The sequence below is a fragment of the Pieris napi genome, chromosome 19, assembly GCF_905475465.1.
Source record: "Pieris napi chromosome 19, ilPieNapi1.2, whole genome shotgun sequence".
Classification (NCBI taxonomy): Eukaryota; Metazoa; Arthropoda; class Insecta; order Lepidoptera; family Pieridae; genus Pieris; species Pieris napi.
Window position 1 is genome coordinate 11,367,556 of NC_062252.1, and position 135,635 is coordinate 11,503,190.

At 33.8% G+C, this 135,635-nt stretch overlaps 9 protein-coding genes and 2 long non-coding RNA genes across 21 annotated transcripts; 5 read left to right on the forward strand and 6 right to left on the reverse strand.

The window, feature by feature from the left end:
• Positions 1-5,100: 5,100 nt before the first annotated feature.
• On the forward strand, positions 5,101-45,852 carry LOC125059193 (insulin gene enhancer protein ISL-1). 2 transcript variants are annotated; one of them, XM_047663494.1, is made up of 10 exons: positions 5,101-5,534; positions 31,145-31,334; positions 38,512-38,642; positions 38,995-39,062; positions 40,022-40,127; positions 42,526-42,643; positions 43,500-43,662; positions 44,079-44,186; positions 44,359-44,466; positions 44,609-45,852. In XM_047663494.1, the coding sequence occupies exons 1-10, from the start codon at positions 5,432-5,434 to the stop codon at positions 44,717-44,719; spliced, it is 1,206 nt and encodes a 401-aa protein (XP_047519450.1). In that variant the 5' UTR covers positions 5,101-5,431; the 3' UTR covers positions 44,720-45,852. The 2 variants fall into 2 exon arrangements, with proteins under 2 accessions (XP_047519450.1, XP_047519452.1); XM_047663496.1 differs by having other exon boundaries at positions 44,082-44,186.
• Positions 45,845-51,546, reverse strand: LOC125059195. The gene is made up of 2 exons (XR_007118613.1): positions 51,370-51,546; positions 45,845-47,152 (listed from the first exon to the last, which is right to left on the reverse strand). It is a non-coding gene; the product is annotated as an uncharacterized LOC125059195 (long non-coding RNA).
• LOC125059194 lies at positions 49,133-50,692 on the forward strand. The gene is made up of 2 exons (XR_007118612.1): positions 49,133-49,921; positions 50,014-50,692. It is a non-coding gene; the product is annotated as an uncharacterized LOC125059194 (long non-coding RNA).
• A 69-nt stretch (positions 51,547-51,615) lies between the features above and the next one.
• Positions 51,616-63,589, forward strand: LOC125059225 (endoplasmic reticulum metallopeptidase 1-like). 8 transcript variants are annotated; one of them, XM_047663538.1, is made up of 20 exons: positions 51,616-52,391; positions 53,473-53,547; positions 54,229-54,282; positions 54,751-54,867; positions 55,164-55,344; positions 55,418-55,579; positions 55,716-55,843; positions 56,766-56,864; positions 57,062-57,203; positions 57,294-57,445; positions 59,392-59,536; positions 60,116-60,236; positions 60,323-60,425; positions 60,498-60,690; positions 60,813-60,994; positions 61,645-61,785; positions 61,862-62,070; positions 62,191-62,303; positions 62,412-62,593; positions 62,869-63,589. In XM_047663538.1, the coding sequence occupies exons 1-20, from the start codon at positions 52,347-52,349 to the stop codon at positions 63,034-63,036; spliced, it is 2,712 nt and encodes a 903-aa protein (XP_047519494.1). In that variant the 5' UTR covers positions 51,616-52,346; the 3' UTR covers positions 63,037-63,589. The 8 variants fall into 8 exon arrangements, with proteins under 8 accessions (XP_047519494.1, XP_047519495.1, XP_047519498.1 ...); XM_047663539.1 differs by having other exon boundaries at positions 61,862-62,055; XM_047663542.1 differs by having other exon boundaries at positions 51,617-52,391; positions 53,473-53,572.
• An 808-nt stretch (positions 63,590-64,397) lies between these two features.
• On the reverse strand, positions 64,398-75,473 carry LOC125059174 (zinc finger CCCH domain-containing protein 13-like). 2 transcript variants are annotated; one of them, XM_047663463.1, is made up of 19 exons: positions 75,387-75,473; positions 75,006-75,195; positions 74,739-74,879; positions 73,939-73,996; positions 73,773-73,859; positions 73,525-73,619; positions 72,995-73,412; positions 72,669-72,743; positions 71,464-71,569; positions 71,263-71,385; positions 70,999-71,179; positions 70,701-70,819; positions 70,320-70,507; positions 70,078-70,240; positions 69,875-69,993; positions 69,671-69,747; positions 69,365-69,427; positions 68,876-69,253; positions 64,398-66,643 (listed from the first exon to the last, which is right to left on the reverse strand). In XM_047663463.1, exons 1-19 carry the CDS (start codon positions 75,395-75,397, stop codon positions 66,512-66,514), a joined length of 2,724 nt encoding a protein of 907 aa, XP_047519419.1. In that variant the 5' UTR covers positions 75,398-75,473; the 3' UTR covers positions 64,398-66,511. The 2 variants fall into 2 exon arrangements, with proteins under 2 accessions (XP_047519419.1, XP_047519420.1); XM_047663464.1 differs by lacking the exon at positions 72,669-72,743.
• Positions 75,474-75,953: 480 nt separating this feature from the next.
• Positions 75,954-78,706, forward strand: LOC125059341 (zinc finger protein 518A-like). The gene is made up of 6 exons (XM_047663719.1): positions 75,954-76,702; positions 76,832-77,099; positions 77,307-77,416; positions 77,763-77,890; positions 78,149-78,236; positions 78,579-78,706. The coding sequence occupies exons 1-6, from the start codon at positions 76,165-76,167 to the stop codon at positions 78,623-78,625; spliced, it is 1,179 nt and encodes a 392-aa protein (XP_047519675.1). The 5' UTR covers positions 75,954-76,164; the 3' UTR covers positions 78,626-78,706.
• Positions 78,707-82,363: 3,657 nt separating this feature from the next.
• LOC125059171 (ELAV-like protein 4) lies at positions 82,364-89,720 on the reverse strand. The gene has a single exon (XM_047663460.1). The coding sequence runs from the start codon at positions 89,607-89,609 to the stop codon at positions 88,548-88,550; it is 1,062 nt and encodes a 353-aa protein (XP_047519416.1). The 5' UTR covers positions 89,610-89,720; the 3' UTR covers positions 82,364-88,547.
• Positions 89,721-98,147: 8,427 nt separating this feature from the next.
• Positions 98,148-107,488, forward strand: LOC125059140. The gene is made up of 7 exons (XM_047663376.1): positions 98,148-100,954; positions 101,034-101,245; positions 102,034-102,241; positions 102,693-102,799; positions 103,439-103,617; positions 104,044-104,153; positions 106,547-107,488. Exons 1-7 carry the CDS (start codon positions 98,245-98,247, stop codon positions 106,837-106,839), a joined length of 3,819 nt encoding a protein of 1,272 aa, XP_047519332.1. The 5' UTR covers positions 98,148-98,244; the 3' UTR covers positions 106,840-107,488.
• Positions 107,489-107,554: 66 nt separating this feature from the next.
• LOC125059141 (hyaluronidase-like) lies at positions 107,555-117,551 on the reverse strand. Of its 2 annotated transcripts, XM_047663379.1 has the most exons (7): positions 117,236-117,551; positions 114,640-114,980; positions 111,330-111,469; positions 110,309-110,484; positions 109,796-109,985; positions 109,276-109,546; positions 109,054-109,195 (listed from the first exon to the last, which is right to left on the reverse strand). In XM_047663379.1, the coding sequence occupies exons 1-7, from the start codon at positions 117,292-117,294 to the stop codon at positions 109,185-109,187; spliced, it is 1,188 nt and encodes a 395-aa protein (XP_047519335.1). In that variant the 5' UTR covers positions 117,295-117,551; the 3' UTR covers positions 109,054-109,184. The 2 variants fall into 2 exon arrangements, with proteins under 2 accessions (XP_047519333.1, XP_047519335.1); XM_047663377.1 differs by having other exon boundaries at positions 107,555-109,546.
• A 3,812-nt stretch (positions 117,552-121,363) lies between these two features.
• Positions 121,364-127,425, reverse strand: LOC125059027 (G protein-activated inward rectifier potassium channel 3-like). The gene is made up of 10 exons (XM_047663180.1): positions 126,967-127,425; positions 126,155-126,500; positions 125,869-126,001; positions 124,317-124,505; positions 124,033-124,104; positions 123,796-123,903; positions 123,508-123,614; positions 122,886-123,038; positions 122,544-122,663; positions 121,364-121,703 (listed from the first exon to the last, which is right to left on the reverse strand). The coding sequence occupies exons 1-10, from the start codon at positions 127,157-127,159 to the stop codon at positions 121,433-121,435; spliced, it is 1,692 nt and encodes a 563-aa protein (XP_047519136.1). The 5' UTR covers positions 127,160-127,425; the 3' UTR covers positions 121,364-121,432.
• A 296-nt stretch (positions 127,426-127,721) lies between these two features.
• Positions 127,722-133,126, reverse strand: LOC125059028 (ATP-sensitive inward rectifier potassium channel 11-like). The gene is made up of 10 exons (XM_047663181.1): positions 132,402-133,126; positions 132,064-132,202; positions 131,405-131,596; positions 131,117-131,188; positions 130,775-130,885; positions 130,337-130,443; positions 130,002-130,151; positions 129,294-129,413; positions 128,170-128,268; positions 127,722-127,892 (listed from the first exon to the last, which is right to left on the reverse strand). The coding sequence occupies exons 1-10, from the start codon at positions 132,815-132,817 to the stop codon at positions 127,772-127,774; spliced, it is 1,527 nt and encodes a 508-aa protein (XP_047519137.1). The 5' UTR covers positions 132,818-133,126; the 3' UTR covers positions 127,722-127,771.
• Positions 133,127-135,635: the final 2,509 nt, after the last annotated feature.

Consider the following 135,635-nt stretch of genomic DNA (forward strand, 5'->3'; position numbering starts at 1 on the left):
ATAACTCTCTAGAGGAATTTGCAGGGAGAACATAATGAAATTCAGTACAGGTTCCGAACATCTTCTGTAAATACTGCCATTGTGTCTAGTGTCTTAAATACGCTGGACATCTGAAATCGATACAAGATCTCGATTACTTGAGACACAAAGGAATTAATTTTATTCACCCCGGACCGGAAGGAGGGCTCGGACCGGAAACATCCGGTCTGCCATTTTATTGATTGCGGCTAATCCATTTCGGGGCTCCATGGATTCAGTGACATGAAAACCGACCGATTGTTTAAGAAAAAGTTAAAGTGCGAATTCCGTCTTTGTAAACGTACCTATTCATTAACTTAGACTTAGAATTTGATTCGCGAAGATTGAGATTCACATATTACGAGGATTTCAAAATGAATTTCCTAAATTAAACTGAATAGAATAATGCCGTTTTTGGAAGATAAAAAGCAAGTTAGTCTGGATACCGTATTTAATAGAAATTTATTAATTTATAAGTAAACTAACAAATACATAGTAAAAAAGAAAACACTGAGACAATGTACAAATCCAATACAGATTATATTGTTACACAGAAAAACATACGAAACAGAAAACATAAGTCAATTAAGTGCGTACGTGAATAGATAAAAAGAAACAGTTAAACATTAAACAAACTACAAATTAAAAGTCAAAGTCTTCCCGTCGTCTTCCAAAAATATTTCTATTAATAATAAAATATTTAAGGAGAGAAAGTTTAATTTGTTTATAGTAATTTATCTAGAACTAGACCTAATTACTTGATTTAGATGCTACGGCGACGGCGCCCTATCATTGCTAGGTACTTGGTGGCATAATGCTGGTGGTATTTCGATACAGGTATCTAATTCTTATTTAAATATTGCCATTTCTTAAATAAAATACTTAAGTACTTTTTTATGTTAAATTTAATTTTATAAACTTTTTTTATTTCTTTATATACGGACTTGAACAATTTATACCTGCTATAGTAAATTGTTTGTTTATGTAAATTCAATTCAAAATCACCGGCTAAAAGAAAACTTTAAATACAAATATAGTTTTTGTTATAAAGTGGGATATTTAGCGTTAATCACATCATTGCGTCAAGCGTTAAAGCCCGTGTGAATAGGACAATGATTCGGCTGACGGTTCGGGGATTAGATGTGCTTTTAGCTTTAGAAGGTATCGCCTAACGTTCACAAAAAAAACTAAAATATCAGAATTAATGTGCGTTACGGTTTCAGTTGTGTTCGAATATGTATGAACTTCCCCACTGGGGCATAGACTTTTGCGTCGTTTTCAGCCTTCTTTGTCGCAATTTGCACAATATTTTTTTTACTATTGGTATGAGCAAATGTTGAGCATAATCAATTTCTGATCAGCCAGGGTTCAAACGTGAAATCGCGTTCTTAAGCACTAGGCTATTACTGTCATTATGTTTTCATATAAAATTAAACAAATATGTTGATAATAAAAAGAAGAGAAAATAATTAATACTACTCTTTTAATGATATAAAGTTCTTACTTCCTCTTGCATGCATCAACACATGTTAAGAACTAAAATGGCTTCCTGGAAAAAGTGAAAAAATACGACATAATATTAACAAAAGCCCACGTAGTCCAAGTGATAACAACTTTGCGAATTTAGCACATAAGCCTCCAAAATCCTATTAAACAACTACAAAAGTGATATTTCACGCAACAAAACACACAAAGTGGCAAAAGTCTGTCACTATACAACTCCAGGCGTATTCGCCGACAAAAGAGCAACCTTATTATTTGTTTCGCATTGTCCTTCAAAATGTAATGTCATTGTCAAGAGCGTTTAACACTCCGTTTGGCGCTAAAAGTGACATGTCAATTTTAAAAAAAGATTAAAAATCCATCGAGTATTGATAGTCTATCTATGAGCTTTGCTTCGATAGACTTGTATGCTCTATGGTTTAAACATAATAAGCCTCCTTTGTGTATGGCCTGTTTGTGAACTTTTGATTGTGTTTTCCTAAATAGCTCTAAGGTTTTTATTTGATTTATTGTTTGTGTAATAAAATGAACCTATCTGATTATCGATGCTGTCTGATAAAGAAGCAATGGCGTGGCCACATATGGATACATAAAACTAATTTCGACCCCAAGCAATAAGCTAATTGTGCACGCGATCGTCCGTCATACGTTACAATTAAATTGATGAGCCAATGCTTTTGTATGCAAATGTACCTATATCGATGTTGAAGTTTACATTTTCTGTATAACATATCTGATAGGAGGTTTGTCCTGTAAGTTGACTGCTAGCCATTATTATAGCTATATCGACGTAGGAAAGCATATTTGCTGTAAGTAGACAAAATACCTAAAGTGACTTTTTCCTGCCATTAGAATCAGAAAAAAAAGCCGCATCGAATGACCCGGGTCCTGTGTCTCTACGATGAAAAAAAAATTACATACGCCGTTGAAAACGCCCGTACTTATATTTTTTTTAGCAAGATTAAATGCTGTATGTAGACCAAAATCTAGTCATTTCAGACATTTTGTACTTACAGCAAAAGAAAAACTGCATTTTTTTCTTTACAAATACTTACTTCTTCCCATTTAAAAACTTAACGCTACTTACAGCATTTCAGCGGCGTGTGATTTTTACATTCGTTTACATACAGCAAGTTTAGGGAACCTACAGTTTTAGTTTTTTTTTACCATTTACGACATTTTATTTCAACCAAACATTACATTACCAAATGACCCACTGCATTTCTAAATCTAATCATAATTATAAACATTAAACAACTAATCTTACATCTTGAATTGCAATTGAAAGTACCCAAATACATAAATTTACTGCAAACAGCATATTTACCGCCTGTAAATTGATAATATTTCCGCGCGTACATTTTTCTTCCTTAGTTACAGCGTTTTAAAGGTTTGTGATTTAAAAAACTGTTTGCTGTAACTAGCCAAACACGTACTTATAGTAACTTTGGATAAAAAGTTTACATTGCAAATGGTGACTGGCAGTTAAATAAATATATGTTTCAAAAATGGTAGCAATATCATGGATAGGTCAGACACTATTAATTTTTTTCCGAAATTAATAAAGTTTTTTGGCTCTGGTGAACAATTGCAATATGTCTACTTACAGCAAATGTGCTTTCCTACGTCGATATGTCATTAGTATACTTTTATAAGCAATGTCAATCATTGATTGGCTCACAGGCTAAGGTTATAAAATGTGTTTTATACGCAGATCCTGGATTCGACTGCCAGCGGAAAAATAAATGTTTTGAAGGCACAGATTACCTACCTACTATACTTTCTTGTTAATTATTAAGTATTCAGGTAACCCCACTAACCCCACTTTAAACTTTATTTTGAAGATAACGAATTGTGAAATATCCCAAGTAGCTATATCTCTATTAGCCCTTAAATATCGATCGTTCTCTTAAAGAAGTATTTAATGACTTCGTCAACGTGTGAGGTTATAAAAAAATGGCGCCAAATGTTCGCGCCGAAATTCATTAGCCACAAAAAATTGTTCCATAGATAGAGTTATCTCACAGATGTTACGATTCCAGATTAAATCGTAAATGTTTAAAAACCCTAAGACAGTCTTCCTAAAATGTATTATAGATTATTCTTTCTCTCGCAAAGAATGTTTCATTATTCAAAGGATAGTCACCGTAGTGCTAAAGCGATAGAGTTTAAAATTAATTTGATTAAAATTTGCATGAAATGTGTAGGAAACGGAAATAGTTAAGGTGCAGATGTTCGTGATACCGCTTTTTGGAGATAAAAATGCAATGACGTAATAATGCAGTTACCTTATCGTCTTTTCAAAGGGTATCACTAGGGATGTCACATTTTTTATAAAGTTTTTCGATTGATTTATTACCTATGAGCAATATTTATTTATAGAGTTAAATATATAATATTTGAATTGATACGTTATATGATATAAAAAACCTAATAGGGTTTTAATTAGGATCATAGGTTTTCGAGAAACCATATACAGTTCAAAAATCTGACCCATACCTTCTTCTTCAGTCGCACTCTTCATTTCTGAAGGTGTTAGTGGCGCCGCACAACTTCCTCCACTCTCCCCTTTTCGGCGAGCCCCTGCTTGCTCTCTTTATCGGTCCAGCGAGTAGGGGATCGGTCTCGAGGTCTGGTGCCCTCAACTCAACAGTCATGATGAGTTTTTCTAGACTTTCTCGATCTTTGCGTGTTACATGTTACAAAAACTCAGGATGCGTTGGTAACAAAGTGTCGAAAGACGATTTTTAACCTGTAACCCATACCTAACTGTAGCTAATGAAAAAGCAAAAAATAGCTTTTGGTTTATTCTTATTACTCGTAATAAATAAGTTATATAATACCTACTTTTTTTTTTTAAAGACAATTCACACCAATTGACCTAGTCCCATGCTAAGCTGGTGAAGCTTGTGTTATGGGTACTAGGCAACGGATATACATACATATTATAGATAGATATACATATAAATACATATTTAAACACCCAAGACCTAAGAACAACACCAAATGCTCATCACATCGATGTTCGCCTCAGCCGGGGATCGAACCCGGGACCCATGGATTCGCAGTCAGGGATACTAACCACTAGACCAATGAGTCGTCTTAAATACCTATGACAAATTATAAATGCTTATAAATTTATCAAAGTTATTTTTATCTGTGAAGTGAATAACACAAATTAATCAGAACCATAGGATTGCTCACCGTTAAAACAAAAAAGTAAATTCGGAAATCCAATATTCGATATTCAAATCCGTATTAAAAACCTAAAACATTAAAGATCAACAAAACTAGATTGCCGACCACAAAAAGACCAAATCATAAATCATACTCATTATATCCGAACAGGATTATTTTTTATCCAAGAAAATGTTCAAAAAAGCATCAAAAGCCTGTAAAGGGGGTCGCCATTTTGTGAGGGTCTACAACTGCGGGGCGGGAAAATGAGAAGCTTTCGACCAACGGCTGACGAGCATTCAAAAAGGCGTCCTATTAACCGGCCAATCAGAGAGAAGGCCGATCTGTCATGCGCCTTGGCGTCGATCCATAGAATTATACATATAGTACGGCAGTGTGGGCTTGGCTCTTGCCGGGTGAGAGTGTGTAGCTCTTTCGTTTTTTATTAACAAAAAATGTCGAAGTGCCTCAAAACGGAATAGTGTTTAGTGATCTTGTGATAGTATTTATGTGCACTATACGTCTTTTAAGAATTTTAAAGTTTTCTAACTAAAAATAAGTTAAAACAAAAGATTGTGTTATTGAGTCTCGTATCGTTTTTAAAAATTGAACACACAGAGCTAAACGCGCAATTAAAAATTGTACCATAGACAGGTCTTTTCGTAAGTGTTATAAACTGGTCTTAAGTAGACCATCCGTGTTGTTTAGACCGGTGGTAGAACCTGATACAGTGATGGTGATGGCCAGTGGTGGTGGCGGGATGGTGCAATCCCCGCCAGACATGCTGCACCATCACAACATCATGGATACTTCTTCACACGTGGAGATGATGCCCAGTAAGTAATTTTACCATTATTATGATACAGATCAACAATGAATAAAAAATAATTTACATGTATGGGAAAATATGTTGTGGTATTCTTTTATGAAATTATTATACCTAAGTAACTGGTTGCACTGTTGTTGCATGCAGATGCAGGTTAATATTTCACCTTCCCATTAATTTTACTTCAGAAATAACGCATCGTGAAATTAAAAAAAATATGTCAAAGGCCCTCACTTGAAACATAGATAAGTGTTAATAATTTTATTATGTTGTTAAATAATAAGGCATGTCAAATGAAAAGTTAAAATTTAGTAATAATGCAGTAACATTCTGTTTAATTAATAATAATTTGATGTGACCAAAACGTTTTATTTTTTTATTTATATATTTATTTCCGTAGAATATTTAGTTTAGCAGTTTTATTTTCTTTACTAATGTGCAAAATAGTAAATAAAAGTACCTATGACATTTAAAATTTTAATTTTCATGCGTATCCTTTATATGCCTAAAGTGTATATATATAAGTACCTATAGTAAAACTATTTTATATTGTAACCGCAAATAACCCGCATAACACAGTTGTGTAAAATCAAATGCCAATTTATCAGAATGAGATCTGCTAATTTTGATTAAAATCTCGCAGCTGAGATATTTTATTGAGAAAATTTAGATTATTATCGGTGATTGGTGGGCCTGCGTTTACTACCTTGGCATTTAAGGGATTATTAGTAAAATACTATATATTTAATTAAAACACGTTTTAATAAGTAGGTAGGTACATATAAGAAATAGTCACCGGCCTTGATCTAAATATTCCTTTTTACATTTAAATACTTTTTAATTCAATTAAATATTAATGTACATACCTACTAATTATGTGGTACATTATTTATAGTTAAAATTTTATGTTTGAGATATAACATACATATTATAATAGTCTCATATGTGGCCTTCTTGCTTTAAATAGCATAAAAGTATTTGTTAAAAATAATGTATAGGAGCCAACACCTGCTTAATTAATAAATTGCTAGGCAAAAACCTGTTTTGAAACAAGGGAAAAGTACGGCGATTATAAAGGTACCTACTGTAACCTTTAAAGTATATATAGATACATATAATGTATATTTACAACACATTGAGAAATTCAATGGCGTTTTTTTGTGGAATACGAATTTAAAAAATTGCTCCTTGAAAGACAGCTCTCATACCTATTACGAAGGTATTTCTTATAATAAGTTAATTACACACATTCCCTTCATAAACACGAAATTGATCTTATTAAACTGTTTCTTTCTATCACAGCGTTAACACAGTGGTATAGAAAGAGATGAAAGAAAGCTTTTGTTAAAGGACTGATAATTTTAAGAATAAGGCTTTTAATTACTTATATATTTATGTACCTACTATTACGTTTATTGTGTATAGGTAAGAGAAATATTTTTAATTTCGTTTATATTATTTTAGATTTATCAATTTTTATATGGTATTGAAGTTACAAAAATTAAATGCAATACAATTTTGCTTATTATAAAATTTCTTAAGAAAATGATACTCCAATGAAAAATCCGAGAACCATTAAATCTTGCAAAGTTTAACCAATAAATGTAATGTGAGGGGGTTGATTGATTTATAAACGGGGGTCGTTTCGACCGAAACATTATTTCTGCTAATGCCACCCCGCATTTTGGGGTTACGAGATTTATTTGTCTATGACTTTTTGTAAGGAAAACTCATAAGAAGACATAGAATTTGACTGAACTGACTGAACTTAAGTGTTTCTCATAGACAAGCTTTGCTGCTTAACACGTTTTAAAGTTGCTATTAAGAATATTTTTTCAGATGCTGTCTATAAAATTTTCTTTATCTGCCTTGTTCTCTCTCTATTTCACTAAATATTATTACATTATTTACAAAACTCTGTCCTAAATCTTAATAAAACTGGCTGTTCTCTTTACTAGCCTCTTATAAGAAAATTAAGTGATATTCTTCTTTTTATTTTAATATGGATTATTTCCAACACACAAATATACAAAATTTCTAACCTACATAATAATAATAAAAATCGATAAATAGGAAATTAAAACAAATATAAAATAATTGTTTAGTGATATTCTTCGTTATTTACACTAAAGTACACACAAAAGCGTAATATAGAGACTAACAAAAACATTAAAGTGCAGTTGGGTTGAGTCTAGACACATTATAAATTAGCAACATTATACCTAAATTAAATGCAATTTTGTCCTTAGCAGCTGATAGATAATTATCAAAAGTATTATCGATCAAATATTAAATAAGATACGTTGTAATCTTTAACAAATATTTTACAAGCGTGTTCTTGTTATTGGCAGGTGCTTTTTATCTATTATTTGTTGAGTTTAATTATTACATAGGAATGCTGTAGTGTTTAGCATAAACGCAATGGGGGAAAGGGAGGGAAACATACGCTCATCCCTTACCTATATTTCTTTACAAAGTAGCCGTTAAACACTGAGATCCAGAAGTTATAACCTTTCAGGTTCCAAAATGCTATCCAATCCAAAATGTTGGATAATCTCGTTATAGACCACAAGCCCATGAACAAAAAATACCTGTGAAATGACCCAACCTGAATTACGCTTAGAAGGCTGTTACTATATCTGAAAATAGCTCTGAGCACTATGCCGTCATTTCTGAGCGGTACATGTGAGTACGTGAGTGAATGGACTTTCTCATGTACAATGGGGGAATTTCGACTAATTATTAATGTACGGCTTTGTTATAAGTGTATAGATGATTAAAAATAAATGTCGAAAAACCTAGTGCCGTACAAAAGTGATGGTGCCGGAAGTCGGTGCAAATTTTTAATTCGACGACAGTTGCAGAAGCAATATAGGTCATTTATTACTGTACGGCATTTGTGTGATTCCTTTTGGACACATATACAGATACTTTACCCGTAAACGCCGTACATATTCCCAGCGGAGCGGTTGAAAGCCAAGGGTCGCAACATATGTCTCATTAGCATATAGGTGATGATGATATGAAACAACATAAAATTAAATGATCTTGAGAGTACTTCACAAATAGATAACATTTTCCAGCATGCCGTACATTTTTTGTGGAACACATAGGTGTATGGGGTAAATTACTTTCCTCAGAAAAGAGTCATTTTCCGGTGACTTTAATCTGTACGGCAATAACACAGGTTATTAATACTTTAGACAATCTTCAATAAAAGATAAATGCCGTACACTTTCGATAGTCCGCTACCACCGCCTACCAATACAGGGCGTCCCAAAGTTATGGGAAATGAAGGGAAAGTACCTTAAAAATCGTAGATAGGGTATTTTACTAAAAGAAGACTTAATGTTATTTTTAAAAGTTGTTAATTCTGCATTCAAAGATTTTTTTAAAATTACTTGCCTCGTCTGGGAATCGAACGGACTTAAATGTAAAAAAAAACACCCCTACTTTTATGATGCCAATCGAAAGAATGGCCAAAAACTAATAACTCTTCTTAAGTAACATAGTATTTTAAAAGAAAGTAACAGCGTGAATATATCTTTTTAATCAAATTAAAAACATTATCTATCGTATTCAGCCTAAAAAAATCCCCTACGAGTCTGTTACTTTAGAAAAGTTATTAGGTTTTGGCCATTCTTTCGATTGGCATCATAAAAGTAGGGGTGTTTTTTTTTAATTTAAGCCGGTTCGATTTCCAGACGAGGTAAGTAGTTTTTAAAAAATCTTTGAATGCAGAATTACTAACTTTTAAAAATAACATAAAGTCTTCTTTTAGTAAAATACCCTATCTGCGATATTTAAGGTACTTTCCCTTCATGTCTCATAACTTTGGGTCGCCCTGTATTATATTTTTATTTTTGTTAAAAATATTTTTCCTTTACCTCTCTCTGCTGGTACGATAAGGCTGTAAATATACTTTACAGCCTTATGGTAGTATACTCAGATATGTCCAGTTATTTAATGACCTTAAGGGACACCTCAAACGTCGTCGAAGTTTTTATCAGCTGTAAAGAATAATCTGGAGTAAAATGTACGGCATCTGGTTTTTTTTGTTTATTTATATTTGTTACATATAAAATAACAATAATCTTTGAAAGTATTACTCCCCATATTACTCTAGGAGCATTTGAAAAGTCATCTAAATTTCGGAAATTTCATATATTTTTTATCATAATATTTTTATTTGTTACCATTTATAATGAACGGCTATAATGTACAACGGTAATATTTAGTAACATTATGTAAAAAAACAAGTTGCCGTACATTATTCTCTGATCTTACAGCAGTAAGAACTTGGTAAATCCTGAAATTTCGATAAATATTTAATTACACAAATATTAACTATAATATTTGGACGGCATAATTATAAAACATTATTGTCCGTGTTAAATAATATTTTGAACATGTTGCCGTACATTTTACAATGACCTTAGGGTATATGGGTGTAGGGGTAGGGTTCCGACCCTTGGCTTTCGACCGCTCCGCTGGGAATATGTACGGCGTTTACGGGTAAAGTATCTGTATATGTGTCCAAAAGGAATCACACAAATGCCGTACAGTAATAAATGACCTATATTGCTTCTGCAACTGTCGTCGAATTATAAATTTGCACCGACTTTCGGCACCATCACTTTTGTACGGCACTAGGTTTTTCGACATTTATTTTTAATCATCTATACACTTATAACAAAGCCGTACATTAATAATTAGTCGAAATTCCCCCATTGTACCTGAGAAAGTCCATTCACTCACGTACTCACATGTACCGCTCAGAAATGACGGCATAGTGCTCAGAGCTATTTTCAGATATAGTAACAGCCTTCTAAGCGTAATTCAGGTTGGGTCATTTCACAGGTATTTTTTGTTCATGGGCTTGTGGTCTATTAGTTTTAGTAAGTAGTGCGTCCCGGATATTATGGTCCTCGAGATTGAGCATAGGTTTCACATCGTATAAAAGGGATGATAAATAGATTTAAGCATAGTTTAGGCATTTAAGATCTTTATCTCTTTTCTTTCTTTCCAATACACTGTGTATTGGAAATGATTGAAAATAGTAATAATATCTATATGAAGCCGATTTTTAAATGACTAAAAAAATTAAAAAGCTATTCAAAATAATGTTATAGAAGATATTTCTTTGTTGCTTTCGGGTTTAAACCGCTGCAAGAAATATTATCAAAACAAGATACGGATAAGATGTTAAAACTGTTTCTACCTATACTTTTGAGTTTTCCTCGTTTGCTTGTGTTTAGGAACATTGCGTAAAGTTGCAAATTGCACAAAATGAATCGTAAATGCAGATCCTACAGTGCCATATTCAACAATAATATTGTTATTTACCAAGAAGTGTAGGGGTTCACTCAATGTCTTTTTATCATAGCTGTAACATTCTCTGTTCCTATATATTTTGACTCTGAAAAGTGCCAAGGGGAAAAAGGAGAAGAGGGCGCCCTAAAAAGGTGGATAGAATTTTTTTTAGCGTTAGCAGGAGGCGAATGGAGAAAGAAAGCTATGATAGAAGTTACGATAACAAGAAAAAAATGTATATTCTACATTTCTAGAGATTGGAAATAAACGGGCTTTATTATTATTATATATTTTAACTCTAGACGCAAGCTAAACATAAGATACATAACAGCTATTACAGCCACTTAATTTGTGATTTAAATAAGATAATGTTTTTGAATGAAATTTGTAAACAAAATCATGGCTTCGCAACGTAGAGAGTGGACGGATATTGCAACTGCGGAAGAGTTTCTGCATCTGGCACAGGACAAGACACGCTTTAAGAGACTGACGGTCATCCTTCAGTAATGGCCTCTCCAAAAGAAGAAGAAGAAACTAAACATTTTGTAGAATTAGGTTATAGTCCAGTTTAAAAAAAGTTATGTCAACTCAAGTCTGTCATCATTTAAACAAAACAAACTTTAAAAAAAACTAAATTATAAAAAATAGTTTGGTGCTTCTCAAATAACTCAGGATCTACAGCGTATTTTCGCATTCCGCTTGATATTTCAAAATGCGTAGACGCCTGCGCAGCCCTACGCTAACAAAACAATACAGGCAGAGTACTTTACGTTTTATTATTCACCGCTAAGTGACAGCGCAAACAGCGCCCGGTATTTTTAGATTTTACCTATTTCATTTGCAACTGGTTTTTGTGCATATTGGCATGCACTATGTGCGAAACTATCTAACTCTATTGTTTCTTGTCTATGGGTAACCTCTTAGATTTCCTTTATAATTCCCTGCCCCTAGTTGCCCCGAGAAGGAGCTCCAGGCACTCTACCCAAACAAGACAGCTTTTGTCAATGTATTTAGCTAAACCACTATATAAACTTTAGAATTCTCTTTACTTCTGAATTTGTACGTTTAATTATGGAGTTAGTAAAATGCGAATCCATATTAAATAAATAAACACAATAAATAATACATTTTTGAAGTTAAAAAGGGATTAAATAGACTTATAGTAGATATTATCAAAATACATATGTGTATTATTATAAATCTTGAATAGTTTTTATCATTTTATTTGAACAGCTACTAAGTACACTATTTAATACTTTAAACTGCTTAATTATCTATTTAAGTTTTACGTTGATGAATTTAATGTATCTAAATATGTGTTTTAATCAATACAAAAATACACAATGGGTATCTAATTCGAGTTTCGTTCCTTGTCCCAGATTTTATTAGAGGAAACACACAACATTATATTAAGAGGCATGAGTAGAGGTAGTAAGTTATAAAGGTGTAAATTAGAAGATCGATCATAGGCACCGCCGCCCCACTGTTCAGGCACGTACGGCTTTTTTCTGAGACGGTTTTTTTAATTGTTACATAAAATAATCTAATTCTAATTCCTTAATAAAACTACGACTGTTGGCCCAGTGGTTATACGTGTGACTTGGGCTCTGGACTATACAATACCTATAGATAAGAAAACATTAAGAGGAAACCGGCATGATCTAAAATCTATTTTTTTAAGGCAAAATGCTACCAGCTGCCTACTAAAGTATTTCCGTATCAATTGACTCAGGGTCCTTCAAGATAAGAGCGTTTCAATTCTCAAAATGCCGGCAATGTGCTTGCGAGCCTTCTAGCAGTGTTCATGGGCGGTATCACTTCACATCAGGTCCTCCAACATCCTGCTTTTTTGCCAATATTATATTATATTCCCTTGTATTAAAAAAACCGACGTGTAGGGCAGATCCTTTACTAACCTACCTCCTTATAATAGTTAACCTGTAGCAGAAGGATCATACAGTAGGTATACCTTAGAATAAAGGTTCTGCAGAACAGGAATCACGTAAAAAACCACCCTTGCCGCCTACATCTGTTAAAATTCTTTGGGACCACCTCACAGGTTTTATTGTGGTGCGAAGTCGGTAGCTCGCACCTACATACTAAACTATCCCAAAGCCGTTTCGAAATAACGTTAAAATGTCTAACAAAAACTGGCCTAGAATAAACTTTTGAAGAATACAACCTTATTTAGGCAACGCTGTCATTCATACACAAGTAGTCATAGATTTAAACTATAACTAGTCGCTCCGCATTGCAAAATTACATACCTATCCTTCCTGAATTCTTCTATCTATTGGTGAAAACCACATGAAAATGCGTGCAGTATTTTATAGCGAACTGACAGATGCGTCTTTGTTTCATAATAAGTAGTGATTATACATTTATTGTAATTAATAATTGTCTTTTATTGGGGGGTATTTTACAGTTATTAATTTAGAATTTGAAATTGTTGTTAAAGGGTTTATTAAATTAAATTCATAATATTGTTTTAAAATTGTAGTGTGATATTCGTAAACTAAAATGAATCCTCATAGTTTAAATCATTATAACTTAAGTTTTACAATATATGTAACTAAACAGATATAGGATTTTAGTGGGCTAACAAACCTTTCTCTAGAGTCTACTAATCCAAACATAATCGATTCGCCTAATAGATTCTAGCATCTCTGGGAGTGTACCACCAGTAAGCAACGGAGGCCGCGTTTAGTTGTTTCCAGCTATGTCTTTAAAAATCTGTATGTGTTACATACATAAATGTGTTTCCCATCACCTATCTAAGACAGGAAAGGGCCACCAGGGTAAGAGAGGTCGCCCTCTTGCACAGTGACGAGATTTGGAGAAAAATGATTGGAGAAAAGAGATACAGCCAGTTGTACGAAGCCTATAAGAGGTCCTTAGAAAAAAATATAATTATATCTGAATACAATTTCATGTGTGTATATATTGTAAATATGGATGAAATATGGAATAAATGAGGCCTAATTATTATTATTATCTAAGACCCACCCAACGGGGAGCGCGACTTGACTTTGGCAAGTGTCTGCAATACTTATTGCAGACACTTGAGAGAACAAATACTTATTTGTTCTTCATGAGTTGAAAATAAAAGTAACATATGGTACAAATGTTTGCGTTAACTACTGGTTATTTGTGTTAGATAAGGTATCTATGTACATATGTCTGCATTAGCAACCCCCAGTAATGGAGCGGCACTATCAATCAGGATGTGCGCACGCGTTGATATGCGTCAAACACTTAATTTATTATCCAAATAAATGCTAGCTTTGTGGTTAAGCATGCACCTCTAACCCTGATGTCTTGGGTTCAAATGCCGTCTTCCAATGTGTCTTGTCGTAAGGAAAACGGCCAATCTTTATTATTAATTTAATTTTTATTATAAATTAAAATTATCAAACTAACCCAATAAAATCACGCAAATAATCGCTAATGTCTTATAATTTTTAATTAAATATTTATAATAAATGAATGCCGTCAAAATTATTGTGTGTGGTACCTACTCGCGTTATATGACAATGATATATGTAATTGCTTTAATTATAGGCGATATTTCATCTCGGAAGAGCCGTGTTAGCCGAGTGGCTTCACCGTGCGATTCTCATCCCCGAGGTTGTATGTTCGATTTTCGACTTTCTGTCTATGTGCGCATTTAACTCGCTCGGACGGTGAAGGAATCGTTGGGAGGAAGGAAGAAGGAATGGTGCATCAGGCACAGGAGGCTGATCACCTACCTACTTGCCTATTAGATTGGCAAATGATCATGAAACAGATACAGAAATCTGAGACCCAGACCTAAAAAGCTTGTAGCGTGACTGAGAAATAAATTACTCAGTGATAAAGTTTTCGTTTCGGTTATAAAAACATATATTGTCTAAATAGATGATAAATTATTCATTTGCAAGGAATTTTATGTAATAAGACGTTTGTTTGCTACTCAGTTTTCGGTTTTATGATTCTCACCAACTGTGACGACGTCTTATCAAATAATATAAAATATTATATTTATAAAAAGTCTTGAGATAAATTATAGCCATTCATACAAATTGTACTTACTAAACTCGTACTAACATCGTTATTTTTAATTTGAAATACGACGTTAATAATTAATTTTTTTTGCATAGATACATATATGTAAATATACCATTATATACGGTTTTATTTATTCTTAAGTTTTAAAACATCCTTAAAAAATACCAGATAATATGACATAACAATCTTTTACACACAGACAAATCAATTCTATTACATATAAGCCAGAAAAAAAAAACACATTTTAACCCGCTAACCTATTTAAAATCGTATGTACGAAGTACATTGTATGAGAAACTGAGCGGAATAGTGAAAATGTAGATATTTTACCTAAATGGGACTCTTTCTATATGGAAGAGGACTATACAGGCCAGGTTCCAGTTAAAAATATCTGTAAAAGTTATTCTTTTGGGTGAAAACATACTGAATTTCCTTCCCATTAAGTAATATAGAAATTTCATTAAATGGCAAGTACGGGTTCTGCTGAAATCCTTATTTTATGGTTAAAATTCGCCACATCCTCAGATCGTAAAACTCTTTTTTAATAACCCGTAAATACGGCATAACCATCAATTTTTCCAGCTAATTAGGCCATGGCGCCTTTAGGACACGGAAGTCCTAATGAGATGGCCCGATAGGACTGACCAAAGGGTAGCCTTTACTTAGGACAACTACTAACTAAGCTTTAAAACGCCAGTTGGCTCGCATTACCGGTTGCGTCTCAAAAACAAAAGTTTCTATGTTTTTCTCTCAATAAAATATGACTTACTTACCCGGTGAACTTCGTATCACCTACATATATTTGTGACAAAACTCATCACAATTTTTTTTAAACAGACCAATGAGATCGGACCTCTCAGCTATGAAACACAGATTTCTGAAGGCATTAAAAGATGTCTTTTAAACAAACATTTGTTACTTGGTTGTCAAGATATTTTTCTTTCCTTCCCTGAACTTCCACCAATATATCAAGATCTTAATTAGCCAAGTCTGTCCAGATATTCTCGAGTTTAACGGAAACAAACGAACAGTAATTCATATATATAACTATAGATAAACTTTTTGTATCTTTGCGTAGTTATAATCAGCGTTTATATTGGTGTGTAATGTTGATTTGTTAATTTTCTATATATTTAATTAATTATAGAAAATAAAAAAGTATTATAGAAATGAAGAGCATCTACGTGTATCTAGTTGGATTAACAGACAGTTTAAAAAACGTGCCGTTTATATCGTCATGTGTGTAAAGGGCCTGAACGCACCGACTTTGATGCGCCGTGTAGGTGTTACTCGGCTTATCTTGATCTATATATAAAATGGGACGGCCATGTCTGTCCATGCCGGTACTTGATCCAATTTTTATTTGGACCCAAATTCAATTTAGAAAGTGAATTGTTTTTACTTTTGTTTCGTGCTTTGTTGAAGGAAGTTCTTGAATTCAGATTAACGGATAGATAATGACAGTGGCTACGACATAATAATATAAAGATATATTTTCATGATAGAGTAGATTTTAGAATTATCACAGACGCACACACGCATTCACATACTGTATGAGTATGTGAATGCGTGTGTGCATACTTACGGACTTATACGACTTTTGTAAGATTCGATGTGACACTACAACTACTTAAAAAATCTTTTAAACATGCACCACGTACCAAGGAGTAATAGTAATGAAAGAGGCTCCCTGTGTGGGGACTAGCGATAGATCAATTTTATTACAACCATATTTCTCTCATGAATAAAGTTTTATTATTATTTTGACGTTCACCAACTGCGGTACGGTTGCTGTGGTTACATCCTACCATCGTTATTAACTTGCATATAAACCAATTTTGATTTATTTCACAATCTTTTTTAAAGGCAAAATAGTGAAAAGCTATTGCACAGTTGATGAACGATCTCAAAACTATACCTTGAATAACGTTTTGTAATTTCAATTATAAGCACTTATAAGTAAATAGTGTTATTGACTTTAATTCAATATAAGTTGGATCTACTTCGTTTCATAAGCAAGCTCTCAGGGTCAATTTATAGACTTGAGCAATTTAAAAATGTTGTGAAATTATTGCTGAAGTAGGTAGGTAATGTAGTTTATAGACATAATATATTTTTACATATGTACGATGAAAATTACTTTAATGCCGGAATTGTAAAAGATACACTTTTTTTTTCAATTTCTAGGCGTAGTAGTAGTAGGGCTGCTTTAAGTATTATTAACGTAAAAGCTATATTTATGGAGCATTCATTATAATTACTATTTTGTAAGCAAAAGAGACAGGCAAAGAGTACCGATTGGTACTGAGATTGAATATTACGAAACCAGAAACAATTTTAGAACTAGCATTAAACAGGAAAATGTAAATTTAAGGTATTTAATATGTAAATAAATACGCAATCTCCATAGAACATTCAAAACGATGTAACAAAAAACGCGTAAAAACAACCAGTTATAATATAAAACCTCCTTATCGGATGCGTAAATTCTGTCAATTACGTCGCTAAGGCCTGGATTTTCGCTTGAAAAAAAAAGAAGAAAAAAGCAAGAACCCGCCCGCCACTGGCGCCGGTCCCAGATAACGCGGGATTTTTTCTTGACATTTCTTTTGTCTTTTTTTATAATCTGTGGACGTTATAGGTCCTTTATGGTGGACAGTTGATAAGTTGAGATTATTTGAACCCGTTCGCCTAATCCGTGGGTTTTGTTTAGATTCAACGTTATTATATTGCGTTTCAGATTTTTATCTCTTTATGCATTGATATCATTTAGTATAATTATTTCATTAACATTATTTTTATGATTTTATTAACATGTTTATTTGTATATTGCTAATAAACTCTCAGTTATTGTAGCCTTTTCATTTTATTTACACACACTTAAGATTTATATCAATTCATTAATTTTATGGTTAAGTTTTAATCAAACAATATGATCCTCAAATTCAAACCTTCTACCACGTTTTATTTGCTACATATTTTTTACAAACTCAAAAAAGTATGTTAAGGATAGGTTGTTAAATGTCTAAACTTAAATATTTTACAAATCTATTCAATCACAATTTGCCACAACACGCCCTCATCGACAGCTGTCAAATTAAGCTGACATCTTCATGCTTTTGTTTTGAAAGACAAAAGTTTTTTTTTGCAAAACAGAATGACGTATCGGCAAAATATTTTTCTATGACAACAAAGGATTTTGATAAGCGTGGCGCCTATCGCATACCTGTTGTGAAAGTTTACTATTCGATTAGAGTATTTACATTTTCTTTAGTAAACAAATATTGAGCTTTGGTTTGGAATTTTCATAAAGAAATATCTGTTTCTTAGTCATTAATACCCATCATATGTTCCAATTATTAGGATCCATTATCAAAATTAAGTAAAGAGCCGTTTAGCAAAGTTACAGTTAGGTATTTCTGTTTATGAAGAATTAAACGCAAAGTATTAAAATTTAAAACATATAGCATTTTAATAAGGCAAATTCCAAATTAATATATTTGAGCCTAATCCCTGTAAATGAGATCCCTAACCTCGTTTTTGTTTAAATGAACTAAAGAAAAATCCTTGACATTTGAAATAACTTGTTTTTTTTAAAACCATATCCTTTCACTTTTGGTCACATTTTATTTGTTGAAAAAATACGGGCGCCAGAATTTTGTCGCCAGCCCCTTAATATCCGGTGTGAAAGATGTTCTTTTTTTTCTCCTTCTCTATGGCCTGCCGTAGGTCAGTGACCATGTTGAATTGTCTATACTCAATGATTTATAAATCAAATGACGCCTTCGTTTTTTTCGGAAGTTGACATGTGACATGTCAGCAATAAAAGTATTTTTTCATTTATGAAACCGGTTTTGGCTATTTGCAGATTAGGATACCAGTTTTCTAGATTTCAATAATAGTCTAACCTTGTAAGTGTAGATTTAAATAATTTAAATAATCTTTTGATTAAGCACAAAAGTATAATGATGGCCGTCTGCGTGCGACTTTCATCCCGGAGGTGGTAAGTTCGATCCCCGGCTGTGCACCAATGGACTTTCTACGTTAGCACTTAACTATCGCTTGAACGGTGAATTAAATCATTATGAGAAACCCGGCTTGCCTAAGACCAAAATAGTCAACAGCGTGTGTCTGGCACAGGAGGCTGATCACCTACCTACCTATTAGATAGACAAATGATCGTGAAACAGATACAGAAATCTGAGGCCTAGACCTAATAAGGTTGTAGCGCCACTGATTTATTTTATTTTATTAAGTATTAAGCAATTTTTTAGAAACATACTCGGCAACTTTCACCTAAGCAATCAAATTATTCAATTTCTATAACATGGCCATTCTTTATATTATATAAAACCTACTTTATGTACTTAGTATGAAGATTGAGCTTGTCTCAATTTACTCTCTCTCTCTTTTTATAAAAGATTGTGTATTCAAATTACAGTAATTTTAGACGGTGTTACCTACATCTTATTAAAAAATAAGTCGACCGAACAGAAGGCTTTTTATAATCCCCGCTAACCTTTTACTATCCTCGTCATAAAACCTCTACGGTAGCAGGTTCGATATTTTTTACCTTATAAAGGTTTGTACACAATGGGAGCTGCTTAGATCTTAACGTTTTTATTTTGCTCTCTATTTCTTTATTCATCATTTTTTATTATTATTATTACTATGTGGGTTAAGAATATAGGAAACACATTAGTGTTTTATATTTTAATTAATAAATGTTTGAATATACTATGTTTGTACGTCCAGTATGAACTACGATTTAAACACTTCTTAATAAATATAGTCTATAATTTGAAAAAAATAACAATTATCTATATCTATAAGAGGTGGTAAATGTTAGCTACTGCAAAAACTTGTGACATTTCCATACCGGAATCGATTACATATTTAGCAAGTCGTCAACGTTAAGTGTGTCACCAGCCTAACGTAAAGCCGTGCTTAGCTCCAATAATCCGACGTACAATGTTCTTAAGGTCCTTCAAATATTTTTATTTTATGCTATTCTTATTTAAAACGAGGGTTTAATGTGTAATTATCGAGCTTATATCGGTATTGGCAAAATCGTGTTTTTTTTGTTATTCAATATTATGTCTTTGACCGAATTAATTCTACGATATAGTTATTTTATATCAATGTGAGTATTAGATTTACTTTACCTTAAATTAAATGTAACATATAATCGGCAATACACCCGCTAGCTCTCGACGTTGCAGGTGTCAATGCGCATTATCACTTTATTCAAAATAACCTGCCTAAACGTCCCAAAAACACATATGTAAAGATACTTAATATGGATAAAACAAATATTTTACCTATTTAAAACCTTTAATTAACACTGTCAAACTCATGGTAGAGGATTACTTTTGATATCTATTATTTTTATCATTAGATATACATAGATCTAATCTGTTTTTAATTCAAATACATTCAGGCATGTTAGTTTAAAAGCAAGTTATTGCATTGTTGAAATATTAATTTAGTTTTTCCTTTGAACTGGAATTTTAGGTTCAGAATGTTTATAAGTGAATGTAAGTCTGATCTATAAGCTTTAAGCCGTGAGTCAAGCCGTGAGAATCAAAAGTTACCAGTCATTATGTTATCTATATGAATTATAACTGTTATACCCGCTACTGTGCTGTATAGCTATGAATGCAGCGATTACAGGGGATTCATACGTCAAATGTAGCATTCCTGTGGAGAACAGCCAAGTTTTGAAGAATATTTCTCTTTTGAAATATAGTGAGCATCATAGTTATAGTACACTAGCCAAGTATTCACATAGATGGGTTTAAATAGGAACAAATTATATGATTAATTTTATCGATAATTAGTTTTTATACTTATGTTGATTTACAGAGCAGTATTGGCATTGTAGCCCCAGCGTTTGACTGTTATCCCATCGTAAGTTCGATCCCCGGCTGTGCCAATGTGTTACCAATGGACTTTCTTTCTATGTGCGCATTTAACACTCGCTCGAACGGTGAAGGAAAACCGGCTTGCCTTTGACCCAAAAAGTCGATAGCGTGCGTCAGGCACAGGAAGCTGATCACCTACTTGCCTATTAGATTGACAAACGATCATGAAACATATATAGAAATCTGAGGCACAGACCTAAAAATGTTGTAGCGCCACCGATTTATTTTATTTATTTACTGGTGTGTTATTATTATTTAAGAGTAGGTACATTGTGACCTGGAAGAAACAGCTTTTAACAGTAAGAAAAGGATGTTAAGTCATATTTTATTTAATCTTATATTTTTTGTTTTGTGTTATTGTGATATACTATTATTATTATGTTTTAAATATGTAAAAGATATGATGCTGAGCTAAACTAGTTATTCGGCCCTTAGTCAAGTGAAGACGGTTTTTATGGGTTTTTACCTACCTATAGGTAGGTATAGTAGAAATTTGTGAGTTTTTCTTCCTATATGTATAATTCGATGTAAAACTTCAACAATATCTTGTAATATGAATGATTGTATAGTGAAGTATTTTTTTATATATTAATATAATTACTATATATTATGTACTATAAACTTTAAGATGTATAATCGCTATATTAAAAGCCCAACAACCCCAGCATGAGATTCGTGTGACGTCTATATCCCATATCGGCCACCATCTTCATGCTTTAATGTCGCCTGCGCATGATTGAAATGATAATCAGTATTCGAATCAATCAGCCATAGAATATTAAATGTAAGTCATTTTATGGTTTCTAGTGATATTTTTCTTACCTAATATAATTTTTAACATTCAATTTAATTTCTAATAAATGGCATGTGAATTACGTAGATTGGTCAGTAGTTGTATTTATGCAAATTATTATTTAATACTAGCTGACCCGGCAAACTTTGTTTTGCCATGTATATTATTTCTAGGAAAAAAATTTATTTCAATAAAAATTACAATTTTCAATAATAATAAATAGAGGTTGATCTTAGAGGGGTGACAATTAAGGGTTGTACTTATGTATTTTTGTATGCTGTAAAAAAATAAAAATAAAAAGTTGTGTCTAAAAAATAAATATTTAGGGGTGGGACCACCCTTAGCATTAAGATGTTGTCCGATTCTCAGACGTAATGAATATGCATAAAAAAATTCATAAGAATCGGTGGAGCCATTTCGGAGGAGTAGGGCAACGAACATTGTGACGCGAGAATTTTATATATTAGATTAAACATCTCGAAATGGTGACGCCTATAATAGATTTTTATGGCGCTAACGATTAAAAATTATTGGACATTTTACTACTTAACTAATGATTATAAGTGAACAAACTTGTATAGGCAGGTTGTCATTTCCGTTTATTACATTTATAATAAATAAACTAAAATAACTGTCTTTGTTTTAGGTAAACCATTTTATTTAAAACATCTTTTCATCCCGTCCTGTTTTGACTTAGGCATTTCATTTGATCTCAAAATACCTTCGGTCGGCACGTACTTGACTTGTTTTTTGTTAATGAGGATCTGGTTCGGTCGCATTGAAGTCCCAGCGGTGTAGGCGGAAGTGTCACCTAATTTTGTTTTTTGTTTTCGGGTCAATGAGCGATCATATGGTCTTAGAACCCGAAATTACTGCGAGGACAATATCGATTAGAATATCGCTTTCGCGGTATATTGTTATTTACTTAGAAAAAAGACATTTTGTTAAGTATTTGTTTATTAAAAGTATTTAATATGCATTAAAATATTAAATAAATTGATTTTATATAGCATTTATATATAAATTCATTTATACAAAGTTTAAAGAAGTGATACAGAAATGTGTCTGACCCCATACCCTAGTCAGATAATAGTACGGTTATAGAACTTTTTTCTGGAGGTTAGTAAACATAGAAATAAAAATACTAGATGCTGTGACAAAAAAGCTTCCCACTTGAACGCTTAAAAAGCTCTGCCGGTGCTTAAGTAAGCAGGACGGGTTCTTTGGCGGTGACTACCAAATGTACCATTTCCTTTGAGAACCTACCGTTTATACACACGAATATTTTTTTACTTAATAAATAAGCTCATTTTCGTATTCATATATTTCAAATAATTTAGAATTACACATAATAAATTCAACGTTTAATAAAAATTATTGGTTTTGATCGAGGCTGAGAAAGTTAGCAGAGTTTAATTTTTAAATAATATTATTAATGATAAACTTTATATATTTTCTATGCGAATCGCTCTTAATTCTGTCAACCCGTAATAAACTCTTGGAACCACCAGACGAGAGGAGAGTACAAACAAAAAATTCCCAAACCATATTTAAGTTTAATATTTATCTTAACTATTACCTTCAGAACTCTTTGACTTACCGCGGTAGGACTCGCTAATTTCCGACCGTCCTTTACAAACATACAGACAAACCAACAAGTCCAATTATAAGATTCAAAGTGGCTCGAAACCTCCACTGGCTCTCCATACAATTCTTTTGAATTAAAAGTGTACGTGCACGCGATTTTGAGCTTAATACGCAGTGTAAATTTAGTTTAATATGTTTGTACAGTCATTACATTTTGAGGTTGTGTCTTATATTTTTAAAACTTTATTTTTCAAATTGGTATTGAGACGTTGTGATGTGTTAAATACGTGTCCACGATCTATTATTGCTTATTGTACCACTTTCTTATTTACTCCTTTAAATATCTGATAACATGTATAAGTACTGCATACATTTTATACAATAACGTAGAACAAAAGTAGCGATTTTTAAGTATTCCTTCAAAATCGTTACGCAACAATATTAAGTATATTAAAAGGAAACAGTTTTTATCTATATACATATGCATGGACATACATATATATAGATATATATCTAGCCAAAACGGCACAATAGTCGCTCAACCTCATTTAATAATAATTTTGTCTAGCCTAAGGCTATTTCAATTCCAACATGTGACATTTAAAATAACCTTGATTATAGACTAATGTTTTGTTATTCCGTTGTTTGTTCAAACTAGATTTATTTTACTCAAATTAATATTCTAATTAAGTAGATAATTATCTAAATATATTAATATAATCAATTTTTTCCTTTCATTTACAATAATTAAGATATCTTTAGTTGAAGTAAGCCAGTTTATGTAATTCTCCTACGGATAAATAATTTTACCTTAAAGACAAGACCTAAAAGACACACATCAGAATGGGCCCATTAGACTAAAATTGGGTTAGCTGATGACGACGTGTATCTCGTTCGTATATACTTAATATTAAATTTCTCATGTAAATAAAAAATAATTTTTGTAATGAGAAATAAAGTTCTTTAAACATTACCTTAGTTTCTCACTCTCTTCAGCTAGGAAACGTCTGAAGCGGACAATCTGTTTCCATCGGTTCCTCTTTTATGACAGTGTGTGCTTTTGAGGACAGTCTTTCACTTGATTGGTCCATCTGTTTGGTGAACGGCCACGCGATCTTTTGCCTTCTGTGCTACCAACCACGATTAATTTTTCCAAGTTCTCATCGCGCTTTGTACCTTAGCTTAGTTTAGTTCAATAGCTCCTTTCTGTTTTAACTGAACAAAACCTATAAATGCACTATAGCCCCAAAAAACTATTGTTTCGTTCAAATAAATAGATCTGAACGATTAATGTTAAAATTATTCGCAAATCAATTGTTTATATTAAAAACCAACCTCATTTTCTTTTTGATTTGCTTGTCTCTATTTCATCGAGGTCAGGAATTAAACTGTGTCACTGTGACGACCTTTGGTTAATTAGGACTCATTCGCCTTTATCGTCAGCTATTCGTGATATAAAAATTGTGATGAAAATAGCTACCTTCGAGCTCTGTAGCGAGTAAAATAGTGAATACAACGGATAATCGTACGATAAGACGCGACACGACGCGGCATCTTTGTGTTGCCACTTTGCGCTCGCCGCCTCCCATACTGATTATTGGGGATAGGGTTGTCGCTTTATTTAACTGTTATTTATTCATACCTTTTGACAATACGCCTATTTTAATTGGCTCTTTTAAAAACACACCTGTAAAAAAATAATATGTGTATCGAGTCCCACAAACTACTGCTGCGTTCTGAAAGTATGGGCGAATGCCACTTTTGGTAGGACCACTTATTTTCGAACGTTTGACTAAAAAGCTTATCGACATGCTATTTAGCGAGAACTAGGGAAATAAACATCTTTCTATTCTATTTAGCGAGAACTTAGATAAGGGGCCAAAAATCAGCAACTAATTCCGTGAAGCGTGAAGTACTATGTATTTTTTAAATCGTCAAATAGTTTTTAGTATTTAACAGAACAACTTGTTTTTGTATAGTTGCAAAGTAGTTACATATTAGATTTAAATTATACAGAGTAGTGTAGTATTTGGTGATTAATCAACAAAATCAAAATGCATAATGTAAATTTATCTGAGGCACACCTGTACAAATGATAAATAAAAATCTACACGGATGCTAATATTGCTTAGATAAAAATCATTTCGCATACAAACAGCACATTAATTTGAACAAAGAATGCTTATTTATCTTAATATTATGGAAGTGCATAATAAGCTCATTAAATTGTAGTATATTCCACACATTTTTGCATAATATTTTTCTGGTTTTATCTAAAAAAATACGAATATATTTCACAAATATGTAAAGCTATTTTCAAATCAAATCATTTACTAACAATTACGCAATATACAAGTTTTTATCAAAATTATACAATATGATCCAAAATATGAATAAGAAATCTATAAATATATACGACAAGATATTTCCTCTAAAATATGTACTTGCGTAACTTTTCAAAGGACATTTATTTTGATTAAAGTGATAACCCTAAACAAGTGTCTGGTCCGCTCATTATTGACACAATAAATTCTAACGCACGCATTTTTAAGCCACCCTTGTGTGTGTACACGCACACAGGTAAATAGAGATTTAAATCCGTTCCTTTTTTACGCTGTTTAGGATGGAGCGAGGTTTAAATTTTTAGATTTCTACTAATTTCAGTAAAAGCAAAGTTTACATAATTTAATTATGTGTATTTTATATTTTGGTAATTTAATAATGGGGGGAAAGATGTGCTATATTTCAAATAATATTTTTATTCGTAAAGGTGTGTCACAGCAGTCACAGAACCAACAGAGTTATTAATCAGAGTCATAAGAGTGTTCAAACAACGCTAACTTTAAGCTACTCTAATTATGTCTTCTTTTTAAGTCACTGTAATGACGTGTGTTAGTTTGAGGCCCCATCCGAGCTTCGAACCTGTTGTCCACTAGATATATAGATATATGAGGCTACATTACCAGATATATACCTTAATTTGAATGCTTAGAAAATTGTTAAGTTATGTAATTAACATTACCTAGAAGTAAAATAAAACCTACTTTCTCACACTGTGTTTAATTTGGAAAAGTAGTATTTTTCTCAAAATGGGTTTAAACAACATCTTAATTGTCACCTTACTTATTCGGTATTGTCGTGTTAAGTGTTAATGTTTGTTCATTTACACCTCCGGACCGGATCAAACCGGATGTAGCACTATATGACAGGTAAATTGATTATTGTCTTTGCGAAATTTCAGTTAATTTCCACACTTATCTTAATTACCTAATTATGTCTTTTGATAGCTCTTGATACATTTAAATCGTAATTACCTTCGTAAATACACTTAGTGTCCCACACTCCGCTGGCCATAATGTGTCTTGACTCCCTGTCCTGTCAACTTTGTGTCAAATAATTAAACTATATTTTACCCTTGTAACACATGCTCTCATAGAAAATAAACATCAACTAGCCTTTTCAGTATTATTGAATACCGTTCATAAAAATGGAAGTTGATTTTAGTTTGATTCAGCATTCGTTCTTAATCTAGAGTCTAGATTCTAGACAATATTAAATTAATACCTTCCACGGTCCGCTTCACAAGACTTCTTTTGCAAACTAGCGAACTGTTCAATCTACTCCCAGTTGGTTTTCCCTGGGAGATACGACCTGCAATTGTTTCAATCAATCAATCAAAATACGTTTATTCAGTTTAGATGCGTCTTAGGGCATGCTTATAAATGTCAAAAACGTTTACAAAATTTGCGAAAGAGCAAGACTACGCCATCCGTTCGCAAAACTACCAGTAAAAAAAATAAAAATCTGTTCTGTGATTTACCACATTCACCATTCACTCAAAGGCCGGTAACGCCGGTAAAAAGGTTGTAGCGCCACTGATTATTATTATTAGATGATATATTCATAAAAGTACCTACTATAAGCCTGCTATAGGAAAAAGTTTATAAAATCTGACAGTGCTTTGCCATTTTAATATCAATAAAAGAGTCATAAATAATTACAAAGCTACCGAGACATTTATAGAGCCAAATAGTTAATTGTCGTTAATTTTTATTTATGGCTCCGTTAATACCTAATTAACGGCTTACGTACCGACGTTTTATGACTTTTTTAATGATTCCGACTTTTATTTGTTTATTTAATCTTGCGGCTAATTAAAAATATTAATTTATTCTTAGCGAAATATATGTCGCATCGTTTGTATTCTTTAAATAATCAGTTCGTTAGTCAGATTCGATTCCCGTTGAAAATATAATATTTTCATCAGGATAATTTATTTCCGGGATTCAGGGATCTCATTTTAACTATGACTTCACAAAGTCTTTGAACAAAATGTATTAGTTAATAGGTAGATGTTAAATCTATGGTCAGAATTTCATTAGAAGTGAAATATAGATCATGGGAGACATATCTATTGTCTATGGTTCCTTTGATTTATTACTCAAACTATTCAATTGTTGATATCGAATAGGTTAGTACAATGTTAAAAAAATTTAAGAGATTTTTTTGTATATAGGTAGGTATATAAACATGACAATGTTCATAAAAAAAGTCGAATTGTTCTCTATGTTCTATTTCGTTATATCGAATTACACACAATTAAACAGAAAGAGACGAAAGAGTTCAATCTGCTCATGTCTAGAACATTCGAGGGATTACGTATTTTTTTATGACAGGAAAAGTGCCATTATGGAAATCATTTTTATTTCAAATTAAAAACAGTTATACACTCATTAAATCACCGAAAACAAGTGTTCCTGTCATTACGTTAAACCTCAATTAGCGATTGTAAAATTATAATGCATCTTAAATTATAGGTACATGAAAATGTAACAATTGAGCAATTTTATTATTCATTCGTTTGAAAATGTGTGTGCGAAACATTTATTTACTTGTTCACAAAAATAAATACATAGGGTATATAGTTAGTACAGTACTAAGCTAATACGATACCTAATTTCGAAAAAATATCGCTACTTTGACCTCACTGTGCGAACATGTAATGATGTCGATAGTGTCGGATACATATTATAAATACACTTGAATTACAATATACATGTATCTAGCTGATTTCCCCTCTTTAAAAGAATTTTAAAACTAATCTTTATTTATAATCAAGTATACATTATTAAAATTTTCTTAACATACCAGGTAGTAATAAAAATTTGTAAAAAGAAAATTAAAACAAATTTAAAAAGTTTGGTCCCTGTGGCAGTGTACCTTTAACGCTGGCAGCATTTCCTCGCTGTATTGCGATACTTGTTGAGCAGATACTATCTCTCAGGCGCCAACTGAAATCTTTAATTATCGCCTGTGCACTTGAACCCCACGGCCCAAGAGTTTTTCCAAAATAAATAATTCTTATGGATTTAACATAATACAGAATGCTTTGAATACTAGCTGGGGCAGTTTCACCTACGCCGATTTCTTGTAGTTACAATAATCATTAGCTTAGTCAATTTCAATGAAACCAAAATGAATTATATATACATACACTTACTACTTATATTATACACTTTCATTAGGATACCAAACTATCTAGAAACCGAATATTCCGTTAATACATTAGTATTCAGTTTAGCAAGGTCATGCAGACATATAGACTTACACAGGGGGACTAGACAGGGGACTTATTTAGTAATAAACAGTAAACCCCCTTATAACACGGTACTCTTGTAACTCATTTTTATATTACGCGTAAAACCTTGTAAAACACGGGTATTCCCCCATTTAACGCGGGGATGGCACACGTTATATTTCTCCTACTATGACATTCATAATGATTTGTACGCACTTATTCGTTCATAACATAGTTTTCTCTTATATGAGAATACTACTACAACGCGTTTCCTATAACGCGGAATCAATCTACTGTGTTATAGGAGGGATTACTGCAAGAGGATTACTGTTCCTAAATAAGAAGGAAAACGCGCGATTTAAACCGATAATGAAAAGATGCAGATGAATTGGTGATTGTACTTATCTCTTTTTGGAATTTATTACACTTAGTTAAACAATGCATAACGCGATCACGTTACGCTCTTTAATTAACAGTTTACGGGGTTTTATTTTATTTGATGTATTTACGGAACTTAATTACAAAAATCATGTTAGTAACATTTTAAAATGCCTCGAAGATGAAATTATGCTTTTTTGATTTCCTGTTTATTTATTAAATTTAGATTTATTTCGTGTTCAATGTAATGTTCAATGCTGCATGCTTCTATTTGCATTGCTGATAAGGTTAAACTTTTGGTTATCTTATTCATTCTTTTTATATAATTACAATAATTAACTGCTTTAACATGTAATGAGGAGCATGATATTGATTACAAACATCTTGTAAAAAAACTTGATGATTTGAACTTGACGGAGAGTTCCAAGACTACACGCTTGATTTGAAAACTGGCAGTAAATGTAAATTTTGCAGCATTAATTGTTTTTTTCTCGGTCGATTCTTTTACACCTACTATAGACATTACGACAAATGGGTAATAATAGACCCGGGTCCAAGACTTAGAATTTTATGTTTACACTCAAATCCCATAAAAAACGTGTAAAAGAGTAAGCAACAATGGCGACAGACATAGGTTCCCAGTTACGATTGGGCGGGGCTCGACCACGCCCCGTCTGTATCGATTTCTGACAATTATAATTTATTCATATTTCTTCTATTTTGTCTCTCGTGAATAACAGGGCATTAAAGTTCATTTTTTACCGTATAACATGATTTATAGCCAATCACAATGTACCTATATGTAATTATGTCTGCGCTAGGTAGGTAGGTATTAATTAATAATTGGAGTGTCTAGCTTTTGTTCATGTAATAATGAGCCTCTCAAATTAAAACTATGTACGAAGTTGAGTAATTAAAAGTTCAGAAACATATTATGTAGCGTAGACCTGCAGATTTATCGTAGCATTTTTCTTACAAAACCAGTTAGCTCACGACCAGCTAGCTAACCTTTAAATGAAAAAATAAATCAGTGGCGCTACAACTTCTTTAGGTCTTGGCCTCAGATTTCTGAATCTGTCTCATGATCATTTTTAAATCTAATAGGCAAGTAGGTCAGCCTCCAGTACCTGACACACGCCGTCGACTTTTTAGGTCTAAGACATGTCGGTTTCCTCACAATGTTTTCCTTCACCGTTCGAGCGAATGTTAAATACAAACATATTAAGAAAGTCCATTGGTGCACAGCCGGGGATCAAACCTACAACCTCAGGTGTTTGGGTCGCACTCTGAAGCCACTAGGCCAACACTGCTCCTTTAAATGCCTCTGTATAAAAATTGAAAGAGAAGATGGACCTATTGGAGTGAATCTACGATCCCAAGAGGATGGTTAGGAATATCCGAAATTAGTGTAGCTTAATTTAAGTGCTCAGTAATTAATTTCAATAACAAAGCTTATTGCCAATTCAAGAGTGTACCAATTCATAAAAGGCCGGCAACGCACTTGCGAGCCCTCTGGCATTGAGAGTGTCCATGTCCGGTATCACTTAACATCAGATGAGCCCCAGCCCGTTTGTCCTCTGTTCTATAAAAAAAATACATTCAGCATAGCCATTAAATCAGGACCAAAATTTAAAAAAAAAGATCTCTTTTCTATATAATCTCTAGATATTTATTTTTTATTTTTTTATAGTTTAGGGGGCAATGAGCCATGATGATGTATGTGTATGTGTATGTGTGTACAATTTGTGAAGTCATATTTTCTTGTATATTTCTAGCATACATGTTGTTTTTGGTCCTATAAATAAATAAATAAAAAGGGCAGTCATAGCCGCCCATGAACACCTATTTTTAGTGGGTGCGTTGCAGGGCTTTGAGGGAGGAGTATACTCTTACTTTAAACAATTGGAGATATCTCTCAGGGAAGTCCCCCATCGGGAGACGACTCCACAGTTCGCAAAAAAAAATTGTAACATTATAATATACGGACATTTTGTTTACAGAAAAACTCCGGCTATCCTTATGCGTGGGGTGTGGCGGTCAGATCCACGACCAGTACATCCTGAGGGTGGCTCCGGACTTGGAGTGGCACGCCGCCTGCCTCAAGTGTCAGGAGTGCAGACAGTTCCTGGACGAGTCCTGTACCTGCTTCGTCAGGGACGGGAAGACGTATTGCAAACGAGACTACACTAGGTAAGCCTCTACGTTTATATTAAAACGAATTATACTAAAGTCTCTTTTCAAAGACTCTCTTCTTAAAGACACATCCAGCATCAGAATAGTTCGCGTTGACATATCGAACGACGTTCAGTTTCGCGGTCATTTGGAGGGAAAGGCTAAATTATCCTCCAAAAAGCTTGGTGTGCTCAGCAAAGCAAGACGGTACTTCACTCCGGGCCACCGCTTGCAACTGTATAAAGCGCAAATTCGGCCCCACATGAAGTAGGTACTGTACACCTCTAAGCAGGTCATTTTGTTTCAGAGTCTAAATGTTGAAATTTCCTTTTATTATTAAGTAGATAGTTTTAATTTATTTACTTATCATTAATGATTAAATATATATTAAATGTAAATTACGAAAGAAAGCTTTCGTTCAGAAAAGCCACCAATAAACTTGGCCACACTTCCGTTGCCGTTCAACAGTATTTTTATTATTACAGTACAAACCAATAATTATCAGTTGGAATCGTCCCCAGGGGTATGGAGTAAACAACCTCTGTGACTCACTGAACCACAGTTCAATGTCTATAAATAAAACCAAATCCGTGAATAACTAATAAACAATGATTCAATAAGAAGCGTGTTCCGGTTAGGTGTGCGTATGATAAGCTGTTTAGGCTTAATTAGCACTTCGATGCGAATTTCTCGTAATTTCTATTAAACAGTTAATGTTGCTATACCTATATAGGCTTAGCGCAACAAGTATTCTCCTTAAATATTAAAAAAAAATTGCCGTGTTGTTATGAGTATTTGTCGTATAACTTTTATATTGATAAGTACCTGTTATAAAGTACTCAATACGTATTTGCTATTTTCAAGTGGATTTCCCACAAAGCACTTCAAAATATGAATCATGTTGTACGGTTATATTTTCATTCATTGACAATTTTTATTAACACAAATCCGTTGTAAGTCGTTAACCTCTCAGCTGACAGACGCGTAAACAATAACAATCCAATTATAAACTCAACAATTCCAATTTCAGATCATAGTTTACAATAAAACACGAAAAAATCATAACCTCACGTCAACGTTGGCGCCAATTTTTAAACAAAGTCGCATCATCTAAAATAACTTGTGTTTACATTTCCACCCTTCTATCTCGCGGCTAAAATATAGAATTACACATTAGCAAACAGCTTAGGCTGCACTCGAATCGAACGCCTTTATTTCTCTAGTAACAGAGAATAAATTCCCTAAGCTATCGATGGCCGTATATCGGGATTGTCTTTGCTCTATGCGCCGAGAAAAACAAACTGAGTCTATGTATTTTGGCGTTAAAACAAACGTCAGTTTGACAGCGCGGCGGGCGGCTGGAACTCGATATGTCTATATGTTTGTGCGTTATCGGAAAAGCCGTCCGATTCATTTTTGTAATGTACTATTTGTTTTTATTAATTCAACGTTTATTTTAGTATTTCTCACGGTTTTCGAGGTTCATTCATTTACATCTCGATTCATCATCGCCACGGTTTATATTATTTATTTATTATGCTACAATAGATAGATATTATTTAAAACTTAATAAAATTTAAACAAGAAATCATAAACGCGTCACAGATTTTTAGCGATTATAACAGGTTTTGCAAATTCTGGTATTGTGCCTATCTGTTAATCCTACTAGTTCAATCATAAACGGTGCATTAATTTATATTAGGTACTCACGTAATCAAAAGTTATCATAGTAACAATTGACACAAAATAATAAGGTACCTTATATGGATAGAGAGACTTTTTTCACGTACCTAACACTGCTTTGACAGACCGGTAAACTATTTTTTATCTGTTAAAATTAACCCTTCCGTAAGGAAATACAACCCGCCATGTTTACATTTGCCGGGGTATCGTATGTCTGGCTGTGTAAACATCGGAAACATAAGTATTTTAATAAATCCGGTGAAGGAAGGACGTATCAATTAATTAATTATCCGGTGTATTATAATAATCGTTATTTTTAAGAAAATTTAAAAAACTATAGCCTCGAGTTACGTTTTTTAATCTTGCTCGTAGTTACCTCTGCCGATTAAGTAGGAAGTCGGAGAGAAAATTTAACTGAACTTCGTAGGTTATTTACATTAAGAATATTTTTGTTTTTGCGTTATCGTTATTTAAGAAAAACAATTAAGTTAACATTTATTAAATACGTAATTTTTTAATGGGTACTATTTGTCCAGATAGAGACCGTTATAAAAATGGGAATGTATCAAACTCTCGGAAAAAGAAAATTTGTATGCTAAAAATCAAAAACAATGGACACAAAGTATAGTCTTTAAAAACTTTATCAACACCATATTGCAACAAATTTATAATGAAATTATCTCTACTTGTACCAAATGATTAAATCATATACCAGATAGCCGATATACTTATATAAAATAAAATAAAAATATTATTACAAAGGAGTTTATAGTGCACTGGCACTGGTTTAATTTAAAGAGTGTTGAGGCAGCCCCTCACCTTGTTTCTTAACATTAATGTTTTTTTATGAATTAAAAATCTTTGTGTTTTAACGACACTTTTCCAGTTTTTGGTTGAAGGCTGTCTGGTTCACACTTGAATCAATTTTTGTCACATATTTAATAAAACTCGTATTTAAATGACATACATTTAGTAGAGTGAGTGATTCGTAAGAAACAATATACCTAATAAACCAACCAAGTCGCTAACAATTTAGTAATTTCGGACAGTTAATATTTTACCAAAAATCACTTTTATTACATTTTTGATGATTGAACTTCGTGCTTTTTAAACGAGGTTTTTATTTAAAATAAATGATATTCACTTCAACAAGGCAGCCTACATGGTAACTTGCTTGCAAAAGTCCGTTGAAATTTAATTTATGTATCTCTTATTGATAATATTATAACTCGGCAGCCATTTTGATGGCAAAAAACATGTAAATTATTTGTTAACAGGACCAAAAGCGATATATTCTCGATTTATATTGAAGTTGGCATTGAGGTAATTTTTTTATATTTTAATGTACGATTTAAAATACAGGTTTTATAGTACTTTAGGATTTCCTCCAAAAATATCTGAGATAATCGGTGGGACAATATTTTTTACCGAAAATATGCTGTAATAAGTTATTAATCCGTAATGTAGTTGTGTAATAGTCTTAATATCCGAGCTAATATAACCCCAAACCGTTTTTTAAAATATCTCATTTTTTTACGATTTTCCTTCTGCGTTGCATTTAGCAGAATCTAGCCATAGCTAGCTTATCATGAGCTCTTATTGCGAGCCTATAGACAACCTACAACCGAGATGCATCCCTTTTTCATACCATGAAGTAAAAAAAAAAACAACCCGTTTATGTTTTTACCTCAGATTATCTAATAGATTATAATCAGATTTCGTTCATTCAATTTGAATGAAAACTTGTACCATGACCTCGCGACTGAACCAAAATTTGACTGTTTCGATAGTTTATCACAGACTTGAGAAAAGTTACTTTTTGCTCAACTTTTTAGTATCGAACGTGTCCAAATAATAGTTTAGAACGTTATTAAATTCAGTATTTTATTTAAAACTATTTCATGAAGAAAAATAATAGGATGTCTAATATAGTAAAACTTTATAATTTTTATATTACCTATGGAGTTTTATTTTGGGGTAATTTTGAGTTTAGGGAATTTAATAAATTATTAAAAATCGACGGATATAAGAAAAAAAACGATAATTTCTTGTTTATTGATGATTACTTCTTCTACCGACTTCGAAGATGTCGAGGTTGTAATTTGATTTCAGAGTAGTACCTACGAGTTGACTCAATTGTACAAACTTTGTTTAACAATAGGTATTCAATTAATTAATTAGGTATGTAGATACTAGTATGACAAAAACAATGAAAAATTATTCCCTAAAATATCACATATTATTTTAAGCCAGTTTTCGACCGCGTTGATTTCGTGAACCTATTAAAATATAGCATAATTAATTACACACCTAAACCTTCTTTAGAGATCTGTATTATAGTTCAAAACTACAAAAAAGCCGCCGCCTGGTTCTTCATACAATAAATGAGAATATTATATCACTAGTATATTATAATTAAACTTTTCCTTATTAGGTTTATGAATCGTATTATTCACCTCTGATGTTTTGTTTCTTTAAATAAACATAGCTATTTTTAAGAATTATAATATGTAAATAATAAGCCAATTGAAAATATTCAAATAACAGTCTTTATTTAGTTAGGATGTCGCCATCAAGATTGATAAAGATGTTTTTATACAATTTTCAATTGGGTATAAACATATTATATTCATATATTTCATTAGGGCTCTTCTTCGCCAACATGTCTCTCAATTCAGCGAGTTAGTCAAGTCTAAGCTGTAAAGAAAATATAGTTAATTATTTTATTGTATGATAATTCATTAACTAATGTTAATTTATAAATTATTTGGACAATTTACAGGAATTTCTTTTTATATTGAAGTTTTATAATAACAAAAAAAAGCTTATGATTTTCGAGTTTTATATATCAAGAATTCACTTCGATATACATAGTTATTTATTTTTGGAAAACAAATTTGTTAAGAATATTTACCCTATCATATATTTTGTAAGTTAAACAATTTGTAAAACTATACCTAATTATAAAACTGAAATTTTGTAAACACAAAACATTTATAACTGTTATCAAAATTTTACGGAAACGATTACAAATGTTAAGTGTCAACTATAATAGCAACAGAAAACTTTTCGTTTAAAATGTATCAAAAGAATAGTTTTTTTGGGATTGATGAATTATTTAAAATAATTTTTGGTCTTATAATTATTATTATACGAGGTAGGTATGTCGAAGCAAGTTTGACGGTTTAATTTCCAAAATTACTCAAACAAAATTATGTTTGATTAATTTTGGACAGACGTTTATGGATAAATCTACATCCCGCATAAGACTTATAAGCTACCTAGCTAGCTGTTTTTAGGTCATTAAAATTTTAATGTTTGCATCTAAGTTTTTCGTCTTAAATTAGTGAAATTCTCTATTTAATCTAAATTGTAACCCTAAAATGATGTTCAATTAGCGAAACCAGATACTCTCCAGCCGTGTCTCGTTACCGTCAGCCGGGCACGGATAAATAATATTTTGACACGTGCTAATGGCGCCCGCCCGCGCTAAGGCGGGAAATTTTTGACGTTTGGCCCACGTTTCTGCACTAAAATAAATAGTGGTACATTTTAGCTGCATGGGTGTACTGTTGTTTTCCTTGACATTTGATTTTAAAATATTTAAACGTTTATTATTTATATTTAAAATACAAATTAAATATTAGACTTCGAGAGTTATATACTGGTGATAAAACTTTAATAAGTACAACTTAAGCTTTTGTTTATATGCCCCTTCATACAAATACAATATCCCCTTAATTAAAATTCAAGTTAAGTCTAGTAATTTTCCGTTCTAGCATGAGAATCTTCCACACGTTCATATTTAAAACTTGAATAGAAAAATGCCAACAATTACTTTTCGGGTAATAAAAATATATTATGATTGTGATAATAATATTTCTCCCGCACGATGTGAATGTGTGTGGTCCGGCAGCTGTAGTGCCTCAACAGATGTATTTGCTCCACGTAATTAGATATCCTTACATTTACCGAAAATAACGTAATTTCTCTTGCTAATATCTACACGTTACATATATTCCATTGGGTTAAGTATCTACAATCTAGTTAAACTCTTAGTAGGTACCTACTAGAATACATAAAAATACATTGTAACCATGAAGGTTTTTAAAGTCTTCAGCTGTCAAGTGCCAACAGAGGCTCTTGTTTATTTTTTCACAATCACCTTAACTTACGGAAGATAATAAAATCTTGCATTACCTACTCTCATACTTTATTCAAATAGATACAGTATATAGCGTTGATCCAGATTGAATAAAAGTTAATGATCCACTAAAGTGTATGAGACACGTACGTGTAGGTACACAAAGTTTACTTGCTATCCCTGTAAAGTCATAATAATATCCTTAGAAGATAGAACACCTGGAGCTTAATACAAGTATACCTACTTGATTAGTAATAAATGATAGGAATTCCTTTATCTAGACTAGACTACGTTCTTGCAAATTTTGTGTAAAATTAGTTTTAGTACCAGTATTATTTAAGAAAATAATATAATAAATGATTTTATTTCGTCGTACAATTCGCGGGAGGTTATGAAATTAAAGCGCGTTAGTCGGATACACGGATCTCGACTTGACAATTTGTCTCGTCTTAAAAAACCTTTCGCCATATACCCTTAAATGGAGTTCTCTACAAGGGGATGTAACCTGAAAATCCATAAGTACATTTTGAAAACCCCCGGGGGTTATTGACCGGCACACCCTCCAATCTCGCTAAAAGCATTCGCTATAGGTGTAGACTGTACGGTTATTTGTATTAGGTATACTAGTTCCACTTTTTAATCGCTAATGCATTTTAGGGATTTAAACTAAAGTTTTAAGGGAGATAATATTATGTAATTGCTTGTACAAGACTGAACTAGAATAAGAGAAGAATATTATATTTTTGAAATATGTTTAAATTAAAAATATAACTTAGGTGGTATGAATACGAAACAATTGTCCAGGGTTTGTATTCAAAATACTAGTAAGTAGCCATTGTAACTAACCCAATGTACAAATGTACCTACGGCCGAGATTATTATGGTATTGTACGCCAATAGTTACGCTTCAAACTGTTCTTGTACGTATATAGTTCTAAATAAGGCTAAATTTGCCTTAGGCTAATTTAGCCTATAAAATATTGGTAAATTGTGGTTTTGATTGGAAACTAAATAATCGATACATTATACGTACCTTCCTATATAAATAGTTCTGATATCAATGATGCCAATCCCTGCGCCAATAATTACGAACAACCTTTCTAGTACATTTATAGGGCGGATTGTTTAGTGTATTTTTAAATGTTCACCTCATCAATCAGACTCTTTTTGCCCCAACTTCAATCCCCTACACCATCAGTCGGTATAAGTGGACACACGTGACCACAGAAAGTGACTATTCGAGTTTGAACGTTGGAAGATAGGCGCTGTATAACACTATGAACTGAAGTTAACGTAATTGAACACACATCAAAAAATTTAAAATATAATTAAGTATATTGGGATTTTTATATAAAATTTTATTTTCAGGTTATTTGGTACAAAATGTGACAAATGCGGCGCTTCCTTTAGTAAAAACGACTTTGTAATGCGAGCGAAAACGAAAATCTACCACATCGACTGCTTTAGATGCTGCGCCTGCGCTAGACAATTAATACCTGGTTTGTATTCATTCATTCATATAACATAAATGAACATATGTCAGCGGCTTTGTGAGATGACTAATAGGTATCTACTTTCGTTTGGTAGTGGAAATTTTTTCCTAAATTTCAATAATATTTTCTTAATTTAAAAGTTACATATAATGTCATTGTTGTCTATGAGTCTTAAATATTTAAAATTATTATGTGAAATAAATTAAACCAAAATTTAAACTAATTAATTTAACCTAGCAACATTTATACTTGTAGTGTACGCGCCAATCTAGGCACGCAAGCCGCCAGCGTTATTTATTGTTATTTTGTTGTCGCGATTAAAATGAGCTATTTGTAACATATTACCATTTGACTTCAGGTGACGAGTTCGCGTTGAGAGAAGGAGGCGCCCTGTATTGTAGAGAAGACCATGATGTTTTAGAAAAGGTAATATTTATCCCAATACCATAGGTCAGTCCTCTGATTGAATTTCTCATATAACAATCGATACCATATACAGACAAAACCGTTTACGACGATATCGTTTAGCACAACATACCGGTTATATTGACCAAAATCAAAGGTCCCGGCTGAATTCTATTAGGTACTAAATAACGTCATCATCATGTAGTCCCGTCGATGTGGTTATAACAGATTTTGACTGTATTTTATAATTGATGGGTAAAAAATAGTTGAGTCTTTATAAACCATGGGACTTTAAGTAAATCAGTGAGAACCCTTGGTCTTGGCCAGTGGCGTAACAATAGGGTGGCAGGGCTGGCAAAATGCCACGGGCCCCCGACCCAAGAGGGTCCCTGCCCAAGAGATTATGTTCTATGGATGAATGTGAAGTCTCCAATACGCATTGGGCTAGCGTGGGGACTACAGACCATTCCCTCTCGCCTAAGAGAGGAGGTCTATGGCCATTAGTGGAACATATACAACGTGTAATTGAGTACGCTGAAAATCTCCAAGTTAATTAAAATTAAACTGAAGGGACGATTTTTACTGATAGGGTCAAAACCCCATCAAAAGTCTTGGCCTCAGACCTTTGTATCTGTTTCGTGATCATTTGTTTTCCTAAAAAAGTTGTGTGGCACGTATGTGTTTATGTCACTATAAATAGGTATATTATTTTGTATATCATGTCAAATTGAGCAAATAAATCATTATACCTACTGGGAACAAATTCTATAGTAACGCTGGGGGCGATACGAGAAAAAGTACTAGGTACCTATGTCTTGTTCTCCGTCTAGGGGGAAGAAAACTTAACTTGAGATAGGGGGTCGGGTAGTACACATTGGTACAGAAGAGAGCGTCTATCCCGTTAAGATAAGAGTTTAAGATAATCCGTTGCTACCGCTGTATATACATATATGTGATGATTAAGATGTGTCTGTTTCCAGAGTGCAAACACAAGCGGCAGCAGTAACAGCAACGCAGAAAGCAACAACAACACCACACTCAGTAACAACAACTCACACCTTCCGCCCGAGCTGGGCTCTATGAGCGGTCAGTACTTCTCTTTTTTAGTATTGACGTTGATTTGACATATCGTTCTGCTCCAGTTTCTATGGCAAATAAAGTTTACAATTAATTACCAAAAGAATTAAAAGATCTTCTGACTAGAGTCTTTAAAAAGCGACTTAGTGTATTAATTTGGAAAAAAATGTATTATTCAATAAATTATTATTTGCATGACACACTGTAATTGATATAAATTTAATAAAGTATGATATTATGTACGATACAGATAATATAAGAATTTACTTTGAGTAATAAACTAATAATGTAAAATTCCTTAAGACAAATTGGCGCGCCATTGTGTGGCAGAATATGCGAACGATTTACGATTGTACCACCTTAACATTTTGTACCATATTCTTGCAATAAATAAATTATTATTATTATAGTAGCTTAAGAACACAACGATTCACCTCTTAGAATGTATTAATTAATTACTCCTTAAGGGAGATACTAAGGCTTTATAACACTGATCAGGTGTCAGGGAGACATGACTGTCTCGTCTCTCATGTCATCCTGGAATGTTAGGCAGTAGCCAATAAACGGGCAAAGATCTCCAATATGCTTGTAATTTAACTTTATTCACCAGCCAAACGAAAAAGAAATTTAATTAAAAGCCCGTTGGACCTGCATCTAACTGGAATATTTATCAACCTTCAACTCAGTCCCCTCGCTGTCTGCTGGACTGAAATAGGAATAATTTGTGATACAAGCGTTGCGAGTAATATCGCGTTATCAGCTTATCACTACGGATTCTGGTTTACAATGATAATCGACGCACGATCGGACTGTGATTGAGGGTACACTGGGCGACGCGGCTTTATCAAAGTCACTGAATTTTTTAAAGGAAATTTGATAAATGCGCTCACTGTATAGAGTATTATTGTAAATTAGTAACGTGCAAAGCTAGGAAAATGTTTTTTTTATTTGTGTAATTTTTCCATGTTAGTTGAACTTCCAGTAATACCTAACTAGCTTACTATGCAATATCTGAATGACTTTGTGAATTGGACCTCTGCTTGGTTTATTATAGGAGAATCTACCATCCAACTGATAGACTACATAACCATCATTATATTAGATATAATTCGTATAATATAATCGAAATGTTTTCAGACTAAAACATGGTGTTTTTGTGAACACATTTCGTTCTAATTCTATCTAAAATCTAAAATCTAATAAATCTAAAAAAATAACCTAAAACTGGATCCTTCTATTCGAAATAGGTGAAGTCTAGTATCAACTTGTGTGACAGACTGTTCGCTATCAATGTTTGAAGTGCGCCGACAAAGAGGCCGCTCCGTTTAATTGTACCGCGTCAAAGTATCAGTTATTTTTTATCGATCGCAATTAGTTTCGCGACCTTCACGTTTTACTGGGGGTTCAAAACTAGACGGTTAGTTTTGCATCTTCTTAAGGCCAGTTAATGAAAAACTTTCATTAACCTGCGTTGGATAAATCGAAATACCACTCACTTGTAAAAACTGAAAATTCATAAATGATAGTTTTCATACATTATCTGATGGAGGCTTATTTCCCAATATGTTATTGTTCTGAGCACTGTGATCTAACCTCTAATTCACAAATTAATTATCATAGTTATGTTATAATTTATGAGCCATTTATTATAGGTCACAAATAAGTAAGGTAGTTGAATTTTCTTTCGTAGGAAAGCGTTATGGTAGATAAACATTTTATTTTGTATCGTACAATTAAAACAATGAAATTGTTTGTAAGGAAAGCAATTGTCAATAATGAAATAAGCTAATACAAAATATGTCCAAGGATATCAAAGTGAATACATAATCACGAGTTAATCATTGGGGTCCGGCGAGGATTATCGAGGTGTGAAGTGGGGCTGGAGTTAATCCACCTATCCGAGGACCAGTGTGCATTCATTATTCATGGCTCTTCTGTTCTGTACTTAGCCGGTCACTTCTGAAGCTTTTCAAATTATAAACATAGTATCTCATCGTATTTAAGTAGATTTTTTTTTTGTCAGAAAAATTTAAAGTAGTGGTTTTTGGGTAAATGGGGTCTGTAGATTCCGAAAATATCCTTTTTTTGATAAAGTGGAAGAAAATGGGTATTTTGCAGTGGGAAATCATTTCCCATTATCCGTAATAGCGAAGCAAAATTTAATCAAGTGGGATTATTTCCCACTATCCGGCGTAGGTACAGTTTATACTTTCTGTTGGAATTATTTCGAACCATAAACTTTAGTCAAAGTAAATTTATTATCTACCGGCTCATATCTGCTACGCACGAAATAGTGTGATATCATATATAATTTACTCGATCGTTAATAAGGTATAATTTATACTTCTTCTTTTTCAAGATTATAGATTGAATAATAATTAACGGAGGTAAACTTGTATTATTTCAGATTCAGGAAGCGAGTCAGGATCGCACAAGAGCGGCAGAGCGCGTGCGGGTGGCGCGGCCGACGGGAAGCCTACGCGAGTTAGAACGGTTCTCAATGAAAAGCAACTACACACCCTTCGGTGAGGTCAAAATTATGTTTGAAACTATACAAAAAGATTATTAAGTAACTATCTCGTATTGATATCATCTAGGAGGTTAAAGAAGCATTACTTAATAATAATTATTACAGCCTTTTATTTCCGATACCTTTATACTAAAACACATTTATATTTCTATCTCATTATTGTATTTGTGTTCCTCCTCTTCAAAGGCCTCCTCCAAATTCCGCCACTCCTCTCGGCACAGTGACCCTCTCTGCCATATACCTACTGCTGTTTCTTTAACCTGGTCTATCCACCTTCTAAATTGTCTTCCTCTTTTTCGTTTATTGTACCTTGGGCACCAACGCACCAGTTTAGTAGGTACTTTCTTTATTTACTTCTCCGTTCGTCTTGCCATGTGCCCCGCCCATTACCACGTTTATCCTAGTTAGTTGTTATTTTAATGATGTATTCTTTATTTTATCTATTCTTTTTATCGGTAAATTTTATAAATATAATAATAATAATATAGCCTTTAAATTCCAAAACTCTGTCACTTTATATATCTGAACTTTAATATATTTTCACTCCAGTATATCTCGGAGTTCGGTTTGCCTCTTGGCAAAGGCCTCCTCTAACCCTTTCCACTGTTCTCTATCTTTTGCGACTCTTCTCCAGTTGTAGCCTGCTGTTAGTTTCAGTTCGTCCTCCCATCTCTTGCGTGGTCGACCTCTTCTTCGTTTTCCGTCTCTAGGGTACCAAATTTTATAAATATTGTGTTTCAAATATCACAAAAAAATTACCTTTAGTAGAATAAAAAAATATTAATCCATCCTTGATTCCCTGATTAGAATGGGTATAGACTTCGGTACTTAGTACATAATTACTCTTCCAGAACATGCTACGCAGCCAACCCTAGACCTGACGCACTGATGAAGGAGCAGCTGGTGGAGATGACAGGACTCAGTCCGAGGGTGATCAGGGTGTGGTTCCAGAACAAGAGGTGTAAGGACAAGAAGAAGACCATCCAGCTCAAGATGCAAATGCAACAGGAGAAGGTGAGTTGATTGGTCATTGCTGTGTCACTTATAATCACCATAAAGAAATTAATCAATCTCAAATCTAGTTTCGAGTACTGTTTAATTGAAGATTGGCAGCTTCGACAGCTGCGTCTTGTTGAGTCTACTCTTTTAGAATAGTTGTGTTGATTTGTAGGGTCAGTTTGCTGATTTCAATTTATAAGTCCAACGCCTGATTTTAATTAATATAGCATTGCCAAGCGTTATAGCGCTAAAAAGTAATTTACAAAATTTAAATATACTTGAACATACTCATATATCAAAAATTTGCACTGCTCACTAAGTATTCAAAGTAAAATTAAAGTATCATTAATTTAGAATAATTGTCAGTATGGTGCTTGATCAGTAAGATGAATATTTGAGTGGCAATATTTTGATGACGCTTAATACCCAAGCAGGAAGGTCGTCGCCTGGGCTACATGTCCATGGGCGTGCCTCTGGTGGCCGGGTCCCCCGTGCGGCACGAGCCGGGCGCCGCTGCGGCCGGAGCCTTGGCGCTCGAGGTAAATCTACTCTCTGTCTTTGCGAGTAAACAAGTTCATACACGCCGAGAGCTAAATTATTATTCATAATAATATCGAAAATTTATTTAATAATTGTTAAATTGTAGTGATCTTTTAAATTGACCACTTTCACAAAGACGAGCAAATAAATATAAAAAGAGTTGGGTCGCAGGTGACGGCCTACCAGCCCCCTTGGAAGGCCCTCTCGGACTTCGCCCTTCACGCTGACTTGGACAGGGCTCCTCATCACAGCGCCGCTTTCCAGCATCTCGTCAATCAGGTATATCATTGAACTCTATATCAATCAAATATACAAGTAAAATCTGAATAAATCTCTATACATATATGTACTTATAAATTGTACCAATAGCTAATAAGCAAGAAACTTCATACAAATATAACACTTGCCTTTCCGTCTCCAGATGCACGGCTACGACATGCCCTCCCTCCCCCCACCGCGGCCCCCGCACTCTACCGAAGACAACTACGTCACGTACCTCGAGAGCGACGACAGTTTGCCCCCCTCCCCCTAGTGCCGTCTCTCCTAACCCCCTCCAGGGGCGGGACTCGAACTAACTTAATATTTCAATTGTGAAAATTAGTTTTGTGATTTTATATTATCAAAGATGAAAATAATGATCTTAATTCGAAACTGAAAAGTCGATAGAATTAGATTATGTAAGTTTTTTATTTATAAATATCATTATTGATTGAAGACGTCTCAGTCGACCTAGCCTTGTTAAACCCTAATAAAAAGTCATAGACAAACTGAAACGAAGGACGAAATAATGATGCGTTTCGTTTGATTGCGTCAAACGGAATGACGGATCTTGTCAATTGTCTATAATTGGACTAGACGCGCTAATTACTGTCAAACGGAACGCGCCATTTCTTATTCTTAATCTTTATTTAGAGTGAAAGAAAAATTTATTGTACGTATTTGTTCAACGTGTATTGTATACAACGTTTAATAATTTTAACTATAGCTTTCGAAACACCTAAAACAATTCCTTGAGACGTATCTCACAACTGCTGTGACTTGCCAGTGTACATAATTAATGAAATGATCTTATTCGTTTCAAAGTGTTGACAATTGTGCTAGAATAGAAATATTGTTTCATTTGTTATTAAAAGTTTACCACTAGCTATAAAGTGTAATCAAGTGTATCTATAAAATTACTTATTTTAATTTAAGTGTAAATAATTTGTAAAAAGATTGTATTATATAATATTAATTATTAATTTAGCTAAAATATATTAATATTGTGAAGCGAACCTAATTACATTTATAAAACGTACTAAAACTTTATTGTATGTAAATAATATTGAAGGACTATTAAAGCGATCTAAATACTTACTCTAAAATCAACAATTTTTTAATATTCATTTTATCGTTAAATATGTTATTGCATTGCGTTTTTTATCCTCTTGCCATGCGAAAAACTTATATTAAATCTGTAAAGTATGGTTTTTGTAAATGTTTATAGTAGGTACTTCATATTTGAATCATTTTGTACGATCTAAAAAACTATAAACTTGTTAAGCTACGGGTGGTGTGCTATGCTAATATTTCATAGAAATACCAGATTTTAATTTATTCTGTAGTTAAATATACACTGTATTTAGATTGTGAGCATAATATAAAATAAAACATCAAGTACCTTTAGACTTTACTCTTATTTTCGTTATGTATTCCTAGGCACTCTCCTTTTCAGTTCGGTAATCATTGGCATAATTAACGCAGAGAGTCCTGAAGCAAGCTGTACAAACTAAACCCCATCTCTATCTTGTGTCCTACTTAGAACAATAAAAAACCTATATTTGCGCAATGTATATCGTTGTAACCGTTACAAGGTGGAATTTACGACAGAGCGAGTGTCACGAATATAATCTAAATGTGTAAACAAAAATTTGGACATACGAACTACGACGTTAGGTTCTTTGTACATTTTATAATTAATACTTAGAACAGGAAGTGAGCCCTAACTTCATAACATTAACATAAGCGTTTTCCAGAATATATAACAATTATTGTTTTTATCAGTATCGGCTAGTAGTTTTAGTAGTACTTAGTAGTATGATTGCTATGAAACCTTTACCAATGTGCTGTTTTCGTTATATAGGATGTGTTAAAGGAGGAAGACAAATGAAGTAAATAAAAATCGCTAAATTCCCTAAGCCTTACCAAGCTTTTAACACAGATATCTAAAACAAATAAAAATTCTAATTATTATCTATCGGTAAACAGTTATTTATCAAAGGCCTCCGCAGAATTTTTCCAATCGTGGAGTTCTAGCGTTTCGAATCCACATTGGACGCGCTCCCTTTTTTTATTGTTCTTCCATCTTTTCTGCCTGCCTCTCTTTCGTTTCCGTTAGGATTCTCTTCTATTTTTACTTCTTTTCTCTCATCATACGACCCGTCCATTTCCACTATTTGTCCTTGGTAATTTGACGTTCCACTTGTTGCTGGAGATGGCACCGTTTCTAAGTGTATGAAGCTCATTGTTGAACTTGGGCTTGTTGATGAATCTGTCTGTCTTGAATCGTTTAAAATACTTTCTAATTCAGCATTACCGACCAATGACGAAATTTGCATCCTTAATTGCACTTGTTTATATCGAGGAAGCTTCTTTACAATTTTTGCTATCGAGTTAAAGAAAAGGTCAGTTTCGTCCAATTCATTTTGAGCAGGAGTTGAGTTTCGTTTAGTTATTTGTTTCAATATCTGTAATCGTTCTTCAGAGTGTGTTAATTTTATCTTTTTCTTATCTCTCATAATGTTGTCTTTCTTAGCATCCAGTTTTTTGTCAGAAATTGTATTATGTCTTTGTGATGAAGGAAGGCTATCTAAGAATGATAGGAGAACAGACCTTTTCTTTGCTGCCTCTCCACCTGAACCAGGTTTACCTTTACGCCGAATATAATAATCCCTTACGTAGGCCCATCGTTTACAGCAGTCAGAACCTAAAACACAAATTGTAATTTGATTTCTTATTTCAGACATTTGGCCACAGGAGAATCTTTTCGGTCACTAGCTTTTAAATATCGAGTTAGTCATTCCTGGATAAGTGTCATAATAAAAGAAGTTGCTGAGGAAATTATTAAAAGGATGTTTGAGTTGACTTTACCGTCGCCTACAGAAAATCGACTAAGACAAAACAGCAGTAAATTTTTTTCAAAATGGTATTTCGCGAACTGTGTTGAAGCGATAGATGGGAAACATGTAAGAATAAAGGCTCCCAAACGTAGTGGATTATTATATTTTAACTATAAAGAGTACTATTCAATCGTTTTGCTAGAAGCTAGCAGTCGTTGACGCGGATTGTAAATTCATTGCTGTTGATATTGGTTCCTATGGTAGAGAGGGAGATGCTTGTATTTACCTAAAGAGTCAAATAGGGAAAATGATAAAAAATAATACATTAAATATACCAGCACCAAAAGTTATACCCGGAACAAATAATGTTGTACCCCATGTCATTGTAGGGGGTGAAGCTTTTGCTTGCACGAAAACCTGATGAAACCTTATCCAAGACAGCAATCTGTATATGATCAATCAAAAGCTGTATATAATTATCGACTATCTAGAACTCGGAGAACCACTGAAAATACTTTCGGAATTTTATGCGGTTATTTCAGACTATTTTTTCTACCTATTGCTACTGCCCCAGAAACTACAGACAAATTGATTACATGTGCATGCATATTATATAATGTTTTACGGGGAGCAAAAGTCCAGGTCAAAAACATTTTGATGATGCACTCCCACTACCAACTGAAAAAATACTTTCGGAATTTTATGCGGTTATTTCAGACTATTTTTTCTACCTATTGCTTCTGCCCCAGAAACTACAGACAAATTGATTACATGTGCATGCATATTATATAATATTTTACGGGGAGCAAAAGTCCAGGTCAAAAACATTTTGATGATGCACTCCCACTACCAACTGAAAAAATACTTTCGGAATTTTATGCGGTTATTTCAGACTATTTTTTCTACCTATTGCTTCTGCCCCAGAAACTACAGACAAATTGATTACATGTGCATGCATATTATATAATATTTTACGGGGAGCAAAAGTCCAGGTCAAAAACATTTTGATGATGCACTCCCACTACCAACTGAAAAAATACTTTCGGAATTTTATGCGATTATTTCAGACTATTTTTTCTACCTATTGCTTCTGCCCCAGACACTACAGACAAATTGATTACATGTGCATGCATATTATATAATGTTTTACGGGGAGCAAAAGTCCAGGTCAAAAACATTTTGATGATGCACTCCCACTACCAAGAGAACATAATGTACACGTGCCAAAATGAATCACACTGAAATTCGAGAAATATTCAAAAATTATTTCAACGGTTCAGGGGCTGTTGAGTGGCAGCATAGTTATTCAATGCAACATTAATAATTGTGATTATTATATTATATATTTATTGTGGTAATTACTTTTACTTAAAGTATCTGTTGTGTATTATTAATTAATATATTCATTATTCTTATATTAAAATGTATTAAATTAATTATTGCATATTTTCTTTACTGTACAATAATTTTAATTTCTCTATATCTCTAGATATAAATAAAAATAAATTGCTGTTCGTTAGTCTCGCTAAAACTCGGGAATGGCTGGACCGATTTGGCTAATTTTGGTCTTACATTATTTGTGGAAGTTCAGGGAAGGTTTGAATATATATGAAAATGCTAGGAATTAAATAAAAACAACAATTTTGCTTTTCCTTTGATGTGTCCCCAGTCGTTCAGAATCATCAAATTAAAAGAAGAGTTTAAAATGAAAACTAATTAGAAATTTTATATCTTTCTAACTTTCTTAGGAGGTAAAAATAAACTTTATTATTTGAGATTTGGTAGATTAACTACAGTTTTTTTTATATTTTTTATGTAGATTGATAAATCTTAAGTATAGCCACAAATTAAATTTCTGAACGCAATGGTAATATTTGACATTTGACAACCAACTAATATGTCAATTCATCTTTTATAATCGATACCTCAGTTAAAAAGTGCATCTTTGATCTGTCCATGTGACAATTACCGATACGTGCGCGAGAAATTTCTTTACTTCGGTTTTCCTTTTGATAGCCAATAGTGACATTTCAACTTATGTGCTCTTTTTTTGTTGAACTTTTGTGATAGTGATAGTGAATAGTGACACTTTACCTACTGCTAAGTGCGCGAGAAGTGAGAACTCTTTCTCACTCTAATTAATTATAATTAACGATGCCGGTTAAGACGAGCTGACTTAGGTCGTCGCAGTCAAACAAATTTGCGAAAAGCTACTTCACGTGCTAACCACACTGATGACCAGAGACTGATCAACAAAATTGTCGTACAGCTATGTCATAATTGCGTTCTTTGGTGAGTGACGATGAAGAATGCAACAAGAACGAAGTGCTCCTGAGATTGTGGAACGAGCTGCATTCCACTATAATCTGGCAATAGATTATTGTGCCGATAAATCGGTAACAATTGGGGAAATGACAATAATTTGTAAATGGCGTTAAAATACAGTGTTTAATCTACTGGAGGCAAAGTAAAATTACCACAATTCACCACCAGAACCTTCACGCTCTTTAGTTTCTTGGATTGGAAATGATTCTTAGCAGTTCTTGGCCAACATTCAGAAATATAACAGCTGTTTCCAGATATCATTGTTTGCTGCTACACATATTATACAGGACAATTTCATGCCCACTTTCAAGGTATCATACCATAATATTTTTTTTATAATATTCAAGTTTGTATAAAAATATATATCGGAAATAATTATTGGACAAATCTTTAAAAATTACAGGTACCACAATAAATTTATCACTTACTTGGGGCACTGTTACCACCACCAGATACAGATCATTAATTTTACAAATTATGGACCCAAAAAATTCAAATAATTTTATGGGCAATTCAGATGTGGAAGTTGATAAGTGGTGTTCACAATCCAACAGTGAAGAGAACCATCGTCCAAGAATTACAAATGTTTTTTCATCAGAACAACAATTTAGTAAACATGTACAAAACAGCATTGGATTGGATGCCATCTGACCATAATATTGTCATTCGAGCTGACAAAACACCTGCTGGTTAACACAAAAAGAGGTTTAATTCACCCACCATTGAAGAAGTGGCCGTTGTCATGTCATTTGAGAGAAAATTTACAATCTAGAGATACCGTGCTTCATTGTCGGAATAATGATTTGACTACATGGTTATATTTTGAATGATTGAAAATATGATAAATAATGATTTACAAAGTGTATCTGAAACACACAGGACTTATGATGCATTACAATATCCTTTGATTTTATACTGATACAATTGAAAATGCAAGGAAAATAAATAAATCTTTTGGCAGGGGAAGGTGGGTTCCATTTTAATATCAAAATGGTGCATCAAGTAACAGGTATTGAACAAGATAAAATAATATTCTTAAATTCAATTCATCGAAAATAATAATAAAACTTCATTCATACTGAGCATTTTTTTATTTGTTTTAATAAAAAAAGGATTCCTGTTGTTTGTTTTAAGTTTATTTTATACAAATAGGTCTTTTATTCAATCAATAGATTGAGGCAGTACAAAGTCTGCCGGGTCAGCCAGTCTAAAATAAATTATTTTCTCTCCAAATTGGATTTGAGTGATAACATGTATTGAAATAGTATCTGTGACAACACGTACACGCCAACATGTTACTATTCTAAATTTTATTGGAAATAATTTTGAATAAATTTAATTTAATCTTAAAAAAAATGGTTTAATAATACATTTGTTAATATAATAAATATTTTTTCACTAGAGAGGACGCTACACCCGCATGTATTGTCACCGTCTTAGGCTACGGTTTCCTAGAACAGCGGTGCCGTTAGTTCGGTGCCGTTACTAACGGCCGTAATGACCGAGAAGGCTACAGTTATAACTAAGAAACGAAATTTTCACACTGTAAAGATGAGAACACTTACTTTGTTTTTCCGACATCACAAATAGTTATTATATCCGATAAATAAAAAAAAAATAGTTTTTTAGAACCGAGAAGACTACAGTAATAGTCTTCTCATTTTTTTCCCGCGCAAAACAGTTTTTGTTATGTTGTATGTTTGACGAAGACAACACGCGGGTGTAGCGTCCTGTAACTGAATTTTAGTACTATACACACCTGATTTTTGAAGTGTTATTCCAATTTCGTTCCACAAATTTTGCTTCATCTGAGCTTGTCTGTAGTCTTTGGATTTAATATTGTATAAAGCTTCATGATTTTTAACAAAATCAATTAATTGTTCATCATTTTCGCTCGTCCAAGTCACGTATCCACTCATTGTATTAATTAAATATGCGCACCGCTACACGCGATAAACGTTGAACTACTGTTTATCACCGCTATGATGGCCGTCATACAAATGACAGCACCGCTATATGAATTTTGACGTTACGGTGACACTCAACGTTCTCTTGGAAACCTACTCCGATGTTATTTATAGACAACGTATGGGTGACTTCACCCAACGCTACATTACGACCGTTAGATAACGGCACCGTAGGTTTTTAGGAAACCATAGCTTTAACCCTTTAGTTATATTTTTTTCTGTGGACATAATTTATATGGATCATCCACTGAAAAAAATTATATAATTTATATAAATTAATTTAAAAGCAATAACATAATCTATAGTGATAGTGATTAGTAATTCATTAATGTTTTGTTTAACACAGAGTTACTCTGTGAAAAAAAAACTCCCGAAGTTCGAACAGAACTTCAAACCAGTGTTGCCAGATAGGGCATTTAGCGCCAATGGGGCTATGTCCCTTACCGACCGGCGATATTATTTTATCCGATTTATTTCAAATCCGAGTACCAGTGGCGTCACTACTAATGTGTGATATATAAATTTATTTAAACTTTCCCGCCTTAACTACCTGTGCGCCATGATGGGGCTATCTCGGGGCTACACGAGCGCTCCGGCGAGGCGATTCGAGAAAAAAATATTCTGGTAACACTGCTTCAAACTCCAATTTCTATATATATTATTTTTAGATAAATAAAACATTCTTTTAAAAAAAATCTAATTTTTAAAAATGTGATGTAGTTGTGTGGTGATACTTGATAGTGTAATAACAATAAATATAAAACCAACCATGTCTATCGAACGAGGCAATTTGAAAAGCATTAGGACATCGCTGGTAAGTCTTTTTTTGATTACTTATCAAGTTTCGAGAAAATAACTCCTTAATGTTTTATTAAACTATGTGTATTCCCTTTTCCCACCACCTATTATTAAATTCCAAAATAAATATTATATATCCCAGGGTCTTTCTAATATTGTTATTAAACTATTTACTATGCAGATTTATTAGACAATTCAATGCTCGATATAAAATTGATTGGAGAAGAGTAAAAATATTTTTCTAAATTATTATACAAGCTAAACTGTCATAGAAAAATATATAACGTTTTTAAATGTGTACAAAGGAATATCACGCAGAACATTAAATTCTTAAGAGTAAGAATTTTAAAATTATAACCTACTTGTATTTTATGCTTTATTTATCATATAGGAAAGTAGGTAATCAGCCTTCTGTCCCTGACACATGCAGTAAAATTTTTGTACTTAAACCATGCTGGTTTCCTTACAATGTTTTCCTACACTCTATAAGCCCAGATAGTTGACATCACAGGAGACCGAAGATCTGGCAGCTACCTCGGACAAAGAATTAGTCTAGCTATTCAAAGGGGGAACGCTGCCAGTATCTTCGGAACCTTGCCTAAAGGACTCCTTTTAATAATGTATTTTAGTTATTGTATGTCAAGGTTAGTTATTTATTTATTAATAAAACCCCAGATATGTAGATTACTTTAAATTTTTACTAAAAGGACCATTTTAATAATATTCATATTAATTGTATCATACTAAAAAGAAACAACACATTTTTTTATCTTCAGGCCAGTTATAAATGTCTTATTTCAAGTATATTTTAAGATTAACTTATCTGATAGCATTTGAGTCAAGATTATTTAGTTTATTGTGTTAAAATGGACATTGAAGATACCATTGTAAGTTTTTTTGTAAAATAATACATATTTCCTTTTTATTACTAACACTTTATACAATTTTTTGGTAGATATATTAAAATTTGTAATAGGTTTGTTGTTTACTTTAATTTAATAAAATATGTACAATATTTGTATTGGAAAAAGTATTTAAAAAGTGACATTTCAAAGAGTTGATTTAAGATAAAAAGATTTAGATTGGTTTTTTTGCAGACGGCTAAGCAGCCATACGCTGGCGTCCCTTCAATGGACTATGATGAGGCTAAGCAAGAGAAGCCATGGCAGCGGGTTAATTTCTGAACCTGCATTAATTGTGATGTTTTTAAGCAAAAAAATTTTTTTTTATGATATCAGTTAACTTTAGTTCCAGGCTTTACACATTTGTGTTGACTAATCAGTCCTGTTGTGCTTTTCATAAATTAACAATTTGGTAACTGGTTTAACTAGCTGTAATTAATTGTTATTATAGACAATTCTTATGTTGCTTGCTCTTTTAATTTATAAAGGCTTTTTTTTAATTTTATTCACTTACATACATACACACAATAATTAAGTACATTTTGCTGAATAGAAGCACAAATTTAATTAAGATTTGATTTTACTATAATTTTAATCTATTAATTTGAATTATTTGGTGTAATAGCTTTTTCAATTATAGGATATTACTTTAGGAGTATCGAGTACAATTTTTTTAAGTTTATACAAATAAAATATAGTAACTTACACTCACAGACACTGATAAAGTAACTTTAGAATTTTTTTTAGATTTTGAATTTGGGTTAGTAGTTTTTAAGTTTGTTCATTAAAAATACACTAAATTTCCTCTTTTTATGTTTGTGATTATGGTTAAAGTATGCAATACCAATTTAGAAACAGCTTAAGATGTCATTATAAAACAATAATATCTGGTTTTGCTTGGCAAAGATTGTCACTAATTATTTTTACAGGTTTTATACTTTAATGTTCTAGGCGATAGATGTTTTGGCGAAAAAAGGCACGCATTTATACGAGCCGGTGAAATCTGTAAGTAGCTTTTTGGTGAATGGACCTGTAAGGATAATTATGTGTTGTAAAAGTGAAAGTTTAAATTAAATCTGATTATGTGTATGAACAGAAGGTTTCTTTTCGAAGGGGTTAAGTTTGCTTTTGTTTATTCTCTCTTCGTTATTAACATCCTTCATTCCTTATATTTAAGTTGCCTTGTGTATGTGTGTTTTGCATGAACAAGTGTTATTTTTAATAAATGTAAATATTCGATATCCTTTGACTGACCTTGCTTAGTTGCTTTACTTTTGATAAAAGCCTGGAATCAATATTCGATGCCGGTTGCCGCGACATCATTGCTCTTAGCGAAAAATTGGTTTAATTAGGGTTTAGGTTTTAAGCCTAGTGGTAAAATATCATATTCTTTTCAAAAAGAAGGTACCTAAGTGAAGTAGTAGAATTCGCTCCCTATTATAATATAAAACTTGGTTACATTTTGGTGTTTAGGTACCGAGCCCCTATATACTACTGCTACTGGGTTTCTACTTGCTACTGGGATACTGCGCTCAACTTGCAGAAGATGCCATGCCCGCAGTAATAAGAGACAGAGATATAGCGGCCAATGTAAGTAGTTTTCTCCGTATATCATCCAATAATTATATTCCTCATATTATATTCTTGTTGAAATTGTGTTTTATAAAATAAAATAATGAACTACAATTTGCAAAGTTGAAATGTCCAATTTATACCGACTCCTCCGTTACTAGAATCCGTTTTCTTTGCTGAGCTGAGCTTTATTCATAATCAATCATTACTTAATACGGCTGCAGGAGGTACAGTGAGAACTTCTAAGCTAATGTATAACTTGTTCTAGAAGATTAACAGGTGTACTTTCTAGTAAAATGTTTTGTATTTTTCAGAACACAAACACGTTCAGCGAGGAATCGGCACGGAGGTATTTAAATATAATTCTGGGGGATCAGCCACGGGTGGCCGGTACCGAGTACCACTTGGAAAAGGCGCAAGATTTGAAAAAATTGTTGGACGATGTCGCGAGCAAAGCCAGCCTACCCGTTAGGACGGATTGGCAATTCGTCTCCGGTAAGTCGTCGGCTTATTAACTACAATACCCTTGAAAAATCGTAAATAACATCAACCGAGTTTGCTTTTTCAGGTGACTTCTGGATTGAATTTAAAATTCCACACGCCAATGTGTACCAGAACCTGTCGAACATAGTGGCAGTATTGGAGGGAGACAGTGGGTTCAATCCCGACGGGAGTACACGAGAGTCACTATTGGTCAACTGTCACTACGATTCTGTCCCGTATGCGATAGGTGAGATATTTTTCATACTATAAAGTTCAATTTTTTCTCATCATCATTTCTTTCAGCCCTCGATCGATTCCTTTTGTTGTTTATTTTCTTAATTGTACCCTATAAATAAAATAAGGCTTCGAAATAATGTTTGCAGGAGCGTCCGATAATGGTATATTTTGCGCGGCGATGGTGGAGGTGTTAGTGCGATTGTCGAGACGAAAGAAGAAATTCAAACACAATATTGTGTTTCTATTTAATGGAGCCGAAGAAAATCCTCTGCAGGTGAAAAATTACTAAACATTCGTTGGCTGAATCGAATAGTGGAATCTCTTACCGTGCATTCTATTATAAAAAAAAAGTGTGTGTGTACTTAGTACACATGCCAGAAGTGAAACTTCAGTGGCAAACTAATCTTGAAGTGTTGTTCATATTTATACAAATCTAAAAGTTTAGATTTCCGATACTTAGAGGGACGGAAAAAGGAAGATATGATATGAATTGAATTTGATTGTCATTAAAATATTAAGTGTCGAATAATAAATAATAAATATTAAATAATAAATAATAAATATTAAATAATAAATAATGTGACGGTAATTTTTTTTCCAACGCCGATAAAGTTTGACTTCAAAAAGGAACATGGCGCGTAACCGAAAAACGTGACGCGTAACGAAAAAATGTTACACTAAATTTTTTTCCAACCCCGATAAAGAAGTTTCACTTCAAAAAAGCATGTGTGTGTACTTATGTACACGCGTTAGAAGTTATACTTCTTTGGCGTAACAAGATAAAAATCTTTTCAAAAATTTGATTCTACGTTTGTAGAAAAAACGACACTAACAATAGAAAAAAGATATTGAATGCATTGACAGTTTTGTTATAATGCATTATCTAGTGAAATAAAGTTAATTTATTTAAAAAAAATCTATTGGTATTTGACACTCGCTCGTACGGTGAAAGAAAACATCTTGAGAAAATTTGCCTTAGACCCAAACATTCTAATAGAACAAACAAATGATCACGAAAGAGATACAGGAATCTGAGGCCAAGAGGTTTCTTGAATCACAGACTTCATCTCTAGTTAAGAGTTTGGATAATCTTTCTTTATGAAGTTAAGACATTCGAATCGGAAGGAAGTTTTTAGCTGTCAAGTTGAAATGGCTTTTGCAGCTCGCTCATTAAAATTTATTAATAATATTTTCAGGGGAGCCATGGCTTCATTTCTCATCCTTGGTTCAAAGGGGTCACGAATGTCATCAATTTGGATTCGGCTGGAATGAACGGGAAAGCCCAAGTGTTTCAGGTTAGCATTTGTTTTTTCTCTTTCTCTTTTTTGTGCCAAGAATTATTGCTTAGATTGAGACAATTTTACAAGAAAAAATCTTATTTCTAGAACTGAATTTTAATGACGTCGGGATTTATAGAAGTATAAGCTTTTGTATTCGCTCGTTATAAACTTTTCTCCAAAGGAATTCTTGTGATGTTTCGCGATATCTTTAGGCCACCGACCCGCGTATGCTGTCCGCGTACGGACACACGAATCGGCCCACCGGACAGAGCGTCGGACAATTCCTGTTCTCGACCGGCGTCATTCCTTCCGACACGGATTTCAGAATATGGCGAGACTTCGGGAACGTCCAAGGTCAGTTTGCCTAGATGTCGTTTCCGAAAGATTATCATAATATATTTAATGAGAATTAGAGTATTATTGATTTGTTATATACCTTTTCAGGATTGGACATAGCGTTCGTGAAATGGGGCCACGTGTACCACACGCGGAACGACCGCATCGAGCACGTGAAGCCGGGCGTGGTCCAGTGCGCCGGAGACATGCTGCTGGAGCTGATCATCCGCTTGTCCGACGACGACGCGTTCAAGCAAATGGTGAATATAATTATTATTGTCCGGCTCGGATCGGGTAGAAAAGCACGTAATCGCACAAATCACGGTCATTCTAGAATGTTCTTTCACCGATGGGGTCCCGACAGTGCCGGATAAAGCCAGCGCGGGGCCTGCAGCAAATTCTGCCTAGGGGCCCTTGGTTAGGCTTTAGGATTTAAATAGTTCGCCTGTGTCCTCGAACTACTTATAATCGATATTATATTAAAATCGATTAGAAAAGTACAATCTCGGCTACGTAAACTCGCAAAAGAAATGTGTTCCTATATAAAAATTAAAATCTGAAGGGTACAAATAACATGCTAGTCTAAATAAAGGGTATTTCAACAAGAAGTTTGTTTTTCAATTGTGGCAACACCGAGAACGTGATAGTTTTGACATTTAGTTTTTGGCGGTATTCGTAGCAGGTGCTTTGGCAATTATTACAATGAATTCAATTTCGCTCGAAAATCGCATTAAAATAATTCAAATCCACTATAAAAATGGTGGTTCTGTTAAAGTTACATTTCGTAAAATTCGTGATATTTTCGGCCAGCATAATCGTCCTTCTGAGACCGCTGTTAAGAATTTGGTCGCGAAATTTGAGTCGACAGGCTCGGTACAAAATGTGCCAACACCAACACGTGTTCGACCGGGTCGTTCAACAGAAAACATCGCCGCCGTGAGCCACAGTGTTGAAGAAGATCAAAATTTGTCAATTTCACGACGTTCTCAACAATTGGGGTTATCCAACCTGCTGGTTTTTCTGAAAAAATCATTTTTTCAGACGAAGCCCATTTTCATTTGTCAGGGTACGTCAACAAGCAAAATTGTCGCATTTGGGCTTCTGAAAATCCTAAAGCAATTATTGAGAAGGCTTTGCATACTCAACGTGTTACTGTGTGGTGCACTATGTGGTCTGGAGGCGTGATTGGGCCGTTTTTTTTCGAAGATGAGGCTGGAAATGCGGTAACAGTCAATGGATCACGGTATCGCGAGATGTTAACCACTAAATTTTGGCCTATTATTGATGACATGGATATCACTGAAATGTGGTTTCAACAGGACGGTGCCACATGTCACACAGCCAATGAAACGATCAATTTATTGCAAACCAAATTTCCCGAGCGCATAATTTCGCGAAATTCAGCTGTTAAGTGGCCAGCCAGATCGTGTGATTTAACACCACTGGATTATTTTTTGTGGGGCTATGTTAAAGACAGAGTCTATACGGAGCCAATCGAATCGATTGCAGCCTTAAAACTCAAAATCCGTGATGTCATTAACGAAATAGACCCTCCATTTTGCCAAAAAGTGACTAAAAATTTTGATGAAAGAATCAACATCTGTCAGCGTGGTCGTGGTGGACATTTGCCAGATATCATTTTTCATTCATAATTGCCAAACTTTTCTCTTTGTAATACAATAAAAATTTTATTCATTTTCCTCTAAATTCTTTGTTTTATTTTGTTTTAGAAAACAAAGTTCTTGTTGAAAAACCCTTTATGTATAAAATTTGAAAATTAACGTTAAAAAGATAAACACGTAGAAGTGAAGCGTAGACTAAGCGCTTCGCGTTAAAGGTATGGATTAAAGGTATTAAAGGTAAGGATATTTTACGCTACTATCTAAATTAATAATTTTTTTATTACGGTCAGACATCCGTTGGAGCGCGGGGGCCCCTAAGTTCGCGGGGCCCGTAGCATTTGCTACTCTTGCTATGTGGCTAATCCGGCACTGGGTCCCGATAATGTCAGAAAACGGGTTTTCTGAAAATTGTGAAATGTTTTAGCCTCGTGACAACCTCCTCTAGAGCCTCTCATGAGACGCAGTTTGCTAAAAACGCTTCAAAATTGTGAGAATATTGAGGAAATATGTAATTTAACCTAAATAATATTTTCATATGACTTCTAACGATATAACACTCTTGAAAAAAAAATCTTTAATTTCAGAAACCTCCCTCGAGCGCGGTGTACTTCGACTACATGAACGTGATACTAGTGACGTACTCGGACAACGCCGCGTACGTCGTAGACACGTTCGTGTGTCTGTTCGCGGCTCTCTCTATACTGTACTACATCTGGCTCGTCGGATTTCGTGAGTTTCCTTCCTCTAACGATTGTCTTCCCGGTCCTCGACTGAATCGAAAACGGATACATTTCTCTAAACCTCGAAATCAGTATTGACCCAGTGGTTTTAGCGTGCGACTCTCTTCCCTGAGGCCGTAAGTTCAGTCTCCAGTTGTGCACCGATGGAATTTTTTTTTATGTGTGCATTTAACATTCGTTCGAACGGTGAAGGAAACGTTGGGAGAAAGGAGGAAGGAATTGTGCGTCAGGCACAAGAGACTGTTCACCTACTTGCTTATAAGATTGACAAATATCATGAAACAGATAGGAATCTAAATTTTTTGTCAAAACCTCGAGCAGTTACTCACTATTGAAAGTATTTCTATTTTTGCTAAAGTTTGAACTGAAACGCGACCGAGTATTTTAATTGAGATAGAGTGGCGGAGAGTTCCTTGCCAGTTCTTCTTGCCCGCTCTACGCCCTTGACTTCTATTCTGACGTTCACAAGTGTATTTGTTTACCTATATGAATAAAGTTATTTTGAGTTAAGTTGAATTTATTTTGAGAAAATGTTTTTAAAAACGGAAATCCAAAACAATGCTCACAGGCATGTCGACGATACAAGAGCTGCTCTGGGCGTTGGCCGGCCGAATACTGTGCACCGTTTGCGGGCTGGGCGTGGTCGCCCTCTGCACGGTGCTCATGGTCGCCACCACGACTCAGATGAGGTCCACAGATTTATTTATTTGTATTTCTTATCTTTAATGGTTTTTGTCCACTTCCAAAGTGAATATTTGTGTTCTAATACCCTCAGATACCTCTCTCAACCTTGGATAATAGTAGCCGTGTACTGGATTCCGTACATCATAGCCGCGACCGCCGCGGCTCACCTGTTCGACTCGTGGAGAACTAAGAAGGTATCTCCGTCTTGCTCTCCCATCACCCGTCCTTTTTTGCCTTTATCTCTTAAATTGAATCTTTATTTGTAGACGGGCTTGAACCGCAGCATCCGCGCGAGCCAAGCCTCCGCTGCCACCAGGCTGCTGGTGCTGGGGGCGCTGGTGGTGCTGCTGGTGACGCCCGACACGGCCTCCGTGAGATATCTGCTGACCGTCCCGCTTTTGTTCTCGACTTGTGCCAGTATCATTCTTCTCACTCTGTTGAGATATTTTCGACTTTCGGGTGAGTTTTCGTAGTTAATTATTGTAATTAATAAAGGAAGGTCCTAGCTCAACGTGGCTCTCCTATATACCTTTTTTAAATTTGACATTGTTCGCGTTATTTATAGAATTTGGATTTTCTAGGCTGGCAACACTTACTAATAGAAGTGTCGCTCTCGACGCCCGCTTTGTTGTTCGTGTTACCTCTGGCGGTTCGGTTGTCGGCCTTGCTGGTGCCGATAATGGGACGGCTGCCGAACGGCCAACCCGACTACGTCATCGCAGCCGCCAGTTGCTTGCTGTGCGTGCTCACTGCCGTTTGTGTGGTAAGCATCAGGTACCGGTTGTATATTCTTTTCGGCGAAGTTAAAAAATTCACTGAATCAATGTTTACTATTGAAATTGCAAATTACTGACTAAGAGAAAATTATGACAAGTAAATTTTTGAAGTGAAACTTCTTTCGGCGCATGAGGGTAATTTTTTTTTTAAAAGTCACGAAGATGTGCAGCGTTATTGTCGAAGAAAAGGGAGAGAGCGATTGAGACCGATTGAGAGAGGGTGAGATGGGCGAATTGCCTTAAAAATATAATTTCTATAAGATAATTTATGAAATATGAATATTTTATATTTTTACAAAATTATTTATTGAAATCTCAAATGACGAATTGTAAATTAAAATGCCACGTGTTTTTATTATCGAAGAAATAAATTATATTTATAATTTGTATTAATTTTCGACACTGTTAATATTTTAATGACAGTTAAATTCATTAAATTCCTAACATAATATCTTCCTATTTCTTTCCCTTTAAGTCTCAGAAATCTAAAATTTTAGATTTGTATAAATATAAAAAAGACCTCAAAATTAGATTGCTAAAGAAATTTCACTTCTGATGTGTACTTTGTACTCGCGCACTTATTTTTCTTCGTCTAGTGTCTAAAATAAACAATTTCGTAACGAACTCATGTTTTCAGTCGGGCATCGAACTCCTGTTCTCCCGCCGGCGTCTGTGGTACGTGGCGGGGGCGACGTCGCTGGTCTGCGTGGTCATCATGTTCGTCCCCTTCAGCCCTTACCAGGAGGACGGAGTCGCCGTTCAGAGGCACACGTGGTTCGTAAGTACTTCCTCATCATTCGCTAAATGTCACGTGACACGTCTCCGTGTAATAAATCCTTAATGACCAATTGCAGCACTCGGAGATCGTCTCGTACGACCGGAACGGGTCGGTCGTGGAGCGGACGTCCGGCGTCCTCGTCACCAGGTGGGACGTGCACAACGTCCGCTCGGCCGAGGTGGCCTTGAGGAACAGCGGCCTCAACGAGAGAGACCTAAAGGCCGACTGCGAGAGGCACCCCTTCTGCAATCTGCCTCTGTACAGGCCGAGGTTGGGCGAGTATTTGTGAGTGCTAACACGCGATTCGACAATTTGAACTAACTTGGGTTTGGATGTTTGAACGACGCTTTACGTGTCTGCGAGTGATAGTGAGTTTATGGAATTAACAAAAATGAACATTTCCAGAAAAGACAGCCTCTTCCTGTTCATGGAGCCCCCGAAAAGGTTCGACCACTCCCTCCGGATGACGAGCCGGACCTGCGTGGGAGACGTTTGCCGAATGCAATTTATTATGACTGGTGATTCATTTGTTAACTATGTCATAACTCATAATACTACGATGATTTAAAAGAATATACTTACTTAAAAAATAATTATCTGCAATGTAAACATTTGTAAACTTTCAGGTCCGCCCCACAACACGCTAACAATAGTCCCATTCCCCAACGTGACCCTCAACGGCTGGTCGTTTTCGTCCCCGCTGAACCACTCGTCGTTCCACTCCAATCAGCCCCTGTACCTGGTGACGCACTCCACGGCCACTTTCAGTCCCTCCTTCGAGCCTTTGGTGTTCAGCCTGACTTTCTTCGTGAGTATCTGCTCTCACCTTCTTTAGGTTGGCGGGACTCTGGGTTCCACTTGGGTCACTTCAAAGTTATTAATTAGTTAGGGCCGAGGACTGATGAGGATGATTTTAATATTTATTAAATGCCCAGAGAACCCGACGACCACTCTGATCAAGAAGAGATTCAACTGCAAATGGCTTTATAATTTTTGCTATTGATAAATTATATTGAAGTATCGTAGGAGTAGAAGTCTGACAATTGTATTTATTAATGACATTATATTATTTTAATAATTCAGGTTCCGCGCGACCTGCAATCCCAGCCCTTCGTGCGGATCAGCCACGACGCTCACCGACTGCAGGATCCCGAAGGTCTGACTCCGGCTTTCAAGAGACTGACCGAATCCGTGCCCAAGTACTTCAATATCGCGCCATCTGTCTGCTTTAAGAGTAATTATGAGTTCTAAACCTTCATTTTGTCGTAATCATAGAACAATGTCGGATTTGAAAAAATCCAAAATTCACTTTTATCATATTCGGATACTATATTGACTATATACTACGGCAATATTTAAAAAATCCGACGGATTTGATAGAAACGTGATTTTTCGAGAAAACTGTGTTATTATTTTTATTTTGTTTCAAAACAAACCCTTTTGTTTGCTTGTATGCCAATTTTCATAATTAAATATGAATTAAAAAAAGTTATGACAAAAAAACTAACAAGATTATTTGAAATTTCCGCAAAATGAGATGCGGCACATTGTGCATGTTAAAGAGAGTTTTAACTTTAATTGATCAAATCAAACTTATAATACGTTATGTCTGAACGGCAGTTTAAGGAATCACTCAAAGGTAATAAATATTATAAATGGGTTCTAATAAATATAGATATTAATTAAATTTATAAAAATTGGTTGTTTTTATATGAACAAAGTTTTACACCTGTTACTCTAGCTGTAAGATAGTTTTATTTTTTTACATTAATACCATTGGTATTCAATAAAGTTCTTAAAGAAAGTTATGTCTTTTTCATTATTTATATTTATTTATTTCGAAAAAACCGCAATCCTGCCCTGCGATTCTGTAACTCACTTTTCGAACTCACACAGCGGTTTTCGGATCGGCGGTCGCTCTCAAATCAGTTGTGAAGCAGTCATTTTATGATTTTTCATTCTGAAAAGGTGGAAGCTTGTAGTCCGCCGATCCGAAAACCGCTGTGTGAGTCGAAAAGTGAGTTACAGAATCGCAGGGCTGTCCTTACAGGTGACCCTAAGTCGACAAGTGTGCCCCAATAAAAAATTCACACACTAAAGAAAAAATAAACAAGGAATTAATTAGGAAAACTACACTAGAGAATTACATTATTAAAAAATTCACTGGCTACTATAGGCACTAACAAAATTTACTTCTTTATATTTGGTACATAATTCCTAATTTTTTCTAATAACAGCATATAGTAATTTTCCGAGATATTCGGTGGGATATAAACACACAACACAAAAATAAGATATTATTTTTAATGCATACATTTGTAAAGAGTCAATTGATACAAACAGTATATATAATATGTTCTTGTGTTAGAATCGCTGCGTACTAATGAAAAGCGCGCCGCTCTTCTTTAGAGTTTAGACCATCGGTACGGCGCACAATATTATATCCCATTGGTACGTTCTCAGCGTCGTTTAAAAGATCGCAACGCAGCCGTAATAGCATACAAGTCATAGCTTTTCAATTTTTTTCACTAATTTAATTATATCAATAACATTAACTACTAACATTATACCAATTTTGGTGGTAGATAGTGATATTTAAATAAAAGACGAAATAGGTAAAAAAAGGTTTATTTAAAATCAGTCTTTTGAAACTACAAAATCAGCGAAATAAATATTTCGTTAATTTTGATAGCATTTGTACTTACACTAAAGCGATAACAACATAACTTTTAATATCGACGTTTTTATTCAAACGAAAGTTATACAGTATTTAACAATAAAATAAAAATGCAACATCTTTTAAACTCGTGATTCTTTATTTGAGATCCGAAAGTAAAGAAAATAACAAATATCTTACACATATTTATTTGAGAAGACTTAAACTAAAACCTAGTTGTTTTGTGTTCACCGGTTACTAACAAAAACGACAGTTAAAATAAATGATATTACTACACAATGTAAAATATCAGTAGCGAACAGATACATGTCGCACTAACTAATGAATGGGTATGTTATATGATAATCCAGTTATAAGTGAACAAACTCGTCGTCATTTCAGATAGCTTTAATACAATTTTAGCTTTTAGATATTTACTAAAAATATATGTATATGTATGTATAATTGTGTGCCCCAAAAAGCGATACAACGTAACCCACTTAAAAGAAAAACGTCGCTGATTTTGTCGAAACCATAATGTCAGCCTCTGACAGCACTAACGCATTCATTTGGTATAGTCTAATAGTTTAATACACGAATTCGTGCTTTCGTTCACTTCAAAATACGCTCACGGAGCGCTTATACAATTATTCGGTAGCTAAAAGTGGAGGAACCCCAGATTTTAACATTTTTCATTACACGCACATAGCATTTTGGTGAAAAATATACAGAACAGATTTAAGCCACAGTTTCATACATTTAACACCTACACGATCTTACAAAAGACGTTCGTAAATATTAAGTAATTATACATTTCAAAAATTAACAATTTAAAGTTTTTCTACATCCGTCTCTTCCGTTGTTTCACGGAATTACAGAAATTGTGACTCGCGACTTTACTATTAAAAGCTTTTAGCGATAACAACTAAATCGAGGCCCACCTCCGTTCATCATTGTCTTCGCTTCTCATAAGTAGTGTTTACAGTACTCTACTAGTATATGTCAGCTATGTCACCGATATTGTGATCCGTAACATATCATTCGTCCATTATTGTTCATCGAAGACTTAGACTTAAGTTAAAAAAAAAGTGTGTACTTATGTACACGCGTTAGAAGTTATACTTCTTGGGCGTAATAATTTTCTTCGAGCGCTTTAGAGGGACGTTTCCTTCTTCGAATTGCATTTTTCTTGTCCATTTTAATGGTCACTTCCAATCGAAATAATATAATATGTACTAATCATGATATTTTACAATAAAAACTATGTTTTTTATCACATTGGAACGGGTTTTCTCGTATGAAAATCATTATTATGGATTAAATAAACACGACTCTGAAAATCTATACGCCATGACAGACAATGCAACTTCGTTAAAGCAGAGCAAGCGCCAACTAGCTGCCCAGAGCGTTTTACCGACGTTTGAACACATATTCAGGGTGTCGGCTTTTTGTAACGGTGTGCGAGCGCATCGTAAAAATTTACTTTCATCAATTTTCCCTAACTCGCCAAAAGAAGTATAACTTCAAAAAACAGTTTTTCGAAAGTTTAATACATTGAGATAGAGAGAGACAATTTACGTAATTAACAATATTACGATGATTTACACACGGTAACGGCAATTAAACAAGGAATACACGGTTACTTCTTAAGTTCATCCAATCGACTAAACGGATACAAATGCAAATTATCATTATCAACATTAATGGTATCTCCAAAATAACCCCACGCACATTACTACAACAAACAACATTGTAAAAACAGAAACGCAGCATTTCAACTAAATATTACAAAAAAAAAATCAATTTCGTTTTATACATGATATAGAGTGATAAATCTCATTTAGCTCCGTTTCTCTTAAATTCGATGAAGCAATATAGATATTGTGAATTAGGAATATCGGCTAAAAACATTTATGTACATTTGGCAATGAGACCTATTCGGAAATTATTAAGACAAAAACGGGAAACTTTGCAGCGACAGTAGGTGAAAGTTGCGAACGGTGCCGTCTAGTGACGGTATAAACTTCGAGCTTATATTTAAGAACTCCGATAGAAAACGATTACAATAGGTTATTTTAATATAACGATCAACTGACTGGCGGAGACCATCTTATTATGGAATTTCCTCTTGAAGGTTTCCGCGGCGGCCGAAGTTTTGAAGGTGAGTTTCGCCGATCTGGTCTCCTTATCCAATATCAAACTCTGCAACATTAACCCCAAGTCGTCTTCAATTCCTCTCACTGCATTTATCTCGCGAACCTCCCGACCTCATTCCGCCCTAAATAGACTTTCACAAGACTGTCGTCCGTAGAACGGCATACAAAACGAATCGTTTGTTTATTTACAAGTTCAAAAGATCTCCCGTCGAAAGAATAAAACCGACGATAGCAACAATAAACATCGGAAACATTAGTTTACTTATAACTAATAAATATAAAATATTACATACATAAGATTATCTCGAAGGTTCGTAAAAAACCCTTAATATAAGCTAAAAATACTTTTCGGTTACAGTTTCACGTTACACACACGACATAAAATCGAGTAAAATTAATTCTTACATAAGTCATCTCAGTCTTATATCACAGTTTGCATCACAGTTAGAGCGAGTCGCCGAAGAGTAAGCGCGAGAGTGAGTTCCACACGAGTGGGAGAACCGAAAGAGACGGACGTTAAGATCGAGACTCAATTTTATGAGTTCATGATGATGATATTAATTTATCCCTAATGGAAAAGGCAAAGCACTTTGGTCTATACAGCCAGGTCTAGAATATAGTTCAGTTGAAATCAGTATTTTTTATGAGTTAACTATACTCTGACATTTCATAAGTGTTGCTACTAAAAAAGTTCTCCACCGAAAAAGGGACAAATTTGACCCGTTTGAGGGCAATAAATAAAAAAACATATGTCCAATTCACACGTGGTAGAAGTGAAAACAAAGTTTTTATGATTAAAATATGTAAATTAGACTTTTTCTCTATCTAAATGTAGGATCTTATCTTTAAAAAAATATATATTTTAATGTTAAATTTTTATTTATAACTTTAATATCAATCTTTAATTTGGTAAAAATTAAAATAATAAAAGTTTGAAATAAATTCACAAGATCCAACGTGGGAGAAAATGAGATAGGAAGCATTATACTTTTAATTAAGTGTAGTACAAAGTTTTCACTTCAAAAAGTTTCTATAACTAATGATATGTAAATAAAATTGATAAATAATCTAATTTTATAATTAAACTACTTACTTGACTTACTTATTTAATTTTCATCAAATCTGTTTTTTTATTTCAGAAAATTTTCAAATACACACTAATTTAAAGTTTATACACTGTATAATGCCTCCTATCTCACTCTCTCCCACGCCAAATCCTATTAATTTATGTGTCTGTCTCTTTTTACTGTCGCTTTTTCCGTTGCATCCAGTTTGAAATCACAACGATTCTAAAGAAGTTTTACATCAAAAAAATGCTACGTATTTTTATTTTTGACCTCAAATGGGTCAAATTTGTCTCTCATTGTCCATTGTTTCATCTCTAAATAAGGTAAATCTAAATATTAACTTACTCAAGTGACCTAATACAAAAATAACAAATATTTCAATATCACGAACAATATATCGAATTAACTTTAATTACTTTATTTTATTATTTAGCTGGCATCACTGCCTACTAATTCCAGGTTTAGTAAACCTTTAAAAAAAATAAAATGATATCTTTACTTGTGCGTTTTTTACTGTTTGTGATGAAAAGAGTCGTAATTATTGCTCAGCGTAAAATCACTTGTAATGTGGAGCACCGCACTTAATAAAATGGATACATTCACTAACAAATAAAATGTATGTAAAGACTCAGATGTTCAGACTCGTATTGAAATTAAAAAACGTGCCTGGCGAAAAAGGTTTGTAATCTCTGACATGTAAAAAAATTATAGCTGTCAGAATTCTACGGAATTAAAAATCATAGTATAGACAAGTTAGATGTTTGCGTGGAGACCACTATTTACAATTTAACTTTATTGACCTTTTTTTCCTCAAACTCAAAATATCTTTATTCAAGTGGGTAACCAAGTACACTTTTGAATTGTCAAGTTAAATTAATCGTAAATTTACATTTACTACCAGTTCGCAAGTCAAGGGCGTAGAGCGGGTAAGAAGAACTGGCAAGAAACTTTCCGCCACTCTTTTTAATCGCCAAGTATTGTCATACAAATTGTTTGAACTGGAGCAATTCAATCCCAAGGATTAGGATCATTTAAGTAGTCCTCAAATTTATAAAAAGCTTTGTTGATTAATCTGAATCTATTTGATAACCCACTATAAAAGATATTTGACAGTTACTCTTCGGCGATCGCCCAGCCTAGTTCACATATAAATAAACAAAACTAAGTCAAAATGAAAAAGGCACCTCGAAGCGCCCCAAAGGGGGAGTTACCTGCACGTGTTCGCCGGCCAGCGTCTTGAGGCGCGTGTCGGTGATGCCGTGAGGCAGGTTCCCGACGGCGGCGGTGAGGCCGGCCTCCTTTTGCAGGTTCTCCTCGTCGGAGCCGCTCTCGTACTCGACCTTCGGCTCGTCGTCTCTCTCGACGGCCCCGACGACCTTCCGGACGTCGCGGGCCCTCTTCCTGTCGTCGATCCTGTCCGAGCCGACGGCGGTCTTGAAGGCCCGGTTGAAGATACCCGGGTTGGGCTTCGTGGGGTCGGTCTTTTCGATCCGCGAGAAGACAGACTTGTCCCTGTCGGTCATCTTTCTCTGCAATATGACGCGACGATTGCTGAACTTCTGGGAGACGTCTTCGTCGGTTTTTTCGACCTGAAATTTTATTTAAGTATTAAATTAGTATGTGTACAAACAGTTTTATTACGTGATAATATTTCGAGACGAGAGAGAGAGAGAGAGACGAGAGAGAAGAGATTAAGTTACCTTTTTAGTTTCGAACACAATTCGTTGTCTGGACTTAACGGAGGCGTTTTCGGACCGTTTCACCTTTAAACAAATATACCACGAATCAAAACTTCATCACATTTCAACATTTGAATTTCTCTGGCAATAGACACAGCGAACAATGAAGAGTAAACGGAACTCTTCTAATTCACACTCGTGTACTTTTCTGCAGCAAATTGAATGTTTGAAAATAGCAAAACACTTAACTATTGAGGATGCAGTATTACGTGAAACGGGTGATACGTGTGATCGCGTAATAATAATAATAATAATTCAAAATCTCACCTTATGGAGAGGCTTCTCATCACTTTCGGCGACTTTTGTGGAACTCGACACTATTGTGCGGCGAATTGGCGATTTTTCTGAAGAAAAAAATCTATTTGAAAATACGAATTGACATAGGGTCATCGTTATTCTCGATATATAAATAGGAATACCTATAATAATAAAAAGCGCCCTGAAATAAATACTAATATCTTAAAAAAAGACCTTTCTTTTTTGCCTCCTCGTCGGCGGTGAAGGTGATCTTCTGTCTGCTCAGAGGTTTTTTCTCGCTCCTGGGCGGCAACTTGGTGCGCAGGTCGCTCTGGGGTTTACTCGACTCCACTCTGGAAGAATAATGTGTTAGGATTAAAAAGGAGAGACAGAAAAAGAAGCAACTAAATGAGAGTGAGCTCTCTCCTCTCGTCTACCTCTTGTCGTCGTCCTCGGGGCGGGCGGAGTCCTCGTCGTCGGAGAGGATCCCGTCGATGTCCCCGAGGATGAGGTCGAGGTCGTCGTCGCTGTCCCCGCGGGGGACGGGAGGGGGCAGCGGGGGCGTCAGGGGCGAGGGGCCGCGAGGGGGAGTCAGCGCCTCTGCGGGTTGGATCATTTATCGGTTAGACGTTATACCTCAATGACAAAATAAAAAAATGATTTGTCGTATTCGACTCACCACAAGTAGAATTAACTTCGACTTCGTCCCTCAGAGGCGACGTCTTCTCTTTTCTCTCTATCTCTTTCTCTTCTCGTTCGGGACTCTTCTTGGTCGTATCCGGTTTCACCTCTTCTTCGCGAGTGCTAGATGGATTTTCTTTTGTATCTATTTTAGGCTCTTCCTTCTTATCTTGTTTCTCCCGTTCCCTAATTTTTGGAAAACAAAATTATTTTAAAACTTTTGAGATAAAATTCAGTTTAACTTTTTCTTTTAATCTTGGGTTCGATTCCCGACTAGACCACAACGTGTCTATAACTTGTCGATAACTTCAGAATTATTTGCATTTGTGATGCAATTACAATAAACATTGCCGAAAAGTCAAAAGTACCAGACACTAACTTATCCTGCAACTGTTTCTGTAGGGCGACTGCATTCTTTCTCCTTCTGACTTCTTTTGCTCTTAGAACTCTCTCTCTCATCGACTCCTGTTCGCGAACTCTTCTTCTGTACTCGCTATCCTGAAAATATAAAAAGAATTTTGTTATTTACTAGTTGGAACGTTTATTTTGCTTCTGCCTAACCACGTATACGTATCAATGACGTCGGTCTTTGTCTGCCGTTAGTTTTTTTGATATCAAATTTAAAGTAATTTGTTATTTTATTAGAAATAAATAATAAACATCTTTGAAAAAGTCACCTCATCGTCCTGTGGTCTCGGTCTGCGTTCATCCCGCTTTTCCCGGTCTCTGAGATCCCTCGCGTCCCTCGCGTCTCGAGCGTCCCGGACGTCTCTGGGTTCCCGGACGTCACGGGGGTCCCGAGAATCTCTGGGGAGGGGAGACGGGGAGCGGGATCGACGCGGAGACGGAGTCCTCATGCTGAAGATTAATTATTAGTAAAGCTCCCGAAATACTAGAGAATTATGGTAACGTCTAACGAAGCAAGAAAAGCAAATAGCTACCGTCTCCGTAGACCGGCCCTATTGGCGTGAATGAACTCCTCCTGCTTGCGTAAGAGTTCGTCCTCACTTCTTCTGCTGCGAGCCAATTCGTTCTCTATCTCTATCGTCGTGTTCTCGATGAATCTGAAATGATCACAATTTAATTAGATTAACAGTACATTTACGTGCAAAATCAACGTCTCACGAGGAACGGATAGAAACCTCTGCGGAGATCGTCTAGCCGAGTTGCGAGTGGCGGCTCTCGCCAAGGCGCTCCGTTGTTCGGCGATAAACCTTTCCGCTGCGTCGTCTATGTCCTTTATTGGACCTGAAATAGAATAAATGTTATTGATTTTTATTCAATATTGTCAGTGTTATTCACACTGAAGAAATAATAACATTATTTTTTTTGTAATTTTACTAAAAAGTCTCAAATAAATAAAAAAACGTATGTGTACTTATGTACACGCGTTAGAAGTTATACTTCTTTGGCGTAATAATTTTCTTCGAGTACTTTTCGTTTCCTTCTTCGAATAGCATTTTTCTTGTCCATTTTAATGGTCACTTCCAATCGAAACGATATAATATATACTAATCATGATATTTTACAATAAACACTATATTTTTTATCACATAGGAACGGGTTTTCTCGTATAGAAACCAATATTTTGGTTTAAGAAAACACAACTCTGAAATACTCTATGCTATGACAGACAATGCAACTAGTCGATAAAACAGAGCAAGCGCCAACTAGCGGCCCAGACTGTTTTACCGACGTTTGAACAGATATTGAGAGTGTCGGCTTAAACCGTCTAAAAACTTTCATCATTTTTACCTAACTCGCCAAAAGAAGTATAACTTCAATAAATGCAATCTTACAAAAACAGGCAAACACATGCATGTCTACAAATATGCAAAATCATAAGAACAAAAAATAAACAAGTTTTTTTTTTTTTAAATTTGAATAGAGTGAGGGGTCTTATAAATATTTGGCAACAAACAAAGATCTCATTCGAGTCGTGCACTTAGAACCTAAGGACTAACTGAATAGATCACATTTGACAGATTGTAATAATTGCAATAGCAGGAAATTTTTACCATTACCACCGATAAACCTTAACATCCAATAGTTAATAACCTTTTTGATATTAAACGTTGATAAAAATCGAATACGATGATAACATGAGAAATTATATTTCTCCGTAAGTAATTGAATAAATGCTATTCATTATTATTGTGTTCCAAAAACTTACAATAGACAATAGATTTTTTTTAAATTGCAGTACTTTTACATAATAACTTAATTAATTCGCACATGTTAGAAGTTGGTATCGTTTCATTCGTTTTAACAGACGTTTAAGCGAGAGCTAAAACTGACAGACGTCAAACACGATCTATTAAATTGTCCCCACTGTAAAGAAAATTACCGAATTTCTGTTCCAGAGTAGGAGCGATCGGCGGAGGCGACTTTTGTATGCGCGTCGGTATGTACGCTGGCAACCCTATTACGAAACTTGCATTAGTGTTGCCATTTCATTAATACGTCTTTATTTTTCTATTATAACAGATACTATTTTTTTTTAATTCTAAAAGCGACGGCATCAACGAGAACTGTGAACTATTCATTTTAAGACGCACTCACGTTTAGCATTCTTTTGTAACACTGTTAAGAGTATAACATTTTGAAAAATTTAATGCGTACACAATGTTCATTTATTCTTAATACTAAAAAAGAAAATATAATTAAAATTACCTTCAACGGGTGGCTGGAAATTTCCCTTGAAGTGGGGATTAATCAACACTTTCTTCCCGGTCAATCCTGGCAAATTCGGTGGCAAAACTGGCAACATCCTCACTTCGGGCTCCAAGCCTTTGGCCGGTAAGCCCGGTAACGGTTGGCGAATCGTCACTTGGGGGATGTTATTGTGTGGAATTATTTCTCTCGATGGGCCAAATGGAAACATGGGCCTCTCGAAGGGTTGATTTGGGATGAAATTGGGTCTCTCTTCAGGGCGAAAGGGAAACCTTTGAAAATTGGGAAAATTCTCCCGAGGTTCGGGTAATATTTGCCTTTCGGGAAGTAAGTCGGGACGACTCTCTAAATCTGGGCGAATTTGCGGTGGACTTGCGCGTTGAGGCGGTGGGAAAGAGGGACGAGGGCCAAAGTTTCCCTGAAAATAGTTATTTGTTTATTCATTTAAGAATTAAACTACTCTAAAGACACCTTTTTTTTTAATATATAATGACATAAGAATGAATAATCACTAAGAAGTAAGAACTCACCCGGTAGTGCGCGTTGTGTCGCCGATAAGGATGGTTGTGTCGGTAGTGCGGTGCGCGCCAGGAATTATTACGACCGCGGGGAACAAACACATTATCTGCAAATTAATCATTAGCTGAATATTCTTTTTTTTTTTACAAAGTATGTGCTAAGCTCTGACATCATATTTACAATTTATTGTATAAAGACTTATTTACAAATTGTCATTACAACTTTGTTTAATTGTTCAAATTGTTTTGGAAGATCTTACCAAGGGAGTCCGGTATATTTCTGACTTGTGGTGTCCGAGCACCCACTGGCCTCTCTGATATAAATCTCTCTCTACTGCTTTCCAAACCTGAAAAAAATTAACTATAACAATCAACTCTATTTTCCGAATAAAACACTCTTTCCTATAAAAAAATAATTGTACTCACTTGCAGCTGGTGGAATTTCTGATGGCACAATTTGTGGAGATTCAATTGGTGCCGCTGGCTGAAATTAACATTTTATTTTAATTAAGTATGTATAAATAGTGCAGATTTACGTATTAATTGGTGTCTCTATAACCTAAGTCATATAATACCTATTTCACAAAATAGTAGTATTAAAGAATAATAATATGACAATTGCAATAAATAAATCATTGATTTGCACTGGTTGGTCTTGTGAATGTTCACAGAACCAACTTGCTTCATTTAAAACAGTAGTAAATCCTTAGTACCAGTAAAAAATTACTATGCATCAAAAGGCAGGTTTGTGGGGAAACATCACACCAAACAACCAATAGGAACAGAAACATTATTCCTTAATATATAGAAATTAAATTATGTGCTTAGTAAATAGCAAAAGATAAGGAAAAACTGAGTTATGTTGTATGGTATAGTTCCTCTTTAAAAGTTTTAAAGGCAATGACTGCATTTAGATAACTTAGGATTCCCTCAACATAATTTTTATTTAAGTTAATCATGATATTAATCCATATACAAATAAGTAAATATGTTTTTTATCACAAGTACACAAATACAATTTTGAACTAAATCTTCACATATAAAAATTCACAATAAAATACAATGATCACATTTAATATGACCAAGTCGGGTTATAAAATAATGTTGTGAAACCACATGAAACTAACCACCACAAACACAATAGAAAACACATAATGACGTTATGATAAGATAATTTTCTTTCAAAATAGAATTTATACAAATAGTATAGGTATATAGCTACTTACAATAGCTGGTGGTACAGCATGTTCAGCTTCATATGATGGTTCATAGGGAGCATATGTACAGTGATCAGCTCTTGAACTGGGTATTTCAACAGTTATATTTGGCACCACACACTCAGTCTCAGGTGCTGTATAAGCAACTGGCTATAAAAAGAAGCATTCAGCCGATGGTTATAACATACCGAAAGAAAACAAATCTTCCTCATCAAAGGACAGGGTCCAGATTCAAACTAAAGAGAACTCGAGATTAGAGAGACGAACAAGACTTACCGGCGTATATTCAATATTGCTTTCATTATAATCAGTAGTCACACTAGTAGGCTCACGATATGGTCCACCTGAGGGTACGTTTTGAGAATTCCCTTCATAGTCATCAGCCAGCAACTGTTCCTCCTCATCGTTTCCGAGATTATAATCCGCGAGGCTGTGATCACCTAAATCTTCACCTAATATGTCTTCGCTAAAAGAAAAAGCTTTCTTTAGGACACATGGATGTATGACATATTTATCGATTATGTTGTAATTTATAAGTCACAGATATAACGAATGAAAATTTGTATGACCACAACAATATAAATTGAGATTCCAAAACTTTTATATAGGGGAAGTTAAATAGAATATATAAAATTAATAAAATATAAAAATACTAACTTATCCGACATGTTGTCAAAATATTTTTTAGGAATAGAGTATAGACTATATAGACAGTAGATGAGTAGAACAAAGATTCAAGATATTTTTTTTATTTTACCTTCGTAATCATAGACTAATTAGATATATGTGTATTAATAATAATAATAATTTATTTGCAAGTATATAGTACAAAAATGTAAACGTTTTTGTAAAGTTTTTGTAAAATAAATCTATCGTTCGCATATTCTGTTACACATAATGGCCTGCAAATTTGTCTTAAAAGGAAAAATTTTAAATAGAAGTTACAATTGCATTATGAGTCATATTTGTTTCTATTCACTTCGACTGTATGAAATTCAGTATATACTTAGATATGGAATTATAGTTTGGGGTATATTCTCGTATCTATACGAGACATATGATGATATTCTGTGGTTGGCTATTAATTTTTTTTTCGAGTCTATGGCTTGGTATCTGACTTGACAGTTGACATTATTGACTTGATCTGTGAGACTGCAGAATGAAACAAAACTTATTGGCCTAAAGGTCTAGATACCAGGCCATAAACTCCAAAAAAAAAAAAAAAAACAAAACTTATGAAAAGTGAAAACTAATAAACATTAGAAAGGAAATTATTAACCTAATAGTAAAATCAAATTAATTTGTTAATATTTTAGGATTCGTAATTATATATTATAAGATTTTCAGAACATTAACTGCATTAGCTGCAAATTGTAACCTCTAAGAGTAAACAAACAGTAATATTAATTTTTATTGAACTTACAACTCGTATACGATGTCTGAATCTGAAATGGATATGGACTGTGAAATTGAATGCCTGGATGAAGACGTAGAAATTGTCCAGCAATACGTCCTTAAATTAGACGATTCTAAAGAATTCGTTAAAATTAAAGAAGAACCTTTAGAGTCACCGTCACTTCTGGAAGAAAAACCTGACAAGAGCATTAAAAAGAAAATAAAGAAGGAGGAAGAAGATTCCGATTATGATCCGTCAGAAGAATATCGTCAACGTTTCAAAAGAAAAATGCGACCATCTCGTCCAATTTTTAAAAGAGAAAATGAAAGAACTTCGAAATATGATTTGAAAATTAGGCGACAATTAGACATAAGAATTCCTGATTACGAAGATCCCTTATGCTTGCCGGTTCGTGCGTGGAATCGGGAGGACGGAGACCTTAAAAAGTTGAGAAATTGGAACAATTTGTGTCTGAAACATATGAAAATGTATGAATTACCTTTGCGACCGGACACCAAGGAAGCTGTATCATCTACAAGAACGATTGTTTTGAGGAACTTAAATACCAGACAGACTGGTGAGTTTCAAATAGCTTTATAATTTTTTGTCTATGTTATATATAAGATAATCATACAAATAATGTTCTAGTTCTAATTTGTTACTTAACTTTGTTATTTTGTGAGTATCTTAAATTTGCAAATTGCAGGAAAAGTAGAAACAACTATGTGGAGCAAAATATCGGTAGAAAATGAAGATGGTATGAAAAAATCTGAAATTGTGCAAGCCATGCTTCCCAAGTACAGAGAAAAGAAGTTCTTAAAATCAGTAGTGTTGGGCCCTAAACAAACAAAACCAGTTAATTTCAGAGAAGAAGTGATTCTGACCAAGGAGTTTGATAAAGATGAAGAAATGCTAATTACATATAAACCAAAATCAGTTCTCTCATGCACCTATAAAATGTTTGAAAAGGAAAGGTTGGTATATAAAAATACATAACGTACACAATAACTAAGTGAATAATATGTTAATATTATTAATTAATACCTAGCTACCTAACTAAATACCATTATGAATACAATTTCTAAAAGTACACTATAAAAATATCAATTATTTATCTTCAAAATACTTCTTAATCAAAATGTTGATGAATAGACCATTATTTTAACATTAATTGTTTTTAGTGAAGGGTCTGATGATGACTCCAAGAAGTATTTGCGTGAGTTAGTAGTCTGCAAAATGTGTGCACCTTGCTATCAGACATCATGGAGGGGTGTACGCAAAGGAAATAATAGTAAGTACAAATATTTCATTAAGGAAGAATAAGGCCGGCTTTGCAGTTTCTAGGTGAAAGTGAACCACGTTGAGGTTAGAATTGAGCAAACATTGGTAAAGTCCACTGTGAACGTGGAAGGAGTTGCATTTGAACAATTCTTCCGTTTGGCCCATTATGACCTGAGTTCTTTGACATTATTCATACAAATATTGTATGCAGGTGTTAAAAGCATCACTTAAGCTAGAGCTACAGATGACGTCGAATAACGACGACATTAAGATGTTGTTCCTTCGAAGTTGGAATTATGTCAATATTGGGACGATGATTACTAATGAATCGTAGCTTACACATAATTTCTTTCCAGCTAACATAAAGTGCAGTATATGCGATCGTGTCTGCGTCAGCGTATATAACCTGTTATCTCACGTACGATCTCACAGCACAGAAGATGTGAAGGCTCATAAGAAAGAGATTTCGAAGTCACTCTCCGAGGTAAAACTGGTTCCTTACTTTAATATTTTCTCAACTCGAACAGTTTTTTGTCAAAAATAGTATTCGATATTGTAACTTACAAATAAAATCTGCCAAATTAGCTATATGATATGAGGCAATGTCAAACTCAGTGCTTTTTTGTCAGCTAAAAGCCGTTTTATATTAATATTATTAATTTTACCTCAACTTTATTTTAACTAGAGTGAATATCTATATAACCTGAGTTTTGATTATTATTGAAGAGTTTTGTTGTCGTAGGTGCTTCAATACCACTACGAGTGCCGAATATGTCCAGAGAGATGCGACAGTATTAAGGATTTGAAGGCGCATGTTAACACCCATAAAGGTATTCTCACAAATCATATTCAGTTCTTTTTGTATACTTCGCTTTGTTTAAACGCGGATGGCGTATATTATTCAAACGTTTAAGAAAAAAAACGATAATTCTATTTATTTATTTCGTAATCCTACAAAAACAATTATACTAATGATATATCCAAAGATGGAATACACAATATAAGGTTTAAACATTTACAAAAAGAAACCTGGGCCTTTTACTTAACACGCTTCTATTAAAACATGGACTTGAGTGATTTCAACAAGCGATCTTAAAAAAATATTATATTATTTTAATGTCACTGCGAATTGTGAAATTTTCAAATAACAGAGATATTTATAACTTTTGCAGGTACTGTGCCGTTTGTCTGCGAGATCGGCGACCACGTCGCTTCGTAGAAGATATACGAAGAATTCCTCTTGACGGATTTGCATATTTAGACATCATTTTTATTTGATAATTACATATTTTACACATAATGTTGTTTTATTTTCCCTGAAATGTTTTTGTCGGCCCTGATAATATAAATAAAAAACTTTGCTCTTGTAACATATATTTATTACTTAAGATGTCATGTGGAACACGGTGTAATGGCTGCAGCTCTTTACAAACGTTGTGTAAAACAAAAAACTTGGCGATTAAAAAGAGTGGCAGAGAGTTTTTTGCCAGTACCCAATTCTCTTCCGTTCAACGCCCTTGATATGAGAACTGGCAGTAAATGTAAAATTAGATGCATTTGATAAATATTTCTTTTTTGACGTTCACAAGTGTACATTGTGTTATCTAAAAGCCTCAATGCAACCTTATAACTTAACAAATATATTAATTTCCACTTTTGAATTTATTTATATATTTTTTGGATTAATAAGTGTCTTAAGGTAAGATTCAGAATAGAGACTAAGGACGTCCCTCACGCGGATCATCATTGAGATTGCTACGTCCACGCTTAAACTCGTTAATCCAATTGTAAATAGTGGCACGAGATGGGTCTTCAATCAATCACTCTTCTACGCCGTAGCACTATTCTACAGCGTAGACATTGTAGCGTCGGATTAAATTTATATTTTGTTATTACCTAATATTATATATAATGTTAAGTATTCAAAAAAATCATAAGGATGTAAGAATCGCAGACAATATCCAAAGCAAGAGTTGTATTATATATATCGTGTGTTTGATCGATTCAAACAATATGTTCGTAAATAATAACCATAGTAACACGAGGGTTGCACGCGTTAAAATTTAATTACAATTGGGGTTGTAATTATAAGTTATGCACCCCGTGGTACCAAGGCCGACTGTTGAGTAATTACAATGACTATGTTTAGTAAAGTACCTACTTTTTAAAATGAAACACTGATTATTATTCATCAACACTAGCTTAGTAGGTACGTCTACTTATACGTCTCATACAAATGAATCAGGGCATGGTTCCACCTCACAGCTTGGTTCCTTCCTTATCTGGTTGTGGATTCGAGAGCTTCTTGTTCATACTGCTAAGGAATGGAAGTCCCTACCTTAGCCTGTTTTTGCGCATTAACACAACGTGACGCTGTTTAAGAGAGTAACGGGCATATCATAATAGGTTAAATTAATTTCTTCTAATTTTCTGTCTGTCTCGGTCTGTTGTGGTATTAGTTTTGCTGTGATCGTATTCAGCATGCACTCAAAGTCTGAACAGCAACTTATGATTTAGTTTTTTTAATTTAAGGTAAATTTTCTAAACTGGTATTTTAATAATACATAGTATTGTACAGTTAAAGACGGAAGAATAAATAATTTTAATATTGTTTTCGGTAACATGCTGTTTTAGTGTTAGTATATCTAATAATGGGTTTGGTTTTCTGTAAGCATTTATTAACAAACAAATACCAGTTGTTAAAGAAGATAGTAGAATTATAAATTATAATTCTCTGCGACGTTTTACGTTCTCAACAGTTTGTATGAACATCGGCTCCAGGCTTTTAATTCTTATTTTACCCAATTGATATCGTGAATATTGATGGTTTACCCTTAATCATACTAAGTATTCCGAGAATGAATTTTGGGGTTCAACAATAATCAAAAATCACCCCAAAGACGAGGTCAGTCAACCCACTTAGGGTCATTGACCGCATATAGGGTAAGATATAAGATGAGGACTCACAAACTATCAAAATATACAATTTATCACCTTATTCTTCCTATTGTTGAGATGGTAACTAAAACATAAATAAATCAGTGGAACTACAACCTTTTTAGATCTGGGCTTCAGGTTTATGTTTCATGATAATTTGTCAATCAAATGAGCAAGCAGGTGATCAGCCTGTGCCTGACACACGCCACCGACTTTTGCGTCTAATGCAAGCCGGTTTCCTCATAATGGTTTTCTTCACCGTTCGAGCAAATATTAATTGCGCAAATAGAGAGTCTAGTGTACAGTCGGGGATCGAACCTACGATCTCAGGGATTAGAGTCGTACGCTAAAGCCACTAGGCCAACACTGCTGCTGAGATAGTAACTACTTATGTGTAATTTATCGCAAACCAATATATTTTTACAGATTTCCCTTATAAAATTTGTAGTTTTTTAGTTTTACTGAAATTCCCTGATGAATTACAAAACGAATTTTAGGTTTAATAACTCATTGTTTTGTGCATTAAGTTTACATAGAGTTAAAGACGTGAATTAAAGGTAAAACACTTGATTTTGTTATGTATGTAAAGAAATAATTAGAAATATATATATTTCTTAGATTACATTTTTAGATGGTTAGTTATCTACTGTGTTAACTGACGTTTCGTTTAATTTGTTTATTAGTCTGTGGAAAAGACGCTAGTTTTAATCCAAAATGTTCTAACAAAAAAATCTTCTAATAAAAATTCAAATATATATATTTCTTCACATGTATAAATGTCGAACCGAGACCTAGACATTTCCATTAAACATATAAAGGAGCATAATATAGTAAATATTACGTACGTATGCATTTTTCTCTTTAGAATAAACATGGTAACCAATAAATACCTACAGTTATCAATGTGCGACAGACGTACAGATCGTTTGTTTTATTGTCTTTTTATGTCTCGATATGGATCCGTCAATAATTCATCCGTCTCTGGGGCGTTTGGTTGGGGTAAGGGACGCCAAATGTTTTTGCTGCTCGCATAATTGTTATAATGAAGGGGTCATAGTCTAGGCATGTTCCAAATTAGTATATATGTAATTAGATTCATTAAATTCAGGGCCTCTGCAATGTTGTCTCGTTGGTAGTATCCCAATTTTGTTACTCGTTTTAACTGCATTGTCTAGTGGTTAAAAATAACTTATGTAAAACTAGCGCCCCGCCCCTTTCCCCCGGGCAACTGTAACCCGTGAATTATTCTACATATTGATGAAAACCGCAATATGGTCAGTGCGTTATTGAGTTTATTGCGAACAGACAGACAGATAGACGCGGCGTAGGACTTGTTTTTATGTAATATAAAAGCATTATCAAGCTCTACAACTTTTCTCTAGTAGGTACTCAATCAGTCTCATATATAGGTAGGTATATCGTTAAGGCTGTGTTTGTAAGAAATGTATTTTGCAAATCTTACTACCACTGAAACGTTTTTATAATTTTTCAGGCCTGTATACAGACTGTAACACGTGAGTGTGAGTTTTTAAATTTACTTATAATAAAAACTCTTAGAAAATTCATTAGATAATCTTTCATATTTTACTAGCAATTTCAATAATTATTGTGAGAGATCGGTGCCTGTTGCCTGTACTATGAAAATACTTTTGGTAACTAATAAATATATTGAAAATACGACAGTACATTGCAATCTATTTTCAGTTGTCTCAAAACTGATGCTGAACTTATTAAAATGAGATCAAAGACTTACGAGAATATAGTTCTATTTAGTTATCTATTCTGCAGTGCTTTTAGCAAACTTATTGATTTATATAATATATTTGAAATTGAAATGAAAATTTATTAAAAATCCAGAGCATGCATGCTACGCTCATTCTGGTATTTGTACGTTCAAAAGTAATCCAAATGCAAATATTTAATGTAAAAGAGAATGAACCAGTTTAAATTGCACCCCTATAAGGATTGATTTTCTATTATAATTCGATTACAAGGAGGATTGAAATAAAAAGAAGATACATCGGGTTTTTTATATATTTAGAACAAGAAATGTATAGTTACAACCATTGAGGATATTAAATATCATATTGTAAAAACTATTGTAAAAAGTGAAGAGAATGTGACAATTTTTTCTTTATTTATGTTCAATTATAATTAATTCCAATAAATTAATAATTATAGACACAGAAAGTACGTGAAAATATTAATTAATAATTACTTAAAACAGCCAAGTAACGACTACAGATGTAAATATTTGGTTATTAATGCCTTATTATAGGAATGAGTATTTTTTAAAAATTTCTAGACCGAACTTCAAAGTAAGAACGGCTGAACGATTTACCAAAACGCATTGTATTTTATCTTCAAACTCACACATGTGATGTGTGCGTTACAATGCATGTTTGGCAAAACGGCTTACAAAATATTGGGAACAACATTTAGTCTAAGATGACACTAAAACTGAGTCAAATTGGAATTTAAAATCTACAAATCTGATCTCATTCGACAGCAATCGGTACTTTGTATACACAATTTTGATAATCTATAGCACGCCAATTCAGGGTTGCACCAACTTGTTACTTTCGGATGAGACGAAATTCTAGTCTGTGCCATCTACAAAGCATCAGTAATTCCATGAAATAAGAAGACGATCAGGTTTAGCCTCAATCTTAAGATGCTACTATTTCTTGTGCAACTCAAATTTCTCCACAAAAGCTATAATGTAGAAGAGGTAACCGTTTAAACAGACACAATAATATAAACACCTAATTACGGCCGCTCAATCGCACAACCCTGTCCGCCATTTTGGATACAATTGCTTTTAATTTTACGACTAATTTGAGGCTAGGTTGTGACGACTGCGCTCCGCTACACCATATTATTATTATATCAACTAAATCTGTTAATACCAACACAGACACCTACCTTATCGATAATCATAAATAGAAGAACAAAATGCGAACATTTAAATACCGGAAGATCTTAAAGTTTTTTTTTTTCAAAATTTTTCATTTTGTAAAATACGTATTCGTATCAAAGGAGTCAGCGAGAAACAGGAAATCGGCTGACATAATAATCTTTATAAATATTTCATTGCTTCTATACTTTGGAGTTGGTAAAATACTTAGAGAATACTCTGTCGAGATCTAAATTATCTTACGATGCATTTTCTAATTATAACCTAGTTTTAATCGAGCCGGAAATGGGGTTCGCTTGTCACCTTTGTCCTGCCGCTTGATACGAATGAAGACTACAGTTATTTACTATTAGGTATCACATACTACGCTGCATAACGTTTAGGTCGGTTCCCATACCGTTTATCACTATTTTACCCGTTTTAGTAGACTACATATTTTAGGCGCGATCACTTTGAACTTCTAATCAGGATTTCGGACGTTAAAAAAGGATTAAATCCTTGCACCGCTTTGCTAATTTTTGTCGTTCCCGCGCCTAAAATGTATAATCAGATATTATACAGTTCAAAATATATATTTTCTAGATTGAAACGGAATGGGAACGAACCGATATGCAGAAGAGGAAACAACACCGAAAGTAACCTAATAAATAGACAGTGAAATAGTTATTACTTGATATTCTTATTTATATTTTCTTACTAAATTCGAAACTATACGGCAATTAAACCCGATGCCTCGAGACCTGTTTATTTACTTAATTATTGCAATCTACTTTTTCCTTTGCGTCTTCGTTTAGTTTTCCACTTCAGTTAATTTTTCACTGTCTATAACGTTTAGCAGAAAATATTATGTTTCGTTAATATATGGAATACGCACTGAACTTTGAATCATTTGAAAGCTTTTAATAAACAAGGCGAATCAATATTTTGTGTGACTATGACATATTCGCGATGTGGCTATTCAATTTTCAAATAAACTCAAAGTTATCTTGCTGTGTAAGAGGAATTACGTTTTCAGGCCTTTGCACATAGTGAGAGTTATATTTTGTTACACGGAACCATTCCTCATACAGGCAACAACAGATATTCAGGACGACATTTTGGTGAATTATATCAATTACAATGGTTTAAATATGTTATGTATTAACTTGATAAATTTTCCGCTGATACAAGGGAGATTCCGTAAGGCTATATTTTATAAAATTATCACGGAAATTACGTTAATAGCTAATTACTAGAGAAACGGATCCAAAAGACGAGGAAGTACGCGATGAGCAAACGTATTCTACTGAATAATTTTATAAAGATATAGCCGTAGTCTGCAGGTGCCATCGTCTAGCGCTTGATACATGTTATAGTAACACATTTAATCGATGTCTCGAATTAAACGTCGAAAACGTTTCGATTCCTCAAATGATAAATGCAATCGATTGAGCATTTGACTAGACATCGCATTAATCGAACCGAACCATTTTCCACGTTGACCCTAATTAGTTCCTATGGAAGATTTAATTTCTTCTTTGTGTCTTAACTATTCCGAATGGCCTGTGTCTCGGCCACCGATTGAGTTTTGTGCTTATGCCCGAGAGTAAGGCCATTCACACTTACACACCAAAAAGCTAACTGCGTAGAAAATGCTACTTCTGCCATCCTTTGGACTTTTTCACGCATTGTCGTCGGAATTTATTTAAATGATTCGCTTATTAATAAACCGGCCAAAATATTTTGTACGCGTGATGCACAGAACAAAGAGATAGAAATGACATCTGAGTGAAATGGAACGTGACAGCATCGCAGGTCCACAGACGCACATGCCACAATACAATGTGTCAAAAAACGCGTCAAAGCAACACGCAAGCCAAACTCTCACATCGCATTTCTACCAAATTCTTAAAAAATATATCTTTCATTCTGTGGTTTTACTCTTACTCCTCTTAATTTAACATTCGCCACGTGTATTATTATTTTTGCTAATTTCACAGCCTCAATGTTAATTAGCCTATGCGTATTAGTATTGTTTCGGGATTTCCAATAATTATTTTAATTATTCTTTATCAATTTCATAAAAAATGCTTCAAAACACCGTTCAAAAAGTAGCCGTTATGCTATTGATAATATAAGTATGTTTATCCCTTGTCACTTGTAGGCTTTCTTCAGACATTATTTTATCTACGAAATACAATTGAAAGTGCAACAACTGTAGAAGGGCCCAGGGCCATGCAATCCCAACTTTAATTGTGTCTTGTGGAAAGCTGGATTTAAATAATTGTATTTAGCAGATAGAACAGTCAAAGGAAGCTTCTATTACTATACACACCCTTGTCATGTTATCTGTATTTTAGTGACCGTGGCCGTTGAGATTCTTACACAGAGATCAATAGTTATAAAAGCTACCTTTTAACTATTAGTAGAACGTTTTGCAAGTTGGCCGCTTATATCTATGAAGATATGAATTACAGTAAATTTTAAAATACATATAAAAATATCAAGTCAATTATATTGTAGCATATCTACCCGTGTGTCGGTTAAAAATTCACATTTATAATTATTATTGCTTCTCCAGTTTTATTCTAAGACCAGGCCCGCGCCTTCTACGCTATTGAGCACTATTCATAATTTATTATTACCATTATTATTATTTTTTTATTAATAACATCCGAAAAGTAGGGGAACGCACAAAACATTCTACTAATACATAGTGACGTCACACGTTACCTACCGAGAGCCTAACCAACACTTCGATCCAAAATACAAGTCATTTTCACAATTATCATTATTTATTATCTAAAAAGTCGATGAGTTATTAAATACTTTGGTGTTTTTGTTTCGATTTAAAAGACTTACATCGTTTAAACGATAATAGCATGAAATAATATCGAATGAACTGAGTCAACATGAAAGAAATCAGAATATTTTGGTAAATAAATTCCTTACACCATTGCGTGTTCCTAATACTTAAGAAACGCCACGTGCAATTCTCCTAATAAATTATTAAATAACCTTATCGAACCACAATAATTTAAAACACATAATATACATTAAATAAGATAAATGCACACCTAAGATATACAAGTAAAATACAATTAATTGCACATACACTAAATTAATGAGTAAATCTAACAAATAATATCGAAAAATTATGATTAAGACTTATCATCAACATTAATTCGACAACTATTCCATACAATTGTTATCTTACCACCGTCCCGATGACTAGAATAGTTGAAATATTTATGCTGAGTCCGAACAACACAAAACACAACAACTATTAACCTAAGACGATACTATAATATAATAATATTAATTAATTATTAATTCAAAACTTGTGCTTCACCCCAAGCTCATCTCACACCGCTCTTTCCATTAAATTAATTCAAACTCACGTGATACGAATCGCGCGCTACCAATCGACGGCGTCTGTCATTAAATGACATTAGCAATTGGCATTGGTATATGCCAAAGACAAGGACGCCATTATCATGTTTCGCTTAATTCAAGAAGGTAACTCTCAATTTTTCTAAATCAATACAAACATCTAATAATTTAACGTATTAAGACTAAAATAGAACGTTAAGCAATTTAAGCTGCGGTAAATGTAAGCGAATTTCTATAAAAAACAAAGTTTAAAAGTAGAATTTGACCTTTGACCGGGTCAAACTAAGTTTACAATAATAAGTAAACAAACATCTTTACCTCTTTATCCACGAAGACGTGAATCTACCGACCTCTTCGAGTTATTTATTTAATATATTTTTATTAAATTACTGGCTATCAGTTATTGCACGTTTTACATATAATAAATATATAAATACTTGTAAATTTTTATCTCCATCTTTGGTATGTAATGAGTACCTATCAGTTATTAGTTAATATTTTGAAATGTTTACAAAACTGTTTTACATATATTATTATGTATATACTTTTTTACAAAAATCGTAGGGTCGTTAGGACGGCACGATATTATATCTATTCAAGTTCGATGTTTTTTAGGTCTTTGTCGGGTTCAATTTGTGGTTGTCAGCGTGCTGACGCGGACGAGTCGCGGCGAAAACTATTTTATATATTTTTATCTATTTACAAATTTCCATTTAAACTAAGACAATTAAAGCCTACTTCGAATAGACGCAGGTTCGCATCCATACATTAATTATAGTAGCAGGTACCCATCATATGTTTAGACATCGATTTTTAACGATATCATTAAAGTACTAACGCACCATTGTTTCGCGTACGAGCGAGAGAGCCGGCCCCGTGGATGTCCCGTCTCGCTCCCGCGAGGCGAGCCGTGGCTCCGCCTCATCCGGGTTTCCTCCAGAGCTCAATCGATTTTCCTCATCTTTGTGTGATTGCGCGTTCCGAGTGTCACCTAGCTCTCGCGATTGAGGCGTCGCAAAACTTTTCAAAAACTACTTAACCTACTCCGCCGGCGAGCGCGGGCTCGCTCCGATGCTGAACTCGGAGCTTACGTTCGTGAAAACGTCGCCCGACGCCACAAAGGACTCGTCGACGGCGTCTGCTCCAGAGATCTTTCGAGTTTTATTTTTAAAATTTTATCAAAACCTATCACAGTTTTGGATTAGTTCTCATCCTTAATTAGATTAATATATGATTAAAATATACGTATAGATAATATATATTTCCAATCTTTAACAATAACACTATTTTAATTGGTTGGGCCGGCCCGAATCCTACCTACTATACTTGTGAGCGATAGACGCGGAAATAACGCGACGCTATCGTTATTTGGCAATTCGTCGATTCGAGACCGAAGTTAGATATGACGCCTAAAATGGAGCATAGCATATTATTGCTAATTACTTTATTAATAATCGAAAACTATTTCTCGATAACCACAACCTTTCATAAGCGAAGTTGATTGTCATTATGTTATTGACTATGTAATATGTATGGTTGTTGACCAGCAGCATTTGATGCCTCCATCCTAACATATTATTGCGCGCTCGTCCCATCAACGACCGCCATTTCATCCGGGCATGCGCAGAAACTTTCCACCATCTTGATTTCCGTAACACTTAACCCACTTTTTCTGATAAAATGGCGACGGTCGAACAAAGAGATGAATGAGCTTAATCGAATAAATTACAAATTACATACAAAATGACCGCTCTGGTCGTCTTATGAGGAAGACACACGATTGAAGAGCTCCTTGTGTGGCTACGGTCCTGCGGAGGCGGGTATCCTCTAGTAGTGCTGTGTGTAGTGATGTATGGGTGCGCGCCTGCTGTGTCTGTGCCGCCCTAGCGTCCGGCTAGGCCGTGTCTGGAACGACTTAGATAGCCTTGATCTTATTCGTCTTGAAACTGACCTGCAGAACTCTGTTCCCGAGGGTGTACCCGTTGAGGGACTGGATAGCGACGACCGCTTCATCATAGTTGGTCATTGTGATAAATCCGTATCCCTTGCATTTGTTAGTTTGCAGGTCACGTATAACCTTAACACTCTGGACGGCACCGAAAGGTCCAAACAATTGCCAGAGTACATTCTCTTCAGTTTCTGGAGCCAGGTTGTAAACAAAAATACACCATTCCGAGCCCACAGCGCCGGGTAGGACCCCGCCGAGCAGCTCACCCGCCAACGGGCTGTAGCGTTGGAGACCTTTATTGATAGCTAATAAAGACTTGCCTGAACTAAATCGTCCGAGAGGGTTGGGAAAGCGCAGCGCCGCTGGTAAGTAGGCGGCAAGCGGCGCTAAAGCCTTCCCGTTGTTGCTCGGGTTGTTCGCGAACTTTACTGTGATCGGCTCCGATGCTCCTTTAGGCACTGTCCCGTTCAACTCTTGAATAGCTCGTTCGGCTTCGACGCGCTGGTCGAAGCGAATGAATCCAACTCCCTTAGACAAGCCCTGTTCTCCACCAGTGAAAGGCCTTCCGCCTGAGTTCTCACAGAGTATTCTAGAAGTAATAATTCTGCCGTATGGACTGAATAGCCGCTCCAATTCTGACTGTGTCATAGTTTTTGGCAGTCCAGAGACGTACAGATTTGCGCCTTTGATCGCCTCGCTGCTCGGTCGAGCGTAAGATACCTTAATTGTTTTATTCTGAAGTCTGAGGCCATTGAGAGTGGCGATAGCTTTCTCAGCGTCTTCTGGGCGGTGGTAGTTAACAAAAGCGTACCCCAAGCTCTGCCCTCCACCGTGCAGTGCATGATTGAGGGCGTCCGGGAACGCCGCGCCCTTATTCCTTATCAGTTTGCAGGACTCCACTTCGCCGATGCTGGAGAAAAGGCTTCGGATCTCTTCCTGGGTCATGCTCTGTGGCAAATAATTGATGATGAGGTTGGTCTTCGACTCCTCGCCGGAGCCGTTCTGTTGTTCACCGTCACCTTTCGACATGGTGGCTTTAAATCATAAACGGAAAGAACGAAAGGGAAACAAAACGCGGTAAAATAAAACACGGCACGTCCGTTTCGACGGCCCGCGCGAGCGATATTGCGAGGGTTGAGGGTTGGCCGGGCGCGCATGCTTTGCTCTATCGATTGCGCCTTACATAACCCCGTTCGTTCACCCCTCCCGGTTGGTATAGTGTCCGAAAAAACCAGATACAACGCAGCGGCATCGATCCAGAGCCCCGGGAACGGGAAGTAGACGTGGCACGGGATATTCAACCTTATTTTTAAGACAAAGGATGATTAGCACCTCCCGACCTAAAAAGAGCTGGATTCTTGATATTTCAGCTACGTACCGTGACCTCAAAGATATCTGGAGCGCTCCTAGGTACGTTTATTACGTTCTAACGTCGAGAACAATGGTTATTGTTTTCTTAAAACTGTGCCAAATGTGCTTGGCAAGTTGGGATGGCATTATCAGTTTAACTTTATTGTGATGTGTGCCAAGTTATTATGTAAGCTTTTACTACGCCTGTAAAGTGTAACTGAATATAAAAATTATGATTGTTAAGTATTCAATCCCAGGAATGCTTAATATTCTAGTTTTTATATAAGGGTTTGGGCACGTAACAGCCTGCACGCTATTTCTCTTACCTACAGACCTTGAAATACTGTGGCTTAAATATATTATAGCTATCATTTCTTATTCATTCATATTCATACAAATTTAATTATCAATAAGTGTCGGAAGCATCCGGTTATAATCTATAACATAATGAGATAATAAAGCATCTCATGTAACGAAAGTATTATCTGCCTGAACTAAAGAGATAAAATTAAATAGTAAATTTTTATGTTAGGACATGAAGTTACTGAATTTATCTCACTTCAGCTCATTAATAGGACACATAATTTAAAATTAATTAGATAACATGTTGAATACTATTTAGACAAGCAAATTCGTTACAAATCACTTGTAAGTAGATCATCATAATGCATCATTAATTAATGAAATCTGACGTTTAAAAATTTCATTAATAGTTCACTGAATGGCACAAAAGCTTTTTACTGTCATATAGGTAGGTGTTGTAGTAGAAAATACTCGCGCTAACATTTGCAAGTTAAATTGCTAAAGAGACTTACTTAAGCGGCTCAGTAGGGTTGCTACAAATACAAACAATTTTATTTTATCGCTATTTATTTATTTATTCATTCAAGTTTATATAGAATACTATATCTACGGTATATGTTACAAACTCTTTTATCTAAAACTAGTGGACCCGACAGACGTTGTCCTGCATGATATTTCAAGCAATTAGTAAAGCAAAGTATGAAAGTACCGACTGCAGCGCCATCTGGCGGGCTGATTTGTGAATCTAAACCATTCCCAGATCCCCTTGAACACACACAAAAAATTTCATCAAAATCGGTCCAGTCGTTTGAGAGAAGTTCAGTGACATACACACTCATAGAAGAATTATATATATAAAAGATGTATGGCAAGTTAGGTAAACATTAATGTTACAAAACAAATAAAAAATATAATTAAAACATATACAAGAAACAATAAAAATACCAGAAAATTTTGTTAAGCAGAAAAAAACCAGCAAAACATCGGATTAGGTACGAGATAGGCACTTAACAACGCTTTCTATAAAATTGATCAGCTCGCTACTGAATAATCAAGCTCCGGATAAGAACTTTTTAAGAGTTATAATCGCGAAGAATTCGAAAGAAACGTTTCTGAATTCCTAGGTTGGTTTTTGCAAGATATTTTATACACAGTGTCAATACCACGGAACAGTTTATAGAGGTAGGTAAACAAACCATTTTGAGCCATTTTGGTCATTTGCAATTATGTTCAGAATAGAGATATAGAGAATAAATAAAACCGGTGGAAGGCTCACTTTATGTACCGTAGACATTATGCTATAAAAAAATATTTATATAGAACATAATATGACAGGCAGCCCTTTTAACTGACTATTTGAATGCTAATCGCGGCGCTACAGCGCACTCTACCTTCTTTTATTATTTCTCATTGTTCCTTTATTTATTCATAAAATTCTAGCAACACTTTATGATACCTTATTAGATGTTCGTACATTTTCTTTGAAAAGCGTTTGCATATACATAATATTTCTTAGAGGAAAAGTCTAAAAAACAGTCCTTTTTATTGTACTGAACTGACAAAAGTTCTACGATTAAAATTAAATTATTAATAATAAATATTAGGGCCACTTTAATTCCATATCAAATGGGTTAGTTTTGATATTATACTCTTTATTATACGTTAGTTATTATTGTTTTAAAACTTATTTTTATGACCAGTACCTATTCCAAGCATTTGATACCTTTATTTCCACTTCTTCCTCATTATTATTATTAAAGGATATTAGTTTTCCTGAATATATACTATTTTACTTTAATTTATTAATATATATTCTGTAACATACTCCATTTTATTTCCTCTGATATATAATTTGGCTTTAGGCTGTTGGTCATTCTCTTTGTCTTCCTTGCGTTCATTTTTGGACCACTATTAGAACTCGCCTTGTCTGGGATACGGAACCATTGCTTCTAATTATTTAGGAGTTTAATTAGGTTATTTCATTTTGTAAATATTCCTGAGCTTGATTTTTCTAAAAAAATACTTATGAATTTAATTTGAGTCTCCTTAAGACAAGATTGTGTTTTTGAAAATATATAAATACGAATATATGTATCAAAGAATCCTAATTTCTATAGAAATATAAATTCGGAACTAGTAGGCATTTTGTGCACTGCATTCAATAATTTAAGGTTCAATAGATCTAGTTATCTACCTGTTTCACCCCACCTGTGGGGTCGCCCACACCCCGGCCTTTCATTAGTGACCCTAGCAACGTATTGGGATTACAGTCAATATTTAGTATTCAATTTTTAATCATGGCATACAAAGCCAGCGTTCCGGTTTGAATTTATAAATTCGAATTTGAAATATTTGCGATGTGTGAAATAGAATTACGTTCATTAAACATTTTAAGTAGCTTATGATTAACTTAATAAACTGATAAAGAAGAAACAGTTGCGCATATTTAAGAATAATCTAGTGTCGCTATAAAAGGTTTTCGGTGTTAGAGCCACAGATTTATGTATTTATTTGATTCACAATTTTTCTTAACTTACAGCCCTGCGATTCTGTAACTCACTTTTCGAACTCACACAGCGAAAAAGGTGAAAAGGTGAAAAGGTGGGAGCTTGTAGTTTATTGTTTATTAGAATGCCAAATCATAAAATGACTGCTTCAAGACTGATTTCAGAGCGACCGCCGATGCGAAAACCGCTGTGTGAGTTCGAAAAGTGAGTTACAGAATCGCAGGGCTGCTCGCCGAAATTTGGTCTACGGACTACAGAGAAACCAGTTTCCTCACGATACTTTGATTGACCTCGAGGTTGTTATAAATAATTCCTATATGTACCAATTGTATAAGAAGAGCTGCAGGCGGAATCCATTATTTGGCAAATACATGACGTATAAATCTGTTAGGATAGTATTGATAGGCGGTGCGCCTATCGGCGGTCGTTGGCCTCGGCCCGGGAGAGGGTGGCTATCCTGATTATATTGGACACTGTTTTCATTATTACACGACACGTCTTTACATTTTACGATACCAGCTTGTATAAATCGTAGTCTTGAATTCACCATATTTGATTTATGGTGCTAGGTGGAATCGAGTTAGTAAGAAACTCGATATTTCTTGGAAAACGATGTTTTTATCAAATCGTATATTATTGTTATTTCATAATGTCGTTGTTACTGTTGTTATTTGTGTCTTTATAAAACATTTACACATCAGATAGCCATCGCTACTGACATTGAAACATCTTTTACAAAATAACACACATAAGAAAATTGAAATATTATTATTTGTAAAAATAAGAACGATTACAGATTTTCATCTCGAATACTACTTTAAAATCATTACTGTAACATATTTAATTCTGCTTATATTTTTATTAAACTGAATTATCACAATGAGAATACGCTCATTCCTTGTAGTACTGAAAAAGCGAACAACCCTAATAAAGACGTTACCAAACAAATTTCAACCTTAAATCCACGGCTTAAGTTTGTGTTTTCGTAGGAACAGTAGTTTCGCAAAATTTAATATTATATTTTCAAGGAAACTCGACTTTATTTCAATGCAATAAATGTTATAATCCTACAGTGAGATAATGAATTCCTTATTACGAGTGCGCGGACATAAATCGTAATACACAGCTGATGTTTTTAGAAGTAGCGTCTACAAAACTCATTCATTTCTCTCTACATAAGAAGTCTTTCTAATACACAAGAAGTGTGTATGTTTGTTAAATGTTAACAATGTTCATTATTCTTTGTATATTTGTGTAAACATTTGAACTAAAAGTAAATAGTTATTTCTTGTAAGGTTATAAATAATAGTATGTTTTGTAAGTCAAATTTTATCTATCTTCTAAAGAGAGGAATAGACTGGGGGATCTCATTTGTCTTTTTTTCTTAAGTGGTGTATATTGTGCGATTAAAAGAGATATATCAGTAGAAGTTTTTTTGTGGAATATAGACTGACTTGCTATTTTCTTTATTACAATATGTTGACACCTTCTAATAAATATTGAATTTTACTGCCATGTACCGTGTCTTGAAAATGAATCCATCTTGTAGTCTATCCTGTAATGGTTTTAATAAAATAAAACACCGGCACTACGATGTTGTAACCCCTTATGTCTAAACATGAATCAACCCTCTGTTAATCTCATGCATATATCAAAATGTAATGCAAATAGCACGCGAACATTGTAAGGCGTTTTAAATAAAAAATATAACAAGAATCTGCTCATTGCTTTGTTCGACATGTTTTCTGATGCGAATGTTATCCTTGAATTTATATTTATTGTATCCCTTTTAATAGTAATTTTCTTTTTATGTAACAAGGGCAAACGGGCAGGAGGCTCACCTGATGTTAAATGATACACACACACACACACATCTATACGCAACGCCAAAGGATCAAGCCGCTCAGAAAGTGACTGGGTCGTCGACGATTCGAATCGGTCGTTGAATACGGTACAGTGGAACGAGGTGGTACTGGGAAGCTCCCGCCCAGAGCTAAGAACATTGCTCCATGTGGGGCGGAATTTCATAGAGTTGCAAGCTGTGGCCCGGAGTGGAGTACCGCCTCGCCTTGCTGAGCACCTTTTTAGAGGCAAGTTTAGCCTTCCGTTTCAAATGACCGTGAATCTGAACGTCATTCTATATGTCAAATTCCGATGCTAGCTGAGGTTTTAAGGAGATTGTCTTCAAAGAGAGGAGTATCGATAAAGGGTACCTACTTTTTAGCGGAAAACGCGCAAACTGGTGTCAACTTTGTACTATTCGATCGACAACTGCCCGAGAAATACCTCGAGTCGAGGACGGGACATAGCCTTGTGGAAGCCCAGCGTTCGCGCGTTTGAGTTCGGAATATCCTCCGTCAATATCCATTTAAAAAAAATATGTTTATTATGGAACATAAAATACTTACAGGTATCACTTATTCCACGTCATTACATTTGAATCGGTAGACATCCCTATTCTCGGCAAATAAGACAGAGGGTGTAGGCCGAGAGAAAAAGACGGTGTAAAAAACTCTCGGTACTCTTTTAAAATAGCAAATCATCAAACAACACTTATTTTAAAATAAATAAATTAGAAGTAGCCTGTCTAGCACTAGGCCCAGGACCTTTTATCAACTAGATAATAGTTAACTTTATAGTAAGCCTTTTTACATAGCTTTTCTTTAATACATTTCTTAAATTTATTAAAAGGCGGAGATAAAAGAGCCTCTGTGATTTTATTAAAGAAAAGTATCCCTTTTCCCAAAAATGTATTACTAACTTTAGATAGTCTAGTACGGGGAAATTGCAGCCTGCGTTTGATCCGAGTATTAACATTGTGCGTATGTTCTATTCTAGTAAACTTATCATTATTTTTGGAAAAAATCTATTAAAACCATAATCAGAGTCTTTTGGTGAAGACTTAAAAGTTTACCATAGAACCACGTTAACCTGAAAGCTTTATGGGCACCACTGCCGTTAATAATTTATTCGCTCTACAAATAATTTAATTATTATTGTGTAAAATCTCTAAACATGACTGTTGCGAAACGTTATATGAAACTTTATACAGTTAGTTGTTTTAACCATGCTATGTATCTCTTTGTTTAGGAAAAAGGTTCAAAAAGCGCAAAGAAGGGGCTGCTGTCCCGTTCTCAGGGGGACAGACACACGCGACAAACATGTCCCGACTATATTTTGCTCGCCAACTGTGGAGACTTTCCAGTCATACAAAGTTTGCTTATTTGTTGGAAACGATTTTCTTACAATAAGGATCACAATTAGTTTTTACAAGCCACATCAAAATACTCAAATACGAGTAGACTAGTAGAAATAAATATATTTCATAAAAATACAGTATAATGCTGCATCATTCATTACTTTTTATTGTTGTTTTTCTCCTAGGATATCGTCATTTATAGATTATGTTATAATAAAACATATATAATTATGTCTTTTATAGGTTCTTTTTTAATACAGTCATTTAATCTATTCCATTCACTTATATAACATGTTTTAAAGAGAGTAGGTACGAGCACACGAACCATGGTCGCTAGATAAGTTAAGCTAAGATAAATTAATAATTTATTTAAATTGAATTAAACTAAGTATCTCTTTAACGTATATCAGTGGCCATACAATTATTTAGGTCTGGACCTTAGGTTTCAGTATCTGTTACATGATCATTTGTCAATCTAATAGGCAAGTAGGTGATAAGCCTCCTGTGCCTGACACATGCTCTCGACTTTTTGGGTCTAAGACATGTCGGTTTCCTCACGACGTTTTCCTTCACCGTTTGAGCGAATGTTAAATGCGCACATAGAAAGAAAGTCCATTGGTGCACAGCCGGGCTTCGAACGTTTGACGTCAGAGATGAGAGTCAGTCAGGATAACACTGCGCTTCAACGTAATATATAACGTTTATGAAAATCGAATGAATTTGAAAATAAACTTCTTTCCATATTTAATTCGCCATTTGTTCCGCATTTGCGCAGTTATAATTAGTTTAGACAGTGTCTTTTATCTCCCTTCGCCAGAGAATTGGTTCACCCTATACCCAAAGAGCTGTGTTTTATAATAATTAAATTTTACTAAAAACTAGCGAACCCACTTACGCCCGAACCCAATCATCAATCCATTTATACCATCTAAGATAGTAATCTCAATCCAAATATTGTAACAAGTGAGCTAATAACGAATCGACGGATTGTAATAGCCATCTGTCGATACAAGCTATCCATGGGAGGTCGGATCGGTGTCTGTTGATAGACCTTTGTATGAAAATGACAGTTGACGAAAGCTCGATTCCAACAGTTAATTATTTTAACAGATTTTAGCTTACACCAGTTTTTTAAATAATTAAAAAAGCTGTTTGTTATGTTTTAAACATAGACATGTATATTTTAATGTTAATTGTACGGTTTTATTTACTTTATTTGGTTTACATTTATTATCAAATTATGTACACTCGGTAAAATGGAACGACAACGTCATTCCACAATTTTGCCACTATACAAACATAAATTTGAAAGATTTTTTTTAAAATTGAAACCTCGAGAGAATCAAATTGATCTAGTTTATATTGACTGTTGGAGAATTTGGATTTGGAGAATATGTATATTAAATTATACAATTTTTATATTTATTCTAATAATTATATAATAGTAAATTTATATAGAATATATGTAATAAAAATGGACTATTCACCGACTCCTATTCCATATCAAGGGTGCTTCAACCCTTCATTAGCATTTTAAAACGGGGGTCTCTCGATCATACACCCCGCAATTCGTCGTTAGCCTTAAGTATTTATAAATAAAGTTTAATATCCCTTAACTAGTTCAGATTTCTATCAAAGCACGCTTGACCGGCAAAGGCATCAGCTGGGCTATAGATTGTGTCAGATTGTATTGTGTTTTTTTCTTTTATCAAAGTTAAGTGCGGCTGTCAAATGTGTGAAATCGGATTTATGTTATAAATTATGAGATTATTGTAATCCGTTATTATTCTGTTTATAGCATAATCCAAAACAGTAGGACAAGTTGTGCAATTTGTCTGACTTGAACTAGAACGTTAAGGATTTTTACGAGCACAAATAAAAAAGTTTGTGGAATTCTGTCAAGGGCATTCGTTTTCAAAGGCTTCTATATTATTTTATTATTCGTAGAGTGATAGCCGTTTTATTTAGCTAGTGCATCAGATGGCCTAACATTTTTCAGTACGTGCAATTTAATAATAGACTCGTAACTAACTCTAGTTGCATGCAGTTTTGGCAACCTACGCTTCCTCGTCACAGTTCAAATATATCAGTATACAAGCCAAACCAAATCAAATAATTTCTCCTTAAGGTCGGTTTTTCGAAAGCAATATCCGTTTGACATTTTCTAGTACGTACACGTGAAAATTTAAGACAAGAATAACAAGTGACACACAATCCAATCAGACGTAATTTGAAATTGAGTCAATACAGACGCGTGTTTAATTATTAAGAAGTATATTTAAGTGTGGGTGCAAAGTGAACCAAAATGAATTCCAAGAAAAGTAAACATAAAAAGCCAAAATCAAGTAATATTAGTGCAGTTTCAGCTCTTAGTGAAATCAATGAAAACTTAGAAGAAACTAAAACTGAAGAATTTGTGAATCAGGACAATGATATTTGCTCAAACGATGATTTGAGGTTAGTTCCGGAAGTTGAAAATGTCTGTATTGAAGCTGCACCAGTTGCACCAGTAAAACCGAAAAGAAAAAAAGGAAAAAAGAAAAGAGATGAACCTGCATCTGATGCTGACATTTTAAGAAGTTCTGAAGCACCGAATATTGAACCTCATATTTTTAATGAACCTAAACAATTGGAGGGAAATATTGATAGAGGAAATGAAGTCATTACAACTCGAAAGAAAAGAAAAGGTAAGAAAAATACTAATAAGACCGAAGAGGAGTTTACGGATGAAACACAATCCATACCGCACGTTTTTGTGGATGGACTGGTAAGTGAAAATGTTTCTTCAAGTGTTAAAAATGCAACTCCTATAAAGAAACAAAAGAAAAAGAAACATTCAGATAACACAGAATTAGAATCTTGTACATCGGCTTTTCAAAAGTTATTGGAACCTGGAGAATGTCAGCAAGAATCATATCTATCTGATAGCAGTTATGCAGAGGGTTTGGCGCAAGAAAATACGGATAAATGTGACCAATTACCAGGAGCACTGCCAACAGGTAAAAAGAAAAAGAAGAACAAAAAAGACAAAAATAAGGTTGTTGAAGCTATAGCTACGAGTAATCCTTCCTCGATTGTTACGGAAGAAAATAAAATCGAAAAGTTTGAAGAAATAACTAGTTTAGTCATCGAAGACACAAAACCAAAAGCCGTTATTGCCAAACCTGTAGATAAAAAGCGTAAAAATAGGAAAGGTAAAAATACAACACCTGCAATTGACATCGAAGAAACAATATCAAATAATCCAATTCCTGAAGACGTTAACAAAATTATTAAAGATAATAAGGATGCAGATGTCATGTTATTAAAATCAGAAATAAGAGACTGCATGAATGACGATGATAATTCGAGAAAGCAAAGTGAACAAAATATTACATTAGAAGTAATTTGTAATGACCAAAGTACAGAACAAAGCTGTGAAGATGTTCAAAGCGATAAAACTACGGAATTTACGGAAGCACGACCATCGAGAAAGAAAAAGAGATTAGGAAAACATACTGACAAAGAGAATATTCAAGAAACTATACCAGGTATAGATAAAGGACTTAATAAGAGTGATATGCAGTTAAATATTTCCAGCTGTTATTTACAAAGTGATTTAAAAGAAAAAGAATCAAATGTTACGCCAGATTTAATACAATACCCAAGATCTAGTAGTCAACAGCAATTTGACAACAATAATAATATGGTTATACGTGAAATTAATTCCCCAGATCAGGCACAACTAGGCATTCCCATCTTAATGTCAGTTCCTCTTGTAGAAGGTTCAGGTGAATCGCCAGAAGTAAGATCTAAACATGATCCTTTAGATTTAGAAGTTATAGAAATAAAAACTGAAACGACAAATAACACTGAAAAAGATATGCCACTTGAAGAAAACGTTCATACCCAAGAAGTACAGGAATTGAAAATGACTATTGAAAAATCCCTGGCTGAACTTACTGAATTAGAAAGAAACGACTTAGATGCTGAAAGAGAATTTGCAGAGGTACTAGAATATAATTTAAAAGATTCAACTGCAACGCAAGAGGAAAAATCGTTAGAAGAAATTATTTTAACTACACCCTGTGAATCCAACAAGACAGAAAAAAATATGCTAGAAGAGATTAACAGAAGACCAGAATCAGTTGCCCCTCCTGTGTGCCCTGCAAGAAAAGACAAGAAAAGCAAGACTAAGAAAAAGGGTAAAAAAACACCTGAAGCCTGTTGTGTTACTACTACTACTACTACTACTTGCGATGTCAATGTAAATGTATCCGGTTCAAATAAGAGCGTACAAGAAACAGACAAAAATGAAAACAAAGATAAAAAGTCAGATACTCAGGAGAAGAAAGGCAAACAGCAGTCTTCTAATCAAGATAACATTTTAGTAGACTCCCTAGAAACTACAGTATTACCAGCTGTCTATGAACCAATTGAAAAGTTTGAGGACGCTTTAACATCGAGCACTGAAGATATTAATGATACATTTGAGATGATCGCTAAAGAGGCAAGTGAATTACCGATTCAGAAAAAGTTGTTTCAAAACCCTGAAATAAGTGTTACTGAACCAGAAGAAGATGCAAAAGCGAAATCTGTTAAAGTAAACCCTGCTTCACAGCCAAAAAACTTATTAGGTCATCCCAACATTCCTGCACAATCGAATAAGGCAGACTATAAAAAAGAAAAGAATAAACCGCCGAATACAATGACAGCTAAAGTGAAAATAAGAGACGCTAATGAAATACAGAAAGCGCAAACAAAAGACGCCGAGACAAAAAACAAATTAATGAAACAAGCATCTAAGGAATCGTACACTTACAGAACTTCTGATAGCAGTGATTTTGTGTATAAATATAGTTTTCGAAAAGTGTTTTTACCAAATTTCTGTCATGTATGTACGAAGGAGTTGGGTTCTAGAGTCGCTTGTAAATTTTGCAACTTGTTGTTCTACTGTAGTCAAAAACATAAAGATGAAGATTGGCCTCAGCATCAGTTTCTGTGCTTCGTTGTGTGTACAATGGCGCATTTAAAAGGTAATAATTATTGTATTTACACAGCTTTGCGCGCCAAATTAATGAATAATATTATTTTACATAATTTTTATTTTTTCAGAACAAAAATTTATTTACGGAGATGCGAAAAACATAACAGGACAGGATTACAGAGTACTAAGAATGCAGTTAATAATATCATGCGAAAAAATGTTAAAAAGAAAACTAGTCCCGTGGGAGCAGGAGGCACTGCTATATCCCAGAATTTGCAATAATAGTGCTTGTAGAGAATGGAGGCAAGGTCTTTTAACCGACTGTCAAGGATGTAGACAGGTTTGATTTTGAAATAAAATTATTCTTATTATTTTTTTTAACTCTAGTGTCAAAAGACACTAGAAAAGACTAGAAATGTTATAATAATATAATTGGAACTCTCTCCCAAAAACTCCAATGAAATAATTAATTAGAACGTGGACTATCGAATATGATTACATTGGACCGTAATAAAAATAATTGAAGAATAGTCTTACACAATCAATGCAACTTGTGTTGATTGATATAACATTTGGAAGACAGCAGAGAATCTCCAATGCTCAGTGCTATAATTAGTATTTTTGCGGCGCCAAGTAGGTTAGGCAGTCTTAAATTACAAGCCAAAGCTTTACTGTTTAAAAGTTATTTAAACCAATATTTTTTTTGCATTTGCCAATTTAGCTTTTAATTATTATATTTGTTTATTTGGCACAGCTAATATTAGAACTCTTTAAAAGTCAAAGCCTACAATTTACTATTTGCTAGTGTATCCAATTCAAGATCATATGGTATAGGAAATTGATGCATGTTTTCATCCAAATCTACAAAGTGTGTTAGGCACATATGCCTTGAAAAATAAATAAATAAAACCGACGGTGAAGGGAATGGTGAAGTAGTACATAAAACATAGTTTCGTTGTCTATAACATACGATTTACATTTGATTTGTTGTTTATACTATGGTCTTTCCAGTATTTATATTTTTTTAGGCTAAAAAACTACTTTAATGTCAATAGCTTATTCTATATAATCTAATATATTATGATCGAAGTATAGTAAATTTACAATGTATTGTTATTCAATTTATAGGTATCTTACTGCACGGAGCATCCCGAACATTTGCCAATATCTCACCAACGTTGGTGCAAGTCGTACGCTCTCTATCAAAAGTTGGTCAGCTACCAACAAAAACTAGGTCGTTTGGAGCCAACGTTACCCACTAAAGTAATGCCAGCAGACTATCAGATCCCGGAAACAATGAACGAAGTATTAGCTTCATTATATGAGGAGAAACTTGGTAAGAAAGGCTTTTTATAATTGTAAGGAGATATTTTTTAGGATTTAAGCTTTTTATACATAGAAAGCGTTGTTTTTTAAATCAATGTAGCGTATGTTGAAGAAGCTTTAGAGATTATTCGATACAAATGTACAAAAATATAAATAATTCCTATTTATATACCTATATATATTACGTAGTATAATGATTATGGCATAATTGTGATACTTTTTATCTCATGCCATGGGCTCAAGTATTTGTAATAGAACGCATAAATATCAACAAACCTTGAAATAAATAACTTAGAAGACAATTTTTACTTAAGTTTTACATAGAAATCATGTTTTAGAAACACTAAACTCGTATTAATTTACATAAATTTCAATTTTATGCAAATATTACCCTCGTTAATTACCCTTTTGGTCGTGTACGAAAGTAACAATGAATAATAACATTCATTGGATTTTTCCAGATATGAGCGACGTAGATTATGCAGCCGTGACTCAAATAGCGACGGCGCCCCTCACAGCAGCCTATTGCTATCAGACGAACGGCAAGAATTTCAATGGTTTGACTAAGGTATAGTATTATAGTCCTCCTAGTATGTAGAAGTCGTTCTTTGGCGTTTTCCTACAAGTATATTTGTGAAAATTTGCATGCAAACTAAAGCTAAGTGCTAAATCGTATACGTGAAAAATTGAGAAATACACGCATAACATTTGAATTGCCTGATTTAAATATTATATGTAGTAACTATTTAATATACAAATATTTTTATTTATTTATTTATGTCATCACGCCTTTTTCCCGAAGAGGTAGTCCGTCCTACATGGCCAAACCACCAAAGCATTCGCTTCATACATCCTAAAAACATGAACATATGATCTTGTTCCACTTTTTATTCATCTCTCAGAATATCGCATACAGTTCTATTGATACCTGTTTCAAATACCATAGATTTTGTTTTTCCTATGTTCACTTCTTAACAGTCAAAGCATTTTTCATAACAGTTACCAGCTCCTGCAATACCTTCACCATACGCAAGTATTACTTGGTCGTCAGCGTATTGGAGATAAGTCTCTTTTTTCTGGCCCATTTTTAATCCCCGTCACTCTTTGATATCTTTCTTTGACTATAACAATTGTCTTTGGTATAAATCAAAATCTTCTAGGTGTTTAAACTTTGCTGCTGTAAATAATATTATGAAAACGTCAACAGAAATCAACTCTTACAATTCACATAGTGGGTGCTGAACTCCAATTCGAGGCAGATATACTGAATAAGTGGGAGGTCTTCTTCCTCCACCTTCGCCCTGATGTAAAGGATCTGAGGGTGGTTCTCATTAGTCGTGACCTCAACCCTTCCAACCTACCACTGGACCTGCTTAGTAAGATTAAGTAAGTAGCGCCGACTTTAAATCATGAATAATGAGAAGGCAGATGTAAAAACCCCATTTTTACTCCAATGAAACAATGCTTTAATGGTCATTAACGAGCAAAGCTGACTTTTATAAAGTTTCTACCAAGTTGGCCCTTTGTTTTATAAAAATACCAATGAGTTTCCAGTTTTATTTTTTAATAAGAAGCGGTCACGTTTTACAGGCTCTAATGAAAATTTAAAATATTGATGGTACATACGGTTCACAATGTCCTTTTGCACGTCACAATTTATAACTTATATACTACTAACAAAATTACAATTAGCCAAGGCTAAGAAATGTTCCTACAGTTAATGCTTTAACAAATTATTTCATACAAACCAGGTTAATGTGATTTACTCAATGTCAATACAAAAAAAATTGCAGATATTATCTTTTGTTTCAGATTATGTGAGACCTGTCGTTTAAGTAGTCAGCGGCTTCTGTTCAAATTTATAGACAAAAAGACTTATCAAGATTATTTTAACAGTGACGAGTTTTTGGAACCCGACATCGGTAATATTATAAAATCTCTCAATTATAAAAAGTTCTGAGCCATAAAATGTTTTTACAAAAGCTTATTCTAAAATTTTACATTACACTGAATGTAACCCACTCAATGTAAAAATTGTATTTAACTTTGTTTTCACAGTGCTTAACACGTTGACTGCGTAACAGGCCGATATCAGCCTGCCGCGGTATTTCCGCTGGTGCGGACGAAGAAATCTATGTCCCTCTCGCTGGTGCGTAACGATTATCTCAGGTGTTTGTAAAAATTCGACAGGGACAAATATATATTTCATCATGCGGTCAAAATTGTAGGTTTTCCCCATCAAAACATAACGGCAGGCTTTTATCGACCTACCACGCACTGACGCTGCTTTGCATCCGCTGAGTGCGGCAGTGGGCCTATTTCAGCCCGCCCACCCAACAGGCAGCTGGCGACCCGATACCGCACAGAGCGCGCGCCCGACCAGTTAGTGTTGTGCTATCTAACTGATCTAACATAGCGTTCGATATTATCAACCATGGCAAGCAATACAAGAAAAATACAAATTTAGGAAAATAGAGTAATTCGCCTTGCAGTTATTGACAGTGATAGTGACAGCAGTGAAGAAATATTTTCCACTAAGAAAAATAAAAAGTATTTCTGTTTCCAAGACAGGCATACATAAGTAAATAAATAAATTTTTCAGTTCCTTTAGTAGTAAATGTAAATTTACGATTAATTTAACTTGACGATTCAAAAGTGTACTTGGTTACCCACTTGAATAAAGATATTTTGAGTTTGAGTTTGAGTTGAGTTTACGATAATTCTGTTTTATTTTCGATATTTCTCTGTCCCATCACTACTAAAAATATATTCTAGTGCGGTTCAGGTCGATATCGGCCTGCCGCTTTTCCTCCTTTATTTCTCATTTCCTGTTTGCCAGATCCCGGGGCGAATCAAACCTAAGGAAGTTGGGTTCAAGGTCATTCTAACAATATAAAAAAAAATGTATACATTATGTTTCCACAAAGTTATAGCAATTTAATCTATCCTAGTGCTGTTGGGTCTAGAAAGACCTGCCACGCACCGGCGGAAATATCATTGGGGGCGCATTTTGGCCCGCCGCCGCACCTGATGAAACATTATTATTTTACTTGCCGCAGTGAACGTGTTAAGATTAGATTGTGGCTTGAGACATGTTTTTGAATATGGGTTAAACTAACGTTTTGGAGGGTAGGATTTTTGACAAATTTCTTACACAGCAGATATTTTATCTGTAATTTTCCTATAGTACGAAATGTTTGTTTATCTATATATATAAAAGAAAGTCGTGTTTCTTACAACACTTATAACTCGAGAACGGCTGGACCGATTGCCATGGTTTTTGATTTGTTGGATTTGTTTCCGTCCCGAATAGCAGAATACATCTTAAAAACAATGAAAACTCGATATGTGTAATGAATACTTAATCATTTCAATAGATGCTGATTTGTTTATTACATGTCAAACATTTGTTGTCCAATCCTGTCAAATAGTGTAACAACTATTTTTTTTTTGGTCCTTATGGCCTGGTTGCTGAGACCTTTAAGCCACAACTTTATTTTTTTCTGAAGACATCATGTGTGCGTTCAGAAATTTATTTTTTGTAAAATGTCTATAAAGTTCAGGTACTGTTATATTTGTTTGTTTTAGACATTAATTTTCGAAAATTATGTATTTAATTTTTAATTCCCGAAAATAATACCTATGATTTCTCAAAGCAATTGCTGACTATCGGTAATGGCCGTGTTCCTGATGACAAATCGAGCGGTTTGATTTCATTTCCTCCAAATTTTTGCAATTTCGTATCATCAAAATACGAGCTTATCAACAAAGTATTCCCGGATATCATTGCTAACCACAAAAATACTAAATGGTTAAGTGAGCGAGCAATTTTGGCCGCTAAAAATAAAGATGTAGATGACCTCAATTTTAGAGTTTTTTTTCCCAATCTGCACAACATAGTTTTCAATCTTTTTTTTCTGACATGAGTTTGAAGTACTTAATTTTTTTTTTTTATTTTTATTCTCATTCTGTATGTAATATGTTTTCATCATCATTCATCATAATAAAATACTTTTTTTGTTTCTATCTATATAAATATATATTTTTTGTATCATTGTTTTACGTTCATCAAAGCCTAAATTAGTTTAGCTAAAAAGTAACACGACATTCATTGACTGTTAGGCGGTTCGAAGTTCGCCGGGTCAGCTAGTAATAAAGCAAACAATCTAAAATAGAAACAAAATACGAAATATTTTTCAAATATTAACGTTCCTTTTATAACTACTCACGAACCAAAGCCCATAGTGAGGCCCTCGAAGGTTCGCGTTTAATACTTATGGAAAACTACTAGTATTTATGGTATATTTCTTTTCAGTGTGTTCCTTTAATCAAAGCATCGAAAGGGCATCGATTTACAATGGAAGAGATCACTGGCCTTCTACAATCAAATGCATCTCCAAACTGAAGACACCGTTACTCATCACAGGCTACACGTTAAACGAATTGATCAGAGATATATCTAGAGTTCAGAAATTGTCAAATTTTAATGTCATTACTGAACCGAAACACAATAATTTTGCAAGTATAAGACCCGATAGAAATTTTATAACAGACGATGAAATGCCACTTTTATTCAAAAATTACTGTTATACTGTTGTCTGTGGTTGATCTTGACTTTTTATGTTTATTTTATAGACAAAGATAAGGAATCATTTGTCTATGGTCGCATGGTTTTCAATGCTTACGTCCATCCACTTCAACCTCGAAGCACCTTGAATGGCGATAGTTTCGTCAAGTATTCATTCTATAACCCTTCCAACTCGTCGATACAAAAAGTATGTGGAATACTTACTTTTTGTATACTACACGCATCCTTTTACAACGATGCATGTTAGTGCTTACGTTTGGTTACAAATAAGCCCACGAAGCACTTCCTAGGTTTTCTATACAAATCTATTGTTACTATTCTATCGATAGCTGGCTGACTATAGAAGCAGTACTTAAGCAGTACTCGTTTATTTAAAGATTGTCATTGAAATGGCGTTTAATTTCAACTTAACGTTTCATGTTTAATATAAATTAAAATAAATCTTCAGATCTCCTCGTTTGGGTTGCAATTTTATATTACCTATAGTAATATTAACAATAATTGTATTACACCTTTTTTGTATAATTGTGTAATCCTTACAATATGTGAGGAATATCATATATACGTAATAGTTATTATGTATTGATATTCTAGAACCAACACATACCACAAACTCTACCAACTTAGAATAAAAAGGTTTCGGTGTGTAATAAAATTGTGTTAGACCTACATTCTGGTTTCATTTTTTAAGTTACGTTAGATGAGGAACGCAAAAGATATGATTGAAACAAAATGAAATTTGTACAACATTTTATTGTTCACAACTATGTTACTGACCTAGACGCCATTTTACAATTAATGTATTATTTATCATCACACACATTACGAATAAAAAAAATGTTAAATAGGCAGTATTATTTCTAAAGGCTTAAAATTTTTACATATTATAAAGACTAATACATTACATAGGTACTACTGTTCTGGCTTGCTATTATTTTTCTTTCCATCTTCATTAGTCAGTCTCTCGCTGTGCCCGCGCCATCTAGTGTGCAATAGACGAAACAAGACGAGACGTTAACTACATCCAACGCTTGTGATCCCGTTCGAGTGATCCCAAGGTCAAGATGCCTTAACAGTAGTATGTAAATCTTGTCTACACTCCCAAGAATTTTTATTTGGCGAAATTTATTGATAACGTTGGACATGATGTGTATTGTGCGTGTTCAAAGATAAATCATCAGGTCGCATGAATACCTTAATAGTGTGCGGCGCGTAAGTGCCTTCAAAGTTAGAAAATCCCTTATCAAAATACTAAGCAAATTTTAATTACACTTCCCAATAATGTACATTTGGGGATTTCGAGGATTCCAACTCCAAAAGCCTTATTTTTTAAACCAAAAAGACACCTTAAATAATATACATTTGTCATCCTAAACAAAACGTTTTATAATAAAAATCTAAAAGGTACTTTGCATATTCACACAATCAAATAAGTATTACAAAAAATAACACAAGCATCTTCATAGACATAGATCATAAATAAGTAGGGTTCATGCGAACCAGAGTCTAATAATATATAGCAGTAGAATAACATCAAAGTGTTACTGGCTGTGGAATCAGTGCCGATAGTCATCAATGCGGCGAAATAAGAGAATTAGTGCCTCTCACTTCTCAGCTCAGCAATTAGGATCCTCGGGCTAGATTAGGGCAATCTTGTCTTCGATCAATTCTTGGTTTACTCATACATACATACCTACTTTTAATGACATGTACAGATCTATAACTATTAATCTAATAACGGAATTTCGTAATTATTTCTAACAGTCAATATCAGAATTAAAATTAGATATGGGAGAGATTTACGAAGTACTTATTTAAAAAAAGGCAAAAGAAATATTGAAAAAAAAAACAATATATAATAGAGGACAAAAGTTAAAGCATAAACGACAATAAATAAAAACACAAAAGTGTTATTTCTCCTAATAAATAAATAAATTATGAATTATAAACATAGCTAACCACTTCGTCGACAGATTCTGTCGGAGTGTAAAAGTCTGGCGACTCACTCGTTCTCTCACGACTACTTGTACTGGGTTCATATAAATCTAAATGTTTCTCGACATTATCGGTTGTAAAGTCTAAAATTTGTGATGATAGATTTGTGAATAAAATGATAAATTCATCGTTTATCATTAGTTTCTCTTCGGACGCGTCTATACTTTTTTCGGTTGTTGTTTCCGCACCTTCAGTAGTTATTTCAGACGAAAAAATAAATTCCAAAGAGATGTTAGTTGTATTTGATGTTTCTGTAGTAAATTCTTCGCTAGTCTCACGTATTTGAGTCATACTTAGATCTGTAGTAGATGTCGCCTCCGTCATCGCTGGAGACGAAATATTATTTAGAACGTATTTGTCCTTAACTTTATCACCATCGACCTTAAAAATGATGCTAGTTAAATTATCAATTAAATATTCTTTATCTAATACTGGAGTTTCTTTCATTATATTGCTCTCACTTTGACTCTCTTCGGCGAAGTTTTCTATATTTGCCTGAAGGGGAAAAAAATAATTTTCCTCAATCGCGGGCTTCGGGGTGAATTCTTCGTCGTTTTGAACTTTCCGATTGTTTTTAGTGTATTTGGCAACGTACGGTCCGAAAGTCTCACGTATGTAGTCTTTTAGTTTTGTACATTTCTCTACAGTGTTGACATCGCTCGAACTTCCCCAAATAATAATACCGGAGGCCTCCGAGTTATAAATAGTTTCCAGAGCCCTCGATAGGTCTCTCTGAAATAATATAATTGAAAAGTAAGAATTTTGTAAGTATATTCATTATTTTCTATTATAAAGATTGATTTATCGCTAAAACCTACAGGACATGCAATGCAAATTGACAAAAGGACTCAAAAGATCTTAACAATTTCGCTTAAAATGCAGATACATAAAGAGGAGATGATACGTTAATTTTGAGAATATAACAAATATTTAAAAAAAGTAATTAAATGAGATTTTTAATTATGTATGTTGTAAACTGACCTCTCTCAAGAACCCTCCATCTCTGTAACGATACCAGAAGTAGGGAAGTATCGGGGTTCCCTTCACCTGCAGCCTAGAGGCTTCTCGGATTCGTCCCCTGATAAGGGAAACCAGTTCCGACGATGACAGGCTCTGTGAGCTGTAGATTGAAGGGTAGAGGCCAGTGCTTTCAGCCCAGAGCCAGTAGATTCTAAAACATTACATTAACAGGTAGTTAAAAATTAAAAAAAAAACCGCTCAGTAAGGAGAGAAGTGGAAACGTTCCTGTCGACATCACTGATAATTTTTCTAAGTGTAGTAAAAGGTTTAATCGGTTATGTGATGAAATATGATCATAGTCATGAAATAGTCAAGTAAAGATAGATTAGGTATCATCAACCAGTGTAACGTTATTAAATATTCATACCCAGACTTCTAGAGACCTCTTAGAGATTCTAAAATATAATTAGACTGTAGGCTTTTCCAACACAATTTAAACAATGCTTGTCTATAAGAGTAGAATGTGAAACTCACTGATTATTCTCTTCTTTGACATTGTGTGGACAATCCTCTGCCATGTTTTTGGCAGCCATGTTGAAGCAGTAAGGAAACCCGTAATAGCCCCACCGGGCTTTAGGCCTCATCTGCTTGGCGATGGAAATCGTCGTCTGCATAAACTCACGAGCCGATGATTCAAAACGATATTTTGCCTGCAATAAATTTGTAGGAACTATTAAGTAATTTTAACTTAATATTAAGTAATTAGCCATCGTCGAGTTATAAATTACAAATTACACCAGTGGGGAAGGACTGCAGATTTTATGAATTAATCCTAAGACAATTTTACTTTTTTTCAAGAAAAATAGATATAAATAGATATTTTTCGGTTTTTTGAAAACAATTTAAGCCCTAACTTTTAAATAACATTACGAATTATGATAAGGATTAGAAAAAGATCGTCAAAGTAAAACAAAAGAAGAAGAAACTATAAAAATACTGTTCTACCCTGTAGAGTAGATAAACGATGCTATCTTTTACAGAAAATGATCTCTAGATCTGTATGAAAACAACTTATTAGTAATCTTTTTATTAAAAGTACATAGATACAAAAGCGCATTCCTGCGCGTGCACATCTCAATTATTATAGAATATGGGACGAAACACGCCTTATGATCTAGGGCACATCATATGCCAACTTCAATTAGTGCGGTATTTAAATTAAAACGTTTCTGTTATATTGATTTTCATAAGCATGCAGATCCTTCTGGTTTGTTCGTCAGGGTTTCTGGGAATCATAACTTCAATTATTGTTACAAATACTATTAATACTTACAGTGTCGCGTAAATATTGATTTAATGGTTTCTTAAAATTTAAGAGGCGATCGATATGGGTGATGAGCTAAGGAAAGAAGAAGCAAAAATTAAAATAAAGCATAATATAAAACCTAATTGCTTTATAAAACCACTTCGCGCGATAAATAGGTTTTTCGTTCTTTTTTCTGTGCAGTGTGATCGGTTTAGTCCATGTACTTAAGCTATAAAGAAACAAACTAACCTCAGAAGTGACCCAGCTCTCAGGCCACCACCAATGCTTGTCATATTCCTTCTTGTAGGAGATGTCTTTATAGACTGACAGTACGCCGAAATTTTGTCGAAACACTGGACGCCAAGACTCGAAGTCGATTATGGCAATGCCTGAAATGTTTTAGCATTTTATTATTGTCTTCAATTCGTTACATTTTTTAAATTTAGCTGATCATATTTTAAAATATTTTTTTCACAAAGAATAACAAGATAAAATCAAAAGAAAAGTGTGCCTACATTAATAATGCACATACATACGAATGCCCGATAGCATGAAACATTTCTTAGAAGTTATGCACTCTTCTGATATACAGGGTGGTCCAACTAGTGACGTAAATCAATTTTTTTGGATTTCTCACACCTTGGGGTGTACGAAAATACCCCATGTATGTTCCGCGATTTTTGTAGTTTTCGAGTTATAATTTTTTTTGTGTTTTTTTGAATGTTTTCTGCTAGCGAGGTTTCAAAAATTAATATCTTTTTTTGTTGTAGGTATTTTGCCTGTTCTGTGAAATGCAAATTGTCTTAAATGTTGTTCAAATAAAAAAAATCTGAGCTTCCTAAAATAGTTAGTTACTCAAAAAAGGTTTTAAAGTTAGAAGTTTAGTTTTTAGCTTTTCCCAAAGATTCGACGCCAATTTAAAAATACAAATAGAAGTTTCCATAGCATCTGGCTAAGTTTAAAAACTCCACAGGGTTCTAAGCTACCAAAATCATAGAAAAATAATGGTACTTAGGTGGTATTTTTTTGTTGTAATCGGCCTTTTAAGGTGGTTAGGCTAAAAATCATTGCAGCATTAAAAATGTTTTTTTTTTAACTTTTCTTATGGTAAATTAAACCTTAAAATTTATTTTTTATTAATTTTAATACCCGTAAAAAGAAGTAGCTCGTGTAGTTCTTACAACAATTTTGGTCTTACCACTCAAAATTCAAAATGTTATTCGAAATGATTATTGCTAGTAGTGAAATTATCTGTTTTTTAATAACAAATAAAAGGTACAATTTACTGTAAAAAAATACTATTAATTATAATAAAATTTCAAAACTCCTTCCTTTAACTTAAATACATAATCGACAACGTTTGGGGATTTTTCAATGAGCTGGTTTACCCGAAGGAAAACAACAATAAAACAGAATTAAGGCAAAAAATATCAGAAGCGGAAAGAAACATAATATTCGAATAGCTTCAGACGTTTTAAAAAAAACTGACAACAAATAAACATATGAATTTTTTAAACCTCGCTGGCAGAAAACATTCAAAAAAACCCAAAAAAAAATATAACTCGAAAACTACAAAAATCGCGGAACATACATGGGGTATTTTCGTACGTAGGTGTGATGAATCTAAAAAAAAATTATTGATCACTACTTGGACCGCCCTGTATATTGGTTTATACTACCACTTATTTTAAGTTATTTTTAAGAATATCGGATACTCCTATATTATTTATATGTATCGACTACTTCTATATATTTAAAACTGAAATGAAAATTAAAAAAAAATATATAGAACCATCTCGCTTTAATAAAATCATCTGAATAGTTATTGACAGTGGTCATGGAGTATTCCGCACTGAACGATAATTGATGGTAAACGGCGACCTTGACAGAGCCGATCTAATTACTCGGTACTATGGGTATTCAACCTATCGGTGAATATTTTTGTACATTTACGTAGCGTGAGCCTGTCCCAGCTTACAACGCCTGGACATTAATTTTTAAATATGTTATACAAAAAATATATCATACTGAGGGATAATGTAGCATTAAAATGGCGAGGAAATTTTTGAATTCATCCCAGTAGTCATTCTTTACAATATTAGGATAGGTTAGCATGGATGAAAGGCACACAAAAAGCGGCTAAAAAAGTGCAATGGTTTATGCAAAACTAAGTAACTCTTAGCTCTAAATAGAAAAAATAATAATAACAACAGACCTTCTTTACACATTAGTAAAGAAGTTAAGTAAAGTGTAATTCTCTTTATTTGTTTTTAAAATAGAAATGCAAAAGAATTTATATATTAAGTTACTATGTTATCATAGGTGTATTAGTTACGTGCGAAGTTAAAGATCATAACACAAGTAGACCGTGGGCGTTATGTCATTGAGATTTTGTTGTGTGTTCAGCAAAAACTCATGTTTGTGATATCGTCCGGATTTTAATTTGTCACGTCCCATCTATATGCTATAAAATTATTATGATGTAGAGTTTTACAAAGCCAGTCTAAGACATCCTCACAATTTTTCCCTTACGAGCGAGAAATTAAAATTCACTCTTTTTTAATATCTTCATTACGATGATACATTTCCTCTCACATTACAGATATAACTTGTGCTCAAGAAGGTACTATTTGTTAGTAGTTCATATATTTGTCGAGAGCTATCGCTACGTTCAATATTCATATTATTCCTGTTTTTAGTATCGCTTGGTCGGGAGAAATTGATAATTTATTCAAATTTAATTGAATTAAGTCCTTCCATTATATTGTAAGGTATTTGATTGTGTAGTGACTAGTTTATATTTGTAATTAAAGGCAACTTTTCCGTTGTTATTTAGTTAAATGTTCTTTTTTCTACGACTGATAGGTTTTTGAGTGGAACCAATGACAGATTTACTAAGGCCTAATAATTATCGGTAAAACGAACATCGCGTCGTTGTGTCTGGTTTACCATTATATAAGGATAGATTATTTATTTCACTTGGCGGGAACCAAGTGAAATAAATAATTTTTCACATAATTCTAACCGCACGATTACCTACTCAATACTGGTGACGTATGATATATATTATATCGTTTGTATTATGTAATATTATAGGTTCGTATAACGCTTACTTGCACTTGTCTGTTTACATGCGATAAAGTTGTTGTTTGATTAAGGAATTTCATTGTTTGTATTTTTATTAAAGTAATCGCAATGAAATTGTAAACAGTGCATACGTAAATAACTTTCGTGATTAGAGAGAGTTTATTAAGTAGAAGTTTGACAATACACAAACAGTTATTTTACAAAAAATAACATATTTTTATAGACGCTAAATGTTCGAGTTTAAGTGCGCTTCATCTAGGTCAAGTGCTCTTAAAACTCTAGATTCTATTAAAATAGAGATAAGTACTAAAATGGATATTAAACATAAAAATTAAGGTCAATAGGTCTTCAGTGATAATAAATTTAAGACCTCTAGAAGTTATGAGAATGTTAACCTTTTCTCATCTCTTATAAGACTAAATCTGAAAATCTCTAATGAATCTAAAGTTTTTGCAATTAAAACAAATATTACCATTAAAATCTGGGTCAGGTATCCTCTTTGAGACTGTATCCTTGAACGCGTCCACGTGCTCTTCCATATTACCGTCTTGTGGTACGCCACCATTACGCTCAACGTACTTTCCACTGCTGTCAGTCTCGAAAAGCGCGGGAAACTTTCCAGGGTCATACAAAATGGCGACGCTCTCGCCTAAAAAATCGTCATCTTTATTCTGTATTATTCCGTACTTCTCGTATAGACCGTCGAACGGTATTTTTTTCGATTTGCATTGCATTGTCGGCACATTCCAATATACTTTGAAGGTCTTTTGATAGTCCTTGAGCGGGTCTGGGACCTCGATGACATAATAGTTACTGGAACAATGCATTTAACTGGTTACACAGGTTGGTATTGTTCGTTTCAGGTTAAATATATGTGGTTTAAAGAGTTGGTTAGTATGGTAGTAAACATGAATTATAATTTGATGTTTCTTACGTCAAAGAAAAACCTTAAATCATACTTTACATAATTTTATAACCAGCGAGTTTTATACATGCTTTGTTCTTAAGTTTAAACGAATCCTAGGTAGATAGATATCGGAAGACCCGAGGTTATTGATTTTCCTTGAAAACCTCAAAAGAATTCCTCAGGGCATAGTTTTACGAACATTAAACAGGTCTCACAGGTTTGTAGGCATTACCTATTCAAATATGATGATCGCAAATGCGGTAAAGAAAGTAACGAGGAGAATAAAAACTTCCAATTGGCTTTTTACTGTCATTTAATTTATTATTTTATCCTCTTATATAAATATTCCTAGATGAAAGAAATCGATTATAAAGTAAGAGACTAAATATTAACAAAACTTTATTGTATTTTTAGTACTTTAATAATAAAATACTCTTTTAGAATAATGGTTAATTTTGTATTGCAACAAATGAAAATCTAGATAAATCACAATTTACGAACAAAGACTTATTCTCTTTATCGTAAAATAATTTTAACTATAATAATATTCATATTCTGTACGTTAATCTTTTTTGCGCTGCTTAGAAGCGAAACAGCTATATATTGCAGCAGTAGTGGAAGCAGAGGCATCATTGAATGGCTTAGTCGCGTGACTTATAATCTATGCATTGACCTCTTTATTAATATACTTTTATTAGTTTATTAGCAGCAGGTAGCAACCGGATGGATAATTTAATTTCACTGATGTCTTCATAAAAGTAAATGTTTTTTATTGTCTTCTATATTCCTACGTTTTTTTGTCTACAATATTGAAAATATTGTTAATTTTTTATAGGTTTAAAGTGAATATCAAAATACATGTTCACTATTGTTTTTCAATAATCACATGAAAATAGCTCTCGACTATAAATTGAATTATCAATAACTTTATCGGTATAAATATATTCATAATTGTAATAATGTCCCTTTCACTTGAAAATGTTAGATTATATTGACCTCTAAATCGGAAGCTGATTCAAGATATTAATATCTTGATTATCTTGAGATCGCGGAAATAAGACAAAGAAACGAGTCATTGACATTGCTGGCACAAAGATAGCTCTTAGCAGTGGCTTTTTGTTTGGAGATCGTTAACACATATAAGTTATAACCCTAAAGTTTGGGATTCACTTCCCGTAATATCATATATAATCGTGACGAGTTCATATTCAAAAACACTGAAGAAAAGTCCCTTTAGAAAGTGAAAAAGGCTGACGAGAATAATAGTGGACTTTAAAAGAATGTTATTGATCTTTATTTTTGTTAGTACACGTAGGTAAATTTAATTTTTATCTTTAATAATTTAAACGACTAGATCGACTTCAAATATAAATAAAATCATTATGATGTTCGACATAAAAATATATTAGTTTGCAAATTATATTTTACTACGTGTTTTTTGTTTGAATTAAAACTAATCAATGTCACCAACGTACTTCCTATTTGGTAACGTAACGGTAATGAGTAATTTGAACTCATTTATTTGAGGTTTACAAACAATTTGTTTTTGAAGTATTAACTATTATAGTTAGACTTTATAAAATGATAAAGATACTGGTTACAATTAAACTGTTCTGTATGATTTAGAGAATTTCTCGATTTTGTAGATAATATAATTGTAAAGATATGAAAATCGGAAAAATTTCAGCTAAAGATATAAATATTTATTTCTTGTTGTTTTAAACAAAAGTATTGTGTAAATGCTTATTTTTCCTTCTATTTAAAATAAATTATTTATTATCTTAAATTGTTGAGGATGTTATTTCGGATAAGTTAGTCAATAAATTGGTCGTTCACACACAAATTGCAAAACTATAAAGATAAAAGTTTATCACTGTTTTAGTGGAGTAGGCTATCAAAGTACAAATTACCTCTTAATTAAAACAATTAACTTACATTGACACTAACTGTCCATTATTTTCTCAGAAAATATATCAAGTAATATTTTGCATACAGAAAAAAGGTTCGCAAAAAAATTATACCCAATATGACAGTTATTTTTAAAACAAATTAAATTACTGCACAAAATTTTTACATACGATATATAGAGATAGAAAGAATGAAATAATCTATTTTTGCTTTGTACCTTAATATTTGAACGTTTTTATATGTATATTTTTACCTGTCATCTTCGCATAGAACACCATACCGCGCCAAAATTAAAAATAACAAAAACCTCATTTTAACAAACACGAACTTCGGTCCTTTGCACCATAGTCTCACGTCTATGTCAACTTCACTAATCAAACGAAACTAATTTTCAATTGCGCTAAAATTTATGCAATTCATTAACTTGTATTCATAGTAAATACTTAATTGAAAATGTTATTTTTTATTTAAAAAAGTTTTCTCTCAAATTGGCGCGTAATATTTCCCGCCAATTCGTAAGTCAGAAAATACGTTGAGTTCCCGCGGTCGCTCGAGACTCTTTACATGACAGTACCATATTAAATACCACTTCATTCAGGTTTTAGGACTGTCTACCACCAATTTAGTAATATCTTTAAACATATTCACTGCATATATATTTTCGTTCCAGCAAAACGATCAAGTATTTTTATTTAATTATGGCAGAATATAATATTTCCTTATAATATTTCCTTCCTAGTTGTCAGTAGCAAGTAATACAAGTTTTTTTTACAATTCTTTACTATTTTCAAAGTCTTCTTCAATAATATCTTCGTGTGCTACTAACCACTAAGTTACCGATGTGGCTTTGGTATAGTTATTTCATATTACATTCGATCGTATAAAGTTTTATCGTTTATAAAAATAATTTCAACAAATATTGTCGGTTTATATTTTGGTTAGTAATAGCATCGCTTAAACTGGACACACAACTTTGTCCCTGAGAACTTACGGAAAATAATATAATGTTTACTAGAATACAACGTGATATGAATTATTGCATATTTAACTAATAATTAAACCGATATCTTTCTCCGTAGCATTGTACTCGGATGGAATATGTTAAGTGATCGTTCCAAGATATATATAGAACACTCAAAATGTGTTTTAACCAATATTAACTTATCTAAGGGTGAAAAAAAAAGAAAAATGCATTGGATTTTGAATTCGGGAGTAAGAATAAGTTTTAAGTCGTATCCTTTTAGTTTCATTTTCTTCAACGACTTCGTTTCAACAAGGCATTTAACGTATAGGTTAAGTTTATGGTAAACATTTGCTTAGTTCGATAAAACATAAAAAAAACCCATAAAGACGATCCTTAGTGAAACAGCATAATATATCAATAAGAGGACAAAAAGACTAAAACAGTCTTACTAAATTGACTTAAGTTAACTCATTCGTCTCTTCCTGGAAAGTAAAGTGATGATTTGAACAATAGCATGATTTTAAAAATAATTGTTTAAGAATAGTAGTGTATATCTCAACGTGAATCCCAAGTTTTCATTTTGTGTTGAATATATTCTTAGCTTCAATTTAATAATTATATTAGATATATACGTATTGTTTAGAAAATACAATTATATTGTCATGAAATAGTTATATGTAGTATTATTGTAACAACAATTAAGCATGCACGGATGTCAAAGATAATATTTATGTAAGTTATATTGAAATTGTATATTTCATTTACACCATACTATTAGCCTAGGGGTATAGTCTCCTATCAAGACTGCGTGCTATGCACAAAATGACAGTTCTTTCCCGTACACACTTGCACGTACCTTGAAGCAAAAACATCGCGAGGCAGCGTGCCTTTGATACAAAGAAAACATCAATGAACAACAAATGGGACTGCTATTTCATAAATACAATGTATTAATTAGTATGGGGCTTTCAATCAACATTTAATTTTATGAATAAATTTAGTTTTTGTAGCCCTGTTAAAAATCTTTTGAATCTCAATTACTTTTAATTTAGAACACATTAATTCAACTCCTACACTAAGCGTGATTGGTATAATTTGATTAATTGAAATCTTCCGTTCGTTAATTGTTTTGTTTGTCTAAGGAAAGGCATTCTTTGTCCCAGTTGCCACCTTATGTGGCTATTACTTGCCTATTTTGCAGAAAGTTGCAGCACTCTATATTTTGTATCTGTCAAGAGCCTAAATTATACACGGGCCCCAGGTTTGTTCAAGTTATTTCGAATTATACAAATATGTCGGTTTATACTAAGCAAGAATGCATTTTCTTCTGTAATGTATTCGTTTTCCAATTTTGATAAATTCCAGTAGATGCAAGAGAATTGATAAAATCTAAAGAGTAACATTACAAAAACTTCTAAAAAATTATCACTAAGACATAAACAAAATAAGCGTTTCGAGGGTCATCGTATCTTCATTTTCAGTTATTGACTGTAAAAAAGGTTATAAAATTTGATGCATAGCTTTTAATCAAATTTACTGACACCATTGGACATGTCTTCCCCCATAAATATTAATTTGAAATAAATAATTTGTTAAGGAACTTCAAACGTCGCTGCATGATGACCAGAGAGCGGAGCGAACACACAGGAGCGACTTAACAATTCCATCTGTCATCTGCTTCTCTTATCAACGCCAGGTTTTAATAGTAACCATAGGTATTAAAACTGGATAAGAAGTTAGCAATTCCGAAGTAATTAACTCGTGACTAATTATCTCATCAATACCCAATTACGTGCTGACAACTATTTTCAGAACAAACAACTACATCAATAATACGGAAAACTTGACGACGCATCCGTGACTCATTTAATTAATATATGTGATAGTAATGAAAATTCAAAATCTAGCGGCCTTGTCAGGGATAATCGTGCATTCTAATGGTGAAAAAAAATTAATTTGTCCAATACATAGTTTTCCGTTTATTCTTTTCTCATTATTATTAAAGCTTTATTAATCTATATATATAAAAGAAAGTCGTGTTTGTTACAACACTTATAACTCGAGAACGGCTGGACCGATTGCCATGGTTTTTGATTTGTTGGATTTCTTTCCGACCCGAATAGCAGAATAAGCATAAAATATCGGATAAGTTATCGAATAACAATAAATAAATTAATTAATTTTACGAATGCAAAAACCATATGGTGCCATCTGTTGACAAAACTACGCATCATTTTACGTCGAATTCGTGTCAGTTCAAGAAATTCCGACCTTGAGGTGAATGAGGAGATGCATAACCATGCTTTGATCCTGATCAAAAGATGTTGGATATCAGAAAGTGCTTAACATGCAGTATTGCCATATTGACGCTAGAGAGAAGATGCCTAATGTGTAAAACTGCCATTCTTCTTTCGCAATGGCAAGCAATAAAACATTTCTGTATTTGCAAAAAAGTTGTATTAATGTAATACTTAACATTAATAAAATCCCAAGATAAGTTTAATTAAAGTAACAACGATATTATAAGGTTGTAGGGCGGAACGAAGTTAGCCAGGTCAGCTAGTTAGTCCATAAATACAACAAATGTTTAGTTTACATTTCTTAATATAAGTATTAGTTGTGATAGTATCCTTTGTATTTGTAAAGCCTCCTCCATATTTTTTTAGAGCAACATTCATCCAGTTTTCTCTCTGCTAGTTCTATTACGTCATCTGTCCATTTTTTCGTTTGTCGTCCTATAAATCTCTTTCCAGTAGGTCCAGTCCATTCTGTTGTGACCATATTTTATCCCGTTGATTCGTTACAAATATACAAAAACACTAATCATAAAAAGTTTGAAGTTAAATTTCAATATAAACCAATATTTGCACTGTTTATATTTAGACGTTGGGGCATATCTTTGACTTTTACCATACTGATATCGTGGATGTGTAATTATAATTATTTTCATTATATGTATGGCTCATGTTGATCTTTACCTTTACCTAAACTCCGAAATTTCTTTTACGCTAATTATAAATAAAAAATTGGCAATAATAGTTAAGATTGTGTACATTTTAACGTAAATTTTTACTCTAAAATTAGTTTTTGAGAGTTGGGATTACGGTAATGCAACATTTGTGTCGGGAAACATTTGCAAATAAACAACTATATTGCATATTTGAAGAAAATAAAACTTATGTAAATATTTAACAGTGTTGTAAGTCACCTCTTTTCAGTCATTAAATATAATCTTATTTGATGTTACAAAACCTTATCATTTCGACATTTTACAACGAGCCAATTTTGAAACCGGTGGGTTTTGAATAACAAATTATTTTGCTTTCATAAAGAAAATTATATTAATCTGTTAAACGAATTAAATAATACAAATATGTTCTAAGGCCTATAGTAAAAAATATAACTGAAAACTGTCACTTTATGTTATGCGTGTATTAAAATAATTAGAATAGCTTAGGTTAAGATGTCACTGTGGCATTTCGATGTTTATTCTTCTCTCGCTAGTCTATCTGTAATAAATCTTTTATAATTCCATCCATAACTCCTTTGAGTTCCAGTCCTACTCATAGTTGGAGAAAGAGAATCGTCCTTAGAGGGCAACGACCCTTCGCATGGAGACAATGATTCCGGAAGATCAGTTTTCATGTCAATTTCCAAGCCTTTTAATGTGCTGGCGCTGCATAGTGGTGTTTCCACTTGCTCTACCGTATTAAGATTATCTGTGTCTATGATGTAGGCCTCTTCTTTCTTGCAATACCTATAAATATTTAGCTTATATCATATTGTATTCAACTAGAAAACTGCCAAAAAATAGATATATAAGTGCATCAAATACCTATTGAATATGTTGTCATTATAAGACTCGTTATACTTTGGAAATAAATAAACGTAACAAAATATCGGTTACTTGATTGAGGCTTATAGTAATAGGACTTTACAACTATCCTAGCATGAAGGTTACTAAGTTCTAGAGTAGTATCAGTAAAGTTTTTATTATTCATAAGCTATGTCTTATATTTACACTCGTAAATATCTATAACTAGCTGGCCTGGCGAACATCGTACCGCCTAACAGTAGTTTCTTTATTTTTTTTAGTACTTATTCTGCTATTCGGGACCCCGGTGTAGCTAGTAAGATAAAAAAAGAAAGTTGATAATACAACAAATACATTATGTAGAAAAATAAAAATTTACCTTCCCGGAACCCCTCCACTAACACTTGAACTTTATAATATGGTATTAAAGTTCAAATTGGCTTTAAATATTATAACGAATATTTTGTATGGGAATATAGAAAAGTGTTGTTTTTTTAAGTAAGAACCATCCCCGTACTTCAAGGAATATTGTAAAAAAAGAATCAGACAAATCGGTCAAGCCGTTTTCATGTTATGTCGTGACAACGGAAAACGGGTTTCATTTTTATATATATAGATTTCATAATCATACAAGCAAGAAGAGAATAGAATTTGCTTTAATTTCTTAACAGGAGCATTCTTTTTAGAAAGTGTTCACTGTTTGGCAAAACTTAGGCGGTAGTTATATTTAATAACTTTTACCTTTGAGCATGTTTATATTAATAACAAGCGATCGTCACTTACTTTAAAACGTTTTTGAACCTATATCCCCAAATGATTTCCTTGGATAAATATGAAGTTCTGCTTTGGGTACAAGTGCCCATACTCTTGGATGAGCCGTTTAGACATGCCACTATTTCGAACCTGTGAAGGAAATCTTAGCTATAGAAAAAGCTGTATTCTTTTACCAATGAGCATATTGAGCTACTTGATAATTATTTATTTGGGTTGTTTTAAACTAAACACTTTTTATACTAATAGGACATACGAATACTCTACTATCAACGCAGTACATTAAACCAGAATAGCTTAGCTAAATATATCGTAAATTCCCTGATCCATTCTCCACACTGTCATTGAAACTACCTATAATCCATCATATCTTGAGCTGACAGATCATACAGCGGACTCTCGGAGTCAATTATGTGTACAACTGTGATGGGCCATAGAAGGAACGAGTTGCTTTCTTTCAGCTTCAGTTGGTGGATGTAGTTGGAGACATACTCTCCCTCCAATGTTCTGAAAAGAAAATGCTATGGTAAGTATGTAGTATGTGTTACATTAGGACTATATTTCTAACTTCACATCTAGCCATTAAAATATAATAATCTAATAGGTAACAAGTATTAATATCAATTCTGCTTGTCCACGATTGTTAAGTTAAAATATATATTTGTGTTAAAAAAAATCAGTGGCGCTACCACCTCTTTAAGAGGCCTCAGATTTCTGAATGTGTTTCATGATCATTTTTAAATCTAATAGGCAAGTAGGTCAGCCTCCAGTGCCTGAAACACGCCGTCGACTGTTAATGCGCACATAGAAAGAAAGTCCATTGGTGCACAGCCGGGGATCGAACCTACGACCTCAGGTATGAGAGTGGCACGATGAAGCCAACACTGCTCATATTTCGGTTACTAGAGCATATAATTAGAGGAATGGTGTGTAAATATTTACTTTTAATATTTATATTGTAAGTAAAATCTCTGACCTGATTGGTTTTAGTAGATAAGCTGTGATGCTGCTACCAATTAGATGTAAATTTAGTAAATCCCAAACGCGGAACTGCAGGCACATATCACCATCACGAAGGCATACCTGGGCGAAGTAGAAATCTTAATAAATTTCATTAACAATTGCAACTGTTATGATACGGAAATATCTTCTCAAAGGGCCAGCACTTTGGCCCAATTTGAGTGTTTTAGATTATAATTAAAAAAACAACTGTCCCATATATATTTTACTGCAAGTACGGATGAACCTGGAGAAAAATGCTTACCGTAGCCTTCTTACTAAAGCCAACTGAGCTAACATGTTTGTTCGGTCGTATGAGTTTTGTGAAGAGCAAACTTGTAAGACCACCGGATAAAGCTGTACCCGCCACTATCTGCACAATAAACATCTATTACACTTTGAAATCAACTGGAATTCACAGCACAGTTAGAACGATTTTATAAGCGAGTTGAACCTAATTTTTTTTTTAATATTTCTATTCATTACTATGATATATAGTTACCTCTAACACCATAACAATAATAGCTTCAGGACATTCTTCATTTGGAAATCTAACTCCATATCCAATTGTCATCTGAAATGTACAATAAATAATATCTATATTATCATAGTTTCATTAAGCTTAATTTTGAATCAATGTAGGAATTTTAAGGTTTTAATATAATTAAAACAATCTTGATTTAAATTTACACCAGGACTATGTGTTACTGTTAAGCCTTGGAAACGTCATGTACCTATTGGTAGTACACGCGTGAACCAGATACAATAAATAAAATTATGCTCTACCTGAGTCTCAACAGCCATCATCAGGAGTCCTGCAAAGGACGACGTGCCTGTTACACAATGAGGTTTGCCATCACCAATATCATCCTGATAAGACGCTGTCACCACCCACCAAATGCTGGCAAAGAACAGCCAAAACGTGAAATGGGCTACGACCAATAGAAGCAACAGGTAACGCCATTTACTATTGATCTGAAAGGAGATATAGGGCCTTTTTTATTTAATATATGAACTGAACAGGATGAATATATCGTTTTATAATGTGAAGAATAGTGTAGAAAAACTGTTGTTGTTTTGTGTAGAAAAACTTGTGTGATACAACGACTAAGGGAAAGTGTTAACCATGATACGGTATTAGCTGCTTATCATGCATATTATGTTTCATCTATACTTAGATATGGAATTATAGTTTGGGGAAATTCAGTCGAAGTAAATAGGGCCAGATCGCCCGTAAATTATTTTTCCTTTAATTTTTATAATATTGTCCACCCTTTCCAATAGGTTTCATCCTACTATTATTTTTTTCTATTTTTATTTTTTTTAAAGGCTATCTGCACTGGTCTACATGTGGAATAATAACATGAGGAAATTGGCTGTGCCAAAAATCAATCTGGAACTGTATAGGAAAAACACCTTTTATATGTCAATCAAGGATTACAATAATTTACCAAAAGAATTAAAAGATCATCCGATTAGAGTTTTTAAAAATCGACTTGGTTTATTACTTTTGGAAAAATGTATTATTCAATAAATGATTATTTGCGATTAGAAGACACTGTATTTGATATAAATGTTATAACGTATGATATGATATGTATGATACAAGTAATATGAGAATTGATTAATTCACATGACTAATAATGTAAAATGTAAAATTCCTTTAAAGACAAATTTGCGCGCCATTGTGTGTGGCCGAATATCCGAACTTACGATTGTACCACATTACACATTTTTGTACCATATTCTTGCAATAAATTATTATTATTATTATTAAAATCGGGGAAAAATAACATAAGTAAAGGACGTATGCGTTCTAATGCGAAATGGTGGAAGAAAAACTTTAAAAAAAACGAGTAGCAGTGCAATTCTAAGGTAGAAATATTCCGATCTTAGACTATCCATGCCGTGCCTGCGTACTTTGGTTTTTGTTAAATGTTTTAATTTTAAAATCTCTAAGTATAACTATGGGTAAGCAAATCTCATTTATTTATAATTCTGCTGTACATTTCTATGTATTACTTTAGAACTAATTTACTGGTGATTCACAGTAAAACAAGGTTAAGAACTTTAAAATTACTCTCATAAAATGAGACCCAGTTATAGCAAGCCAAAACAGGCTTCGTTTGTTTTTTTTTAAATTAAGGTCTAAAGACCGACGTGACGTAGACTCTTGTCCGACTCGTATCTCTACAACCGATTTGTTTGCAATAATAATACAAACATTCTAAGTACTGATGAATTAACTTTTTAAATAAACACCAAAACAAAATTATTACTGTTTAGAAATATTTGAGTTTGCTGTTTGTGTTTAGTTATTACTAAAAAATCTTCTTACAACAGTGTTAACAATGTCCCTCATATATTTCATAGATTTTGCGGGGATATTACTTCTGATGGGGACATTCTCCTCTCCAGTCTTGAATACCACACGCCGTGAACGAATCTGTCTGCCAATGCCGTGGTGACGACTGAAATTAGCGAAATAACTGTTATTTTAAACGTAAAAATCAATATAATTAATTATTGCTTGGGTTATTATATATTTAATCTGTTGCATTATTTGAAATAGGCCTGGTAGTTGCTTCAGAAGTCAGATTGGCAATACCTTATGTTCTACTTACGTACGTTTTTTCCCAGTCCGTCTTCGTCTACTTGTATACGGTGTCGAGTACCCATAGAGCGACGGTACCTCATTGTACGTACTGTCATTGTAGGTATCTGGTTCAATACTTTCGTAGATTTCGTCTGGAGGACTTGAGCTGACCAAGGGCTGAGTGGATGCGTCGGAAGTGTGCCTCTTTTCAGACGATTTAGGGCTCTCAGTTTCAACATCAATTGTCATGACTAGACCATTGTCTGCTTCTTGTTCGTCGTCACTTGATGGTGAATCGACGTATCCTCCTCCTTCATAGCTGATCGGAACTCTTGTGTCAAAGTTTTTGAGGCACGGAAACGCGATTTCTTTTCCTAAAAACGTAAGATTCAAGGATTGTGAAGATATTTTTAATGATTCTTTCATCATTATTTTTTATTAGTTTAATTCAGATTAAAAAAACTTTATGAATTACTTTGATTGAATAAATAAAAGCATTTTATAGATTACAATGAAACATCATTTACAATTGTTTACTGTCTCGATACAAATTCAAAACGAAATTTTTATCTTATTTTTTTTGGTAATACTTCCTAAATAATTTTACGTTTGCTTTTTGTACATTTTATTTCCGAGTAGTTAGCATATTAGCAAGAACCAGTTTAATTTAAACCAGAACTGCTACCCATGACAAAAAAGAATCATCGAACCGAAAATTTTATACAGTGATTATATACCTATGTCTTGTCTATGATACGTGTCTTTTATATTAAGAGAAATCGATACTCGTTAGGGTGATGTTTTATTTGAGTTTGCCTTCCTTTAAAATTATTGCCTTACCTTCGACATATGTCTGTGAGATCCTGTACTGTTTCATTATTTCTTCATTAGTATACACTTCTGTTTGAGTCATTCTTGGTATTTCGATGGAAGATCTACCAGATGAATTTCCAATTGCTTCTGAGTAACTCAGGGACCTTTCCAGGACCCTACTTTTGCTACCTCTTCTTTCTGATTCGTAATTATTCGCCATTATACTTCACTCTCACTTCATTGGTGTCTTTTCACTTATGAGACAATCGCTTTCAACTCTTGAATTTGCAAAACACTTTAAATTATCTAGAAGATAAATTTTGATAAGAAATAACCAATTTACTGCGTAGATTTATAGAGTTTATTACTAGAAAATGTTCGGAGTTATTTAATAGATTTATTTCATAAATATTTAATTTAATATGTTACGTTTTATGTTGTCTTTTGTCTTAAACTTAGCCACGTTTTACGTCAAATAGTTATTCTAAGTTTATTTTCAATGTGTGAATAGATGTGTTATCTCGTGTCAAGATATTGTGTCGAGATAAGGATAATAAGATATAATGTTTTCAATAAACGGGCGTGAAATGTAGGTCGGTGAATTATTTACTTAGCAAAGATTTGCATGGAAAATTACTTCAATTATATCTTATGAATGCTACGTGACCTACGCAAATGCTTTTAAAACACAAATATTCCGTATGGATATGGATGCATTGATTAAGTAACTCTTCTGCTTTCTTGATTAAACTCAGTACGGCTCGCTAGTATAAAATAATAAATTACAGAATTCTACAATCACTTTATTAAAAACTATACAATTATTAAAACATTATAACTTCTTATTGCTCCTAAACGATGAACTCCTCTGCAGTTCGAAGCTTGACACCTTCTCGCTGAAGCTGCCAGGAGTACCAGGTCGATGAGACTTGGATCGGGAAGATGGCCTTGAACTGAAATATTATTATAATTCTTTTATCTTTACGAGACACGTTTAAATGGAATCACCTAGCGAATATAGACGTAAGTTTATTAAATTATTTGTACAAGTGGAATTTTCGTGCGTTTCAGCTAACGTCACTCAAAGATCCCCTGATGACCACGATACACGACGTGTTGAATATAATACTTTGATACTATGGAATTTATCATTCAACGGCTTCTTTACTTCTTAAAAGTTGTGAAAGGTTTTTTTATATACTTATTAGAAAGAAAAATAATAGTTCATACTTGTCAAGGTCATAGGCGCTGCAATAAGGAGTATCCACTGGCTCCATTGTGTCCAATTTATTATGATCAATTACATATTTCTGCTTCTTGGTGTTGTATCTGAATGGATCAAGAATACTTTAAGTTACGTCTTTGGATATTTGCATAATATAAACATAACATCTAAGAATCAGATCGTCGCTGTAGAATGATAACCTCGTATGTCCAGAGAACCAAACATTACAGGAAACGAAAAAAAAAATTAATTTCGTCAATGTTCGTTAAAATATTATTATGTGTTTTTGTCCATAGTTTGGGATGGTTAGAGGACTTATTTATTAATAACATAAATAAGTCCTTATTTCATGATTATACCAGTTAAATGACATAAGAGTCAAAAGCCGCGTATCGACTACGCGCTCCAAGAGGGCGAACATTGGCGCGCGCTCCAGCCGCGCGCAATGGATACCACTTTGGAACGCGCGCCAATGTGTTCGTTGGAGCGCCCGAACGCGGAGCGGTCCGTTCCGATGGGTGTCGGTTTTTTACCACGCATCAAAGGTGGCGCGCGCGCCAGTTGGGACGGACATATCGTATTTTTGTGTTTGTTGCGCTCCGAATTATGGATAACCAAAGTTGCCGTAAATTAATACAACTGTATGGTACAAAAGAACTGCTGTGGAATAGCAAAAGTTCTTCGTATCATAATAAATCGCTTAGAAAAGATGCTTGGAGAGAAATCAGTACTATAAATTGTACACGACTGGCTTCTATTAATTATGAAGGGTCGAACACTGGAACAGTTGCCACGCGCGCCAGGCGCGCTTAGTTGATATACTTCAAATATTTGGAACGCGTTTCACGGAACGCACTCTCGGAGCGGTCATTCATGGCGCGCGCTCCAGGAGCGCGTAATCGATACCCAGCTTAAGAATAAAAATTAAACGGTGTTTTGACATACGAGGTTATCATTCTACAGAGACGATTTGTTTTTTACAAGTTATGTCTTTGGATGGCATCAATTATTCCTTTTATCGTCCAAATAAATTCCTTTATATTTTATTAATGGAGCCTCACAGGCAACACGAATTTATATTTTAATCTATCACCGCGCCATAACAATTAATTATTCTTGAATCACTGACCTGACGACAGAGGGAAATCTTTTGCCCCATACCACTTCTCTTGGTAGATATGAACTCTGGCTCTGAGTATATGTACCCATAGATGCTGAGGCACCTTTCAGGCTTACTGTGATTTCATAGCTGAAATTAAAAAAATTGCATTATTAAGGCACATGGAAAGTCTCTCCAAATCCTCCGTAACCAACAGTATCGACTTTTGCATATCATAATTTTTTTTATAGAACAGGGGCAAACGGGTAGGCAGGGCTCATCTGATGTCAAGTGAGCCCATTGACTTTCTCAATGCCAGAGGGCTCGCGAGTGCGTTGCCGGCATTTAATTAGATGGGCAGGTACACGAGAACCTAGACGACGCAAAATATCATCGTTATGGCTGAGAGTGCACGGTGGTCAAGTCAGTAGGACAATTGTTCTGATTGGCCAATTGTTCTGATTGAACAAGGAAAAATATCGAAGATTGACCTTCAGCAATTAGAGAGGCACCGCAAGAGAAAAAGAGTCTAACTATTCCTTAATTATTCGGGTGTATGGTTGATTTATTTATTAGTTTTATTTATACCCGTATCACCAAATAATACTATTTTCAGCAATTAATTTTAAAAAACATTCTAGATATTCCGCTCGTCAATCAACGATAAGTAGGTATATACAACATAAATTGGAGACGTATTATGTTTCATGGTTCATTTTCAAATAGAAATAAAGATACCTGTTATCAGTGAAATGTTGAGGTGTGAATGTGTAAAGTGGGCTGTCGGCATCAATGACGTGCAGAAGAGTGACAGGCCACAGCAGGAACTGACGCTGTTGCAGCTTCAAAGATTCCGCGTAGTAGCGTACTACCTCACCTTCCTTTGTTCTAGAAGTAATGGGTATTTGATATATATAATTATTTATTGACTTACTCAAAGCAAAAGCGACCAACACAAACAACACAAGAGTGAAGTTTTTTCTTCTTAAATTATGTAAACTTATTTATTGTGTAAATATGGAATATATATAAAAAGGAATCCGTAATTTTAAGTTTAAAATTAATAATTATACCTTCGTGTGTGTATGTAGTGAGCGGTAAACTCCGAACATATAATATGGTCGTAGTTGAGATCCCAGGCTCTGATCATGAGGCAAAGACGGCCATCTCGCATACTTATCTGAAATAGTAATAGCATTTCAATGTATTACATCTTCCAGAAAAACGCTATGCCATTGATTTGCGTACTACATATTTATGGTCGTTCATAAGTGTTACCTATATGTGTGATCTAAATTAATATTATATTTTAATTTCATTTATCTGTGCGCCATTTTATTTATGTAAATGGTATTATAACTGCCGTAGTAGACACATCGATTCTCATAAATTTGATTTGAGTATTGTCAGGTACATACTTATGCCATATGATTTATAACAAAGCTTTCTTGTCTCGGAAGCATCCATCGTCAAATTCTGATTAATAAAATATGATTATTAAATATTATTACCACAGCCTTTTTACTAAAACCGACGCCATCTCTTGACAGTTTCTCAGGTCTAGTTAACTTAGCATACACAACACATGTAAGAACTCCCGAGAGCCCGGTTCCAAGTATTAGCTGAAAATAATAAATATTCTAGTGATAAATCTCACTATTATATTTCGAAGTCATTAACGATCACGCTGTAACTATATATGTGATGTGACGAAAACACATACTATTAAATTACAAATATACAGGGCAGGAAACTTTTACAGCTATGATTGAGCTCTCTGGTATCAGAAACTTTTCTATGTACCGACGTCGTGTCGCCCAATTATATAATTAATATTTTTTTTTAAATAATACCTGCATGACAAAGAGAAATATAGACTCAGGACATTCTTCGTCAATCGCTCGATCACCAAACCCGATGGTCGTCTGAAATTATAATTTCCTCATTTTAGTAATGAATTAAATGATCGAATTCCTTTATTAAATAAGTGCTTATTTAGGTCATCAAAGAGACCGAACGGATCAAAATTATCACATCGAATTGCCAAATTTGCTTTATTAAAAGACAAATGAAATTTGTTATTTTTGAAATTTAGGTGTATAGAAAATGTTCATTTTACACAATTTAAATATTGGACGAACCTGTGCCTCAACAGAAGCCAAGAATATGGTAACGAAGTCCTTTCCCCCAGTAACGCAGAGGCGTTGTGGTGGTTCTGGTTCGAAGTCGTAATGTGCCAGAGCAGAGATGTACCAGAATACTGCAAAGACCAGCCAGATTGCGAAATGGAGACAAACCGTTCCCATCACAATCCAACGCCAACGAAGGTTTATCTGAAGTGTTTATAAGTAAATGTTACGTAATTTAATTAATGCTTATATTTTATTACCGATATTAAGAATTATTTCTGTCTGTCAAGAGATAAAAAGAGTGGCAAAAAAAGATTGGAAGAATTTCTTGCTAGTTCTCGGAGGATCTTTAGTTTTTTATTTACGTTCATCTCTCTCGCTTCTGTCGGTAGCTCATGTTTGATCGTCGTAGTCAGCAAGGAAACATTCTGCTGCTGCTGCAGGAGCGGACAATCTGTTTCCACCGGTTTATGTCCAGCGCCACTCTTATTATAGTATATAGTTCATAAATGCGCATTATATTACCAATATACATAAGTGATATTTTAATTTGATTTGATAAATGCATGATTAAGTAAGATTATCGGACGTAGCTGGTTATGTGAGAAGTGCTGCGCTCATTTCTTGATCCTAAAAAGAACTGGTGAATCTTAAAGGCAGCTAGTTCTTACCAGTGTATGAAATGTATCGTTTAACAGTCGTATCTTCCCGAATGGTACGTTTGATATGAGAGCGATATTTTCCACTCCGTCCTTGGATACTAACCGCTTTGGATACTCACAGTGACGTTTGCGAAAAGATGGCTCTGATCTGAAAAATAAGCACTAGTTTTTACTATTTGTTATATTATATATATTATATATGTTTGTCTTTTAAAACTTAGTTTTTTTATTCTTGTTGTATGGCTATTGCTTAAATATCTTATCTTAAAGATTGGATCTAAAATTATTCTAAAATTACGTTACATGCTTATTTATTACGACTACGATTCCTTCTTGTCTTGACTTACCTTTTCTTCGAAGGAGGCGTTTTAAATCCAGATTTAATTGGTACGAAATGATTGACTTTCTCTCGTTGTTCCAAACTAGAATTACTGTGTGTTATTATAATTTTCGGCAGCTGTTTTGATAGTCGACGCAATCTCTCTGATTTAGTCTCTCCCAATATTGAATTTATGCTTTCATTCGACTTCAATTCATTTACAACATTAAAACCTATGTTAGGTTCATCGGTGTCATAATTTTCATTTAAATGTTCTTGTGTCTTGCAATTTAAATCGTTGACAGTGGTTTTTTCTTTGATACTTTCATAATCAGGATCTTCACTTTCATTTAAATCTTTGTAGTCCTTTAGATATCCCAAACATTCATCATATAGTTGATTTATTTGATGGTATTCACTATCTATAAGGTTATCATTTTCCATTATTTTTTCTTATTTCGAAACTCGCCACAATAACCTGATTTTAAATTGTGATCTCAAACTAGGTATTATAATTTGAATTTTTAGTTAGAACTCAAACCATGTGTCGCAAATTACCAAAACACTAACAATAAATTTTTTTAAGATTTTAATTTTCTTTAACAATGATTACAATGTCACTGGCACTGATGTTATCTTGCGTTATCAGTCGTGATTGCTCGAGAGATGACTGCAAGATACGCGACCTTCTCTCGCGAAGGTTTTTCACATTTGGTACAACTTTGCCTTTGCCTCCTGCATGCAATTTCTGTAAAGTAGCTTAAAACAATATTATAACGTAACGCGTAATTAGAACTACTATGCTTTTACTCCAAAACTAAAGAAATATTTTTATTATTTTCTGAGATTTTACTATGATATAAATGCGATCATAGAAAATATGAAAAGCTTCAAGGTTTTAAGAACATTACTATAGTTTTCTTTAAGAAAATCATACGTAATGTGTTCGAATAATTATGTATCCAATTATTTTAGTGAACAATATTGAAATGTCAAATAAAATTAAAATAAATAAATTTGAAACTTGGAATAATTTAGTACAAAAAAATTTTGCAACAGACAAAAATATTGATATTCGTAAAAAACGTCATAACGGAACATACCACAAATCTATCACGACATTTTCCTTTGTTAAATATGCATTACATACTATCTTTCTTGACACGACCGAGCAAACATAAGATTAGAACGCTTAGTCAGAACCAATCATTATTTTACACCGCAGATAGAAGAAAAGAATAATTTTCTATTATGTAGTTCTACTTGGTTTTAACTACAATGAAACTAATAATGTTGTAACAACATGTTTTCTCTTATATATATATTAGTTATATTATATTTAGCCACATATTTAGATTACTATTTGCTTAGTGGGTTCTTCGCTATACAGTATCACAAGTATTTAGACAATCATATGGCGTTTAATAATAACAATGACATGTTTGTTTTTCAGTATTAAACAAAAATCTAATAATATCTATAGCATATTATCTTAATGAGGTCATCCGGCTTCCTTTATTAGCAATAAATAATTTATTATTAGACAAGATACTCATTATTCTATTCAAGGGAAATTATTCTTAAAATTTCGAAAATTATTACGACACGTCTTGCACGATTGCTACGTGCCAGCGTAGTGTAGTGATTAATCTAATAAAATCTTCCTGTGTAGACAGACAGGCCGGATATGACATACATTATATAATGTTTTCTTAATGTAAACTAGGCAAAGGCAAACAACACTTGTTGTAGTGAAATAGATGATGGATGCCCAGTATCTTACGTTGCCTTCTGCGCTTTGAACTGTAAGATCAGACTATGACTAGCAAAAACTCGAGTTTTCTTAAGCCAAGCGAACGATCGGTTAATCTGACTTATTTGTCGAATTTACTTCCAGGAGTATATAAAGTAACTGTGCGGTTCCTGGGTCAACGGGTTGTTTTTAAATAACGCAATAATATAAGGTGCACTATTTATTATTACTCGCTTACAACATTGAGAATGAAAATAAATTAATTCTAAATTAATATATGCTATTGATTATATGAAATGAAATGCAATGCTATACTAATAAAATGCTGAAGTAAGTGCCTGTGTCCCGCCGCGCCCTAGGGGCGTATCACCGACGATTGAGGAAAGCGCCATAAATATATAAATAAGAAAACCCGAAATAGCGAAATATACAGAATCGGTTCGTACAGTAATAAGACAAATAGGTCTAGGTAAGTTGGTCCAATAAAAAACATAATACACGAACATAACATTTATATTTTTTAGGAAATACAGGTAGTTCACATATATTATCTATTCTTATGTTGAGATGATAAATAATTATTATCTGCTATTTTCTATATAGGTTTTTATATAATTCTATTTATTATTATTTATTTATTATTAATTCAACGCCTATTTATCAACTACTTTTTGGAACGTTGTACATATATCATTTTTATATATTTTTTAACATCAAATAATTAATTTAATAGATTTATGATTTTATTACTAATTAAACTATGGTAGACTCATATAACAAATTTACCTAAACACTTACTACTACATAAAGAATGGAATAATATTTTGATAAAAGTTCATATGATGTATGTTATAAATTGTACTTGATTTATTAAAAAATGTCACAACCATGTATGATGTATATTTACAACGTTTTGGGGCAATGAGTATATCAGGAGATATTTGTACTAACTCAAATAAAACAAAAACACAAATATTGAAACAACCATTTATTGAAATTAAATGTAAAATAAAAATAAATTATACAAACTGAAAAATTTCAACAGAAATAAATTTTGTTTTTAATTACAACAGCTGTGTCTCACTTTTTTCATTTTATTTCAAACATAAAACTTAATTCTAGGAATATATATTGAGCACCTAACTCGAGGAGACTAAAACCATTCTCAGAAAAAACTCTTTGTTTTTATCGTTCTATTTTTATTCTAGGATGTTGTATTGTAACGCGAAGCTTGATCAACTTGACGCGTCACACCGTACAGTTAAGTCTTGTGAAATAAATCTAGAATTTTGTCTAAGCTTGGAAATATAAAGGATGAGTTATGGGTTACCACTACAAGCATTTATAACGATTAATTTATCGAAACCTATTGCCCCCTTCCCCTCATGATCTATTGTGCTTACATTTAACAGTTATATTATCTATATTTAAACTATATACTCCAATACAATATTGCTTCAGATTTTATAAAATTTATCTCACTGCTCGTAGTTAAAACTTTTCAAGTAT

Bases quoted from the DNA above. Each gene is read 5' to 3' on its own strand.
- LOC125059027 (XM_047663180.1), bottom strand. From the start codon at position 127,159: ATGGCGAATAATTACGAATCAGAAAGAAGAGGTAGCAAAAGTAGGGTC. The intron at 124,105-124,316 runs GTAGAGCATAAT...TGTACATTTCAG, and splicing joins TGATGGCTGTTGAGACTCAG to ATGACAATTGGATATGGAGT. The intron at 121,704-122,543 runs GTAAGTGACGAT...AAATATTTATAG, and splicing joins AGGTTCAAAAACGTTTTAAA to GTATTGCAAGAAAGAAGAGG.
- LOC125059171 (XM_047663460.1), bottom strand. From the start codon at position 89,609: ATGTCGAAAGGTGACGGTGAACAACAGAACGGCTCCGGCGAGGAGTCG.
- LOC125059028 (XM_047663181.1), bottom strand. From the start codon at position 132,817: ATGGAAAATGATAACCTTATAGATAGTGAATACCATCAAATAAATCAA. The intron at 131,597-132,063 runs GTAAGAACTAGC...TAAACACTTCAG, and splicing joins ACGATACATTTCATACACTG to ATAAACCTTCGTTGGCGTTG. The intron at 130,444-130,774 runs GTAATAATATTT...TTACTATTTCAG, and splicing joins GTTTTAGTAAAAAGGCTGTG to ATAAGTATGCGAGATGGCCG.
- LOC125059140 (XM_047663376.1), top strand. From the start codon at position 98,245: ATGAATTCCAAGAAAAGTAAACATAAAAAGCCAAAATCAAGTAATATT. The intron at 101,246-102,033 runs GTTTGATTTTGA...TTCAATTTATAG, and splicing joins ACTGTCAAGGATGTAGACAG to GTATCTTACTGCACGGAGCA. The intron at 102,242-102,692 runs GTAAGAAAGGCT...GGATTTTTCCAG, and splicing joins ATTATATGAGGAGAAACTTG to ATATGAGCGACGTAGATTAT.
- LOC125059193 (XM_047663494.1), top strand. From the start codon at position 5,432: ATGGTGATGGCCAGTGGTGGTGGCGGGATGGTGCAATCCCCGCCAGAC. The intron at 5,535-31,144 runs GTAAGTAATTTT...TTTTGTTTACAG, and splicing joins ACACGTGGAGATGATGCCCA to AAAAACTCCGGCTATCCTTA. The intron at 43,663-44,078 runs GTGAGTTGATTG...TTAATACCCAAG, and splicing joins TGCAAATGCAACAGGAGAAG to CAGGAAGGTCGTCGCCTGGG.
- LOC125059141 (XM_047663377.1), bottom strand. From the start codon at position 117,294: ATGAGGTTTTTGTTATTTTTAATTTTGGCGCGGTATGGTGTTCTATGC. The intron at 110,485-111,329 runs GTTAGTTTGTTT...AATTTATTGCAG, and splicing joins AGAGCTGGGTCACTTCTGAG to GCAAAATATCGTTTTGAATC. The intron at 109,986-110,308 runs GTGAGTTTCACA...GTAATGTTTTAG, and splicing joins GTCAAAGAAGAGAATAATCA to AATCTACTGGCTCTGGGCTG.
- LOC125059341 (XM_047663719.1), top strand. From the start codon at position 76,165: ATGTCTGAATCTGAAATGGATATGGACTGTGAAATTGAATGCCTGGAT. The intron at 77,417-77,762 runs GTAAGTACAAAT...ATTTCTTTCCAG, and splicing joins TGTACGCAAAGGAAATAATA to CTAACATAAAGTGCAGTATA. The intron at 77,891-78,148 runs GTAAAACTGGTT...TTGTTGTCGTAG, and splicing joins TTTCGAAGTCACTCTCCGAG to GTGCTTCAATACCACTACGA.
- LOC125059225 (XM_047663538.1), top strand. From the start codon at position 52,347: ATGTCTATCGAACGAGGCAATTTGAAAAGCATTAGGACATCGCTG. The intron at 55,844-56,765 runs GTGAAAAATTAC...TAATATTTTCAG, and splicing joins CCGAAGAAAATCCTCTGCAG to GGGAGCCATGGCTTCATTTC. The intron at 57,204-57,293 runs GTCAGTTTGCCT...ATACCTTTTCAG, and splicing joins AGACTTCGGGAACGTCCAAG to GATTGGACATAGCGTTCGTG.
- LOC125059174 (XM_047663463.1), bottom strand. The intron at 71,386-71,463 runs GTTTCTATCCGT...TGATCATTTCAG, and splicing joins GCTAGACGATCTCCGCAGAG to ATTCATCGAGAACACGACGA. The intron at 69,428-69,670 runs GTGAGATTTTGA...ATTTGTTTAAAG, and splicing joins ATGAGAAGCCTCTCCATAAG to GTGAAACGGTCCGAAAACGC.